The sequence below is a fragment of the Pristis pectinata genome, chromosome 25 (assembly GCF_009764475.1).
Source record: "Pristis pectinata isolate sPriPec2 chromosome 25, sPriPec2.1.pri, whole genome shotgun sequence".
In the NCBI taxonomy this organism is placed as follows: domain Eukaryota; kingdom Metazoa; phylum Chordata; class Chondrichthyes; order Rhinopristiformes; family Pristidae; genus Pristis; species Pristis pectinata.
Genome location: NC_067429.1, coordinates 22,752,616 through 22,896,794, shown reverse-complemented (window position 1 = coordinate 22,896,794; position 144,179 = coordinate 22,752,616). Strand labels below are relative to the sequence as shown.

Sequence of the window (144,179 nt, the reverse complement as noted above, 5' to 3'; positions counted from 1 at the left end):
AAAATTGTGGACTGCATATAATTCACTTGAATTTCAAATACATTGATTTTTGAAACCATGTAGTGCCTAGAAACAAGGCACCACGCCATCTAAATTCTTGACAAATGCTCTTCTATTTTAGTAGATCTTAACTGCTTATCCAACTTCTCACTATGTTCCTCATTTATTCTGAATGTTATCCAGTTGCACACTTATGCTATTCACTTCAAAGGCATTCTGTAGTAACAAATGTTTTGCTAGAAGTATCTACTCATTATCAAGCCTCAGATGAAACCAGCATTCCTTAATAGGGTAAACCTTCAGCTATGGGGAACAGAGGTGGGGGGAGTGTTTGGGGGGGGGGGGAGATGAGGGTGGTTGGTGATGGGTTGCTGGTTGCATGAATATGCCAGTTGCATGAGAATCGATCAAAAAAATTACTGTACATCACAGATTCATATTCTATACAGAAACCTTTAAATAAATTGCCAAACTAGATGTCAACTTTTACCATTTTGATAACAATATTTTACATTGCAATTCTATATTTTAAGGCTGAACAGTATTAATATAAAATACAGCAAAATTAAATCAATGAATGACTGCACTCACCATCACACAGAGTACCAATTCTTCAAAGAGGATGTTGCTGCTAATCAGCCTACAATTTCACTAGCCTCAGTTATAAATATGCTTAAACAAAAGAAGTCTTTTCACACTTATTTTGCATAACACTTGAAATAATATTCACTGTTTAAGCTTATTTTCATTTAAAAAACACATTTTTGCTGGTTACATGAGAATTCTTGATGCATGAATGCTGGATAAACAGGAGTTTACTCTATTTGAAATGATGTCTCCTGATCCTGTGTTCCCTGACGTTTAACATTTATTGGAATGCAATAGTGTTAAGATTGTTGACCTTCTCTCACTAACGGTTCAAAGTTTTGATTTTCACTTGACATCTCACATGATTGTGATGATGGTCCTCTCTTCTCACTTGTCTCCTTGATCGGCCTCCCTCTTTTAACACAGTTGCCCACAGTTCCTCCCAAACCTCTCCACCAGCTGCTAATGCTAGCATTCACCTGATTCCATTCCTACCTATCCAATCATAGACAGAGAATCTCCAGCAGTGGCATCTCTTCCCAGACTTACAGCTGTTCATTATGGTCTGGTTGAGCTGTGGCATTTTTTTTCTGCAGAATCGTTTTTGTCTGTCCTCTGTTAGCTCAGCATTGGCTTCAGACTTATGAACCTCTTCTGCAGTTTTCCTCAGATGGTGCTTATTCCTATGGTATAGAATAGCTCCCTCAGTCTTTAGCTAGTTGGCTTTCCAATTCCTTTCTCGTTGGGGTTGTGGTTGGATTTTTACCACCTGTTTAAGGTGTAAGCTCTCCTTAGCTGTTCTATTGCAGTAGGGTTTTCTTCTCCTTCTATCACTTCTGTCTGCCTATTCCAGTTGGAAGTCTGGGCTTCAGCATCCCTGCAGCTGTTGGCAGTGTTATTCTGATTCACTGATTCATCAGCATCATGGCTGGGCGAGGAACGAATCCTGATATTGGTGTATTTCTGTTTGCCTAGATTTACATCTGTGTTCACTGTGTTTGCCTTTCTTAGAAGTGACTCAGCAGCATATTCAGCATTCTCTGCCTTTCCAATGTATCGCAGATAAGTGTGTAATGATTTGTATGAGGAGTTCCCAATTAGCTGCAAACTATGCAAACTCCTCTGCAGGAAATTGCGAGCCATTGAGATGAGATGAGATGAGATAAGAGATCTTTATTAATCACATGTACATCGAAACACACAGTGAAATGCATCTTTTGCGTAGAGTGCTCTGGGGGCAGCCCACGAGTGTCACCACGTTTCTGGCGCCAACATAGCAAGCCCGCAACTTCCTAACCTGTACGTCTTTGGAATGTGGGAGGAAACCGGAGTACCCAGAGGAAACCCATGCAGACATGGGGAGAACGTACAAACTCCTTACAGACAGCGGCTGGAATTGGACCCATGTCGCTGGCACTGTAATAGCGTTATGCTAACTGCTACACTACCGTGCCTGCTGTTCCAATTCTTGTTTTTTGGAACAAAGATTGTTCCAATCTTGTCTGGGATACCAGATCTGGTTAACTGACTCTTAGGGTTGTGAATGATGGCTGGAGATGTCAAACTTGTCTATTCCCAAGTCACCGGGTAGTTGCTACCTACACCCAATCCAGACCTTATGTTCAAGTGCCAGCTCTTCCAGTTGCTTCCATAGATGTGCACACATCACATTTCCAGGAAAGTCTTTCACTGTTGTATTTGTCCCCGGCCAGTGTGGTGATCCACAGACTCTCCTCAAACAGCTATTCTCTCTCAGGTGTGATGAGTGTATGCACTCTAGCATCTCTCTCTGCATAGATTCTGATACTCTTTCACTTTCTCAAGCAATCCTTCAGAGGTTCTGAGCTTGTCTTGAATGTGAAAGTCCAGGTAAGACTGTGTGGGAGCTCTTTCTAACTCACTGGCCATTCCTTCATAACAACCCACGTGCAGTTCGTGCAATGCTGCGTCAAGTGATGTGCTTTGCTGTTGCTCTTTTACCCTCATTTGTCTGATATCCTCTGGAAGACTTGAATCTGTCCGACATCTCATTTCATGGAGGATTGCAATCATTCTGAAAGGCTTTTGAACCTTATCAAGTGTCTTATTTGTGGGCTTGATTGTTCGGTAGAGTTCTCTGCCTCAGTGACCAGCAGTAACACAGATGTTAGTTTTTCCTTGGTATTAGTCATTGCCAACTAAATATAGAGTAAAAAGAATTCCTCCCTTCATTGTTTCATTTCTTGCCTCAATCTCCAGCTGTGAAGATTGCTTTATCTGCTCAGTTTTCCAGCACGCAGATGAATGGTGTACTATCCAGTGGAAGAATACCATGTCTGGCATTTGTAATCACTCAGCCTCATCTATCATATGGGATGGCAATGGGCTTATAGCTCCCTCGTACACAACTGTCAGCATCCATTCTAGCAGATGAATCTAAGATTTGTCTCTGTCAGCCTTCTCTAAATTTCGTTCTCCAATAGCACTCTGTGTAATGATTTTTCAAAAGCAAGTCTATGTTCCAAGAACCCACACTTAAAATGGATATAACTACACATTTTCTGACCATATTGTGTGATGATGTTACCAGCAGCTTATTCTTCACTTTGGTAATGTACTCTCTGTCACATTCTGTGCGTTCTTGGCAAGCCAGGTTAAAAGGTGCCTTTAATCTATAATTTGAGCCTGCAGAGCTGTCATCCTCCATCTTGGCAACATGCTCTGACTTCAAAGTGCATGAACTTTACAATTGGTGTATTACTATAACAGTCCCTATGTCTCTTACATGGTCTAGTAACCAACCTATCCTCCCTAAACTTGAAGTCATCCAAAACTTTGCTTTTCAGAACTCACCAAGTTCAGTTTATTCCTGAGTTGCATGTCTTACATTGAAACCTGGTTAAGCAAAATTTGATTTTAAAATTCTTGCCCTTGAGAATACCTCCATGATCTCACCCCTCCCTATCTCTGTAATATTCTCCAACCCTATAATCTTCCTAGACATATGTGTTTCTTAGATATTATTCACATCACTGTTGGCACTCCTGCATTCAGTTGCCCTAGCATAAGAACTGGAACCTCTCCCTAAATCTCTCTGCCTTGCTAGTCCTATATCCATCTATAAGATGCTCTGTAAAATCCAACTTTGGTCCTCAGCCCTAATGGTCATCTTCTGTCAAGTGCCTTGAGAGGATTTCCTGTGCTGAAGTTGCTATATAAATGGAAATTGTTGTTGAATCACATGACTTATTTTGTCTCTTATGATTTTAGCTGTGGGCAATGATGTAATTGAAAAATAAAGTACATCATGAAGTAAAATGTATTAGTTAATGAGTACAAAATATTTCAGCTGAAGTGAGTTATGATATGCCACATACCTTGCCTATTGCCAAGAGTGTTGCACCTTTAAGTACAGGGTCAATGGCTCATTGCTATTTGAATAAATGTAAATAGGTAAATGTGAATAATTAAAGTCTGACCAGTTATCTGAATTTACTATAATCAGTAAAGTGATTGGAATATTATAGAATCATAATGTTATAAAAATAAATAGCATGGAAACAGACCCTTCATCCTACCAAGTCTGTGCTGACCATAGGCCATCCATTTACACTGATCTTATATTAATCCCATTTTTTTATTGTCCACACATTTTTATCAACTCCCATCAGATTCTACCACTCACCTGCTCACAAGGGGCAATTTACAGTAGCCACTTAACTTACCAACCCACATGTCTTTGGGATATGGGAAGAAACTAGAGCACCCAGAGGAAACCCATGCAGTCACAGGGAAAGATAGAAATAAGCATGGAAATCAGCAATTTTAAGCATGTAACTGCTTGAGATCCAGCACAATAACTAGGTCTCTGGCACAGTGAATCAACAGCTCTACTAGCTGCACCACTGTGCCAACCTCTTGTCAGTGACTTGAATGGCATTACTTCAGCGCCAGAACATTGGCTGAAGCAGATTTAGTTACCTGAGAGTTTAATTTTATGACAGAAAGTCACTAGTCCATTCCAAAGATCACCGAAGACCATTAGATGGGGCTCTTTGAATAACTGAAAGGAAACTGGAATCAAAAACAGAATATTTTGTGGGAACTTTGTAGCAATCAAGTTTGTAATAGTAACTAGGTGACTTTCAACAACTATTTCAAATGACATAACTCTCAAGGTACCATTCAAATGGAAGAGTTTATATAACTTATAAACTATAATGGTCACACTCTGAACTTATGCTGCAGCCAGACTCCTTAATGGAAAAAAACATTTGTTTCATTGTTACTTCATTATATAATATTTAGAGAGAAAATCTATGATCTATTTTAGGATCATCCAATACTTTGCCTGAATTTAAAGTACAGAAACACAATAAAAGTGCATCAACAATAACTTTGTGTTTACACCAGAAAATAATTTTGATCTCAGGAATGGTAGTTGCTACTCTAAAGTTGTGTATTATTAATCTATCTGAAAGCGCCTGAAACCTTTACATGAACTCTGTGGCATGTGCAAGTTTAGCTAACTTAACTTATATCTTTTACCACTGTCGGTGACAGAGACTTTATCTAGGGGAAACAGAACTATAACAACCATCAGTCTCTTGAGCTGATCCCAATAAATAAAGCTAGACAGATGACGAGGCATCAACCTAGGCATTGGATTTGGACATGGCAAAGTCGCTCCCTACACACATCTGGGAACCATCAAAATTGGTCCCATAAGCAACAACCTGACATCATTGTACTCACCGAATCATACCTTGCAGACAATGTGCCAGACTCCTCCATCAGAATTCTTCATCCCACCAGAAGGACAAATCTACCAGGGGTAGCAGCACAAGTGGGAGGGAGTAGCCTTTAGTGTCTTCGACATTGACTCGAGACCCCATGAACTTTCATGGCATTAGATCAAACATGGGCAAGGAAACCTCCTCTGATTACAATCTACTGTCTTCCCTTCATGTTGAACAACACTCGGAAGAAACACTGAGAGTAGCAAATAATTGGAGCGGCAGAATTCAATGTCTGTTACCAAGAGGGACTTGATGGAAACACCACTGACTGAGCTAGCCAAGTTCTGAAGGATATGACTGTTAGACTGCATTTGGAGCAGGTTATAAGTGAACCAACACAAGGGATAAGCCTACATGAACTTTTCCTGACCAACCCGTCTGCGGCAAATGCAACTCTCCGTGATAGCATCAGTAGGGTGACCGTCGCACAGTTCTTATCGAGACAAGTTCCCATCTTCACACCAAGGACGCCCTTGTGTTGTGTGGTGCCACAATTGTACCAAGGGAGATAAACACAGATCTGGCAGCTCAACAACGCAACACTATAGACCACCTCTTGCACTACCATGTTTTTTTGCACTAATGTTTTGTCTTGCATAGTCTTTCTTTTCTTCACTTTCCTGTATAACTTGTGTATAATTTATGTTTTGTGTGTTGTCTGAATCTGCATGTCTGTGAAGTGCTGCAAGCAAGTTTTTCGTTGTACTGTTACCTCACTGTACTTGTGCATTTGACAATAAACTCGACTTGACTTTAACTGGACATCCATGAAACGTTGTGGACCATCAGCAGCAGCAGATCAAAGTGAAACCTTGATTTCACCAAGGTTACCCCACCACAGGCTGTAACCTTGTGATCTAGTATAAACCTACTTGAACATTACTACCAAATCAGGGACCTTGATTCAATGAGGAGTGCAAGAGTGTAAAACCATGTACACCTAAAAATGACAAGATACCAGCCTTGTAAAGGAGCAATATAGGAGTTAATGTGCACTAAACAACAAAAAACACTGTGTAATAGACAGAGCTGGGCAAATTGCAGCCGACAGAGCAGATCACATTTCTGTAGTCCTACCACATCTAGTCGTGAATGGTGGTGGAAAATTAAACTACTGAAAGGAGAAGGAGATTCCAAGAATATCTCCAAATCCATCATTCAGTAAAATTATGGCTCATTCTCTATCTCAATATCATATTCCTAATCTTTTCCCATTGTCATTGATGCCTTTAAGTCTAGAAACCTATCTATCTGCTGTAATGTGGCCTCATTAACTTCTGTGGTAGAGAAGTGCACAAATTCACCACCCTCTGACTGAGGAGATTTCTCCTCATCTCACTCCCAAACCTTTTACCCTGTATCCTAAACTGTGTACCTTGGTTCTAGAACTCCCAGGAAGAGAAAGCAAACTCTCTGCACCCAACCTATCGAGCCCTTCTAGAATTTGTATAAGATCTCCTCTCATTTTACCAGCTCATGAATACAGGCCTGGCAGATCCAATCTTACCTGATACAACAGTCCACCATCCTAGGAATCGGTCTGGTGAACATTCACAACACCTCCTTTATGGCTAGTATATCTTTTTGTAGGTCAGGTGACCACTCAAAGGTGCACACAATACTCAAGGTGTGGTCTCACCATGGTCTTGTAGATTGTCCACATTATATTTGTATCTTTTCCTGTGGCTGACTTTTAGGAAAAGGCACTGATCTGACTCTCTCAATTCATCACCAGTGATACTCAGACTAATGTTAATTGAGGGCAGTTAATTCGAACATAGAACATAGAACAGTCCAGCACTGTACGGGCCCTTTGGCCCACAATGTTGTGCCGACCTATATAAACACCTACTCCATGATCAATCTAACCCTTCCCTCCTACACAGCCCATAACCCTGCATTTTTCTTACATCTATGTTCCTAGTTAAGAGTCTTTTAAATGTCCCTGTTGTATCAGCCTCTACCACCACCCCAGCAGTGCATTCCAGGCACCCACCACTCTCTGACATCTCCCCTAAACTTTCCTCCTCTGATGTTAAACTGACGTCCTCTGGTATTGGCCATTGCTGCCCTGGGGAAAAGGTGCTGGCTGTCCATTCTACCTATGCCTCTTATACACCTCTGTCAAGTCGCCTCTCATCCTGTGTCGCTCCAAAGAGAAAAGCCCCAGCTCGTTCAACCTTTCCTCATAAAACGTATTCTCTAATCCAGGCAGTGTCCTGGTAAATCTCCTCTGCACCCTCTCTAAAGCTTCCACATCCTTCCTATAATGAGGTGACTAGAACTGAACACAATACTCTAAGTGCGGTCTAACCAGAGTTTTATAGAGCTGCAACATTACATTACAGGTCTTGAACCCAATCCCCCAAATTGTATTGTTTTCATTTATAAATGCTGAAAACATGACAATTAAGATATCAAAATGTGCATGGAAGGAAGGTCATGAAAACAATGTGACACTTGGGCAGGTGAAGAACAGATTTGCATTTCTAAAGCACTGCCATGTGTCCCCTGGTGATTTACAGCAAATGAGTTATTTATTGATGTATAGTCAGTGTTGTAATGCAGGAGTGCAGTAGTCTCTCTGTGTACAGAACATGATAATGAACAAATGGGATTGAAATTCCTCGGAGCAGAATCATAGAAAACATACGACATAGGAGGAGGCCATTCGGCCCAATGAGCCTATGCCAGTTGAAGAAGAGCTACCCAGTCTCTTCCCACCTTCTAGTACTTGGTCCATCGTACTGGAGCTCATAGTTCTTCAAGCAAACAATTTAAATGTGATTTTCTGTCTCTTCCATCCCTTTGGGGAACGAGTTCCGGACTCTTAACAACCTTTGTCTGTAAAGAAATGTCCCCTCTATCTATCTATCTATCTATGCCCCGTCTTTCTGGTAAGGGAAATTTAGCAAAGCCTCTTACAATCTTTTGGACTTGAATTAAGTACCTCCCTCCCCCCCCAGCCTCCCATTTAACTCTTTTTCACAGTGAAATTTTTCCAGACCAGGCACTATTCTTATAGACCTCCTTTACTTGCACCTTTCCTGTATTGTGGAGAATAGAACTGAATACATTTCACAAGCTGTGGTCGAACTAGTGTTGGATCAAGTTGTAGCTTAACCGCCCTTTTCTTAAATGCTATGCCTCAGCCAAGGAAAACGTCCTATATGCTTTTTTGATCTCCTTATCAACCTTTCCATCTACCTTTAAGGATGTGTGAACAAACACTCCCTCTGTTCTTTAACACTTCTCTGTATGCTCCGTAAGTTTGTATCTCCTTGCCTTGTTGAACCTCCCAAAATCTTTAGATTGAATTTAATTTGTTACTCTTCTGCTCAACTAAGCAAACCATCGATATCTTCCCACAGTCTAAGGCTTTCCCCACACTGTAAACAATATGGACAATTCTTTTATCATCGATATCTTCCCACAGTCTAAGGCTTTCCCCACACTGTAAACAATATGGACAATTCTTTTATCATTAGTAAGGCTCTTTATCACAGCACCTAAACTTAATTCTAATTCCTTGATATATAGATGTAAAGGGCAGATTGTGGAATGGGTAACAGTCTTCTGTTAAATGCACGACAGATACCTTTTGAATTCTCCTTGTGAAATTCTACTCTACTGAAGTCAAAAACATTCAGATGCAACGTTCAATGCACATACTTTACAATAGAATGGAAGACAAATCTCTAACCCAGTCAGTTTTAATGTTTAAAATCAAAAAAACTACAGAGCTGGAAATGTGAAACAAAAGCAGAAAATGTTGGAAAAACTCAACAGGTCAGGCGGCATCTGTGGGAATAGAAACATCTAACGTTTCAGTTCTGGGACTCTTCGTCAGAACAGAGAGTGGTATCAAAGGTACCTCTGGGTGTAAGTAGGCGAGAAGTGAAATCTGAAACACCTGGAGTGAAAAAACAAAATCTGAGTTCTGGAAATGTGAAATGCAAGACTGCAGTGGCTGCTCTCGCTGCTCCCCTCCCCCGCCCCATTCTCTGCAACTTTAAACTTGTTTCGTTTATAACCTTTCCCAGTTCTGAAGAAAGGTCGTCAATCTGAAACATTAATTTTGTTTCTCTCTCCACAGATGCTGCCTGACTTGCTGAATATCATCAGGACTTTCTGTTTTTATTTCCAGTCTGCAGCGTCTACAGTTGTTTGGATTTTAGATTCCTGCAGCTTAAGATTTGAGGTACAGGTAGTTCTGCTATAACACTTGCTTCCATAACACGATGTGGTTATAATGTGATTGGATTAGCGAACACTATTTGCATTATGCAGGCTGCATTGGTTATAGCGAGATTTTTTCAAAAAAATTATTGTCATATGCACAAGTACATGTATGTACAGGTGCAATGAAAAATTTACCTGCAGCAGCATCACAGGCACATGGTATCATTTTAGCAGCATTCACAAGAAAAACATAAATTACAAAAAGAACACAATTAGAACAAAAAACAAAGCCTATTTTAGTGCAAAGTGATCAAAGTGGTCATGGTATTGAGGTAGTAATTAGGTTTGTGCCGGTTGGTTCAAGAACCGAATGGTTGAAGAAGAGAAGTAGCTGTTCTTGAACCTGGTGGTGTGGAACTTGCTTCTGTGATCGTGATTCTGAAGTTGTCATCTGAAGTTGTGAAATTCTGAGATTGTGATCGGGAAAATCTCTTTAAATCTGTGCTTTGAAGGCAGCTACAGCCTTTTCTGCTATAACACGACTTTCTATAATACAAAACTACCTATACGTTTGTGATAGAAAAAATACCAATTATAGACAGCAGAGGGTGCAGCTTGTCAACCTGATGAAACTTGCTGTCTGTTCATAGAGCCATAGAGTCACACAGTTATACAGCATGGGAACAGGCCATTTGGCCCAACTCATCCATACTGACCAAGGTACCTAACTAAGCTAGTCTCATTTGCCTGTGTTTGGCCCATGTCCCTCTAAACCTTTCCTGTCCATGTGTCTGTCCAAATGTCTTTTAAACATAGTAATTGCACCTGCCTCTACCATTTCCTCTGGCAGTTTGTTCCATACACCCACCACCCTATCAGTGAATACTTGCCCCTCAGATCCCCTTTAACTCTTTCCCTTAAATCTATGCCCTCTAGTTCTAGACTCCACTACCCTGTGTAAAAAACTGTGACTATCCACCTTATCAATGCCTCTCATGATTTTATAAATCTCTACAAGGTCACCCCTCAGCCTCTTTCACTTCAGGGAAAACAGTCCCAGCCTATTGAATCTTCTCCTTATAAATCAAGTCCTCCAGTCCCGGAACATCCTTGTGAGTCCTTTCTGCACCCCCTCTAGTTTAATCACATCCCCGCTAAAGTGTGGTGACCAGAACTGCACACAACACTCCAAGTGTGGTCTCACCAACTTTTTATGCAACTGTAACATGATGTCACAACTCTTGTACTTAATGCCATCTTTCCTTCAATATGGTAGTTGAGCAAATTGTAGTTAAATGTTTGTAAAAACTACGTAGACGGGCAAATTTTCAAGTGATGACTGTGATTGGGACTGCAGAAGTGGAATGTAGGATTTTGCTTCTGGAATTCTGCATAAACATCTGGCTGACACAGACTATTGAGGGGCAATATGTGTTCCCGTTGGATAAGTCCAGCACAAGTACAGGTCCTTCTCAGGTTATGGCGGGGTTCCATTCCCGTGAAGTGTTTGTAACCCAGCCAGTTTGCAAGTTGGAAATGCGGCTGCAATCCGAGTTCCCACACGGCAGAAGATGCCTGAAGCCCTACAGCAGCCAGAAGATCCACCCTGCTGGCCTCCCACATGCTCATTTATATGTACGGGCCACACATAGATTGGGTGTTCATACCCTGAGGAAGACCTGTAGCACTTACTTCTATGGAAGTGTCTTAGATAAAATCATGCAGAATTCTTTGAAATTTTAGAAAATTAAGGCTGCATTCATATGAACCTGTTCATCTGGAGACAGCTGAGTTGCATGGAAAACTGGCAGGTTGACCAGAGACAATTGCTTCCTAGTTTTGATACAATTTTCACATTAAAGTTTGACTAAGTTTTATTTATGGTTAAAGCCTAAGCTATTTATTACTGGAAGACTTAACCAAAAAAATTGATTTTCAATTAATAACACCTTTCTATAGAGAATGGTACCTAGACAATGCATGGACTCAGTGGATATTATTTGCTGTGTATCTCAGGCACAGCAGTTTTAAAGGCTTTGGCATCACTTATCTTTACGCATTCATGGATTTTATTGCTGGTCTACTGGACTAGCATCCAGGGTCTGGATCTGAGTTGCAATCCAACCATGGTATTAACCTGGAACTAAAAAGCTAACATTAGTAATAGAGTCATAAAGTCACCCAGCACCAGGAATGGACCTTTTGGCGCACCAGGTCCATACCAAATGCGTTGCCCATCTACACTCATCACATTCTCCGTATTAGGTCTGTATCTTTCTATGCCTTGTCTATTCAAATACTTGTCTAAATGTCTCCTAAATGTTGTGATTATATCTGATTCCACCATCTCCTCTGACAGCACGTTCCAGAGAATAAACCACTCTCTGTGTAAAAACCTTTCCCTCAAATCTTCTTTAAAACTCTGTTCTCTCCCCTTAAACCTATGCCCTTTTGTTTTTGATACCGCTACTTTGGGGAAAAAAATCTGACGATTTACCCTATCCATGCTTCTTATAATTTTATATCTCTCTCAGATCACCCCTCAGCCTCCTTCGCTGCAGGGAACACAAGCCCAGCCTTTCCAATCTCTCCCCATAACTCAGGCACTCCAATCCAGGCAACATCCTTGTGAATCTTTTCTGTAACCTCTCTGGCTTAGTTACATCCTTCCCATAGTGTGGCAACTATAACTGTACACTATATTCCAAATGTGGTCTAAGCAGTATCTTGTAAAGTTGCAACATAACACCCCAGCTTTTATACTCTATGCCCGACCTATGAAGGCAAGCATACCATAGGCTTCATTCACCACCCTGTTTACCTGCGTTACCACTCTCGGGGAGCAATGGACTTGAACCCCAATGTTCTCCTTGTTGTGATTACATTCTATCTGCCAACGCTACACCCAACTTTCCATCTGATTCATATTCTGCTGAAACCTTAGACAACTTTCCTTGTTATCTACAACACCACTAACTTTCATGTCGTCTGCAAACTTACCAGCCAGATTCTGCCAACTGTTGCAAGTTTTCATTTGGTTTTTTTTTGCCCTTGCATTCAGCTGCACTTTGGTAAGAAATTCAGTCATTCAGAGACAGACTGTCTTCTGTACTTCATGAAGTACTATGGGGCATTCTTCATAACTGTACTTCAGATATACTCCATTGAAGCTCAAGCACGTCAAGGTGTCCTGAGTTGGGAAAGATGCCATGTAAACACAATCCTTTTCTTCCTTTTAATATAAATCATTTCAGTAGCTGTTCAGCTAGTTTAGCAGTATTACAGTCGTATTAGCAGTATTTAGATTTGAGTTGGCCTCCTTCAGTGTACCAACATTTCCACAAAACCAGTAAATTTGTCCAGTTAATTGAAATCAGTGAGGTTAACTTTTAAGCTTTGCACGAAACGGATGTCTAACTTGATACCAACTGCTTGGAGTTACTATTAAAAAATGAATATCCACCTCAATAATCTCATTCCCGTTCCACTAATGTTAAGGAAGAGGAAGTTTACCTCTTCTTCAGCAGAACATGATCATGACATTAAGTTTATCTGAGACATACTAATCAGTTGGATTAGTATGTCTTCAGATAAAGTTATTAGTTTCCCGGCATTGTAAAACTGTGTTGTGGCACAGTTTGGTTTCCCTTTGTAAATTACATTAAAGATTGATGAATTTTCATCAGAACTAACCAGTTATGACACAAACAGGAAAGACTGGTTATCTGAAGTTGTTGAATTCCGTGCTGACTCTTAACGACTGCAGCATAGCCAGGTGGAAGATGAGATGCTGTTCCTCAAACATTCATTGGTCTTTGTTAGAACACTATATGATGCCAAAGAGAGACTTACAAATGATCAAAAACATTAAACCAAAGTAAATAATTTAAGAAATTATGCCACTGATTTTTCCTATTCTGTAGTCCTATTTTAAGCCAGGTCTAACCTGGAGTAAGTCCTCAATGGCAACTCCCTAGGGTAACACTGGGGAATCCCAGCAAGACTTGCCTTTGCTGCTGGATTGACTCCACACAGAGTCCAGCAACTGAGCACATGGTCAGAAAGAGCAGCGACTGTCACTCAGTAAATCTCAGGTTCACAGTGGCTTCACGTAAATCTGGGACTTCAGCATAAATGGCTGAACATTAGTGTTAACCAATGGACCACCAGGTCACAGCCAGCACTGTGCAATACAATTACTAACTACAAGATGGCTCTGCGTTTATAGGTTGAACTTTAGAAAGTGGGGTGGAGTGGGGGCAAATGGGACACCAGCAGCTAAAATTGTGCCCTGTACAGAGGGTGGCTAGGAATACAGTCCTGGCATTGAGAGGACAACAGATGACAGCAGTACTGTAGGTACAGGGTACCTATCCAGACGTCTGAAAAACTCATCTGCAGATATGTTGAATCCTGCAAAACCAAACAGGGAATTTAAATTTGTGTAATTGATTTAATTAAATGCTGAAATGAGCAAGATATTTATTGATATATTAGTAATCACTAATCGTCATGCATCACATTTCCATGGGTTGTGCAGCTTCGGAACCATCACACACCAATTATTACGGTTGTGTATTCATTAAATAAAATCCTGCACTGGCAAACAAAGCCTCCACTGATTCATAGTTCCGTTAAAATTTAGGGCATAATAGAGTAAGAGAAGTTCAGGGACAATTCTATTCATTGATAGTCATTATCTGCCTTATTCCTAAATGGTGTACTGTAAAAATAAACACAGTTCGACTTATTTCTAAACATTTGTAAAAAAGTGTTTACCTTTGACACAGTTCTAAGCTTTGAAAATAAGGCAAGTCATGCGGCTGTCGGCGCTGGATTTTATAATGGAGCTTTTCATAACCTTTTTAATAACACGTTCTATTATGTGCTTACATCGGCTAACAATGGCAATGTGTGAGGTCAATAAAATGTACTCTGTATATGAGCAGGATTCAGGTCACACTCATGATGATCATTATTCACAGTAGGTGTGTCATCCTGCTAGTTATCTCTTTGCCCAACTTTCACATCCACCAAAAGAATGAACACGTTTTCTCCAAAAATGTACAACAATAAAATAAACACAGTGTCACCAAGGTGTAAGGAAGTTAAGAGGCTGCCAGGATGCTGACAATGATCCCACATGACTAATCTGCAGGAGGTGGCAGGGGGAAGGGTTAAGGGAGGTGTGCAGGGTAAGTTTTTTACAAAGAGAGTGGTCGGTGTCTGGAACAGACTGCCGGGGTGGTGGCGGAAGCAGATATGATAGTGGTGTTTAAGAGGCTTTTAGATAGGTACATGAATATGCAGGGAATGTAGGGATCAGGTACGGGTAGAAGAGATCTAGTTTAATTTGTCATTATGTCCAGCACAGAAATCTTGGGCCGAAGGGCCTGTTCCTGTGCTGCACTATGTTCTCTGTATGTTCTTTGCCGATCTGCCTAGGAGAAAAGGGAGAACCAATGGATGTGACGCATTTGGATTTTCAGAAGGTTTTCAAAAAGATACCACAGCATGGTTCGAGCACATGGAATTGGAGCAACTTAATACTATGGAATGGGAACTTGTTATTGGAGTGGAAGTAAATGGACCTTTCTTTGATTGGAAAGGATCAGCCAGTGGCGTGGTTCAGGGATCAGAATTTGGGCCCTAGCTATTCACAATCAATATCAGCGATGTGGCTAACGGGCACAAATGTCATATTTCCATGTTTGCTGAGGATCGGAGGGGATTGTGAGTTCATCAAGAGGCTTCAATAGGAGATAGACAAGCTATGCAAAGAGACAAGAACACAGCAGATGGAATACAATGTGGCAAAACGTGAAGTCATCTGTTTTGGTGCAGATGGCAGAAAAGCAGGGTATTTGTTAAATGGTGAGGGAATGGGTATTGATATTCAAAAGTATGCTTGTACACAAGTCACTGAAGGCCTACATGTGGCTGCAGCAAGCTACAAAGAGGACAAGCACACTTGTGCTAGCCGTCACCACAAGAGGACTTGAAGTAAGGAAGTCTCATTGCAATTATATGGAGTCTCAGTGAGACCACACCAAAGTCTTATCTCCTTACCCAGGAAAGTACGTACTTACCATAGAGGGAGTGTAGGGAAAAGCCATTAGACTGGTTCCTGGGATGGTGATTTTGCCATATGAGGAAAAATTGAGTAAACTATGACTATATTCTTCAGAGTTTATAAAATCGGGAGGAAATATGATCAAAACTTACAACATTCTGAAAGGGTTTGACAGGCAAAGTGCAGGGAGATGTTTCTCCAGCCGAGGAGTCTTGGTCCAGCGGCATGGTTAGAGAAGAAGGGGTCGGCTGTTTTGGACTGAGCCAAGGAGAAATTTCTTCACTCAGAGGGCTTTGAACCTTTGGGATTCTCTACCCTAGAGAGCTGTGGAGGCACAGTCATTATGTTCTTTAAAAACAGAAATTGATCGATTTCTGGACATCAAGGAAGTCAAAGAATGGGGGAATGGTGCTGGAAAATGGTGTTGAGGTAGAAGATCAGCCATGAGCTTTATCAGAGGGTGGAGGGAGAGGTGGGGTAGCTCAATGGGCCAGATCGCCTACATCTGCTCCTAATTCTTATGCTCTTGTTAAAGTTAATCTGGACCTTCCGCACATTGTACCTCTCTCCCTTACTCAACGAAAGGACCACTGTCTACGATGACAAAAAACACTATGATGCTGGAGGAACTCAGCAGGTGAGGCAGCATCCGTGGAGAAAAGCAGGCAGTCAACGTTTTGGGTCAGGACCCTTCTTCAGGACTCATCTAGATTTTCATCTAGACTCCAGCATCTGCAGTCCTTTGTTTCTCTAGTACCACTGCCTACTATGTATGACTGTAAGGTACCACATATGGAATAATGTGGATAAAAGAGGAGCCACTAATCGTGTTTCCACAAGTGATGAGATCTGAGCTCAGAACTGTAAATATCAGGCAATTGCCAAGATATCCAAAAGGAACAGGGCAGAATCAAAGAGCAGTAAGAGAGGATAGTTTGAGTGAATAAATGATTCTTTAAAAGGGAAATAAGGGAAGGAGAACTAGAGAGGTATATGAGGGAGAAAGGAATGGAAGATCTGCTAAGAAGGCCAGACGAAAAGGGATGGATGGAAGTGCATGTTGACCAAATCATTGGCATGGGCGAGTAGAACTTGCTGTACATTCTATGTAGGACAATATAGCAACAGGCTGATGGCTGCAGAAACCCAGTAGCTTAGACCATTTTTACAGTGATATTCAGTGACTGGAACTTACAATTAATTGCAGACTCAAGTAATATTTTTGATATTAACTCTCAATAACAAGAGCAATAGCTATAATAATAGAGAATGATTGGGCAATATAATTCAGAGTCCTACCATAGGAGTGAAATGTGGAAAACTGGCCGTTTTCCTGTCCAATTTGTTGAGCTCCTCCACAGGTTTGGATACTCAGGTACCTCACTGAGAGATTCAGCCTCCAAACATATGAAAGGTTTGATGTATTTAACCACTGCTTCGAGTTGGTCCATTCAGTAGTAAATTAATTTTTAATAGGTTGATAATCTTAATCTCTAATCATCTCATACCCAACTGTTACGAGGGTGGAATCTCTCTCCTGGTTTTATTTATTGTTGTTTATTTTTCCTTTAATTGTTTTACTTGTTCTTTCTGTCTCTTTTATGTTTTCTTCCTTTCTTTATATTACTTTAAGTATATGATTTGACATTAAATTAAATATTTTACCCTGCAGTTCAAGGTTTCTAAATGACACTGGATCACTTGATTGCCCACACTGGTTCAGGCTCACTGAGACATTACTGCGTTGCATCAAATTCCCAATGACCAATAGGTTGCCATGCCAAAAGCTGTAGAGATATTAAATGGCAAGCACAAATGTTTCCAGATCAGCACAAAATTGAACCAAAACATTGAAGCTGCTTTAGAAGTTAATCTCAAGCAATTTGTTTGCAGTACCTTGTCATTCCTGAAGGTAGCGCCACCACATTGTTAGGTGCTGCACTTAAATTACAATAGTTTTGTGGTAACTTTTAGCAGCAGTGTAACCCGATTTAGGGGGTTTCCACTGCATTTGGAATTAAATATTTTGGCTGGCAGAAATAAGGAGTGGGGGGGGGGAGGGAATCAGACAAGGGTGAATAACTGAGGTGGATTAAAAGTTTATGTACTGAAATGGATGTGGCATGGAAAATGAATTTGAAGAGATGGAAAACCTGGTTCAGTCAAAGGAAGGACTGGGAACTTACGGATGCAGAGTTTGCTGGGAAATGCCAACACTCGTGTGTAGAACTCTTGGCATTTTGCAGCATAAGTATTTCAAGTTTGGGATCCATATGTGAAGGTGGAGGTCCCAAACTTGCTGGCTGAGCTCCTCTGTGCCCTAATACTGCACTCCTCATGGAGCCCAGCAGCTGGGCATGGACTTGCTGCATCTGCCCAGCATTTATAGGTGGATCTACCTGTGGTTGATTAGACCCAGAGCAAGAACAGTGAAGCCTTTATCTGAATGGAGAGTAATGGCTGCAGTGGAGAAGGGAAAGTAATATATAATTTTAAAAGTTAAATTTATTTTAATGCTATTAATTGTTTTGGTAGTATTTAATGTTTTAATTGTTTAAAAGTATTAAGCATTTTACTTGTTAAAATTATTAACATATTTTAAAATGATTTAATTGTTTTCAATAGGTTTTAAATATTTCTGTGTCATTCAGAAGCATTCAAAGTCTCAACTAATTTGACAGCCTGCAAGCCTTATGGTTGAGCCAGGTGTGAAAGTCTTTTGCAGCAGTTTCATGGGTGATCATGTTCTGGTTCATCTACATAACATTGCTGAAGGCCCATCTGCCATGTGGGTGGCCACTTTGGATTGGGATGGGTTCAGGTAGCAAACTGGATCCACAGTCAGTAAGTTATTACTTGGCAGATACCTCAGTAGTGAGTGGCAGGAAGTGATGACCCAATAATCCAGCCTACCGGGTATGCTGAAAAGCTAAATCAGTAAAAAAAAAGTCAGGGTGGGGTCTGATAAAGGAAACACCAGAGACGGATGATGTAGTTGAGGGGTTAAAGCATCTATTTGTTTAGATTTACGAAACCACAAAGCTCCTATCATACCAATAGGCAAATGTTGAAGACACCAAATAGTGGGAAGGAATAGAAGAGCAAGTTACAAGAAGTTGCTTGAAATGCACAATATTTCTTTTAACTTCCCTTAAGGTGGGGACTGCAGGCAAAGCTACCGTGTAGTACTTGCTGTACCTACCTTACAGTTCAGAGTTGCAGCAAGTTGCTTTCTAGAACTGGTTAAGATCCTGTGGAAAAAGCACTCCCACAGTGCTGGTAATAAAGTGTTCCAGAATCTTGCTTGATGGACCATGAAAGAAGAGCAATAACTTTCCAAGTCTGTGCTGTATGACCTGAAGAGGAACTTGCAAGTGGGAGGGTTTCGGGCAATTATTGCCCTTGTTCTTCGAGATAGCTGAGGTCATAGGTTTGGGAGATGCTGTTGAAGATGCTTGCAGTATGTTTTAAGGATGACTCATGTTGCAGTCTTGGTATGCCAGTGGTGACAGGGATGAACTCTTACAATAGTGGATGGGAGTCCAATCAGCAGACTCCTTGTCCTGTGGATGGTGTCAAATGTCTTGTCTTGTTGCCATTGCATTCACCTGGAAAGGGGAGACGTGTCTCTCATTTTCCTGACTTGTGTTGTGCAGGTTTCTCTTTTCCTTCCAGTGTTGTTGGTAGTTCTGGAACACAGTCTCTGTCGGTGTTGCCAAGGTGTAGTCTCGCTCGATATCCTTTGCTGCATCCAGTGCACGCACCCTTTCTTGATATCCTATAGTATGAATAAAATTGGCTGAATACTGGTTTGTATGATGGTAAGAACCTCACGAGCAGGCCACAACAAATCATCTGCTCTGTGTGTCTAACTTAAGACGGTTGCAAATGTTTCAGCCTCCTCTTTGGCATTTGTGCAAGGTCCACTATCATGCGGGATAAGAATGTTTTTGGAGCCTACTCCTACAAGTTGTTTAATTGTCATTTATCTTTCATGATTAAGTGTGCCAGTACTGCGAAGCTTTGATCTGATCCATTCGTTGTGGGATTGCTTAGCTCTGTCCATTGCACAGTGATTTCATTGTTTAACCTACATGTTCTCCTATGTTGTATCCTTGTTGGCCTGAATACTGTATTGATCAAAAAGCTTTTACAGTACACATTTCAGAAATTCTTCCATCCCCAATCTCTTTACACAGTGACTCCCACGTTCTTTACTGGGATAACTAAAGTCCTTGTTTATCTCCAGTGACAAAAAAAGCCCAAGAGATCACATGGCATCAACCTTGGTTCTGTAAGGAATCCAGAAGATTTTAACTAACTGAAGAGATGAGGAAAAAGAAAATAAGAAATAACAATAATTAAAGCAGAAATTCATTTTACTTATTTACTGAAATACACAAGGGGAAGTTTCAGTACAATTACTGGTTTCTCCTGCTACTGTGTTCTGTGAAATTTTAGGTGAAGGTTACCTGCTAGTAAATATTTTTCATGATAAGTTTTCAGAAAGTTATACTTCACTATTTTATAATCTCCTTACCATCTTTACGTCAGACTTGTACTATGGCTTGTTGCAAAACAATATTGTAGGATAAAAAGGAATTTGTATGAAGTAACTTATGTTCTTTAAATTAAGTTTACTTTTATGTTTTTAGCTATTTAAATGTGTTTGAGTGTTTTTTTTCAATTGTTAATACATATTATTTGTAATTTTCAGAACATTCAAAAACTTTGATGGATTTAACAGCCAGCAAGCCTTTTGGCTTAAATAAAAATAAGAAATGCTGGGAGTAGTCAGCAGGTTAAGCAGTTTCTGTGGAAAGAGAAACAGAGTTAACATTTCAATGACTTTCATTCACAGTTCTGATGAAAAGTTGTTGACTTTCCCTGCTTCCCTCTTCTTAGATGCTCCCTGACCTGCTGAGTATCAGCAGATTTTTGCTTTTAGTGTGGGTTAATCAGCTGTCAACATTTAGTGTCAGCAGTTCCGTGGGTGCACTTGTTCCTGCGTTACATGAGGCCCAGCCACTCTTTTGGATTGGGATGCATTTGGAGAATGAGTCAATATTGGTGAAGCCAGGAAAAATAAGTCCTATACATCTCTCATATCATACCTATCTCAGAATCCAAAGCAAACAAGTTTGAACCTGCAAAAAATCCAATAAATCTTGGGTGACTGAAGACTCTGCAGTTTATTGCAATTTTATTACAGTTTACATTTTATTAAAGTTTAAACAACTCAACACAGAGCAACTTACAACTCTGCCTTATCGATTGTGCTGTCTGGATCTCACAAATTGTCTAAATGAGCATGGTTGGGTACTGATATTAAGGAGATGTCTAAATTTGCTTGCAATTGATATGATGTTGAAATGATCCAGAGACATACTTAGTCATTGTTGATAGAACATGATGTTGTGCCGACATTTTATCCTACTCTAAGATCTGTCTGGCCCTTCCCTCCCACATATCCTCCCATTTCTCTATCATTCATGTGGCTCTCTAAGAGCCTCCTAAATGTCTCTAATGTATCTGCCCCCACAACCTCTGCTAGCAGTGCATTCCAGGTGTATAAGATGATGAGAGTTATTGATAGGGTAGATAGTCAGAGGCTTTTTCCCAGGGCTGAAATGGTGGCCACAAGAGGACATAGGTTTAAGGTGCTGGGGAGTAGATATAGAGGAGATGTCAGGGGTAAGTTTTTTACTCAGAGAGTGGTGAGTGCGTGGAATGGGCTGCCGGCAACGGTGGTGGAGTCGGATACGATAGGGTCTTTCAAGAGACTGTTAGATAGGTACATGGAGCTGAATAAAATAGAGGGTTATGGGTAAGCCTAGTAATTTCTAGGGTAGGGACATGTTCGGCACAGCTTTGTGGGCCGAAGGGCCTGAATTGTGCTGTAGTTTTTCTATGTTTCTATGTTTCTAGAATGCAGTCTTTAACTCCACAGAGAAGTCTAGGTAGAAGTGTATGCTTGGAAGTATTCCTGAGGCAATTTACATACCTCATTGATAACTTGGAGAGCCTTTGGAAATCAAAATAAACCTGTAGATGCTGGAAATCTGAATGAAGAACAGAAAATTCTGGAAACACTCAGCAAGTCAGGCAGCATCAGTGGAAATAGAAACAGAATTAATGTTTCAAGTTAAAGACCCTTTGTTCAGAACTGAGAAAGAGAAAAGCAAGTTGCAATTTATCTTGCAGCTTTTAAAAACTCTGGTTTGGCTACATCTAGAGCATTGCATTCAAATCTGGTCGCCCCATTATAGGAAGGATGTGAAGGCAATGAAGAATGTTCAGAAGAGGTTTGCCAGGATGCTGCCTGGATTAGAGATTGGACAAATTAGGGTTGTTTTCTCTGGAATGGCAGGTCTGAGGGGAGGCCTGATAGAAGTTTATAAAATTATAATGGCATAGATAGGGTAGACAGCTGGTATCTTTTTCTCAGGGTTGAAATGTCTAATACTAGAGGGCATGCATTTAAGGTGAGAGGCAGAAAGCTCAGATGATATGTGTGGGTTAAGTTTTTTACACAGGTGCCTGGAATGTGCTGCCAGGGAAGTGGAGGTGGAGGCAGATGTGATGCAGGTGTTTAAGAGGCTCTTAGATGGGCCCTTGGATACGCAGAGAATGGAGGCATATGGACCATATCCAGGCTGGAGGGATCAGGTATCATTAGCTTAGTTAGGGCCGAAGGACCTGTTCCTGTGCGGTACTGTTCTGTGTTCTATGTTAAGTTAGTTTTAAGTTGCAGAGAAGGTGGGGAGAAGGGTGGAGGGAACAAAGAGAATATCTGAGGTAGAGTGAGGCCAGGGTTGCCATGGGGATAAGTAGTGATCGATGGGGTTAATGACAACAAATGGGGAGAGATGGTAGTACGATCACACTTTAAGTTTAGAGTAACTTGTGTCTCTTTCTTTCCCAGTTCTGATGAAGGGTCTTCAACTTGAAATGTTAACTCTGCTTTTCTTTCCACAGATGCTGTCTGACCTGCTGAGTGTTCCCAGTAGTTTCTGTTATTGTTCCTATGAATATTCTGTTCGTCAGAGAGATCCAGGTAAGATGTGACGTCTCTGTAGACAATACAGGACAAATGAGCATTTCTTTGCCTCCTGTCCCAAGTACTCAACCCACTCTGAGTGGCTGGTCATTGTCACACTGAAGCCTCTAGTCAGGGACCTGTGGAATGAGTGCGTCAGCACCAGAATGCTGAAGAGAAAAGCCTGTTCATTGTAGCATACTCATGGATTTTGGAGCATGTTTGGAAAGTATGCAGCAAGTTCTGAAGCTGCCCAGTCAGGTCTCCCATTGTCAGCAGAGTACCCCTTTAAATAAAGAGAAATGTAACAATCAAACCCACTGTGCTTCTCCCAGTTTTGTCACTGTTCAATGATGGTCATAAGTTGCACCCTAAAGCTCCAATTTATGTCTGTGATGTACATAAATGACCTGGATGAGTATATTGATGGGTGGGTTAGTAAGTTTGAAGATGATACCAAGATTGGTGGCGTTGTGAATAGTGTAGAAGACAGGTGATGATATAGATCAGTTGCAGATGTGGGCAGAGAAATGGCAGATGGAGTTTAACCCGCATAAATGTGAGGTATTGCACCTTAGTAGGACCAATGTCAAGAGGCAGTACACTCTTAAGGGCAAAACCCTTAAAAGTGTTGAAGAGCAGAGATACCTTGGGGTGCAAGTCCATGGCTCATTGAAAGCTGCTACACAGGTAGATAGAGTGGTTAAGAAGGCTTATGGAATGCTTGCTTTCATTAATCGAAGGATTGAGTATAGGAGTCAAGAAGTTATGATGCATCTCTATAGAACTCTGGTTAGGCCACATTTAGAGTATTGCATGCAATTCTGGTCACCTCACTATAGGAAGGATGTCAAGACTTTAGAGAGGGTGCAGAGGAGATCTACTAGGATGCTGCTGGATTAGAGGGCATGTGTTATCAGGAGAGGCTGGAGAAACTTGGGCTCTTTTCTCTGGAGCGGCGGAGGCTGAGGGGTGATCTGTTGGAAGTGTATAAAATTATGAGGGGCTTATATAGGGTGGAGAAGCAATATCTTTTCCCCATTATTGAGCGATCCAATACCAGAGGGCATGCATTTAAGGTGAGGGGGGAAGGTTCAGAAGAGACATCAGGAGTAAGTCTTTTACCCAGAGAGCGGTGGATGCCTGGAATACGTTGCCTGATATGGTGGTGGAGGCAAATTCATTGGGGGCTTTTAAGAGGGGCTTGGATGGGCACACGAATAGGAGGAAAATAGATGGATATGGGCAATCTGTAGGTAGGAGGGAATAGCTATGTTGGCACAACATTGTGGGCTGAAGGGCCTGTTCTGTGCTGTACTGTTCTATGTTCTATGTCAGAAAAGGGGGATGGGGTTGGGGTGGAATCAGTGTGGTGTAGATAGTTAAGTTACTAGATGTGTGTCTAAGGACAGAAAAAAACATCCCACACAATAAAGTGCACATGGAAGTGCCTGGTCCAATTTCACGTCACCATTTTACCCAGAAATGATTGCTCAGCAACCTTCTCTGGGTAAAAATTAATTTTAGTGCAGCTTATATGTAAAAAAACTGATGTCAGCCTATCAAATTTCTGGGGACACTAAAGGTCGGGGCTGTTCAGGAGCAGGTTGTACATTTGTGGTCACTTCATACCCAAAAGCAAGTAAATAATTTTCAGAAATATTTTGTACATTGATTATAATTATATCTTTAACATTTAAAAAAGAAAAGACTTTTTCCCTCTGAGGGTGAAGTGAATTTAACCAACTGGCTGGTGAACTCCCCAGAACTCAGTTCAGTCCTAGATCTCAGCTGAGTCGGCTTTTGATGGATTGTTGCAATTGGATAAAAGAGAAACAATAACATTCTTGTTCTTGATTTGCACAACTTTGCTGAGCCTCCTAAAACATGGCAATAAAAACTTGAGCTTACGAAGTTTAATTACAAGGAAAGCTAAGCTTGTGTTCCACTGAATTTAGTGGAGTGATGTGGTCAAGCTGTTTAACATGTTAAAAGGTTTTGGTAGAGATCATACATGGAATCCTCCTATAGTTCATAAACAACAGGACCTAAACTTAAATATGAAAAGAGTTTACAAGATATGATGTTAACTAGCCTTGTTGAACACAGTTAGTTGATTTTTTTCTACTATGCATGGAAGCCTAACTAGTGAGTGCTCTGCATGAACTAAGTTAACGAATAAGATAACTAACAAATTCAATAGCATAAGAAGTGAACATTCTGACTTATCCTTGAATAATCGCTCTGGCATCGACTTTCCTCATGCTTAGATATTATCTCAATCACCTGACCACGAGAGGAGATGAATCAAAGAATGCTAAGTCTGCTTATTAGTGGGGGTTTGAAAAGTGAACGCTTTATGAAGTGTGTATGTGCCCACTAAAGCAGGCTGGCTCCTTGTTTGAATCTTTCTTTCATTAATGGCATCAGTGTGCTGGCTGTTTCCAGCATTTTCTGATACTTCAATTAAATGACTCCATCATAAACAACTTCTACACAAATTTGCTGTCTTGTATGAAGTCAACATTTCTAAAATTTTGGAATTGTGCATTTATGGAATTGACGCAATCATTTTCTGTAGATGTTTCCTATGAAAAGGAGGACTTAAAAAGCTGACAATCAATAATATCACGACTGCAGCAAGAAGCAGCCGCAGTGAATCGACAACAGAAGATGGACCATAAAAGCTGCCTGTTCTGCATTTCAACTCTGTTCATGAGCACTTCCTTTAACACTGTATCTGCAGAACCCCGACACAGTCAAATGGTCACAATTCCTCACTGGAACACCGATTCGTGACCAGTTATTCCAATTGGCAAATGGAACAAGCCACCATGATAACATTGCTTTAGTTCAGCAGCTCACTCCCCAGTAAGATAACACCTTATCTGTTGCTCTAACACGCAACATTATTTAAAGAATAATGATTGAAATTTTAAGTTATATTTGGCTTAGAGCTGGAGCCAGATTAAGTTGTGCCAATGCTGCAGCTACAGCGGGTCTGCTCAATACAGCCTGCTCCCATTCAAGTCCCAGGCACACTTACTGCATTTGTAAGAGCTCTAACGAAATGTCTTGATCCCAAAACATTGACTGTTTCTCTTTCCACAGATGCTGCCTGACCTGCTGAGTTTTTCTAGCATTTTCTGATTTTATTTCAGATTTCTGGCATCTGCAGTTTTTATTTGATTTTATTTACTGCAATGTTCTTTCTCCTGTGTTTCTTCCAGGATCTGAACTCTCTTACGTCCTCATATTTAATTCCGACCAGCCCTGCTCATCCAATTAATGAGACTGTTCAGCTCACCCACAGGCTGGGCATTGCCTCTGAACTAGGTTGCATAATTCAAAGCCCTCTCAGGCCCATCCGTACCCTGCTCTGATAGTGAAATCAGAGAGCAAGCAAGCAAATCATCTTTCTTTTAGCCCACCTTCTTTAAAAACTGCAATCCCTCAAGAAAGTGAAGCTGTGCTTTTAAATAACTCCCTATTCTGCAGCCAGAATGGGCGTGAGAACCAGTTCATTGCATGAAAATGTCAGAATAAGTTATTTTACTCTAAGCTAGCTCATTATTTGGTTAGTTTTAAAGATATTATTAGAATCATTATAATGCCATTGAATAAACTCCATTCACATCTGACAAATTATAGATGGAAGAATTATATTTGGGTACTGACTGGTGCTGATTGGTGGGTTAATTGTCCACTGTAAATCACCCCTAATGAATGGCAGAATCTGGGGATGATTGATGGAAATGTGCAGAGAATGAAAAATAGGATTACGTTTGATGGTTGGTGCACACTTGATGGGTGAAAGGATTTGTTTCTGTGTTGTATGACTCTGTGACACTCTAGCTTGTATTTAAAATAGCTGTTCTTTTTCTTCATCTTGGTTTTATATTCTTCACAGTGCTAAGAGGATACAGTTTTCTCAGCTGTTTTTTCCCCTCAACTTGAAACTGAAAGAGCATTGTCATGCTGAATCTGCAGACTTTACCTATGGAGGGGCAATTAAAATAAATGGATGAATTCCTGTGGCATTGTTCACAGACGGAGAACGAGTTGTTTAAATTATGTATGTATTGGGGCTGGAAAACAAACCTGTGCCTTTAGAATCAATTACAGGAGCTAACATCTGATCCTTCAAATGAAATGGAACTTCTGGGTTTATTAAATATGTCCTGAAGGGCAAGAGAGAATAGGGAGGGTTCACATCACACCCATTTCCAATATGCCCTCTGATGGTAGTGGTTTTTAAAGTGCTAAAGTTCAGTGATTTGTTTCCTTGGAACACTGCACTAAGACTTGGAGGTAAAATAAGGAGCAAGTGTTTCTTCAAACAATGCACATTAAAGATCTGTTTTGGATAATGTAAAAAAATATTTAATTTTTTAGAAATGGTTTGCACAAAAATAATCACTTCATATTAACATGCTGCAAGGGATGTTGGTTGTGTAATCCTCTTAATTTCTCCAGGTCTTTCTCTTTACTAGTATTTACAATGTTAATAAATAATGTCAATCTCAGTAGATCATTGATTTTCCACTTTCTGGTAATCTGTGTTTCCTGCAATGAAGATGTTAACAATATTTGTTTGATGTCTCAACCATCCCATTATTTCTCATTAATTCCTACTGCTTCTGAGGAACTGACATTGGCCTGTACTATTCCTTCTAACATAGCTGTAGAAGAGCTTAGAACTTTCAAAGATATTCCTTGCTAGCTTACTCTCTATCTTTCCTCCTTCATCAGTTTTTTATTACAGTGCTGTGACTGGTTCCTGAAACCCTTCCAAAACTCAGGACCATTACTCTTCTTGACAGCAATATAAGACAATTTTTAACCAGTGCAGTCCTTAGCCTGTGTTGTTAACTACAAATTAGTAATTTTCCTTGTGGAGATTTTATTTCTTGTTGGCAGGTAACTTTGTTATAATTTAAATATCTTTTAAACCCTCACAATTGTTTGTCTGCCCTTGTTAACTCCCCTACAACTAACATAAATCATGTGGCTAAGTTCAAAACTTTAGTTCCTGGCTGAATTATAATCACTCTTCAATTACCCAATTCCCCTAAATCCACTAATGCTCAATTCCACTAAATGGTGATTATTTTTCCCTTGAGGACTCCTTAGTACGGAATTGCTAATTAATAATCAGTACTTAGTTTTATAGCACCACTAGGATTGGTTAGTAGGGGAGGAGTCAATTTCAGAGAAATGGTCATAGAGTCATACAGCACAGAAACAGTCTCCAACCTGAAGGCCTCAACATTGATTCCTCTAACTTCTGGTAAACCCTTCGCTCTTCCCTGCCCCCTTTTTCTCCTTTGTTCTCCTCCTTTGTCTTCCTTCATTCCTGTGGCCCCCTCATGCCTTCTCTTTCCCCTCCCCCATCCTCATAACCTGCCCATCTATTCCCCATCTCCTTCCCTTCATTCCATGGTCTGCTGCCCTCTCCTACCGGACTCCTTCTTCTTCAACCCTTTGCCTCTTCCACTGAGCACCTCTCAGCTTCTTACACCACTCCCCTTCATTCTCCCCCCCCCCCCCCCCACCTACCTTCCCCCTCTCACACCTGGACTCACCTATCACCTGTCAGCCTGTGCTCCTCCCCCTCCCACATTCTGGCTTCTGCCCTCTTCCTTTCCGGTCCTGATGAAGGGTCTTGACCAGAAATATCAACGGTTTATTCCCCTCCACAGATGCTGCCCGACCTGCTGAGTTCCTCCAGCATTTTGTGTTGCTCCAGATTCCAGCATCTGCAGAACCTCACGTCTCCCTTCAGCCCGCCATGGCCATGCCGTCCATCAAATAACCATCTAATACTAGTCCCATTTACCATCCCTTGATCGGTAGCCTTCGATACCTCCTCACCATGCAAGTGCTCATCCAGTTACTTAAGTGCTGTGAGAACACCTGTCTCCACCTCCGCACGTTCCCAGCAGTGTGTTTCAGATTACAACCACCCTAGTGGAAAAGATCCCCTTTAACCTTCTTAAACCTTCTGGTTTTAGACATCTCCATTATTGTGAGAAGTTTCCTACCACCTACCTTACACCCTTCCAATTATGTGGCAAGCAGAACTGCACACAATACCCCAGCTGAGGCCTAGCCAGAGTTGTACAAAGTTTTATAAAGCAGTGTTCAGAATATATATAGGACAAGAATTGATGCAAAATCTGCTTTCCTGTAAGGATCTAATTTAGTTTCTTTTAGCATGCATAGATGCAGGTGGGAAAGGATACAATGACATATCATACTGATATTCATGATATTGGTTCTTCATGGGTTTAGGCCTGTGTAAAGTATGTAAAGTGTTCAAATTTTCTGCATCTCCTAACCATACATTAAGAAAAGTAAACCCATTAATCTTGAATTCATCACTAACAGCAATTGCAAACCTCCAGTGGAAATACTTGGGAAGGATGAATTAGCAGAATCTATAAGTAGAAATAACTCATTGTTGAAACAGTGTTGAATATTGATAAATTAATGTTTATTGCAGGTGTGACTGGATTTGCAGGAACAGTGGCTTTTGGATTTTATAAACTATGAACCAGAGGAGACACCACAATGCCTGAACACATCATTCATATCCATGGAGCTACTCAGGCATACATGGAGGGAATTGAGACACTGGGTAAATTTTGGCTTTTCATTAAGACTGAAAACTAGGTGAAATTTCGATAAAATAGAAACTGGCACATTACATTATTAAACACATGAAATTCAACAGGCTCGTGAATCTTAATTATACTGTTTTCATATCAAAGACTAAGATTAGCCCTGAACGTATTTCTATGAATCAGCAATTGCAATAATTAATTTACCTCAAAATCAGACACTAGGAAACTGCTGGCTTGCTCTGTCATAGTCATCGAGAGATACAGCATGGAACCTGCCCCTTCAAGTCCATGCCATCAAGCACCATTTTTATACTCATCCTATCATCTCACTTTATCTGCACCGCCCCCCCATTCCCATCAATTCTCCCCAGATTCTACCATTTACCTCCACACTAGAGACAACTTACTGTGATGTATTTATGTACCAGCAACAATAGAAACACAATGAGCCATGTTTAAATGTTAGAATCTATTTATTAATAACTACCTGTCATAAGAGAAATAAAAACATAAGATATTAAACATTGACCCCAAAATAAACTGGAAGTGTGTGTGTGTGTGTGTGTGTGTGTGTGTGCGCGCGCGCGTGCGTGTGGCAAGTTCCCAAACCCTCAAGTCTAGGAACAGTTCTCGAAGTTCAGTTCAGCGAGTCATAAAGCAAAACGATGAGCAAAGGCTTCTGAAAACCACAGTAGAATGTAGAGAGAAGGAGTTTACGAGTTCCTCAAGTTCCACAATGGAACCCATACAACACCTCAATCACTGATAATCTCCATTGCTTTGTTCCGAAGTATCTGCCACACCGAGGGCATGCGATATGTGGCCACCCACAATATAGCTGCTTTCCTGTATAGGTCAATGACAAAGTGGACTCCACAGATTGCTCCAAAAATCCATACATTGATTGTATAGTGACAGTCACAGCTATTGTTCTTCGGCCATAGATACAGAGACCGGCAGTCGGTGCCACCAACTCTCTCTCTCTCCCCCTTCGTCTCTCTGTGCAACTGCCAATACGCTCCAGTTATAGTCTTTTTTCTCCCCCACTCACAGTAGTCAGATAAAGCCACACACACACGCTGCTACACTACTATCCAGGTGCCTTAGAGGAACACTCACCAAGTAGCAACCTGGCTCATAACTAACTCTCTCTCTCTATATATATATATATATATATATATAAGCCTGGAACATACTGACCAGGTGATGGAAGCAGATACAAAAGCAACTTTTTATTTTAAAAAGAGCCATTGAGACAGCTACATGAACAGGCAGGGAAAAGATGGATACAGACCATGTTCAGGCAGATGGGATTGGTTAGATCGGCATTGTGGTCAGCACAGACATGGTGGGCCGAAGGGCCTGTTCCTATGCTGTACTGTTCTTTGTCGTCTGGATGTCCAGTATTCAATGTACAGTGAATACATAGTGAAATAGAGTGAAACAGAACTTCCAAAGTAAATGTCCTCTTTACTTTGAGTTATTCATATTTACATAATTTCCCACTTCATAGTGAGGCAGTGTTAGTTACATTATGAAATCAGCAGACTTGGGTCACTTACATAATTGTGCAATGTACCTTTCAAGAATGAGTTTTGCATTTGCACACCTTTGCACTCAGGACTTTTGTTCTTTAATAAACCGAATTATAACATGAAAGTGGTCAGCTATTTTTCTAGTAGTACAATTCCCTTGCCCAACACCATTTAAAATTAGCAATAACTGAGCTGGACTCTAATGTAAAACTAGCCTGAAAAATCAAAAAAATGTGCCAATGCTTTTAATAAACACAAAATGCTGGAAACTCTTAGCAGGTCAGGCAGCATTTGTAGAAAGGGTAAGAGAGTTAACATTTCAGGTCCAAGTAGTCCAGTTGAAGGGTCTTCAACCTGAAACATTACTGTTTCTCTTTCCACAGATATTGCCTGACCTGCTGAACAGTTGCAGCATTTTCTGTTTTTATTTGTAAAATGAGCCTATTTAGCGTATCAGCTTACCTTTTGGAATAAAACTCAGTCAACAAGTGAAAGGAAAATTAACTACTTTTATTTTGAAATGTCTTCTATAAGAAACATCCCACCTACAATACTAAAATATAAAATTCAGATCAGCTCACTCTGGCTTATTCAATCCATATTTCTATGTTTTCCCTTGCCATCAGTGTAATTTTATCCAAATGCTAACATGTACAAAATCCTGCCATGAGATGCAAGAAGTTGGCTCTTGCTCCTAGATTGTTGCTTCAGTTACAATGGATAATTAAGAACCACGTCTTGTTTTGCAAGTTCCAGCAACATAGGATCATCGAAAAACTTGCTGATACTAACATCTTCACTGAGACCCTGTAAATAGAAGCAATGACATGTCAGATTTATTCCCACGTGTTCTATTTAAAACCTGCTAAATTCAATGCATAGTAGAAAGTAACCTAGTATCTATAACCAGGAGCAACACACACAAAATGCTGGAGGAACTCAGCAGGTCAGGCAGCATCTATGGAGAAATGAACAGTTGACGTTTCAGGCCGAGTCCTGTTGAATGGTCTCAGCCCAAAACGTTGACTGTTCATTTCCCTCCATAGATGCTGCTTGACCTGCTGAGTTCCTCCAGCAGTTTGTGTGTGTTGCTCCAGATTTCCAGCATCTGCAGTCTCTTGTGTCTCTAGTATATATAATCATTGAACTACTTCAGAGCTTTTAAATCATTAAATATCAAAGGGTATAATTTAAGCATTAAGGTAAATGCTCCCTCCTTAAAATACACTGAAACCAAAAGGTGCTAAGTACAGTTTCTGAAGTGGTACTTTATACTATTTGGCTATAATATCTTGAAAAGTATTTTGTTTTTATCATTGTTAAGGCCTGATCGTATTATGAACAGTTAACTTCCAAAAGGCACATGTGCACTTAAGAATGTTGATGAGGCCATTTCTTGGGTGGGCTGTGCAGACATTTGGAGGAATAATGGGAAACCAATACTCAGTTTGGTTGCAGAGTTGTGTAAAGTAAACCAGTTTTTTTTTTGGCTTACAGTAGCCTTCTCATTTACAGGATACATCAACAGACTCGAGTTGAAGAGCAATGAACACCCAAGTGTAAAAGGATGTTAAGCAGGAAGTTGCTGGATTGAAAGATGAAACGATTAATACACAAGCTCAGGCTGCTGGAATTAAGCTGCTTAAAGAGGATGTTGATTTGATGAAGTGCAACCACTGAGAAGTGGATCAGAATCAAAGTGCAGTCTGAAATATTTTCACCATATTATTCTCTTTTTCAGAAAGTGTTTTCCAAATATGAGAGATACAGCAAGTCAGTTTACTTAAGTGCTTTTCATTCACCAGTTGGTTTTAAAATATTATCCTTCCTACAATATTCGAGAAAACAAAACTACACCAAGCAGTACATACAGAATGTTTCTAAGATTGATGTGTAACGTTCAGAGTCCAACAGCAACAAGTTTCCAACTTTCCCAGCCAGGTTGGAAGTTTCTTTGCCTCATATTTTGATCTTGGCCTTGCAGAAAATATGCAAACATTTAAATATTTGATTATGCCTACACTAATGGCCTTCTTGAATGGGTCCTTTGTCCTTAAATATACGAAAAGTGTGACCTCCAAGTCAGCTATCCAAAAGGTCACTTTCATAGTTATGTAAAATCTCAAAATGCAAATGTATCCATGAATGTTTGTGACACATGAATCAAGTGAAAGCATCCAAGTAAGTCAATTACTCTCGTTATTTAGCCCTGGTCAGCAGCCCATGCTGTAATATCTTTAAAAGACCACAATGAAAAATGGGACAACACTATCAGTAGCTCATCCTGCACACATTATTAAGAAAATCATGCACTTTTGTAGCTGGATAATACATCAACCACTTACTGTTACCAAGGATTGAATACATGTTAGTTTAACACTGTGCCACGGTATAATTACCTTTCTCCTCCTTGTTTTGATCATGAACTCTCTGGCCAGGTGAGGGGCAGGCTGTGGCTCCAAGGGTCTGATGATGATGCTCTTGTCCAAGGGATCGCCTGGCACAATCTATTCAAATGACCAGAAATTTTATTACTTTAAATCATTACAGCAATGCTTGTTTTTTTTAAACTGTGTCTCAAAACATACTTACGCATTGCATAAACACGTTTGGGATTAATTGTAACTATATCTTAATATTCAAAAGTAATCATTCCCACAGCATTGGCAACACTTTCAAAGCATCCATTTATTACCCACATGCCATGATTATTACAACCTAATGGCTTATTAAACTGCATGAGAGCAAAGCAGTGCCAGGTCTAGAGTCACACAGATCAGACTGACAGGGAAAGTAGGTTTCCTTTCTTAAAGGAGATTAGGAAACTCATTGGGGTTTCACAACAAACTGATAGTGTCACAGGTATGAGATTTATATTTCTAGATTCTGAATATGTCTCTTAATCACTGCATTGAAAAATGCTAAAATGTTTAATTATTCAGGTCTCATTGAATGGGAAATTGCATATGTAGTCAGTCAGTCACTGTCATGTAGGTAAGTACAACAACCAGTTCCAATCAGTACCAGTGGAGTGCTCCACAAGTAGTACATTGATATATCAGCCTCCAAACTCAGTAGAGGTTCAGATGTAAATCTACATACTGAATACTGGATGCATTATTCACAGTGGTATCTCAGCAAAGCACATCACACACATTCTAGCAACCTTGGCTAATTTGTGCTAAATTCCTTCCACAAGCTTCTCCCTCATATAAACATGTTGTCAACTTTGATATCTACTAATTATTTATACTATACTAATAAAGAGATTTTCCAACTAATATGTAGAAACTGTTTACTTCTCAATAATAAATTCTCACCTGCCAATGATGAAAGACCGAGAGGGAGAAAGCCTGCCCTTGAGTGTGTGTCCGCAAGTCTGTCTCAAAACCAAACGAGTCAATAGCTGGTACAAATGCTTTAATTGTATAAAGTGGAGAACCTGGGATTGGTGCATCCTGTGTCACGTGGCCTCTGTGGATAAAACACAAGAGCACTATAGAAGGATCACTCTCCACTCATGTTTACATTGTCCAGCTTTTGTGGGACAATGCACAGCATCATCAAAAAATATCTTTCAACTCAAATTTTCATCATAAAGCTCCTATAACACATGAATAATAAATGTATCAGCTACAATGAAACTCACTGCCTCATTTCACAACCAACAGTCACTTGGGTGAGGTAGCAGAGAACTGCAAATGCATGTGGAATAGTAATCCAATGCAAATTTATTTCCTTATGGGAGGAGGAAAAAATTTGACTCCAGCTTTTTTCATTACACACTCATTGAATGAAATCCATCATACAAGCAGTAATATATTGATCTGTGTATTTGCATGTTGTACGTTAAATAAATACTATAAATTCCTCCATTCTTGGATAGTCCAGTAAGGTTCAAGTTCATTTTCTTCCAGTAGTACAATTACTTGGTTTAAACAGACAATAATGATAGTATTTAAACAAATCTAAGCATTTGATAAATTAAATGTAGTAGTGAAATATTTAGATAATTTCGTTATTTTGCCTCCCCCTGCATCCTGTCTGTACTTCTACATTTTAGTGAATACAGCAGAAGGCATGGTCTATTTTTAAATCTATAACAAAGATTAAAACATGACAGGAACCCAATTAATCTGCATACCTCCTCCTAGCTAAGACAGTATACACGGCTGAAACACAGTCTGCTGGTGCTTGCACCTCCACAAAGTAATAAGGTTCCATGAGACGAGGAGTGGCCTATATAAAAAAAAATTGATTATTTATGGGCAAGCCTACCAACATATGACAGAAGACATACAGTATTTCAGTAGATATGTTACAATCCAATGCACTAGCAAATTGTTAACATGAATAAATTTCAACACAGAAATATCTCACTTATGTTTGCTATCCTATAACTGCTGCTAGAAATTACACTTGTGTCAATTTCAGATCAGCCTCAGCTGCAAAGAAACAGCGAAACTCACTGCCTCAACCAACAGTCATTTGGGTGAGGTAATGGAAAAAAGATAAGGAAAAAAAAACTTCAGCTCACAAATAAAATCTATAAGCAATTTCACTCCTAAAAGAGCAATTATAAAAGTAATTTTTTAATATACAAAAGTAAAACAAATTCCAACATTCATGTTGTATGCTTTTGTGTAATCTTACCAACCAAGTGACAATGATCTTGCAAAATAATTGAGCACTCAAAGTGACAAAATGTTGAATGGAAATGCTTACCATCAAGAAAGCTGAATATACTACTCGTCTGGCTGTGGGAATAATTTGTCCTCCACCCCTGTGCAATGGCTCCTGAGCTATCACTGCATCTAGAATCTTGAACTTCACATTACGAATTGCTGTTTAGAAACAACACAAACACTAAGAAAGTTTCAACGTACATTCTGCACATTAACATCAGCTTATACTGTGAAACAAGGCATTAGAATTTCAATACTACAACACTTCCATTTTTTAATTAAGTTAAAGTTTTATAAAAATATATTGCCATATTGTTGTTATTCATGGACACAGGTGAACTGAGACCAAAACTCCTCTGGAAGTAGAGTCTCTCAGACTTTATTATTAGCGAATCAGGAGAATATTGGTGCATGATCTATGTCAAATACAGTGAGGGAGTGCTGCATTGGCATTAGTTTATTCCTATGGATGCCTAAAAACACTGAAGAGGACAGCACAAGCAGTACTAGGACTCCAATACCATGCAGGAGATTGGCCTAATCATAGTTACAATGCATATGTATATGTATTACTTAGAATTAATAAGAGGCACAATTAACAATGCAGACTGGAGCACAATAAATCTAACCAGACACTTCAGCGTGGCACTTTGGGTGTGCTGTGAAGGAGAGTCAGATTATCTGATCAGTATTGTATTGTCTGAGCTGCAGTGCACCAATAGGTCATCACGTTTTCTACATTGCAACAGTGACTACACTCAAAAGGTACTTCATTGCCTGCAAGATGCGTTTGGATGGTCAGAGACAGTGAAATGTGCCATATAAATGCATTTTTTTTCTTTAATGTCACACTGTGGAGCCCTGGACATTGATTAGGTTAGAAAATGGGTTCAGATATTTTTCAATTGAGGGTGGAAATTTTCTTGACCCTGTGATGGGATGAAGTTCGTTACTGATTCAGTAAGAGCAAGCAAACTATCTTGTGCTTGTCTCACTCCTTGGATCTCTTAGCTTGTAACTGTTCACAGATCAATGTCATTGATACAATAAGATTCATTATAAGGAGAGGCAAAATCCCCAAAGGGCTGCCTTTGCAATATTTCCTTCCCTCAATGAAGCAAATGAATTCCACTTTCACTTGGCATAATATAGAGGTATACAAGTCAGAGTTCATTTTCTACTGTGGCCTTTCATAGATTAGAGCTCTAATATTATTAAATATGAAGTACACAGCCCAAGATTTGTTGGAATAAAATTTTCTCCAAGCTTACTTGCATTTTATTTTGGTTTCTATTGGCAGAAAATGCAATAGAAAATCTACTTCATTTTCTTAATTATAATCCACAATTTACACTGATTCAGCCCTGCAATTCAGCATGCCAACATCTAGCAACAAAGTTAAGTGTGCAGGTGTCAAATATTTGAGGAATCAATAAATAAACCGATTGTAAGTAGATAAAACAATAACAAGGCATTTCCTATTTCACATGCTTCAATTTTGAAAATGATTCAAACCACTTTAATACGAAACAAAGGTGTTTGCTTTTAATACCCGTTAGTTAATACATACGTTCATCACAAAGTGGTCCTTCTCGCGTTCCCCACTGGAATCCCTGGACAATACTGTCCTTCACGTAACCCAAAAGTGCTTTATCCACCTATAATTGGATCAGTTATAAATAATTATCAATGGCAGCCCTGGTATAACTCCACGCAAGTGCTGTTGCTATTAAGTTAAAAATTTAGCAAGAAAAAATGGTTAACATAATTTGCCAGCTCCAGAAAACAATTATTTTTCTTTAGCTAACATCAGTTGTCATGGCAGCCATCAGAACGGTTCATCACATCCATCATGGGTTTTCATCATCTTACTGGTGGATTTTTAACTGGTTGGCAGATAAAGCTTGATGTCACCAATGTAGCCCTGCTGTAGTCAGCTTCCAATGAAATGCCCAGCCTCTAGCTTATAATCAGAACCAAAGAGTTCAAATAATTCTCTCTAGAACCACCCATTCCAGGTCAGGTGGCATTGATGGAATTGCAGTGAGACGCAGCGTGGACTTAAGAAACAGAAAACCTACAGCACAATACAGACCCTTCAGCCCACAAAGTTGTGCCGAACATGTCCCTACCTTAGAAATTACTAGGCTTACCCATAGCCCTCTATTTTTCTAAGCTCCATGTACCTATCCAAAAGTCTCTTAAAAGACCCTATCGTATCTGCCTCCACCTCCGTTGCCGGCAGCCCATTCCACACACTCACCACTCTGAGTAAAAAAAAACTTACCCCTCACATCTCCTCTGTACCTACTCCCCAGCACCTTAAACCTGTGTCCTCTTGTGGCAACCATTTCAGCCCTGGGAAAAAGCCTCTGACTATCCACATGATCAATGCCTCTCATCATCTTATACACCTCTATCAGGTCACCTCTCATCTTCCGTCACTCCAAGGAGAAAAGGCCGAGTTCACTCAACCTGTTTTCATAAGGCATGCTCCCCAATCCAGGCAACATCCTTGTAAATCTCCTCTGCAACCTTTCTATGGCTTCCACATCCTTCCTGTAGTGAGGCGACCAGAACTGAGCAACAGTACTCCAAGTGGGGTCTGACCAGGGTCCTATATAGCTGCAACATTACCTCTCGGCTCCTAAATTCAATTCTACGACTGATGAAGGACAATACACCGTATGCCTTCTTAACCACAGAGTCAACCTGCGCAGCTGCTTTGAGCGTCCTATGGACTCGGACCCCAAGATCCCTCTGGCTTAGAAAGTTGACAAAAACAAAAGCCCAAGGATTGTGAGCATTTTACAATTCTGCAAAGGAGGACTAAGTAGTGGATAAAGGGAAAACAGACGAGGAGAAGCAAACTCCTGCATGGTAGCTTGGTCCAGAAGGTTAAGGCAGAAGGGATCAGAGGCGTGTTTGTGAACTGGATCTGAAATTGGCTGGGTGATGGGAGGCAGAGTGTTGTAGTGAACAGTTGTTTTTCTGACTGGAAATCTGTATCTAGTGGTGTATCTTGTTGAATGGCAAAGCAGCCTGAGGGACCAGATGGGCTACTGTTGCTAATTTTTTTTTCCCCCCACTTGTACTTCTATGAAAATACAATAAATAGATCAATCAGGGAAAAGACCCTTTCTTTCCTGGATGGACTTACCTCTGATGGTAGAGTATCATCAACCAAGATGTTGGGGCCTGTAGTATCAGGTCCAAAAGCCCAAATGGAACGAGCAGCCAACAAATCCCAATCATACTTGGTCTGGAAAAATTCACCCAGTTTTTTCCTACAGTTTAGCACAGAAAGAGATGCACCATGACATAGCTTTAAAGGCTTTTTAATGCAATATAAGAGAAATAAAATTGTAATGATTTCTTTTGTGAACAAATTATGCCAACATATTTCTAATGCTTCTTTGAAACCATACCAAAGCACAAAGAAAACAATGACCTATTCTCACTCGGTAGCTGATGCTTATGCAGAAAAATCAATGATACTATCCAATATTTACGCTTCCAGAATTCCCATGCAACCAGCAAAGATAAGAAATTCCTTAATTAGGCAATTTCATTTCAAAGTTCTATGCAAAATAAATGTGAAAAGACAATTTTAGTTTATTTAAGTTTATACACAAGGGTAGTGCAGTTGTAGATTTGGCACTTTGTGATTGTGAGTACATTTGATTTATTTTTGATGTTATAGCTTGTTTAGCCTTCTGCTTAGCCTTAAAATATAGATCTGCAGTGTATATAAGGGTATATAGTTCGGCGATTTATTTAGAAATTTATTCATAGAACGTATGTGTGTGATGTACAGCAATTTTTTAAGCAATTCTCATTCAACCTGCACCCCTTGTTGCCCACGGATGTTGGAGACTACATTGTATTTTTACAAAGCAATGGAGGATATACAATGAGATCAAGCACTATGCTGTAAATAAAAGGATTTGAACATATCTTTTAGCACACTTCAACCACAGCATTCAGTCTGGTGAGGTCTGATATATTAGTGTGATTCTCCCAACAGGAATTCTCTTGTATCAGTTTCAAAGTCATACATTGTTTTTATTTTTTCACTTTATTCCTTCAAGAGATGCAGGCCTTACTGAGATGGCCTAAATCTCTTAGCTGGAGAAGTTGATGGTGAGCTATTACCTTGAATTATTTCATTCACTTCATGTGATGAAGAGAAATTCTCAGTATGTATCATACTGGTGAGTTCTAGGATTTTGATCCAGTAATAATGAAGGAACAGCATAATACTTGCGAGTCAGGACAGCGAGATATTTGGACAGAAGCCTACAGGTAATGGGATTCCCACACACCTCATCTTTGTTTCTCTAGGTGGTAGAGGTGACTCACAGATGATGGCAAGGTTTTATGGCATCAGCAGGTAAGCCATTAATGCAGAATTCTCAGCCTTTTGTCTACTGACTTGAAAACTTCATGCAGTAATTTCCAGGAAGGGAGTCCAAAAATGAGGACTATATTCATTTGTGTGCATTTTTATTCTGCTGTTTAGCATGGATGCAACCCCAAAGCATAGTTTCAGCTTAAGTTTAGGTGCATATACCACTGCTTCTATCATGCTCCTTTACATTAAAAACAGACTTGTTCCCTTGACTTGATGTTAATGGTAGAATGAGAGCCACTTGGGGCCATGAGGTTACTGATTTCTGTGACATTTAAATTTAAAATAAAATATGAAATACTTCATGAAGACTAGCTTTGAACTACCGGTTCTGTTCTGAATCTCTCATTTAACACAGTGGAGGTGTCACCCAACACAACAAAGGATGCCCTCAGTGTGAAGACAGGATTCAATTCCACAAGGATGCATGGTGGCTAACCCAACCAATTCTATCATGTACAGACACACTTGTGACAGATAAACAGGTGACCAACAAGTAGATTAGGTTGTTCCCTAGATTAGTTTGTTCACTAACTGCTGCAGGGCTAGTGGCTAGGACTTTAGTGACTTGGCCAACATGGTCAATGGCTTTTGGTAATAGGCACTGAAGTCCCTCAATCAGCAATTTCTGGTCCCCTGGGGCTTCTTCTAAATATTCAACCAAAGGGACTACTAACTCATTGGCTGAGGAAGCATAAAAGGTGTTAATCAGCAGAATGTTTCCTTGGAAATGTTTGACTTAATGCCATGAAACATCACAAGATTCAGTCTCCCAGGACCACTCCATCCTGACTATATAGTGCTGGAATGCTCTAGAGATAGATGTCATTGACTCACTAGGCTGAATTGTCCCCTTCTGTGTCATAATAACTCTATACTGCCATTGCTGGTGATTCTGTTCTGCCAGTGGAATGAGACATAACTAGGGATGATGATGGAGGAACCTTGAATATTGGCAGATAGGTATGATTTTAATATGACCATCAGGATGTTGAAGGGCAGTCTGATTGATAGATCTCTCAAATTTGGCAAAATACTCCAGATATTATTGATGAATCAATGAGTCCAATATGCCTTTATAGCATCCAGTGTTGATGTTGGTTGGTCTAACCAGTTATATTCACTATTTTTCAGCAGTAAAATATAATACATTAGAAAACCAAAGCTAATTGGAACAAGAGAAGACTATTCAAAAAAGTGTAAGAGGAAAAAGTAGAGAGGAAAAAAGAAAATCAAGAGCTCTAGAGTGGCGAGTAAAGATAGTTAAGCACCAGGCCTTAAATGAACTAAATAAAGTCTTGTGATATACTGCAGGTATTGTTCAGGTAGGAACTGAAAATAAAAAAAATAATAATTTATCTTCCTTGGAGATAGCCAATGCATTTAAATAATCTAAGTACAAAAACAAAGGGGAAATCAGTAAGTGTTTAGATACTTCAAAAGTAAAATATGCTGATTGACCTTTCTTGGCCTTGATTTAATTCACTGCCAAAAGTCATGGTGCATAATTATGATGTATAAAATTTTATATCAATAATGAAATCACTTTCTCACTCATAAGTGCAACAGCTGACATTTCATACCTGTTCCAGGTGATTTGGACCACTTCATTCTCAATGTCTTCTGCCAAGCCTTTCTCCAAAGGTTCTGCAATCATTGTAATCTTATTCCTTTCAAAGACAAAGTAATGAAAGGAACAACAATTTGTTTGTTAACACTGCACGCATTTTTTTGAAACTTTACTTTCAATTATTATCTTCTGTATTTTTTTCCTGCTTTCCCTGAACATGTTGCTAACTTCAGCCAGATCACTAATACTGCTGCAGGTTGGTTCTTTAATTGTGCACGGGAACTGCCCAGAACCAAAGCCTCTTTCCCATTTACCTTTCTGCAGTAACAGCGCCAAAATGGTGAGAATATAGGAGGTGACACTTAGCACAGTGCATTTCAAAAGAACAATATTTCAGAAGGACAAACTCTGAAAAGATTTTGTTTTAAAGTAGATTATTCTAACATGTGGGAATTGTTAAAATTATTTTAGATCTCTTTCAGTTTTTTTTATTTCTAACACCAAACATTAACAAGTAAATTTGGAAATTATTAGCATTTATTTGGAACACTGATTGTTTTCCTGAATTTCAAAGGAAGGAACTATGGCATATTTATGGTGAACAACACCAGATAATTACCTACTAAATACAAAGTCAGAAACTGAGGACATTACTGCAAAATCATTGTTGTGATCTGAAATACTGTCTGTGTTGTTATCTGTATTCAGGTACTCTCAATTGCCCTTCAATTGCCTATTTACAGGCAACAGACAAAAATACAGGTAGGATTACAATTGTTTCCATTACACAATTTGGGAGCAGTTTATACTCGTAGACTACTGTTCGATGAATGATATGCATATGGTAACAAATTATAAAGGGATTATGCTGCTATCCTGCAGCCAATACCTTAACTCATGATGGTTGTCTTATGCTTGTACTGTGGGGAAAACACTCATTTGCGCCACCTAATTCAGTTGAGTCTTTTGCAATTATAAAGGGGTTCCCTTAAAGTAATGTAAATGGTAAAACCTATTTTCTGCAGAAATCTAGACTCAAAGATGAATATAGGCAATGCCAGTACATCAAGCAATTCACATATTGAGCTGTAGACTTGAAGAGTATCTGAATTCCACAAAATGAGGCTTTGTCGTCTATACTTGACAAGTAAAATAGACACTTAGCAAAACAGGCAAATAAGAGTTTCTGAGGAATGATCAGTTGGAACTCAAGTTTTTACCAATTCACCACCCAAGAGAAAAAGGAAATGTGTGGTGAAAATTGAGGTAAAAGCAGTTTAAGTAATCCTTTTTATATGAACTAATAACATCGTAATAACCAATACAGAAACTGCTTGTAGGTAAAACAAAATGATTCACTTTCTGCTTTAAAAGTAATGAAAGTTACTCTAACCCAGTATTATAATTGTACAAGGTGATTCCAACTCACTTTTTGTTGGGTGTCTCTGCAAAGCATTTCAGAGATGAGGTTTCCACAACAGTTTCACAGAATGTTACAACAGGATCAGCCACCTGGGAAGGAAAAGCAGTTAGCAGATGGGAACAATTAATTTTACGTGAAACACATACAATTGGTATAAAATACTGATAAATATATGTTAGCTATGGAGTAACAATTTCAGAGAATTTGCATTACCTTTATATCAATTTCAGAATACATCTTCCTGAGGTCATGCATTACACAATCCAGGTAGAGTTCTCCAGTTCCCAATATTACATGCTCCCCAGATTCTTCTACCTTAAATCAGAAAATAACTCGGTTAAGTGACCAATTACTATTAGTAAAGAGTTAAAAAGCTCACCTCACCGTTTGATGAAAGAGATAAAATTTAGATTGCTCTGAGTTTAATTAAAATAGATAGATGTTGTGTGCTATTTTAATGTAGTTGTTAATATAATTATATTCCATTAGAAATACCATAGAGATGATTCCACTGCAGTTTTGAGAGCAAATATTACAAAAATCCAGATAGTATATAAAAACATATAAATGGAAGATATTAGGTACACAAGAAAATAGGAGCAATAGTAGGCCATTAGGGCCTTCAAGCCTGCCCCACCATTTAATATGATCATGGTTGATCTATGATGGCCTCAAATCCTCTTCTGAGCCATTTTTCCATACCCCTCTATTCCTTGATCAAATATTTATCCACCTCCATTTTAAATACCACTATAGATCCAGCTTTCACCACCTGCTGGGGCAGAGAATTCCAGAGATTCAGCACCTTTGAGAGAAGCAATTCTTATGTACCTCAGTTAAATGACCAGCCCCTTAGCTTGTAGTTATATCCCCTTATTTAAGACTCTCCTGCTGGTGAAAACACCCCAACATCTCCCCTGTCAAGCACTCTTAGCACCTTACATGTTTGAATAAGGTCACTGTTCATTCTTCTAAACTTCAAGGGATACAGTCCCAAATTAATTAGTTTTTCTTGGTAAGATAACCTTTGCATCCCATGGATTAGCCTAGTGAATCTTTGTACTGCCTCCAAAATGTTACATTTTTGGGTAAGCGGACCAAAACTGTACACACTATTCCAGTTGAGGCCTCATCAATGCCCTGTACAATTGCAACAAAACCTCCCTATTTTTAAGTTCCAACCCCTTTGCGATGAAGGCCAAAATGCCATTTGCCTTTTAAATTACTTGTTGGAAATGGCTGTTGCTTTTGTAGTAGTGACAAAAACACTCAGGTTTTTTAAATGAGGACTCAAACCAATTTATTTTTTTCTCTATTATTAGCTCCAAAACTCATTTTTCTTTTCTCTCCAACAGCAATGCCATGCCAATTAAATCACAGTAGAATCATCAGATTCTTACTAATTGATAATACAAATGAACATTATTCAAAAGTTTATAATTTTTCCAAATGCTTTAGTAAACAGAAAAACACAATTCATCATATACTCACAAATGTTAAAGGATAGAAAATTTAAGCAAAAGGATTCAAAGTACTACAATAAATAAACATTTTCATGTCAATGACTAGAAACAGATAAACTTTGCTTTCACTGACTGACATAGTATTAAGCAGTCTTTGAATCTGGTTTATTAATATAGCTAATGCAAATATTGAATGCTCCTATTGTTAGCTACCACATTCTAAAATACAGTTCACATTTCAACTTTATGCTGAAAATTGAATTGCAATCCACATTCCCTAATCCATCTACGACAAGAAATGTGTGCAGCAGTCTGCATTTTGGTTATAACAGGTAGTCTATAATTTTATTATATTTAACTTCAAACAATGCTAGTCACTTGTAAGATGAACAAATTTAATTTGAAGCCTTTTCTCAATTTCAAAATAATGACTGCTTCTTGTGACTACAAATTAGCAATAAAATGAATGGGTTTAAAACCTGCACAGTGCTCACATTTTTCTATTATATTTGAACCTTGATCCATCACTTCTTTTCTAGATAATACCTGTAGGGTAACTTTGCACTGTAAGTATTGTAAATATGAGCTAAATCAATAAAGAGCACTTCCAATTTATCTGAAATACAGAGATTAAACAATTAAACGTGGCCCTGAAATTAGGTGTCAGTTATGAGTTAATGATACATGCATTTTTTTTGGAGAATATACAGATGTTTTCTGGACAATGGTATTGCATTCATACCTTAGTAGTTAGAGATGGGTAGCTTTTGTTGACCTTCCTTAAGCCATCCAACATTTTTGGAAGCTCAGACGGATTGACAGGTTCCACAGCTATTTTAATGACAGATGCTGTATTAAACTTGAGAGGTCTGAAGATCTGAGCCTGAAATTATGAATGAACACAAAGTCCAGCCATTAGTTAAACAGAATTTACCACATTCATGTTTAAAACAGAGGAACTTGGCATACATGGTACAGTCAAATTCTAGCTCAGAAAATGGAGTAGCTACTGTTTCCAAAGCTCTTTCACAGATGATTAGGTGAACCCTGGAGCAATTTAGCCCCATTGTGTCATCTGTCAGGTTATTTGTCAGTATCAGTAATTAGTGTTCCAAGCTAATCAGTGACAATGAGGCACAAGTATATTGTAACAGGTATATTTATCCTTTCTATAAAAAGAATTTAGCATGATTTATTAAACCACTTTATTTTCAACCAGTATTTTTAAATGAAACTAAAATGTGTTACCTCATCATTTCCTCTTGGTTCTGTTATGGTAGCTGTCTTTACAATAGGTTGGTCTACTCCTTCTATGAGCACCCAGTTACCAGCTGGAACTCTGTTAACCTCTATGTGATACCTTAAAGGATAATTCATAACATTTTTAGATCAGAGATAAACAAGTGATTCAATAAAGTTAACTGCTTCAAGATTGCACAATCTGAAGAGAAATCCTTTTTCTATTTATTAAAAATATGTACTTAACAAATACACTAGAAATTCAAACTATAATCGACACAATTTTGTTGTCATATAGCATGCAAATTATAACCGTAGCCACCTTAGCACACTGGAGGACTAAAATCCTATGCTATATAATAATGGCATTTACATATTGTCTTTCATGTCTCTTATGGGAGATCTGGAAGTATTTTGCAATGATGTACTGTGTAATCACTATGATGCAGGAAACCCAGATGTAATCCCAGTTCTGCCCAAACCGCAAAATGATGTTGACCCAAGCACTTCCAATCAGTGAATTTATACCACTTAGGCAACTCCTACAGACAGAATGAAACTAGAAAATTAGAAAAGATGTAGTTACATTAGCTAACCTTGCATTCAGAAAATGTTGCATTGGATTAGGAATAAACAAAATCAGCTGGGGCAGGGGGAGGGGGAGCAGAGAATGACTTGCTAAATATTTAAGGGGAAAAGAAGTAAAATTGAGAGTTAGTCTATAACAGTGAGCCATTCCCAGATCCACTGGTGTGACAAGACCTGTTTTCCAGCCTTAGGAAGACAGGCAGCTACTCAGATACCCACTTAGCTTTGAATGGCAGTGTTACGTGCCAGCAACAATAGAAACACACCAAGTCATGTATTAGTGTTAAAAAACTATTTTATTAACAACTACTTATGATAATAAGAAAAGTTAAAATGTTAGATATCAAATACAATCCCCAAAACTAAACTCAAAGTGTTTGTGTGGCAAATTCCCAAACTCCAAGTCTAGGAATAAGTCTCAAAGTTCAGTTCAGCAAGTCATAAGGTGAAACGTGAGCAAAGGCTTTTGCAAAACCACCGTTGACTGAAGAGAAAATGTAGAGAGAGTATAGACAGAATTTACAAAATCCAAATGTTCCACGATGGAACCCATAGACCCCTCAATCACTGATGATCTCCACTGCTTTGTTCCGAAGTATCTGCCACCCCAAAAGACATTCGAGACATGACTGTCCACACAAATACCTGTTTCCCTCTACAGGTTAATGACAAAATGGGATTAGCTTGAATATGCATCTTGGTCGGTATAGAAACATATAGGCCAGAAGGACCTTTTTCTGTGCTGTACAACTCTGACTCTGTTGTGACAGAATGGGAGGAGCGAGTGGTGAATAAGTACTGGGGTGACTTTGAATGCCCCTGACAATGCATGACCTCATGGTCTAATCAGGCAGCAGACCCCTTATAAATGAGGATGCAGGTGTCAAAAACAGAAAATGTTTGCTCCAAAAATCCATGCATGGATTGTAGTGACAGACACAGTTATTGTTCTTCATCCATTGTTATGGAGACCAGCAGTCACTGTCTCTCTCTTCGACTCACTGAGCAAAAATGTCAGCATGTTATAGTCTTCTTGCTGTCATGATGACACCACACACACACACTACTCTACTGTACTATGTCTTAAAGGGACATTCACCAAATAGCAACCTGATCCGTAACAGGCAGCCAATAAGTAAAATCCTCTCTCAGGTCCCCACTATGCAGAGCTGGCTTTGTTAAACATGCCTCATCATTTGCATGCCAGATACCAGATTCCAGAAGCAGATTATTCCGAGCTCTGCCACAAGAAGAGATTATTAGGTGGACAGATGGAATGATTCAAGGATGTTCTCAACCTCCTTGAAAAGATGCAAGGTCCCCAATGATTCCTGGGAATGCCTGGTCCACAAAAGCTCATTGTCAGTAGGAGTATTCACATGGCACTGAAAACCTCAAGTCCCTGCATCAGAAGCATACAGAAGTCTAGCAAAAATGGCACACGGAGCAGACCGTGTCACAATTTACCCACCCGTCCATCACATCAGGCATTTCCTGATCCACTGTGGAAGGATCTCCAATACCCACAAAATCACCTGAACAGTCACCTCAGAATTGGAAGCAAAGGACTGCCTAAGAGGACGATACTTAGGGAAAGAAATTGAAAGATTTTTGGATATTAGGAGAATGAAGGAGTATGGGGTCAGTGGAGATCATATTGAACAGCAGACCAGTCAAGAGGGGCTGAATGGTCTACTCCTGTTTCTATTTCATGTTGTAAGCATAGCCAAACCTTTCCAATACATTCTGCCTAATCAGTTTTCACCCCATTTATTACCTCTACCAAGTATGATCCAATTGATATTTTGTCAGCATCCTCTTCCTTACATAGGGTACTTATTAAGCATTCTAGACTTGCCCTGCAACTCAAAGCATACATCATCTTCTTCATTCCTAACAGATCCCACTCTATCTCTTACTACTTGTTTACTAATCACAGGTGGGTAGAAGATTATTGGTTTCCCTTAGTTAATTGCTGTTCTGCTTTCATACTTTTTGCCAACATTATTTTTCTCTTTACTTCCTCTTTCCACTTACTGTATTCAGCCTAGATTCCACTTGAAGAATTGAGATAAGTATTATGAACTCCCTCGTTAAAGGGAAGGATTAATAATTCATCTGTTCTTCATGGAACAATGATGTTTGAATTTTCCATTTAGTTCAGGTACCTATCCAAAGAATTGGTTGAAACATTGTTAATAAGCACCTTGCAACTGAAATCCAAAGTCTGCCCACAGTGCAGATTTGTGAATCTTCTTCATCTTCCAATGTGTAGTTCTCCCCAAGTACTTTCACTGGCTGCCCTGCATGAATTGTTCCACTTAACACCCTGCCAAATGCATGGAACTGGACACCATCCTCTGTACTATACATTTTAGTTGTGTGGCACATCAAAGGCCCCTACGCAAAGACAAAAACAATACAGGCATTATACATAATAGTTCCATAGTTGTAGGTTTAGATTGATATGAACAGAAGAAACATTTGTCAACTAAACAAATACGGCAATGCTTAAATCTTTTGAAAGTTACAAAACAAACTGTCACTGGTTAACAATAAATGCTAAATAGTTTAGTTCACTGTTGCTGACATCTTCTGGTTATTTGACAAGCGAGTCATATGGAATCAGCCCACCCTCATGAGCACAGAACTATCAGGTTACATGAACCAAAACACTTTCCAAACTATTTTACTTACATCCGGATCACATTCTAGCATTGTTTCGCCAAGATCCAAATCCAGGCTGCCCGTGTACGTATGTTCGATTTTATTCCTGGCACCAGACTGAGGTGATGGAATATGCTGCACACACATATCTACCAAACCTGTGGAAAAGTTACATGTGGTATCATGAACCTTTACTAAGAGGAATCCTTGTGAATGGTCTCTTCTGAAGCTGCAATATTATTTGCAAGCCATGATAGTTTGCTAAAAATTTAGATAACAAATCTATATTTTTCAAAGCAACCCTTTGTTCATATTGATTTTACATGCAGGTTCTGATAAAGATTATGTAGGTAATAGCTATTCTGTAGATAAAATGAGTTTCCAAAAACTGTAATGTGTATTCTGTAAATTTCTTATAGAATGCACATTTCAGTCTTCGGAAACTCACTATCCTAATGCCGCCAAAATGTGTAACGTAACATACCAACCATAACTGTGACGTGATGTCCAGTTTTTTTTTTATAGCTAACCAATAATACAAAATATATACCTGAACTGTAGCAGGTAGTAAAGCTGTAACTCAAATCTTCCCAGCTTCTATCTCGAAGCGTCATTCATGAGCAGTTTAAGGTTTTCTATTCAACTGAAAGTCTATCTATTTCCTATAACACCTCTGTTTTAAGGCAGCATCTACATGCTCTTCCACAATTTATATTTTGCAACTCGGGGGTTTCTACAATACCTCAAATTTAGCTACCATAAAATGTAAACAAACAGATACAAGGACTAGGTCATTATTGCTCAAATTAAAGATATTATTCCCAGCTGCTTTACGAAGATTACCCTTCCAGGATGTTCTAATCATTCTGAATATTACAGCTCCTTCAATTTTAATTGCATGTCAAGCACATTTACATAGAAAGCAGAGGTGGAAATTTATGACCTAAAAATAGGTAATTTAACCCATTGTATCCATGCCAAATGTAAAAGAGCCACTTGGACTCATCTACTATCACCCACCTTGTGCCTTGTACCTTATCGCCCCTTAAATAATCATTCTTTTAAATGTTTCGAGGGTGCCTGCTGCCAACACTTAACAAGCTGAGGGCTTCAGGCTTCACCACTCTTAAAGTCAAAAAATATTCTCAACTATCAATTTTGTTAAAGGTTCTTTTTATTTATCATATTTTAATCAATGCATCAAATACACAAACATTTTTGCCTATTGCGTCTTAAGCATGTCACCAGTGAATTACCTGTAAAGTCACCAAAGAACTTCTTGCAGACTAGTCGAAGCAAGGGCCTGATGTTCAGCTTTAACTCCTCCTTTGTTAAGTGAATACCGAGCTCATCCAATGTACGTGGCAGAGTCGTATCCACATCACCAACAACCTGCACAGACCATACAAACAGCTTCAGCACACTTCTTAGCAGAATCAATAATTATATTCCTAGTCTGCAACTTTTAATAACGTTTAAAATTATATCCTTCACTCACTTCTTAGATTTCTTGATATCGCCTTCCATTCCCACAGAGAGGCCCTTTTTTGTCTTTTTCTCCCCCTTCTCCTACCTTGCTCCAATTATTGCTGCATCTTCTAGCCCTGCTTCACCTGCTCAACACTCACTACATATTGCTATTCCTTTCTTCATGTGAAGAAATAACAAAACATGAACAAGCTTAACAACATCCACAAGATATGATTAAGTTCATTCCCACATGAAAAAGTTGGATTCAATCTACATTTTTAAAAATCTGAAGGTCAGGGAAAAGCTATTTATTTGATATTTTGAGTCAAATGTCACCAGTAAACAAAAGCTCCAGGAAGTGCTCCATTAAAAATCTCTAAACACAAATCCTTAAATTAGACAACATGACTATGTTTAGTTTGGGAGGTTCTGCTAACAAAAAAAACTGCCTCCACTTCAAAGAAAATAATGTATAGTGACAACATTCTTGAGATGTACAATTCCAATTCATCAGCATTACTGTCCACATTCTGGCCAAATGCGAGGATTTGCAAAATTGAATTATCCACATTTTGTACATCAAAGTTAAAAACTAAAATTTACTCTTTTATTTTCTATCACGTTTAGTATAAATACAACTTTTTTCATATATTTCCATGTATTATTTTATACATTTCCTTATGACAGAAAGAGATCATTTGTCCCATCAAGTCTGGACCAGCACTCAAATTAATTCCATTCCCCCACAACCTATTATCTTACACACGCCCATTAACACCCCGATTTTTCCACCAACCATCTACATTTGGGGTAAATTACAGGACACATTTCACCCACAAACCATCAGGTTATCATCAGGGATGAGAGGGGAAACTGGAGCAGCCAGAAGAAGCCCACATGGTCACAGGGAGAATGTGCAAACTCCACACGGCAGCACCGGAGATCAGAATTGAACCCGGTTCGCTGGAGCTGCCCAACTTGTCTATTTAGTACAAAAACAGCACGGATTTCACTTATATCCAGTCTTTACTTGCATGGTTTTAAATTTCATCTGAATACCTTGACTAAAAGTTGTGCAAAATGCTAGTGTCCATTCTTTCCACAAATACATGAGGACCTCTTAAATTTTATCCTTGCTCAAGACTTCTAACATACTCAAACTATATCATGTTTAAACTTGGAAAAAATTAGGAGTGGTAATGTTGATCCTTCGCTTAAATTTAAAGATATTTGGAGTCCATTTATTCAATATTTTCACATGATGTAGATCCCCTTTCAATAACTTTCCAACTTGGAGGAATGGACTTGACAACATAATATTGCTCTGTTTCTACCGAGAAACTTTAGCCCAGTTTTTTTTTCTTTTTTTTTTGAAGTTTTTTTTTGTTTAGTTTATATTGTTTATAATTTTTTTTATTGATTTGGGTTTTTTTTATATAATAAATCTTTTTCTTTCCTTTCTTTTATATTATATTCATTTACTAAGAGTTCATTGGATCTACAGATTTTTTTTATATTTTATTGTTCTTTATGATTATCTATGCTATGATTGTTATCCTGATCTCTGTATTACATGTATATAAATATTGATGCTATATATCAATCTGTATTAATTTGAAAATTAATAAAAAGATTGAAAAAGAAAGAAAGACTTCTAACATATACAGTATTTTGCTGAAGGCTATATTATCTTGTAATATAGTTAGCAACCTACTACTTGTCATATCAATTATACAATATTGTTATGCATACCTGAGAAAGAATTTTATAAACAGGTTCCAAAACAAACTCTACAAAACTTCTCTGAGAGTTACTGGTTGGGGCCTTCTTTGTAAACTTTCGCCTGAAAGGGAAAAATGAGTTTTTATAAACATTAGCTGGAAATTAGTTACAAATGTTATATTTTAACAGAATAGTAGATATAAAATATTTAACAAGCCAATTCACAAACCACTCATTAAAAATGTATATTAAAAATCTATTTATACGCTCTTGCCTTTCCTGTACTAAGTAGGCGGGTGGGATCAAGCTAATAGATCAATGCCACTCTATCAGTGCGTGGGAAAAGTATTAGTGAAGTCAGAGTATATTTACAGTGCTTATATCCTACACTTTAACTGTTGACGAACAGTCATTTGTATTAAATTTGAATTCTAATGTTAGAGCTGAACCCAGTCATGGAACATTGTCACTGGGATTCCATTTTTAAGACCGTCTCATTACACCATACTGTAACATAGAAAATAAAATAAAACTGCTCCAACAAAAATGAAGATGTGTGATATAAGTGCATTCTTTGATTGATAACCAATGGGGCAGTGCCCTTTACTAACTGTTCACTGAAATGCTGGCAGTCCATTTCTGATGGTATTGCTTATGAGGCTGGATACTGCACGGATGCATTAGCCTGGATATTACAAGGAAATGTCATCAGCTTCCTGCCCAAATGACAATTTCCCACATAACCGATGGAAACTTCAGCATTTCTGTTTCAACTCGTTAGTTATGCAGCTGCATTAAGTTTTTTTGCTGTTATTTTATCAACTGTGCTCCTAAACTGAATTCCTTGCCACAAGAACAGGTGCTAGGCTGAACCAGGTGTAGAGATTACTTTTCCACTGACTTCAATGAAGGAAACAGCTGCTAGGGACAAAGGGGGGAGTACTAGTTAATTTAGGTTTTACAAATCTATAAATTACGCAGATAACATTACTTAAAATACTTTCAATTGTAAACATATGATAATGTCATTTACTGCACAGAAAAAGAGCAACGTTCTCTCTTTGGTTCAACAATGTGTTCCAGATATTGTCCATCATCTCAAAAAGATGGATTTTCTCTTCTAAGTTACATTGTTGAATTAGAGATGAGAGAACTTTGTCTCTTTTCTATGTCTTAACTGGTCTGGGTTCCTGGAAAACCCAAAAAGGTCCAGCTCTCAGTATTAATATCCCTTGTCCTCAACTTTAAAAGCAAAAAGAGAAAATTTCAGCACATAGTACATAGATCCAACTGTGGGATGACAACTTGAGTAAGCTTAAAACTTACGTTTTTGGATTAAAGTAAATGTCACCCCAGAGACGCTTTGCAAACTCCATATAGTTAATGTCCCCTTTTAAAAAAAACATAAAATAAAGTTTTTTTACAACACTGCATTAAATGAAACTAGAAAGAACACCTTTAAGTAAAACAAAATATTCTTTTTAAATAGAAAATTCTCCATTACCTAGAAAACTTATTCTACAATTGCCAACTCTGCACTCTCAATTTCTTACACGCACTGCTTAAGGTGGGCATTAGACAGGTTATAAGGGGATAGATCAGGATGTTCATGAAGTGTGGTTTGATGTACAAGCATGCAGAAAAATAGTTATTCAAGCAATTGGAAAGTGGGATAGGAGTTTTGGGCTAGATGGGCTTTCCTGACTAAAATTATTATTGCATGCATTTTATTTGCAGCAGCATAAACTATGGTTAAAAAAAACACTGAGCAGTCTCATGCAAATATTATTTTCCCCTCTCACAGAATCTGCTTGAACTGGTTAGCAATGTAACCATAGGGATGCTGCAGTGATTAGCCACTGGTTCCAGTTTTAATGGTTCTGTTGATCTGTCGTTTCCTGTGCTGGGATGTGATTAACTGGAAGGACCACAGACACTGTCCATGATTCAACCAATTCAAAGAGAATTCACAATGTGACGCGCACACACATTTAATGTAGAATATTTTACTCTTATCTTTAAATATTGCTCATCCAAGTGGATCCATGAGCAATTGATTTGCTTTCAGGCATCTTCCAGAGTTAGCTGAGCCAGCAACAAGAAAAAGCAACATTATCTGGCAAATATACTAAACAGAATGTTCAGATCAGTGAAGCAGACATAATAAGCAGCTTTGCACTGAATAATAGCCAGGGAAGGAAGCAATTAAAACATGTTATTTTTAAGAGATTAGATCTGTATCTCCAATTTCCAGATACCCAGAGTAAGGCAGCTGATTCAGACTCAACTATCAGTAGAAGTAGACTAGAACAATAAATGCCAAATCTGTGGAACTGATAACATTAAATGATTAATACTTGTACAATTTCTTGATTTTTTTTAAAATCATGGGAAACAGGAAAGTTACTAAATCAGCCAATAGATACAGATCATGCACAAAATTATACCGGAAGTACAGCACAGAAACAGGCCATGGAGACCAAATGATCTAAGGCAGTGAACCCCTTCTAAACCTTCATCTAATATTACAAGATAACTTTTTTTTTCATCTTTCTCAACTTTTCCTTAGCATGGCCTCAATGGTGTTGACCTTAGCTGACTTCTGAAATAGGGAATTCCACATCCAATTACTCTGGGTAAATATTTTCACCTTAATTTTCCTTTTGTATTTTTCAGTGACTACTTGTATTTTTGGCTCCTATATGTAGTTCACCTCCCTATCCCACCACCCACCCTATGAAATTACCTTCTATACATCCATTCATCATACCCTTTCATAATCTGAACTACAGTACCAGGTCATCCCTCAGTTTTATTATTAGTGTTCCAGCTTGTTCAATTTTTCTTGATAGGTATAACCACTAAACTCAGGGATCATCATCGTTATGTTTCTGTACTTCTCAATGCCTTTTGATATGGAGAACATAAATGTGAACAGTGCTTTGCCCATAACCATACCTAGATGGAGTGGATGTTGTTCTGAATAGCCAGGAAGAAGGCATTATTCTCTCCATGCAATGACTACCAAAATTTTGATAAAATCTCCTTGCCATCCACAGCTCAGATCTAACCATATCCATCCTTACATTTAACTCTTAAATACTGACTTTTGAACACTTCAATTGAATCTGTCTTCTAATAGTGTGAATTCCACAATGCGTATGAAAAGTTTCTTTTCTAAATGTGACTAACTGATTTAGTTCTGTCTAAGCTCAGTCTTAATCTAAAATTACTATCAAGAATCATTGCCTTTTGAATGATTTTTTTTATTAACTGCCACAGCAAAACTCAATCTAATCTCTCAGGAATATATTACCAAATCTCTTATCATAGGCAAGGTTCTTCGACTCAGTGTTACCTTGTCATATTATTGCTGGATGGCTTCCAAAGTTTCATAAGATTGTATTTCCAAAATGAATCCCAAGTGATTCTGATTAATGCCATGCATAACTGCAGGGGGACTACTGTGCCTTCAGATTTTGGATTACCTCCGAAGCAGTAATTGACTACACTCAGGAGTTCATTTTAGATAACTTGTAAACTCTGAATTGCTCGAAGTTCATATAAGTGCACTTAATGACTACCAATTGTTAAAACTTTTGTCATATTATCTAAACAGATGACCATCTACACACTATTAAAAAAGTATTAAGTTAAAAGTGCTAAATATTTGTCTGTCAACTCTAACTAAAATTAATGCTCACCATATGTATCAGCATAGATCTTGGCAAAGGATCCCAAAGTGAAGCAAATACTGTACTGAGAACTGGCAAAGCAAACATTACCCAGAAGAGGTGAAACTATTAGGTTTTCATCTGTTGAATAGACACTGCAAAAAGATACAAAATGAATTTAAACAACTTCTATAATTTCTGTTACTGTTTTTTAAATATTTAATAAATATGACCAGATATTTTGAGTACATGGTACAAGATAGAAAGACAGGAACTGCATAGAAGCAAGGGGTCAACCACTTGACAGGAAGTTTTCCAATATCACTGTCACTTTTTTTTCTTCAAGTTTAAAGAAAGTCTTTAGCTCTTGGCAAAAACATCACTTGATATGCTCACTTTGAAGGAAGCAAAGTTTCAGCCACAAAATCTTCCATTGCTTAGCAAAGGTGGTATTGAAGATGTCCATGAATATTTCCACGTTGCTTTATCAACCCCACAGAAGAAACCATGTGTGCTAAAGGCTACAAAACCCCAAATAATTCACACACACTCAAATATGCAATGACAAAGAAAATTACTTCCAAGCAAAATATATAGTCTACAGTGGCAGCCTTATTATGCAGTTTTCTAAATATTGAGGCCGTTTTACTTCCTTTTTAAATATTTGAGGTCTTTACATTATTTCAATTCATATATATTATATCTTAGAAAAGAGTCAGAATAAAAGGAAATTGCTTTAAAACTTATCTTAAAACAGATCTTATATACACAAAAATATTCTCCATAACAACATAAAAAGTACAATTTTTTCAACACAGAGAAATGACAGCTTACCTAAGCAAACCATTGACTTCATCTACAATATGACGTAATTTGTAATATGCATCAGTTGGAGGCAGCTTTAGCTCCAGGATAAGTCTGTCTATTTTATTGATGCAAACAGTGACAGCCAGTTTCTCCTGTACAGCGTGTTTGATTAGTCTCTCAGTGTTCAGCATTACCTGCATGTTACACAAATTTCACATTAGCCATATTGCATACTAGGAAGAGTTGTCAATAAAACTGATCAGATATTTAATTGCTAAGCCTTTGATAAATAGCTTTTTTTTTAAAGTTTATTCTCTGTAAAAATTTACTTGATTTATGAGTTAAAGAGACATGGCAATGATGAGGAATGGAAAGTTTCCTTATTTTCTGCAACCACAGATATTCAATTCACTAAGGATATATATTCACAGCTTCAGACTCTACATTCCCCTTGTGTTGGATCTTTAATTAAAATACAGAAGAGATCCCCATTGTAAGCAGGCAGTAAATTTCCATTTCTCATTTCAGATGGTATTTAACCTCAAAAGAAAACTGGACTTATTTAGCAACCTCTTTTTCTACTTTGGGGAGAATGCTAATCCATTGACAAATTTTAAGAAGACTTTTCTAAATCAAGCTGACTAAAATATGAGCAAGCTCTAAAAATTCTAATCTTAAATCCTCAAGCCAAAAAGATGAAAGACTTGCATTTTATATACTCTTAAGATAACCCTGTGTTTAACTGCCAACAAAATATTTTCTAAGTGCAGTCACTATTGCAATGAAGGAAATGCAGTGACCAATTTGGGACAGAAGCCCCACATGAATAGTTAAGTGATAAGATTGAGGTTAGCAGTTTTTGTGATATTGATTGAGGGATAAACCTCAGACAGGGCTCCTCCTTTGAAAAATGCAGCAGTGTCTTTCATTTTTGCGGTCATTTTATATTTAACACAGATGGCTGAACTCTGGGAAACATGGTAGCTGAAAGCAGTTGGACTTCTGGTGCAAGAGACTTTATAACATCGAGCTAGGCAAAAGCAGGAATGTTTCCTCTGGATCCAACAATCTGCCCAATAAACACTGCACACAGTGTGATCTGTCTGCTCCCCGACACCACCAATGGATAAACCAGCCTTCAGTTACACTTCCATCCCCAGCAAAGCAACACTCCACAATGTCTCTCACTGCACTGCACCCCCCAACTCACCATCCATCTACCTGTTGTAGTAGACTAAGGTTTTGTAAAACAGATTGCTGGCTCAAAACCCTCCATATTGTCAGACTGACTGCAGACAGGAAACTCAGTAAAGGGAGCCTTACAGTCAAATTCTGTGTAACATTCAGAAAATCTCCTAGAGTCAGAGTTGAACGGCACAGAAAGCAGCCCTGCGACCCACCGCGTCTAGGCCTATCACAATGCCTATTCTACTAATCCCAGTTGCCTGCATTAATTCTATATCCCTCTGTGCCCTGCTCATTCAAGTATCTGTCCAGATGCCTCAAGTGTTGTTACTGTTCCTGCCTCCAGCAACTTGTCTGGCAAATCTTTCCAGATACCAATTACCCTGTGTGAAAAATTTACTCCTCGAGCCCCCTCCTCCCTGTCACAGTAAACCTCTACTTTTACACACCCCGATGATGGGAAACAGACACTAGCTATCTACCCTATCAATGCCTCTCATAATTACGTACCTCTGTCATGTCACCTCTCAGCCTCATTTCCTCCAGGAAAAACAGACCCAGCCTATCCAATCTCTCCTGCTAATTCAAGCCCTCCAATCCGGGCAACATCCTCGTGACTCTTTTTTGCACTCTCTCTAGCTTCATCACAAGCTTCCTACAGTGCAGTGACCAGAATTGCACATAATACTCCAAGCACAGCCTAACCAACGTTTGGTACAACTATAACATGACACCTCAACTATTAAACTGAATGCCTTCAGCTGCTGAAGACAAGTATGCCGTGCACCTTCCTTACCACCTTGTCTACCTGTGTTTCCATGTTCAGAGGACTATGTACTTGTACCCCAAGCTCTCTCTGTTCAACAACACTCCCTAGGGGCCTGCCATTCACTGTGTATGTCCTGCCCTGGTTTAACTTCTCAAAATGCATCCCTTTGCGCTTGCCCAAGTTAAATTCCATTTGCATGCTCTTGCTCACTCTCCCAGCTGATCTATATTCTGTTGCAACCTAGAAAACACTTTTTCACCATTTGAGAACTCATATCAAAGCTAAAATCTGGGTCATCCTTTCTATCCATTTTTTTAAAAAAACATGGACATCATCAACTACATAAGTTTCCAGGGTCTTCAAGTTTCATGCACCTGTCCTGAGATTCAGTAATTTTCTATAAGGTGCATTCCTTTCATGTTTGCAGACAGCATTTGATTCTCATGCATTTTCATCCCCTGAACCAGGAAAATGTCCTATTTCATAGTTTTTTTGTGTAGAAATTCTTTACTTTTGGTCTATGAACCTACTCACCCCCTCTGCTGCATCAATGAACAGTACCATGCCATCTGAGATTCTGAAACCAGCTGTAACCTCATCAGAGAAGTTTACATGCCCTGAAAATGAAACAAAATACTTTAGTTTTAGAGATTACAGTGGCAGGAGAGCTGTTTGGCAACTCGAAGTTATCGATTACTCTAACTTGTTTCATTTATACAAGTTTTAAGTGCAGGTATTGTGTAGAACACAAAGAAATAGTGAGGAGCTCCACCTCTTTAGGAGAAGACAGAAAAAAAAACAAAATTTAATCACTATCTAATTTTAAAATATAAAAGATTTTAATCTCTTTTAAAATATTGTTACACAAGAATGAAAGTAAAATGACCAATCCTAGAACTCAGATTCAAAGTGAACATTAACTTAATACCATTATTCCACCAAATGACAGACCTGAACAAAATAATACAAAATTTTTTATAAAGATCACTGGATAAATTTAAGACATTTGAAACCGGTTCACAGGACTCACCTGGCGTATCTATGATGTTGAAGAGATAGGATTTGCCCTTGGAATCTGGAAGTACCATTGTGACAGGTGTACTTTTTATACCTACTCCTCTCTAAGGAGAAATATTGCAGAAATTATCCAAGAGAATGTCAAAAAGCTCTCACAAATTAACAAAGATTTAATAACAATGCTTACCTCCTGTTCTGTAAAGAGTATATCAGTGTATCGAAGCTGAAGTAAAACACAAAATATAACTTAAATTGTTAATCTGGAGATAGAGTATTTTGGCTGCACCAGTGTTGCTTCAACTTATCAAAGTCCAAGGCACCCCCCCAATGGAAAATATTTCAACCATCGTCAACTGATGCAAAAGATTTCTTCTCCTCCACCCATTCTCATCTAACCTTTCAGTATCCTCCTGCCCACTTAAATCATTATTGGCATATCCACACAGTGTTTGAATTAATTTTCCCGAATAACTGGCATGGCTGCATCTTAGATTATACTTGTCTGTGATCTGCTGCTCTTCCACTCTTTTCTCTCCAGTACCCAATAATCCCATCATACATTTGCTTCAATACCACCAGTTTTATACTCAGCATTACACGAACCCCACAGGGATGGTCTATTTGAAATTAACATCCATAGTAACGTCTAACCTAAAGATTGCTTTACCTTGGCAGATAAGCTGAAACCGGAATTAACCAAAAACTTCTATATTTTGAATTATTTTTTAAAATTATTTTCCTTTGCAAGTTATATAAAATTTCAGCAAAAACTAAAGCAACTTGACTTCAAATGGTGTCAGAAGATTAAAGCAGCCAACAATGGGTCTGTGGAACAAATAGATTTTAACTAGATGCTTTGAATTTGGTTTTATTTTACTAATATGTAAGTTATTTGCTAACTTAAGGCATTAAGGAATCATAAAGAAACAATAATATCGCTGTGCTGCATAGGGAAAGTATTAAAAGTACATTAAAAAATGGTAAAGCTTTAAGATTTTCCAGATAAATATATATCAAGGAAGTTGCCAAAATGCTTACATCACGGTCATCCTTTTTACGAATCTCTGGGTGCGTCTGTTCAATCAAGCAATCAACAAAATTTGTCTGAAACAAATGATTGCAAAATGTATTATTTTTCTGTTATGCTCTATTCTATTTATATTTCAAACTATCCTCTCTACAATTAAAATAGCACCTTCACACATAAATACAAACCTTCCCATGATGTAAATGTCCACAAAGAGTAATATTCCGAATCAGCTCAGAATTATCCATCAAATCTGCAAGGAACCTAAGATGAAGTAAAAGAAGGTTTAATGATTTACAAATGTTTACAATTTCACTTTGGGAACAATCAACCATGAACTAAACTGCCAACAGAAAAGAAACACTCAACCATACAGCTGAAAATATATTTATGAAAGGTGGGTGACTGGTGACCTACTGTGAATCTAAACATAATATGAATGACACCTGGAAAATGATTGATGTGCAAAGGACCTACTTGCTGTGAAAAAATAAACCTTAGCAGGAGGCTGAATACCCTTAATTCTTGGAGTGAATGCAGCTTAAATGTCTCAATTATAAAATTTCTACACTGAACAAGTCTTGGAAATTTTCAGTGTGACGTTCAATGGGAGTGTGCTCAAAAAGCCTAACTATCCACAAATCAGAAAAGAAAATGGAAACCTTGGTTGTAGAGGCCAGAACAGTTGGTACAGAAAATATAAAAAAAAAGTTGGTCTTTTGGTTTGGATTTAAAGTACATTTTTTAGGTTCAATCATTCTACACTTAGTCATAGAACATATAACCTGAATGCAATCAATGCTTCCAATTAACCTTGACTTCATTTTGAAATAGGTTTAAAAGGTACTGCAAAATCATTCACTTACTCCATATCATACACAGTTTCTGGTAACTCCTGCTCCATCAATGTAAATTTCTTTTTCTTGACAGGTTTAATAATGGGTTCTGAAAGACAGAAAATTCTCAATTTCAGAAACAGCATTAGATAATTCCATTATATGAAATAAAAATCATACCTCATTAGAGAATGTCTCAGCTATTGTATCAGCCTAAATAGATTCATTAATACATTAATATCAATGCATAAAAATATGGATGCATCAGAAAGAATTGAGAATGGCACATTTAAAAAAAGATTATGTATTGATTTTAGATTAAAATCTCCTTCTTTAACCATAATCATTACCTTTCCAGTAAACCTGAGGAGCCACATGATGCAAAGCAGAACAAGGCCCCACACCATGACATTACATAAGCTTGTCATTATTTTACTAATAAAATAAAATCTCAGAAGTTAAAGATTGCAATTTTTTTTGGGGGGTGGGGGTGGGGGTGGAAATGGGATCAGAACAGCTAAAAGAATAGAAGATGGGAGAGGAGAAGCAGTTTTCAAACAAAACAAAATTAACCATAGAACCATACAGCACAAAACAGGCCCTTCGGCCCACCATGTTGTGCCGTCCGTCAAACCACCCTCACACTACCTAACCCCTTCCTCCCGCATATCCCTCCATCTCACATTCCTCCATATGCCTATCCAACAAGCTCTTGAACCTGTCCAATGTATCTGCCTCCACCACCACCCCAGGCAGTGCATTCCATGCACCAACCACTCTCTGGGCGAAAAACCTCCCCCTGACATCTCCCCTGAACCTCCCACCCATAACCTTAAAGCCATGCCCTCTCGTCTTGAGCATTGGTGCCCTGGGAAGGAGGCGCTGACTGTCTACTCTATCTATTCCTCTCAATATTTTATATACCTCTATCATGTCTCCTCTCATCCTCCTCCTTTCCAGTGAATAAAGCCCTAGCACCTTAAGCCTCTCCTCATATTCAATACTCTCTAATCCAGGCAGCATCCTGGTAAATCTCCTCTGCACCCTCTCCAACGCCTCCACACCCTTCCTATAATGAGGCGACCAGAACTGAACACAGTACTCTAAGTGTGGCCTAACTAGAGTTTTGTAAAGCTGCATCATCACCTCGCAGCTCTTAAACTCAATCCCACGATTTATGAAAGCCAACATCCCATTGGCCTTCTTAACTGCTCTTTCCACCTGTGAGGCAACTTTCAATGAACTGTGAATATGAACCCCCAGATCCCTCTGCTCCTCCACACTGCCAAGTACCTTGCCATTTACCCAGTACTCTGCCCTGGAGTTTGTCCTTCCAAAGTGTACCACCTCACACTTCTCCGGATTGAACTCTATCTGCCACTTGTCAGCCCAGCTCTGCATCCTATCAATATCCCTCTGTAAGCTCCAACAGCCCTCCACACTATCCACAACACCGCCGATCTTAGTGTCGTCCGCAAACTTACTAACCCAGCCTTCCACCCCCTCATCTAAGTCATCTATAAATATCACAAAAAGTAGAGGTCCCAGAACTGATCCCTGCGGGACACCACTAGTCACTGCCCTCCAATCCGAGGGCACTCCTTCCACCACAACCCTCTGCTTTCTACATGCAAGCCAATTCCTAATCCACACAGCCAAGCTTCCCTGGATCCCTTGGCCTCTGACCTTCTGAAGAAGCCTATCATGAGGAACCTTATCAAACGCCTTACTAAAATCCACGTAAACCACATCCACTGCACTGCCCTCATCAATCTTCCTGGTCACCTCCTCAAAGAACTCTATCAGGCTTGTGAGGCAAGATCTTCCCTTCACAAAGCCATGCTGGCTGTCCCTAATCAGTCCATGATTCTCAAGGTGTTCATAAATCCTATCCCTTAGAATCCTTTCTAACAGCTTACCCACCACAGACGTGAGACTCACCGGTCTATAATTCCCTGGCCTATCCCTATTACCTTTTTTGAACAAGGGGACAACATTCGCAACCCTCCAATCCTCTGGCACCATCCCCGTGGACAACGAGGACTCAATGATCCTTACCAGCGGTTCAACAATCTCCTCCCTAGCCTCTTGAAGCAGCCTGGGGAAAATCCTGTCAGGCCCCGGAGATTTATCTGTCTTAATATTATTTAACAACTTCAACACATCCTCTCTCTTGATATCTACAACCTCGAGAACATCACCCCTACCAGCACTCCCTTCCGCGTCATCAAGACCCCTCTCCCTGGTGAATACCGAAGAGAAGTACTCATTGAGAACTTCTCCCACTTCCGCTGCCTCCAGGCAGATTCTCCCACCTTTGTCCTTAATCGGACCTACCTTTACCCTAGCCATCCTCCTACCCTTCACGTACTTGAAAAAGGCCTTGGGATTTTCCTTAACCCTACTAGCCAATGCCTTTTCATGTCCCCTTCTAGATCTCCTCAGCCCTTTCTTAAGTTCTTTCCTCGCTACCCTACATTCCTCATGGGCCCTGTCTGAACCTTGCTGCTTATACCTCATGTACGCTACCTTCTTCTCCCTAACAAGTCGTTCCACCTCTCTCGTCACCCACGGTTCCTTCACCCTGCCATTCCTTCTCTGCCTCACTGGGACATATTTATCCCTAACATCCTGCATAAGATCCCTGAACATCGACCACATCTCCATGGTACATTTTCCTTCAAAAAGGACATCCCAATTTACACTCCCAAGTTCTCTCCTTATAGCCTCATAGTTCGCCCTTCCCCAATTAAAAATCCTCTTGTCCTCTCTGCACCTGTCCCTGTCCCTGTCCATGACAATTTTAAAGGTTTTGGAGCAATGGTCACTGTCCCCCAAATGCTCACCCACCAATAGATCCTTCACCTGTCCCAGTTCATTTCCTAAAACTAGATCTAACATGGCATTCCCTCTAGTCAGCCTGTCAACATACTGCGTCAGGAATCCCTCCTGGACACATTTAACCAATTCCATCCCATCTAAACCTTTGGCACTAAGCAGGTTCCAGTCTATATTTGGGAAGTTGAAGTCTCCCATTATAACAACCCTGTTATTTTTGCTTCTCTCAAAACATTGCCTGCCAATCTGTTCCTCTATATCTCTACCGCTACCAGGGGGCCTATAGAATACTCCTAGTAGAGTAACTGCTCCTTTCTTTTTCCTTAATTCCACCCATACGGACTCTAGAGATGATTAAGTACCTTTAACAATAATCTAATGTGCAGGGTTTTTAATTTATTTATTTAAAATGTACCACCTTACTTACCAGTAAGTGGCTGAGTATCCTCCTCTTGAACAATTGTCTCTACTTCAGGTCCATATACCTCCTCTGCGGTGGGGTAATACTTCTTATCCTCATGCAGCACCACCTCCATTCCAACGTGATCTTCATCCTGATCTCCGGCTTCTTCATCATCCTCATCCTCCTTATATATTCATACACAAATGTATATAAATGATCTGACTCTTGAAGTGATCACTTGCAAGATAAATATGACATGTCCTACAGCAACCTTCCACTTATTTTAATTTGCGTTTACTTTGTAAATGTTTTAAAAAGACCCTTGTGAATTTAAGCAATGGTCAAAAAGAAAAATTATCCAGTCTCATTAAACATAAAGAATGGTCCCTTGTTGGTGATAATACATCTATTATACAAAGCTACTTTCTATTCGGACTTGCTGAGACACATGTTATGAGCTCTCATTTTGAATTTTGAACCAGCATACGTCAAAATATAGACAACACAAAAATTGCTTAATTTTTAAGCATCAACTATAGGACAGAAAATGTGACTTTGCCACAAATTTGTTTTTCCACACTTCAGTCTAAAACAGTCTTAGTAGTTATCTTATCATTTCTTCACACTCTTCCCTACCAAGTGCCTGCCTGTGTCCTGCTATTACTCTCTGCATTTGGCAAGGTCTGTGGCGTTATAGGAGTCAGCCTGCAGTGGACAGCAGAATAGATGGCCTATCTTTGATTCATCCTCAGCCACAAATCACCAAATTACTGTCAATGGGCAAAACAGGCAAACTCTAGTATGCCCCCCACACTAGTCCTAGACTTGTACCGATGTCCTGCGGCTACACAGCCTCCAATATCCTGTAGAGCAATCCATAAGTGGCAACTAAGCCACAGACAGAAGAATGCAAGACTCCACACCTGGAGAGCTCAGATGAGCTTCTGCTAACACATTTAGAAAGAGTTGAAATACATTGTGTAGGTAGAGGAGATTAGTTTAGTTAGGTATTTAATTACTAGTTTAATTAGTTCAGCACAACATCGTGGACTGAAGTGCATGTTCCTGTGCTATACTATTCTATGTTCTATTTAAATGATTCAATAAGAAAATGAAATCTAAAGTACAATATAAAGCCAAAATAACATTTAAATTAATTGAAAATGATTGGGGTCATGCTGGATTTGGCTGGCACAAATTGTATTTGTGCCAACCGACTCAGTACAATGAAGAACAAACCCTGGTATGAAGTAGGTCAGGTATGCTGATACCCGACCTGCCACGCATGGCATGTGTACCTATGTCAGCCAGCGCTTCAGTACAATACCACATTTTATTATTGTTCCAAAAGATTAGAATACAGATTACTTGTGGGAGTATTTCTAGAGGAATTTGTATCAAAAGTAATGGTTAATTGTTTTATTATTGTCACATGTACTAAGATACAGTAAAAAAACTTAGAACATAGAACAGTGCAGCACAGAAGACCCTTCTGCCCACAAAGTTGTGCCGACATAGCTAATCCCCCCTACCTACAGAATGTCCATATCCCTCCATTTTCCTCTCATTTGTGTGCCCATCCAAGCCCCTCTTAAAAGCCCCCAATGAATTTGCCTCCACCACCCTATCAAGCAACGTATTCCAGGCATCCACCACCCTCTGGGTAAAAAACTTACCCCTTACGTCTCTTCTGAACCTACCCCCTCTCACCTCAAATGCATGCCCTCTGATATTGGATCGCTCAATAATGGGAAAAAGATATTGCTTGTCCACCCTATCTAAGCCCCTCATAATTTTATACACTTCCGACAGATCACCCCTCAGCCTCCGCCACTCCAGGGAAAAGAGCCCAAGTTTCTCCAGCCTTCTGATAGCACATACCCTCTAATCCAGGCAGCATCCTAGTAGATCTCCTCTGCACCCTCTCTAAAGCCTCGACATCCTTCCTATAGTGAGGTGACCAGAACTGCACGCAATACTCTAAATGTGGCCTAACCAGAATTCTAATAGAGATGCATCATAACTTCTTGACTCCCATACTCAATACCTCAATTAATGAAAGCAAGCATTCCATAAGTCTTCCTAACCACCCTATCTACCTGTGTAGCCACTTTCAATGAGCCATGGACTTGCACCCCACGGTCTCTCTGCTCTTCAACACTTTTAAGGGTCTTGTCCTTAAGTGTACTGCCTCTTGACATTAGTGCTACCAAGATGCAACACCAACTCCATCTGCCATTTCCCTGCCCACATCTGCAACTGATCTATGTCACAGTGTATCTGTCGCCAGTCTTCTACACTATTCACAACTCCACCAATCTTGGTATCGTCTGCAAACTTACTAACCCACCCATCAACATACTCATCCAGGCCATTTACGTACAACACAACCAGCAGAGGTCCCAGCACAGATCCCTGCGGAACACCACTACTCACAGGCCTCCAGCCTGAATAAGTCACTTCAACTACCACCCTCCGTCTTCTATGGGCAAGCCAGTTCTGGATCCACAGCCAATTCTCCACTGACCCCATGCATCGAACTTTCTTGATTTACCTATTATGTGGGACCTTATCAAATGCCTTACTGAAGTCCATATAGATGACATCCACAGCTCTACCTTCATCAATTTCTCTCGTCACCTCGTCAAAAAAACTCAACCACGCCATCCAGGCATTGAGGTAGTAAAAAAAACATAATGCAGAGTATAGTGATGCAGCTACAGAGAAATCGCAGTGTACGTAAACGAAGTGCAAGGGCCGCGACAAGTTAGATTGGGAGATCAAGAATTCATCTTTAGCGTAATGTTTGCACAATGAAATAAATTATTAACTGCTGTGCAATGAAACCTCTGTTGAAAACAAAGCAAAAGTTTCCATAAATGGGCAAGACATAGATTAAATTCAAAATATTATGTATATTTAATGTACAGGATTTTTTTTTGACATGGTGTTTCTAATGCAAATTAATATCCCTCAGGATACAGTTTGGCATCATCAAAACATATCCAAAAAGAAATTGTTCAGCTTTTTAAGAGACATATCTGTGTTTCATGAACATTTTTCCTCACCTCATCCAGATCATCATCTCTGCTTATGCCATCTTCTTCATCAGAATCCAACTCTGGTCCAATATAGTTACCAAACTCATCATACAAATCTGTATCCATGATTGGAATTCTGAAATGGATGGACAAGTTAAACAATGTACTTATTTCTATTTGGGTATACAATACCTTTAACCTATAGCTGAATGAACAACAGAATCATAAAAAAAATATGGCAATGAATGAGCCCATTTTCCCAGTCCTAGAGGTGCTGAGATATGCAATGCAACAACACCTCTGGGATTACATCAAAATGACGGAGAACGTTTCCATCTTAATTTTATTTTATCAAATCTTGACAACCATTCTAAAATATTAGCACACTACTGTAGTTCAGACCTAAATGTGTTTTTATTTAGTCATTCACAGAAAGCTGAAGTCCTTTGTCTTTTCCTGAGACCTCTCAGCCAGGGAAAGGACAAGGTCAACCTCTGTGGCATATCTGAATTGACTTAAGAGGCTCCATGTGATGGACATTAATGAACCAATTAGGCTGCTATGTTGTGTCACAGTTTTCATTAGAAAAAGTTTTACATTACAGATGTAGGTTACTTAAATTCAAGTTCCCAAGTTGCTACGGTGAGATTTAAACATACTTTTCCACATCAATAATCCAGGGCTCTGGACGCTAGCCCAGGCTCCCGCACCCTTTGAGAACGGATATTTTTTTAAACTCACTTGATTTTATAACTTATTCTACTGCAAATAAAACCTCCTGAGTTCGCCCTGCCTTCCTCAATGATCCGAGAACTTCCACCCCAGATCTTTGTTCGAATCCAGATCAAAATGGTACCATTTACCCAATACTGCCTTTCAATCTTCGTTCTATAGTTAAAATGTATCACTTCATAATTCTCTATATTAAATTTTATCTACCATAGTTCTGCCCATTTTACTAATCCAAGTTATCCCAAAGTGTGTACTCTTCCTTAGATTGGAGGACAGCTAATGTGACCCCACTACTTAAGTGAGGGGAGAAAAATACCAGGGAACTACTGACCATTAGCCTAACTTCAATGGCAGGAACATTTCTCGAATCCACAATGAAAGAAGCCCTTGAAGAGAATAGGACTGAGCTGATTCAATGTGGATTTATGAAAGGAAAATCATTTTTGATTAATCTGTTGGAGGACAGAACAGATCCAGAGGAAACCAGTGGATATGGTGTATTTGGATTTCCAGAAGGCTTTCAATGAGGTCCCTCAAAGGAGATTAGTTGATAAAGTTAGAGCACATGGAATTGGGGAAAATATACTTACGTGGACTACGAATTGGTTACTGGACAGAATGCAAAGAGTGGGAACAAGCAGATCCTTCTTAGGTTGGCAGGCAGTGATCAGTGGGTATGCAGGGATTGGTGCCTAAGCTACAGCTGGAGTTTAGGCACTAATCCCTGCATACCCAATCTCTATCAACAATATTGCTGAGGTGATGAAACGTCATATTTTCAAGTTTGTTGACAACACTAAACTAGGAGGGATTGCAAGTACAGAATAGGATGAAAAAAGGCTTCAAGAGGATATGGATAATGAGGATGAGTGGGTGAGAACGTGGCAAATTAAATATACTGTGGTAAAGTGTGAGCTTGTTCAGTTTGGTGGGTATAACAGAGAAACATTTGTTAAATGGCGAGAGATTGGGTAGTGCCGATGTTCAAAAGGACCTAGATGTGCTTATACACAACTCATTGTAAGCCAGCATGTAAGTGTAGCAAGCAATTCAGAGGGCAAACCATATGTTAGCCTTTATTACGAGAGGATTTGATTACAGAGGCAAGCAAGTCTAAATACAATTGTAGAGGTCCTTGGTGAGACCACACTAACTGTTTTATCTTGAATTTTGGTCTCCTTACCCAAGAAAGGATGAACTTGCATTGAGGGAGTACAACAATCATTTAAGAGACTAGTTCCAGGGATGGAGGGCTTGGTCTACAAGAAGAGATTGAGTAGACTGGGACTGTAGTCTTTGAAGTTGAGAAGAATGAGAGGAGATCTCATTGAAACTTACAAGTTTCTTGAAGGGCTTGACCAGGCAGATGCAGGAAGAATGTTTCCCCTGACTGAGGTGTCCAGGAGCAGGGGACACAGTTTAAGGACAAAGATGAGGAGAAATTTCTTGACTCACAGGGTGGTGAATCTTTGGAATTCTCTCTCTCAACAACTGTGGAAGCTCAATTGTTGTGTTCATTCAAAACAGAGATCAAAAGATTTTTAGGCATTAAGAGAAGGAAGGGATATGGGAATAACAATAGATATGGCACTAAAGTAGAAAATAATCCTAATCTCGATGAATGGCAGTAGAGTATCGAAGGACCAGATGGCCTAGTCCTGCTCTTATCTTCTTACATAAAATCTATTAATATCTGCTTCATTCTTTGACAGAACTTTACAGCTCCCTCCAGTTGAAATAGCAATAATTCATTGTTACTTTTTGCTTTTTCTTCCTTAGCCAATTTTGAGAACGTAAACAGGAGTAAACTAAGTGACCGCGTATGCTCTGCATTCACTAACATGCCTAATTCTTAAACTCAGCATCACTTTTCCAGTTAATCCTTCGATTCTCTTGAAGTCCAAAAATCTACTGATTTTAGCATTAAGTATACCCAATAACTTAGCACCACCATTCTGGAAGTGCAGAATTCCATAAATTCCTAACTCAGTGAGGAAATTCCTCTTTCAAGTTTACACTTATGTTCAAAGATTAAAACTGCACACAGCACTCCACATACTGCCAAAATGGCACTGCACAATGGGGTCAAGACTTCCTTATATTTGTACTCTGACCCCTTGCAATAATGGCCAATATATCAGTTGAAATCCAAAATGCATGCTGTATCTGCATGTTGACTATGTGTTTCACATACAAGGTCACTAAAATCCTTCTGAACACCAACATTTAACAGGTCCTCATCATTTAAAAAAAATTTCCATTCTTTCATCTAAAGTAAACAAACTCACATTTCCCTCCATCTTCTACCCTTTCGACAACTTATTCTGTTAACATTGTAATGCACTTAGCATCCTCTTCACAGCTAACTTGTGCTCCAAACTTGGATATATACATTTGCCCCCTTTTATCAACAGTTGGAAGTACAATACTGATCGCTCTGATAACCCCTAGAAAGAGTATGGCAACAGGAAACTGACCCCTCGTTTCTACTTTTCTCTCTCTTTTAATGTCAATACTAATATTTTTGAAAGCCATGTGCTGTGTAACCTTTTGTGAAACTTAAATGCTGTTTGAAAATTCAGAACTGCAACATCATTTGGTTCCCACTCAACTGCCTTGCTAATTACCTTCTCAAAAAAGCTTTTAAATTTAATAAGCACAATTTCCCTTTCACAAAGATAATTTTGATGCTTCCTAATCACATGATTTTTCAGATACCCTGTCATCATTTTAAAATGGATCCCTGCACTTTTCTGACAACTAACGTCAGGTTAATTAACCGAAAGATTTTTTTTAAATCCTTTCCTGAATAACATTGGTAATATCTGCTACATTCCAATCCACTGGAACCATTCCAGACTGGCTATTCTGCAAAATGCAATCCATTAAAGAATCTTCTTTAAACTTTTGCAACTCTTTCTACATACTTGTGCAACCTCTTACTACCTTTCTTTGTATTTCTTGCTGGTTAAGATTTGTATTCTATTTTCTCCTTCTATCAATTTCTTAGATATTGAGTTTTAAAACTAGACACCAATCATTTTAATCTATTATTTTCTTTATTTTTGCCAGGTATTGCTTATTTTTGTTTGTAAGTAGGAAATTCATTGAGAATTATGAAATATGTAAATGTTTGCCATGGTTATCTACCATCATACATTTACTAATTCCCAATCTGCTACAGCCAAATTGACCCCAGTTCATGACTTGAGTTTCTAACTGAACTGAGAGCTTTACAAACAGAATACAACTTTTTAACATATTGCAATCACTTTATTCAAGAGGATTCATTACTAGAAGATTAGTAATTAATGTTTTTCATTACAAAAACTAGTTTAAAACAGCCTGTCCCTCAATTGTGTCTATGCCACTCTACACTCAGAAACTTGATCTCTAGACCAAATTTATTTTGCCCAGCTAATAACAAGATATAATTGCTATTACATCACTTTTGCACGGGATCCTCATCTCTTCATCAATATATAGCTATTGTTAGAGCTACCCAAATGGGCTGTGGAGGCTCAGTCAAGACACTGATCAATTTTTTTTATGTTAAAGGGCAAGTGTTTAATGCAGGAAGTTGGCATTAGGGTAGAAATATAGCCATGATCTTATCAAATGGCAGAAAAGACAAGAAGACCTACTCCTGATTCTATTGCTCATGTTATGTTAAAAAAGAAATCTTCTCACATTTCATTTGTGCAAGTTATGAGAAAAGATGGAGGCAAAACATGAGACCAAGTAGATATCTTTCATCATAATGAATTTCAATAAAGTTTAAATCTAAACAAAGTGTATATGGTTTATTAAACAATTAATTCAGCGAGGAAGGAACATACTCGCAATCTCAAAAATTTCCCATACCCCAAATATTATCATTATGGTAATACAGAAAAAAAGCAAGTAATTTATTTTTAACACAGCAAAGCTTCAAAAATGGCCACAATAAATAACCACATCATTCAGTTCTTGGTGCTGATTGAAGAAAAACTGCTTACAAGGACACTGCTCATTGAAGTCTCTTTCAAAGAAAAATACTGGAAACACTCAGCCATTCCAGCAGCCTCTGTGGAGAGAAAAACAGTTAACGTTTCAGATGCAGGATCCTTCATCAGAACTTTTCCCCTGATGATCTGAAACATTAACTGTTTCTCTTTCAGCAGATGCTACCTGACCTGCTTAATATTTTCAGTTTTCTGTTTTTATTTCCGATTTCAGCAACTGATTTTCAGGGATCTTTTAAATCTATTTGAGAGGACAGCAAATATGGAGCATCAGACAAAATGTTGGAGGAACTCAGCAATCAGGCAGCATCTGTGAGGGGAAAAGACCAAAGGGCCTCAACCTGAAACACGAGTCCAGACAAAGAGTCTCGGCCCGAAACGTTGACTGTCCATTTCCCTCCCCAGATGCTGCCTGACCCACTGAATTCCTCTAGCACTTTGTCTGTTGCTCCAGATTGCAGCACCTGAGGTCTCTTGTGTCTCCAGGGTGGAAAAATACACCAGGTTTTCATCATATCCAAAAGATACTGCAGTAAGTATACAAAAGCGTTATCCTGAATTGAAAGTTCAAATCTCTGCACTGGCTCTTGAATCTACAACCTTCCACCTCAGAGACATGGTAGTCACCATACCCATCAGCCACAGTCAAGATAAACATTGTAATGGAAGACATTTAAATAAAACTGACACCATAGCCAAGAACTTCTAGGAATATCAACCATTCAATATTAAAACAAAAACTGTTAGAAATCACAGCAATCTATAAACCAAGATTAACCCCTCATTTTCTTCTCCAAACTGGTTTGCTTTTTCCTGGCTCGGAGTTAACAGCTTATAGCCGGAAATTACAATAGAGACCACACTGGTGTTTTCAGTGGAAGAGGAAACGAACCCCAGCAGCAATGGGAGAGGAGTACCAGTCAGATCCCAAAGCAATAGGAGGAAGAGGAGCAGCAGCATCAGGGGTGCGGGGGGGGGGAATGTAAGAACCAGCAGCAGTGGGGAGGAGGGGGTGGTGGAAGAGGGGAGACCAGCAGTAATGAGAGGGGGCAGTGGGGGTGGGGAGAGAGGCAGCAGGGATGGGAAGTGGGAGACCCCAACAGCAGTGGGAGGGAGGAGGGTGGAAGAAAACTAGCAGCAATGGAGGTGGGGATGGGGGCAATGGAAGATGGGAAACCCTAGTAGCAGAGCAGTGGGAGGGTGGAAAAACCAGCAGTAACGAGAGAGGGCAGTGGAGGTGGGGAGGGGACCCCAGCAGCAGTGGGGCTGGGGCGGGGGTGGGGGTGGGGGCGGTGGGGACCCCAGCAGCAGAGGGGGTGGGGGCGGTGGGGACCCCAGCAGCAGAGGGGGTGGGGACCCCAGCAGCAGTGGGGCTGGGGTGGGGGCGGTGGGGACCCCAGCAGCAGTGGAGTGGGGGTGGGGGTGGGGGGGGTGGGGGGGACCCCAGCAGCAGTGGGGGAGGAGCTCAGAGCTCCGACGGGAGCAGCTGCAGGAGGAAGACCCGTTTACGACTGTTTCCTCGGAGCGCGATCTAACCGCGGGCTCTACAGAGAGAACGGCCCGGTGAGACCCGGAGCCGCCGCCCAGCACCGGCCCGGTGAGACCCGGAGCCGCCGCTCACTCACCGTCCGCAGGCCGGACCTCAGCGCACGGCAACCGCGCCGCCAGGCGAGCAAGGACCCGTCCCTGCGTCCAATACATTCGCCTGTCGAGAAGGCAGGAAACCACACCAAATAAAATCCCGCTGGAGCCCTTCATGTTACCTGCGGTGGAGGAGATGATTATCTTAATTATTTTTCCAAAGTCACGATGAAAGATCGGTGAACGTGTTGGGCTGGGCGGTTACAAATAAACAGGAGTGTGATAGACAGCTGCTCTCTCCCTGGCCTCGGTCCACGGATGCCATTCAGCCCATCAAGGCTGTTTCTATCCCGGCTCCCCTTTTCTTGGATCCAGCCCAGTATCCCTGGATTCCCTTAAAATCCAGAAGTCAATGGATCTCTGTTTTCAACACAATTAACAATTGACCCCTCCCCAGGTGAACGATTGCAAACACCCATCTCCCTCTGAGTTAAGAAATCTCATCGCCGGCCGCAGTGCCTACCCCTTTTTTGAAACTGTGACCCCTTGTTCCAGTTTCCTTAGCCAGAAGGTACGTTCTCCCCACATTTATCCTGTCCATCCCTCTCAGAATGTTATCCGTTTCTAAGGTGGGTATGTGGGGCAAGCTGCCAGAGGAAGCTATAGAGGTAGGTACAACTATAATTACACTTAAAAGATATTTGGACAGGTGCATGGATCAAAAATGTTTGGAGGGATATGGGCCAAATGCTGGCAGATGGAACTAGCCCAGGTAGGCAACTTGGTCAGCATGGATGTGTTGGGCCGAAGGGCCTGTTTCCGTGCTGTATAAATCTATAACTCTAAACTCTACAGTGAGGCCTAACCTACTCAATCTCTCCTTGTTTTCTGGACCCACCGTCCCAGGAATTAGTCTAGCGAATCTTCACTGAACTCCCTCTCTTATCTAGGATCAATACCCTTTTTTATTCCGATGGAAGGTCAGCAATCTGAAATATTAATGTGGCTTTTCAATCCAAAGATGCTGCTCGATTTGCTAGATTTCTCTTGCATTTTCTGTTTTTATATCCTTAGGCTGTTGACCCTGGACGAGTTTCACAGGCCAAATGGTTGCTCAAAAAAGATTGTGGTGAGACACTGCAAAAATCAGCCCAGGCAGAAGACTGTTCACAAATTCTCTCAGCTTGACAATGGTCAAGTTGGAAAGTGATTTTATGGAAATATAAACAAATCCCCACACCTCTTAGTTCTGAACAGGTAAATCTAAAATACTTCTAATGTGTAAAATTGTAATTAAAGATTGTTGTAGGATTATTACATCACAGTGAAATATAAAGTCATTGGACAGGTTCATCAATGACCATTTCGTTTCTTCCTCCTGTTCCTCATCTACAGGTCACCCGTAGCTAAAATCATAAAAAAACTCAGCATCACGTTCCATGTGACATGCTGACAACATCCAATTCTGCCTTCCAGTGCCTGCTAGCCTTTCCACTATCTAAATTGTCAGACAGCATACCCAGAAGCTGAGCCAGAAATTTGTCAGGCAGCAGGCTCCTACTGCTGAATGATGCACAGGCCCTAACATCAGGTGTGCACACATCATACCTGAGACCTGGAAAGATCAAATTTAGGCATGTAAATAATGCCAAAGTGCATGCCAACTGGAGCTGTCAATGATTTCCCTGGAGATCCGGTGATTTACATAAGCTGCATAACAGTCATTGGGTCAAATTTGGAGTTTTCAGGTATGGATGAATGCAAATGTCTTCCAAATAACTTTTGGGAAGATTGAAGCTATCACATTCAGTTCCATCATAAATTCCATGCTCCAGATACTAACTCCACCCTTTTCCTGGCATTTGTTAACTGAGCCACACTGTTCATAACTTTAGTTCTATATATGATTGTGAAATGAGTTCCAGAACAAAATCTATGCCATCGTTAAGACTACTGTGACATTGCCCCATTTCCACCCCTGCTTCAGCTTATCTGCTGCTGAAATCCTCATCCATGCCTTTCGTAACTTTGGACGTGACTGTGCCAATTTCTCCTGGCCAATTTTTTCCTCATTCTATAAACTCGAGGACATCCAGAACTGCTGTTCACTCCTAACTCACATCAAGTCCAATTCATCCATTATCCTTGCTTTGCTGACCGTTGTTGACTTCCAGTTAAGCAATGCTTTAAAAGTCTTGCACTTTTTCGTCAGTTCCATCCAGCCTCAGCCCTTCCTGTTTCTGTAATCTCATCCTGTCCTACAATGCTCTGAGATATCTACCCTCCTCCATTTCTGATTTCTTAAATATATATGAATTTAATTTTTTTTCATGGGAAGGTTTGTCTTTAGCTGCCAAGACTTCAGACTGAAATTCTCTCCTTAAATTTATTGTCTCTCTTACCTTTTAAGATGCTGCTTAGATCTTTGGCCCTTTGTTATCTTTCTTGATACCTTATATGACTAGACATCAAGCTGTGTTTCATAACTCTGTGTTGTGAAGTGCCTTGGGGCATTTTACTATATTAAAGGCCCAAATAAACAGGGGTTGATGTTGTTATCCCAAAGTACAAAGTGAGATTGTGTAATGGGTCCAAATATAACAAGATTTACTAAAATTTAACAGTGCATAGATTCTTACTGAATTGTCAAATAATCCATTTCAAGTCATTCTTCCAAAATATGAATCATACGTTATCCTTCCACAAAAGCAATGTGGTTTCCCAGAAGAGTTCCTTGAGCTTAACCATCCTCATAACCTAACTCTTAATCACAATGTGTATAATGGAATACTGAGTGACACCTGTGCTATCATAATACTGGCCTAGCATGTCCAAAAGTATTGTTCTTTGTTTACTTTCTCTGTCCCATTAAATATCATTATAAATACCACATCCAGGGAACATTGCATTGGCCTTAGAGATGTTGCAGTGCAGATTCACCTAATGATGCCAGAGTTTAAAGGGTTAAAATATGAGCACTAATTTCATAATCTTGGTTTGGATTCTCTTGAGTTTGAAAGATTGATCGATGGATTAAAATCTGCTTGTGACAATAGTTTAATCACTTAGGTACAGCTCGCTACCATAGGCAAATCTGTGGGACATTTCCAAATTGTTTATATCTAGGCCACCAAAGAAGATGATAGAAAGCAAAGCTTCCAATTTGGTTCCCTGCAGTGTTTGTTGTTCCAAATCCATTGGAAGTAATTTTCTCCCTATGGCTATTCTTAAAACAATACAGCAGATTACCATTCATTGTTTTGAATCTTGCAGAGCCATCTCTTTTGACATATTTTACTGAAGAAAATTCAGTCAATTTATTTTCTGGAAACTGCATTTTTTGTTTCAGATATGGCCTTCTCTACCTTAGTGATTCTCCGGAGCATCTGTAATGAAACCTCAGGCTAACTGGGCTCTGCTTCATTCAGCTTCCTTTCAGTGTAAGAGAACATTTCTTAACTCTGTTAAAGATAATGAGAAGTGACTTATATTGTCCTGTCCCATTTCATCAAAGACTCTCAGGCAGTTATCATGTAGGTCGAGAGCTTGATCTATTTTAAGGCTTCTTATACCATTTAAGTGGCATCTTTATCTATTTCAACATTGACAATTTTACTTCTGACAGCACACTTATTATTGTCAGATGAAAATTGTCCTCCATAGTAATGATTGCTTCAAATCCAATGCAGTCTTTTAAGTGCTTGACTCTTAGGCCTAGAAATTCAGGTGGCATGTGTTTACTATATGATAGTTATTGAAGTTCAAAATTGACCCTGAAATGTGATCAACTTCTCTCTGTGTGCATATGGTGCACGATTTGAATGTGAATTACTGGCCACTGTGTGTGTGAAGGGTCGATCTACATGAGCTACTGAGCATGCTGCAGTCACATCAATGAACCTGCATGTTTCCCATCACTGATGTGAGATCAAAGGCACCATCTGGGCCTTGACTACAAGAGCAGACTTTAGCAGAAGGATAAAGGCTGCTCAAGTGCAAATTTAAGCACCTATGGACTGTGAAACTGAGAGCAGCTTTTGGACTACACACATGCACATTTAAACACTGAAGTCCACCATAACTAAAGTGGTTGCCTGTTCCCCTAAAGGTTACCTTGAAAAGTAATGAATGCCTAGAAATTCAATTACATAACATAGGAATGAAAATGCATTAATGACTGTTTCCAGGTCATTTTTCATCACCCTGAAAATTCAGTGGGCATATATGGCTTGAGTTTCTTTTGTCCTCCTGGTGAAATTTCTGCACCAGAACAACATGAGATGACCTCATTCCCCAACACTTATTTGGGGGTATTACAGGCTAATGTGAACCAAACTGTTTCAAGAGTAACCATTGTTCAGCACTTGTGCATTAACTAGGTTTTGCTGTCTCAGCACCAGCCAGCTTTTGTCAACTACTTACCCTGCATGTTTCAACAACTGTCCTCCCAAAGCTGTACTGAACTCTTCACTATCTCCGATCTCACTACTGAGCCCATGATTGCCTTGGTCTTAGGCTGTGATCCTGTTAGACTGCTCCACAGCTCAACTGCCCCAACCATACAAACTTCCAGTTCCCTTGCCCCCCAACTGCCAATTAAGTAGCTGGCCTCTAATCACCTCTCCATTCAAACTCATCGGTCTGTGACTGTGTACCCTCAACACCATCCACACTGGCAGGATGTGATTCCACCCTCCTCTCTTCTAAACTGCCAGTCTCTGATTTGCACATCCACCCAGCCACTTACTTCCAACCTCACCACAATCTAAATTGCTGAGCCCCAATTAAATTGGCCTGTGGCAATTAGAATCTGTCTATCTAGACTCTAGCCTCTGGATGGAGTACAAAGTGGCATATTTCTGATGCTGGAAATCTGCAAATGAAGCTTGCAACTGAAGGCCAACAATTGAATGGCTGTTGGTATCCTACTGCCATGGCCATCAGACCCACCCATCAAAAAGAACTTGAACTTCTAGGCATCTTAATCCATAATTTTTGCTTAGCTACCTCTCTGAGCCATCTCCCCAAAAAATAATTTTACATATGTGGATTGTCATTTCCACAGATAAATATTTCAAAATATTACTTTAGAAAATGTGTTTGCATCAGTGGTTTATTACATGAAATCTTTATTCACATGAAATAAAATTACCGATGCTTAGCATCATTGAGAAAATCAGATCATGAGGAGCAAAGTGGAGTAAATGAATTTCAGGGCTGGCCATTCATTGAAATATTAATTATGCAGCTAAATTTTGCATTCTAAGGGTTGGAAAAAAAGCTTTATTGGATATACTTGTAAAATATTTTACCTTTGACACACTTTTCAAAAAGGCATGTCACATGGTGCTTAACGTGTTGCATATTATAATGGAGCTTTTTATAACATGTTCTATCATGTGCTTTCCCTGACAAACACTGGTACTATGAGAGGACAATAATACATTTCTCCATTCAGGCAAGATTCAACCTACAGACTCATGACTATCATTATTTTCAGTTGAAATAGTATAAAGCATTATTGATAACTTTATTATTCAGAAAAAATTGATCAAGATCAGAGCAGTCATGTTCTTATTGAATGGCAGAGCAGGCTCGGTGGGGGGGTGGGGGGGGGGGGTGGCATTTAGCCTCTTCCCCTGCTGCTGGCTCTTATGTTCTAAGATGGATCTCTAGTCTCCTGAAATATCCAGCAATAAAAATAAACATTCACTATTCCTGTTTAGCTTACCCATGTGCCTCCAACTGCGAGGAACCTCTGTTACAAAGCAGCTGGATGAGAAATGACAATCCAATTGGTCCCAGACTAGGTGATCAACCAACTCTTCCAGAGAGCTACTAGTACAATTAAGAAAAATACTTGAATTGTTTCCCTTATTGTACCCTATTTCTCAATTCAGCAGCAAGACGGTTTCGTGACTCCATGTAAGGATAAGGTGGAAAAAGGAATAGGATAAGGGAGAAAATACATGTGGAGGATAATGTCAGCATAGACCAGTTGATATTTCTTTCTCTGTTATTGATTCTCCATAATTCTAAGGAAGCATCCTTTTTTTAAATATTCCAGGATTTTTGTCTCCACTATGCTTCCTGTACAAATTATATTTTAAAAATTCTGATCATTAATCCAAAGAGCACAATGAATTGAGATGAAGGTTGAAATCACTGAGGATGACAAGTTGCTCAGTGAAGAGACCAGAGGGAGCAAACCAGTGAAGCTGTGTCAGTAAGAATTCTTTTTATTGAACTGCAAAGCATTTTAAATAGACAGGAATGGATTAAGATGGATAGTCAGAGGAAGAGAAAGTGTCAAGGTGACAAACCAAGGAATAATTAGGTGATACTAATTGCATCTCCTGTGACAATCTAGGTGAGGCAGATGGTAGATGGTGTAACCAGGCAGGGAAGACTTCAGTGAGGGGGAAGTGATCAACCAGATTTCCATCAGGCTATGATGTCATGCAATTAACTGCAATAAGCTCATGGATGGCAAAGCCTTCCTTCTCAAATAAACAAATATTCTAAGGAGAAATATGGAAAGGAGGAGGGGTAGCTGGTCAACAGATTGGGTGAGTTGGACAAGAAGGAGATTGCTGAGATTAGCTTCGGGGGGGGGGTTGTTGGGAACTTCAGGATTTTGACTCAGTGAAAAAGGGAAAAAACACAATGCATGCTAATTCACAATGATAGTTGACTTCCAGGAGAACTTGCATTTAATGGTGATATCATCTACGTGGTAACCTTATCTTGCTCGGTCTTTGAGATCCAATGGTGCTGTACAACCTTCCGTGGATTGCAAGAAATGGACTTCCTGTAGATTGAATACACTGCAGCTACTGCATCAGTGGTGGAGGGAACTACTTTTTATGATGATGGATTAGGTGGTGAATCAATTGGCTGCATCATCCTGGTGTCATGATTCTTAATCGTTATAGGAACCTCACCTATTGAGGCAAACTGAGAATATTTAATCAATTCCCAATGTATCTTGTAGATGGTGGAAACACTCTGGGGAGTCAGGAAGTGAATTACCTACACTGAGTACTCTATGCACTCATAGTCAGATCTATTAGGCTTAAGTTGAGCTTCTTGTCAATGGTCACTCCTGGTTATTAATGGTTTGGGGGTTGGGGGGGGGGTGTTGGGAATGATAATGTGATACAACTCCCTCTATTTGGAGAAGGTAATTGCCTGATGTTTAATAGCTTTAATTGGACTTATAAATGTTATAGATGCAGGTTATAAATGCAGGTATTTTTCTTTTCATACATGCTACTTGCCATCAGCACCCCAAAGAATGGATACTGTCTAGATCTTGCTTCATGCACACACTTATTAACTGAGGAGTTGGTGATAGAATTCTAAACAATATAATCATCAACAAACATGACCACTTCTGACCATATAGTTAGCAGCTAAGAATTATGAGACTAAGGCATTGTTCCAGGGAGCCCACGTAGTGCTACCAGAAGCTAAAAAGACTGGCCACAAACCACTTTCCTGTATGTTAATCAATCTAGTCAGTGGTGAATTTTAAACCTGAGCTCTATTGACGTAAGGTTTTCTTGGGTTCCTTGGTGTCACACTCAGTTAAGTGATGTCAAGGTCAGTTATTCTCCAGTTGCTTGGTTCATGTTTTGATGAAACATTAATGTAGTCTGGAACTGTGGTCTTGGCAGAACACAAAATGAGCAGCACTGAGCATGTTATTGGTGCGTAATTGCCATTTGATAGCACTTTTAACAACATGTTGTTGCTGAATGGTTGGCCTATGAGGCAGCAATTGGCTGGGTTGAGTTTGCTGATAGAGTACATCTGGGCAATATTCCATTTTTTTCTAATGATGCCAGTGTGTTTGCGGTTTATGCTCTGCCAGTTACAGTGGGATGACTTGCCTTTTGTATATCCAGTACACATGGCATCTCTTGATATCACGTGGAGTGAATCGATTTGGCTAAAAACTTGCTTCCCTGGCAGTACAGATCTCAAGAGGATCCAACCTGATTTATATATGCTTATGGCTGGAGATGAATGAAAACATTTCAATTTTAAGGCTTGCATTCGTGTGTTGTGCCCCACCATTGTTGAAGATGGAATATTCATGAGGATTCCTCTTCCTGCAAGTTGTTTTATTGTCCATCACCATGACTGGGAGTGATAGCACGGCAGAGCTTTAAATCTTACAATTAATTGGATTATGTAGCTCCATCTATACCATGCTGCTTCTACATGTTTAGCAAGCATGTAGGCCTGTGATGTAGTTCCACCAGTTTAGTACTTCAATTTTACACACATCTGATTCTGCTCCTGCTTATATCTGAGGAAGGGTCAATCTCCTTGCTTGAAGTATTGATAGAATTAGATATAATGGGTTTTAACATTACAGATTGTGGTGGCATACAATTCCACTATTGTTATTGGTCTGCAGCCTCTCATAGATGCACAGCATAAATGTGAGGTAGTATATTTTGGTAGGAAGATCTGAAAGGTCACTTATCATTTGGAAGTCTATGGAGGAACACAAGGCTCTTCAAGTACAAATACACCAATTACTAAATCACTAAAAATTGTGCTGCAGTTTGGCAATGCTTCAAAAAAATGGAAACCAAACATTAGAGTTTATTTCTATAAATTTCTAGAAAAGTTATGCTAAACCTGTATTGAACCTTGATTAAGACATTGAACATAGAATATCATATACAGTTCTGGTTGTCATATTATAAAGAGGACATAGAAGTACAGGAGAGGATGCAGAGAGGATTTACAAGGTGATACAAAATATGCAAGTACGTACGTATCAGGAAAGGATGAAATGACTTGGGTCTCTTTTGAGATCAAAAGGTTGAGGCGTGATCAAATAGATGTTTCGACATAATGAAGGGATTTAATGGAAGGAATGTTTACGTTTGTGGGGAAGAACATCAATTTAGGATAAGAAATTCAGAGAAGCTTTTTTTATTCCAATAATGAATTGCAGAACTCACTACCACAGTGTGGTTGAAGTGAACAGTATGGATAAACATTAGGGAAAGCTGGACGAGCATATATGGGAGAAGGAATAGAGGATTACATTGACAGTTTTAGATGAGGAGAGACAGCAGAAGGTTCAAATTAGACAGGACAGTATGTTTCTGCTCTGTATGTTCCACATAATCCTATGTGTGCAACTTAACATTACTAGCAGCAACTTCATTGAGACAGGACTTTATCTCCACAAGATGTGTGGTTGTCACTCCTACCAATTCTTTCACAAAAATGTATTTCAAGTGGTTGATTTACTTGTGCACAAGTAAATCAACCACTTGAAATACATCTTTGTGAAAGAATTGGTAGTTGAATTTCACCCAAAATATTTCCTTTATATTAAATATGGCATTCAGTTTGGACTTTATTGTATGTAATTTGAGTAAAGCATCCCGAGGGGGAAATAAGAAAGCCATTAGCAAGTAGAAGTTGGTAACTTCAGGAGAGGGATTGAAAGAGAAAACTGGCAAAAAGGTCTGGGAGAAGGGTGCTGACTCAGCTGGGGAACTGAGTAAGAGTGCAAGCTGAAAGGAATTATCAAGTATTGTGTAAATTTCTTTTTAAAATAATTCACATTTTAAGAACTCCTTGTTCCAAATAGCTAATAAAATATATTATGTAATGAAAGATTAGGATAAGTTATTGAAAGGAAACTGCTTTTATAACTCTGATCTTAAAAAAAATCTAGGTGACAAATGCTGTCAGTGCTTGGTAGCTCTGTGCCAGATTTAGAGATAAATAATAAACAATCTATTCATAAAGTTTTCAGAATGAACCTGGTTTAATGAGTGATAAGTGTACACATTTCATTTTCATTAAAGGGCAGAGTAAAACCATGTCTGAGGTCTCATGTTCACTTTTTTTTAAGCTGAAGAATCTATTGTTTTATGTTACTACTGCTATTAATAGGAGCAGTTAAATTCCAACTAGCGTGAAAGACGAAAAGAAGAAAGGAGATCTGAAAGGAAGAAAATAAATTCCAAAGAAAAAGTAGCAAAGGCATTCACAAAAATAAAAACTCACAGATGCCATTTACATTATGGTAATTTTATTGGTATGTTAAACACTAATCCTGATTAGCATCATTCCAAATCATTTCTGAGATATTTAAAGAACAGGTTCCATTTTGACAAAACACAAATCAGAATTAAAATTGTGCTAATATATGAATTCTTCAATCTGTTTATGAATTAATGACAAATTTGTATTAGCATCTCATTTTATTAGACACTTTTACACTATGCTTTTTCCCTATATTAAGGTATGCTACATCAAAACAAGCAAATCACTGCGGAAGGTTCCAAGGTAGTCTACACACAAAAAGCTACAATTAAATACAATGGCAGAAGTAATATATTGCTCCAAATGTAGAAAGATTTAATTCCAGGCCTTATTCAATACTTTATTACATCTTCTGGTTAAAGTGCCTTTGCAATATCCCTGCGGTTCATACTTAAAAATTTAAAACATCTTGTATCAGTCCCTTAAGAACGTAAAACATTCTATGGGGTCACTTGCACATTGAATGTACAATATCAGATGTGTTTTTGCCAGTTTTTCATTACAAATGTTTTTTCATCTTCTCCCGGAAGGCACCTTACTGGAATATGGTTCCATGGGGATCAAGCGTCCTCCACTTGTCAAGTGGTCACATTCAAATACAATCAATGCCAGTCATTACTAGCAATTCTGTTGTTGTTCTCATCTGGTCAACTAATAGTTAGACAAGTGTATTTCACTCCAAGGTTACTAGATATCTGATGGTTTACAGGTAGCCATGAGATAAATAATGTCTATGCAAAAGGTACATGAAGATAAAATGACCACAAAATAGATTAAAATGAATAGTTTTCATTCACTAAAAGAATAACCAGAAATGCTGCATATCATTATGATTTCACTTTAGAAAATGTTTACATTTTTTTAAAATCAGTTTAGACATTTAACAACTTAAGTCACACTCATCATAAATTGCATCAGAGCTCGACTTTAACAGATTTACAGCTTCAAAGCCAAATTAATGTGTTCATTCAACAATTCTGATCAAAACTGGAATCTATACCAATTTGTCCCTTCGGCTAAAGCGTCAATGAGCTTTCATTATAATATAAAGACAAATTAAACAATAAACATACAAGGTAAAGGAAAATTTATATCTAATTTTGTGAACTTTAACATATCAAGAAATGTTAAATATTAGATAATCTATACTTCACATCTTTAGTTTTTCCATGGTTCAAGTTACATTCTCAAAATAAAAAGTGAGATTAATTCAAGTTGCTGTAGACTTTTGTGGATGCCATTCAGGTTATCTATAGTTAAGCATATATTTATGTCTATAACTGTGCATTAGCACACACATGGTAGAAATTCGAGCAATCCTTTTAATATTCTACATGAATTCAAAAGCCATCCAAAAGCAATGATAGCAGGATCTTCCAACTTTGTAGGAAACCAAATTCAGTTTTGAATCTAAACTGTCAAAGCAGACAACTGACCTTTTGCTCCACAGTGTTACACTAGGAGTTACTTGCTAAATTGGCACTTATAAATGAATGAAAATGTAAAGGCAGGTTACATACTAGTTTTCTTACCCTGTCTCGGTTAGTGTTGAAAGGTGGCACAGCTGCCCAGTATCAAAATAGAATATAAAATGACAACAAACATATATGTTATTCCATGTTTTCACTAGTACAAGACTTAAATAGAACTCCTCAGACTTTAGATATCACCAAATCTACTGCATGTGTATCAATAGCTGGTGCAGATTGAACAACTCTGGGATCCTCTCATGCATGGAGCACAATTCTGAATATTTACACTTTGTTGCATTTGCCTGTACAAGATGTATCACATTCACACTTGCACTTCAGTGTGCTCCAAGTTTTGGATGAAACACGAGAGGTGGTACAGGCTGGAGCAGCTAAATCGGTTTCTTCACCTAGGCCCCAAAACGATCAAATTAGAACAAAATTTCTGGGAAACTGCATCCAGATTTTGTATCAGGAACTTAGAATTTAAATCATTGCAATCTTGGGCATAAAGAGATCACCAGGAATTGACTAAAAGTAATTTGTGTAGTTCAGTCCTATGCTCTGTAATAACATGTGAAAGTATAATATTGAGCAGTTTAGATATATACAAATTCCAATATTTGCAACATGGGATCAATTGCCTCCTGTCCATCTCTTTTCCTTTCCCGATCATTGGTGTCTGTTCCTTCAGCTGCCTACACCCTGCTCTGTGTAAACAAAATACAAACCTATCAAAGGAAGTCTGTAACTTGCAAAAATTCATGCATTTTAGAAACAAATTCAATGTTAGCCTGCATGTTGCTTTCAGAATGTGTGTTATAATTTAGCGCAGGACCCATTTCCTCTAAGAAAAATGCTTTAAAATATGAAGTAATGTATCGTTCTTCAATACTTGCTTCCTTGGGGCAGCCATTGAAGAAAAGAAAGCTGTATCAAAACAAAAACACAATACCCTGTGTTCCATTTTTGGGGAAAGTTAAACCTTTCCTTTTACAGTTTGCTCCCTTGAGATTCAGATTCTACAACTTCACACAAGAATAGAACCTTAACCATTCTTTTTATTAGCAAGTAAATTTGTGGTGGAAATTTCCTTTTTTAATTAGAATTTTCCCATTCTCTGTTCTTGACGGTATGGAAAACCGGGCCAAGCACAAAATGGGCTGCAAATTAATTATTTCCTGAGTTCCATTCCTGCCCAAGACAAACTTCAACACTTGTCAGCACTGAGTAACACTGAGTTGCAGATGAACAATGTAATGGCAGTACATTTCACACAGGCAGGTGTGGAATTGAACTGCTGACAAATTAGCAGCTATTTTCATCTAATTTTATTCTGGCTGCACTAAAGTTTATTAACATTCTAGATTATTAGACCATCTTCAGTCTGATGGTCTAATAATCTACAAATGAACCTACCCAATTTAGTTAAATATGTTACCATTAGAGGTTAAATATTATGTATTACATTTTACAACAGCTAATAAATTATTTTAATTCCTGAACTTTGTCCAACTGTTTCATTTTGTGAACCGTTGAGACCTTTTAGTAACATTATAGATATCTTCACACTTCAAGTCTTATCAGTGATATACATTATGTACTGACATCTGAATGGCAGTACAGTGCAACTCATGCCCTGTGATTAATCCAGTTGCAATATTTTTTTTACGGTGCGATTTTCCATGCCAGTTTTCTGAATTTAGCAGTTTTCATAAATGTCCTGAATTATCTATTTGTTAATTTCTTCGACATCAGAATTATCTAATTGAATGCTAAGATACCATTGGTTAGAAATATTATCAGGTAGCGCAGTGTTTTTATTTGCTATGTAGTAGTTTTATTCCAGAAAAGCACAACCCTATGTGCATCTAGTGTGCTTTGGTAGATTGTACGGAGGCCTCCATGCATTTACTGTATGCATAGAGACTCACGGGAACACAGCAATAACATCAATATGGATGATTGATGTTGCCTCAGCCATTTTCTGGCAAATAGAGGCTTAAGAAATGATCTGAGCCACAAACCCAGGAGCAAGGCCTGATCAGAGGGCACATCCCTACCTGAGCTGCAGTTGCGCAGGCCTTGAGTGGTCCCAATGACTCCATTTTAAAAGGCAAATCATTCCTAATTTTTGGGGGCCCCCAGCTCCTATAATCCCTAGCCCAACCCCAAAAGTTTAATATTCCTTAGGCTGTTGAGTTGCAAGGTGCCCGTTTCCAGCATCCAATACAGAACTTTGGGGCAAGACAGCTTCAAAATGGCCCAATTAACATTTCCTATTAGGCACACAGTCACAAGAACGACCAGGAAAATCACAATTCTAATGCACACACTGCTTTGCACGCAATACACGTCTGATAATCAGTTCCCCAGTAACCCTGCATGAAACCGACCAAGGGTCTCCAAAGCAATTTAATGCCAGTTTTAAAATGCAGAAGAATTTCATAAACATAAATATTTACATAAGCACGACAGTAATTTGGTTTCATTACAAATGCCGAACACCTTAGGTATTTTCTGGTATTCTCTCTTTAGTTGTAATGTTATCTTATTGTATGTCCAATCCAGTATCTGGTTAGATTAACACTGGATGAAACTAAACCAGATCTTAAATCAGCTTAGCACTGTTTAAATAGGAGCAATGAAAATTTATCGACCAGTACTCCATTGGTTAAATATATTCATTGTTTGATAGATTTCATTGATACTTCCAAATGTCTATTTCAAACAGTTTGTGGTTTTTACTTGCTTCCTTTCCCAGGGTTGTATTTAGAGTCAATGCACTACAGAAATTAAATAAGGAAGATAATTTCTTGATTTCTATTTTGTCCCGCAGAAGTTTAAGGATTGCATTCTGAAAGATTCCATGGAAACTTGCAATAGAAATGTCATAGAATTGACAAAACATTGATATGGGCTGGCTAAATTTTTGAAACATACTGATATGTGGCAGATGGCTGCATAATGATTACATAGTTTGGTTAGTACAATATCACAGGAACATTTACTCATTCCTTTACAACTTTTAAATTACTGATGAAGCTGTCTTGAAAATTGAAATCACACTGACATATCCACAATATAAATATTTCTACCACTGTGTGCTGGTACAACCCCTCTCCCCAGCTAAATTAGCAGCTAATTTATAACTACTTTTCTCTGTTATAGGGGAAGGTATATGAGATATTCATAATTAGTGTTTAATCACAGCTTTTACATTGTTGACCAAATAACTAGCATTGTTGAGATAGGAAAATAAGTGTTAGACCCTGAACTAGTAAAATTATTAAGTATTTCAGTAAGCTTTAAGATCATGCAATTTTACTATACTGTTTCCCAAAAAAGCTTTTAAATTGCTACTGGAAAACTGGTAATTCTTTCTGAAGCTCTTTTAGGGATTTGGGAGCAACATTATCTGCCTGTGCAATCCTCAAGGAAGAGCAATATATCTTCTCCAGACTCCCAGGGAACCACTTGAGCTTGAATTGCAGATGGTTCTGTCATTTTGATCTCGGAGATCAAACTATCCAGTGGATAATTCTTCCTTGGGAAGATGACATCAGTTGGTGTCAAGGCTACAGAAGGGCAGAAATCATTGGTGCCATCTCCAACGTAGAAGATCTTCTCAAATTCAACTTCCTCTTCAGCACGTTGTACTAAGTGATCATGCAGGATCTGTCTTTTGCACATATTAACGGGACACTGCTCACACATGTGGGAATGGTAGGGACTTATTATAAAGGTGTTTTTGTTATCAAAGCATGAAGGATTTGTGTATATTTTCTGGAAAAGAGTGGATAGGCCATTTGCTTGAAGAATGCTATTGATAAAAAAGGTGTTGGCGTCAGAGATAATAATGCATTCAAATAAATCTGAGGACTTTCTAAGAAACTGAAACAGGGTTAACATCTCTTTTGTAAGTGGCGTTTCTCCTAGAACCTTTCTCATGGTTTCTTCTTTGACACCCTTCTCTCCAAAGTACTGGTATACCTTGCTCATATACTCACTCCAACATTCTTCCTCCTGGGGCTGTACCAGTCCTTCTGGAAGACTTTGGTCTGGGTTACATTTGAGGATGACATAGTCACTGTTGTGTTGAATGATGGTTTCATCAAAATCAAATACAATCAGAAACTTATTCATTATTATCAAGAAGAGCTACCAGGGCACAAGTAAAATGCTTCTGGAAAACAAAACAAAACAAAAAACATGTATATGTTAAGAGAATATTGAAATGTTATCACAAGCTGCCCCAGTGGTTCTGGGTCATAGTTTCCACTTTATAGTCCGTAAATTACAACATTGAGTCTTTGTAAAGATAGAAACAGAGAATTTAGCACTGTTCACCTATGTCGGACGTCCCAGCGCTATTGTGCGGACAATCATTTACTTTTGGTGCAGTCTTTTTTTTTAACATATGTACATAAACCTTAAAGCCAGTTTGTACAGTTTCCAGGCAATCTGTTTTAATGCTGTTAGCTGATGGATAAATATTGTCCTGAACACCAGGGAAACATCCATGGTCTTCAAAATTGTGCCAAGGGCTCTTTTGTGTCCACCTGATCAAGGTGACAAGATGGTACTCCAATGCCTCATCCAAAAGGCCGATGATTCCAGAGATTTCAAACTCTTAGATGGCTTTTGATAATTTTCAACCGGAATGGCAAATTGGGCCATCATAGGTTTCTCTCCAGACATGCCAACAACCAGTCGTATTATAACTGTCCATAGCAAAGAGATGAGCAGGAGAAGATATTAGAAAACATTTTGTGACTTACATCCCATTATATTCTCAACATTTCTGGTTAAAAGTAGCTCTACCACAAAATTACTTTTCATTGGATTTTTACCTACAATTTGACAGAATATTGCTGATATATGTATTAAATGCAAATCAATCTGTTAGCAGAACCAGCTCAATACAAAGCAAACACTCACTTCTTTTAATAACCCCAAGGATGGAATTCCAGAAAGTCTTTATAAGCTTAACATCCTGCTTTTACAAGGATAACTTCTTGTTTCTGTTTTTATTTTCATTTTAACCTTTTCCTATCAATCCGATTTGTTGGCATCTCTAAATAATACTAGAACCAGCTACAAGCTAACTTGTCACTTACTTTTCAAACAGAATCATGCATCCAGTAGGAAGAAACATAATAGCTGAAATCAAACCTTGATTATAACCAGATTGACGTCAATGAAATTTAATTTCAAAAGCAGGTATCAATACATTACCACTATTATTTTGTATGTTTAGCATACACGACTTTAGTATGTACAAGTGCAAGAGCAACTGTAAGAACTAAGTGTACCACATGGCATGGCCTTCATACTTTGTCACATCAGACACTGTTTTTCAGTTCAATGAGGGTATTCTGCTATTAGTTCTGCATCATTATGCTTGCAGCAACCCCCAAAGAACCCACCTTGGAATTGTTTGGAATGTCACTGCTTGTGAGAACAACAAAAATCCAACAGAGTGAAACAAAACAACCAAGTGTTCGGAGTAGGGGCATGTGTGGTGGGGATAGCTGGAAATGGTCATAGGAGAAATGATAGGGAGCTTGGAAGTACAAGTGGACTCTGCCATTCAGCCTGTATACATGTGTGTAGATGCTCAAGGAGGCCCCATAGAATGGAGAAACACATCAATATTAAGAGGAGCGAAAGGTGGTAGTTGGGAGATACATCAGACATTGGTGAGTCTAATGGTACCACAATCTACTGTTGACTTACCATATGAGGATATAGTGCAGACCTTGAAGACATATTGCAGACCTTAAGGGCACTTTTTAATCTATCAACAGCTTCTGAGAGACTTCAAGCAAAGCAGGTTAAAAGATTGGATTTGATGCTTGAATGTTCAGGACTGTCACTAGAAGGCTGATGAAGTGTGAGGATGAGAGTCATATTCACTCGTAGCATAACTGTAAATTGCAAACAAGGATCAGGATCAAGTGTCAGTGATGGGAGAATGGGTTCAGCAGGAATCCAGTAGTTCACCCGAGTGCTTAGTGCTCAGATCACATGGGTGGAAAAGGTGAGAGGCCTTGTCATGGATGCTAAGGGAGATACCTGGCATCTGAATTCCTCTTCAAGACAGCCTGGGGTTACAGTCCTAACAGCAAAGAACACATTCTGTACAAGGTTCAAGGCAGCAGCATCAGCACCAAAATGGAGCCAATATAAACAAGTAGACAATTGATCCACAGTTGTCCAAATTATTGACTATATATTTAAAATAAGTGATACAAATGCAAAGTGACATTTATAGAATAGGATGGCAGACCAAATAAGTATGAGATGCATTTGAAGAGGTGATTTACTGGAGTCACTGACACTTCAAAACGTGTCATGTACAGCTTCTGGAGAAGGATTTGGAAGATGAGATAACTGAGACTGAATGAACTTATAATTGGTTAAATTAGTAACCGAGTATCTGTCTCTTTAATAATCAGTTAATTGTACGAGTATATGAATGTAAATAGCTACTTGGTTGTATATGGTTTATTCCTTTTTTTAAAAGGGGCCAGAATGTATTGTAAGTATATCTTTAAGAACTGAGCGTACCATATGGTATGACCTTGCTGCCTTGCTGTACCAGATCCTGCTGTTCAGTTCAAAATGGCTGTCTCCAATAAAGGATGTTCTGTGGTTAGCCTTGCTAGTCTGTGATAATACAGCAATACCAGACAAACACCCATACACAATACAGCAACAAAGGATGAATTCCTTCAGTCTAGTTACTGAGGATCATTTTCCAAATTCATTTACTTTGCTGGTTAATTTGTCCTGAGAGGGACTTTATTAACCAACCGTCCAAGAAATAATTACATCTTGGGACAGTTCTACGTGGGTTGCACAAGTTTGGCCAAATCAAGTAAATAATTCAGGAATTTCAAGTGAAGCTTCTGTCCAAAGGCAGACTGAGTTTCCACATTTTTTGTTGTTGATTTTTTTAAGAACATTGGGCCAGATTCTGCTGGAACCAGGAATGAGGTTGGCCTCTCAGATACGTGCAGTCACACTTGCCTTTGTGGCTACACAGCTCCTAATATCCTGCCAGCCTTGTTGCTGTGGCTGTTCCACAAGGCAGAATTGTCCACATGCAGAGACGAAGCCACAGGTGATAGGTACCAAGGCTTTGCCCACAGACAGCCCTGATGACCTTCTGACAGCTCATATCGTCAGATAGTCTTCTCCCCTCTTTCTAAGTATCACTGATGCTCAGAGACATTTTGAAACAGTTGAGGAACATTCAAATGACTACTTTAAGTTAATAAAAAGTAAAACGATATGTGATAATAAGTTCATTCAAAACCACATTCAACTTATGTCAATTAATTATGACGTCATTATTAATTAAAATAAAACAAGATATATACTGCTTACCTTCACTTACCTTCTTAAGTGATGGTCAGCAACCCCATTTAAATGCATAGGTCCATGCTTGATTCACCAGCCATGACAGGTGTAAAGCTGAGGGGCCAGGTGCAAAGTGCATCCATCCCTCAACTCAGGTTAATCAAGAACTGCCCCTGGATTCCATTGTTAATCCAGGAGTGGAGCAGGAAATCAGTTCTCCTTACACCCGACCTCCCCATCATCTCATCTCAGTCATTCCATACCTTTGCACTGCAGTGCAGAGATGTGGAAGTCCGGGACATGCTGACACACACACTGAACTACTCAATAGTCATAAGCATGATCTGGACCATTATTCTAGAGAAGATGGACTTCCCAGAAAAGCTGACAGTACCTCTGCCCCCAAATCAAATTAATATAAATGACATATTAATCAACTGTTTCTCTTTGTAATGAGGCTTTTCAAATTAAACTGATGGTGATGATGATAACTTTATTAGTCACATGTACATCAAAGCACACAGTGAAATGCAGCTTTTGCGTCGAGTGGTCTGGGAGCAGCCAGCAAGTGTCGCCACGCTTCCGGCACCAACATAGCATGCCCACAACTTCCAAATTGTAGGTAGAAGATTTTGACTAGTTAATATACATAAAATACCTTTTTTACTGCAAAACTGATTAGTCTACATTAATGAAACTAATAAATTCTCCTGTGCAGTGTTTAGTCATTTTTGGTTATTTTAAACTGAATATTAACAGGCAGTGGACAGGACGTTCATTAAAAAAGATTCTATTTTGTGAAAAGTATAATTTCAGTTGTACTAATAAAAAACTGTGCAAGTTATCACTCTTAAATACATCTAAAGGATCCTTTTAATGCAACCTAAAAAATGCAGGTGTAAACACTGCCCGACTGTGCTGGTTCATGGGATGTCTTACATTTGTGACAATGCAGACAAATTTGAGCCGAAACCTGAATGTTACTTCACTTTGAAAAATAGCACCACCTCAAGTGCATCTAGAATCTTTTTGACACCTAAAGATTTTAAACAAAGTTCTGAGTGGCCGTCTGTTCTGAACACCATGACATTCAACTGGAAACTGCCAGGATATCAACTACTGGGCACCACCTTCTTCGCATCAACTTAAAATATGTTATTTTGATCTGATACAATTACTGCATTTCCACCACCCATCATCGTTTTCTTTCATTATATTTGCATTACAATTTGATCCCCTATATGTGGTAAGAAGCTGAGAGACCTATTTTCTACATCTTAGACAGTAAAAATGTAATAAAGAAACTGTAAAAAGTTTTTACTATTTAAGATGTAGAAAATACCTTGGTCCGTATTTATTTACTCATCCATCTTTCTTGCCCTCTTCTGCATGGTTCTCATTTTTAGCTGGTAGAGATGAGAGGAAAGTTCTTTGCTCCAGGTGCATTGGTGCGATTGTTGTGCGTGTGCAGTCAAAGGTGTATGCAATCAAAATAACACAAGCTTTTCTCTTAGGTTTCCTCCCTCATACCAGGGAGTCAGGCAAAGTTAATTCAGCACCTACCTCAGCAGTGGGGTGAGGCAAAAAGAGATTTCAATTACTTATTATGAATTTATATAGAGAACAATTTCACCATAAACCATCTACCAACTCTTTGTATGAGCATTTTCTATGGATTTAGACATTCAAAACAGCTGGGGTTTTCTTAATAGATAGGTTATTATGCTTTAAGGAGCGATGCATAACTTCCACTATCATGTGCTAAAAGATAATCTTGAATGGTCCACAGTAAAACATGTGACCCTCATGTGATGTTCAAAAGGCAGCATTATTGTTCATGAAGGTTTTACAGTGGCTGATTTTAGTCATTAAAAATAAAAGTATAAGCTATTTTTTGGTTGAGTGATTATCAATGCTCCTGTGATCTTTCAAACTGTGCAATGTTAAAGTGCTATTTTATTGCCTCTTATGTTCATAGTAAAGGAAGAAATTTGACATGTACCTACTGCATTTTTACAATAATATTGTCTGCAGTAGCTTATAATTTTCTATTCCACTATTCTTACATATGCAGAGACTATTAAAGCTGGCCAGAATGACAAAAAGTATCTTGGCTCGCTGAAATTCATAGGCTACAAAATTTCTCTCCAGCTCCTATCATTTGTGTACTTAAGTGTTGAATTTCCTCCAGTATGGCAAATGATGCAGGTACACAAATTTGTACCATAGGTTGCATTGGCAAGCATTGATAAGTATGTTAGTTCATGTGACATTCTTGCCATATGTATGTTGATAGGACACGGTGACATCAATAGTTGGGCAAGCACCAATGGTACTTAAAGGTTCAACAACTTGCCAGCTAGTTGCTGAATGATTTTTACTGCCTGTTGCCACAGTTGTACAAGAGTTTTACTGTCTAGAGTTCTTTAACATTGTTAGAGCTTATAGAGACTGGTGTGACATGCTAAAGATATGTATGTAGAAATTCTTTGGCACCTGGAAAAGCCCCCGAAGTGGGCGCTGGCAGGCCAATGAATATTTTCTATCAAGGGCCATTAAGGGTTTGAATCCAGTCAATTTTCTTTCAACTGTATAGGCCTGGGAGAATGGAGGTCAGTGAGGCCTTGGGGGATAAACTGGTGAAGCAGCTTCCTGCCTGTAATTGGATGTAGTAATTTTTTTATTTTCAATGATTTACATCAAGTAAAAACCTAGTGGGTTTTACAATGGTTGGGCAGTTAACTCCTTACCTTAGAGTCTTGGAATCATACAGCATGGAAATAGGCCCTTTGGCCCAACTCATCCAAGCTGGCTGCGTTGCCCAGCGAGCTAGTCCCATCTGCCCGCATTTGGCCCATAGCCCTCTAAACCTCTCTTATCCACGTACTTATCTGGATGGCTTTTAAATGTTGCTAATGTGCCTGTCTCAACCATTATTTCTGGCAGCTCATTCCAAATACGCACCGCCCTTTGCGTGAAGAAGCTGCTCCCGACATCCCTTTTAAATCTCGCAACTCTGATCTTAAACCTATGCCATCTTGTTTTTAGCACCCCCTCCCTGGGAAAAAGATTATGTGCTTTCACCCTGTCTGTGCCCCTCACGATCTTGTACACCTCTATCAGGTCACCCCTCAATCTCCTGCGTTCCAGGGAATAAAGTCCTAGTCTATGCAACCTCCCCTTGTGACTCAGGCCCCCCAAGTCCAGGCAACATCCTGGTAAATCTTTTCTGCAATAACCTTACTGCCCACCTGATGATAATCATGACCTGCATTTCCGAAAGTTGACCGTTTCAATGTTAAGAGATGCTATCTTCCCCAAAAATCCTTCTATTAGGCAGGCCATCATTTAGTTCATAATTTTCAAAAACAACATTGGGTAAATTTATTCTGATGCTAACTACAACAAGATTTTTGACCCTGCTTAGCCGTGGGTAAATCCTTCTGCAGGCCTTTGCTGGGTCAGTCTGTTTTTAAGGGAAGGGTAGCAGCAATTCAATTCAATTGAAGAAATTCGACAATCTTAGACTCTGATCTCATTTTATTTGGGAACCTTAGCAAGACTAAACTACATTTGTTAAACCACAAAGGATCTTGCAAGTTAACATGTTAGGCAATATCTTTTTCTAAGGAAATTCAGGCATATTTGTAAGATATCTTTGTTAGTCACATGTACATCGAAACACACAGTGACATGCATCTTTTGTGTAGAGCGTTCTGGGGGCAGCCCACAAGTGTCGCCATACTTCCAGCACCAACATTTATCCCTAATTGGAAGAAAGATTGATGATCTGAAAGATTAGAGATGAGTCAAGCAGGCTGTTGGCATCTGGGTCATATGAGGTTTTGGCATATTAGTCAACTGCTGAGTCTGCTTCACAGGACGTGTGTGTCATTGGAAAGTGAGCAATATTATAGCTTGGAGCCTCCCATCAAACCCTTTAATCATGATCACCGCCAGAGACAGCTTCTACAAACAGTGGCCTGTTTTCTATGAAACTAAACCCAATATTATGGATGTAGTGAATGGGGGCAAGGCTTGTCTTACAACAACCTATCCCATAATTTCTTGGTTATATCAAAAATAGTATAATGCTTACATCATTTCCTTTTTTGGAAAAGCAGAGAAACACATTTCGAGGTAAACTGAATTATTTGAGGATTACACAGCTATGTCTAACAGTTTTGGAGTCCTGCTTTTTTTTTGAGCTCCTTTTTCAAATCAGTTTGCATTGATTTTTTTTAGTTAAATTGAGATGGATAGCTTCTCATAAATGGATGTTGGCAGAGTTCAAAGACATGCATGCAAAACTGCACACATTTCAGGAAGTAGTCAAAAGATGCCAGGTTGAAATAGCCCTCTGTAAATTTAGGAGAGAGAAAAAATATACTTTCTATAATTAACTAAGGCAGAAGGAATCCATAAAGTTTTAAATACATAGAATTACAGCAGAAGAATAGGCCATTCAGCCCAACCATAGCTATATTTATGCTCTGCATGATCTTCACCCACTCTAATTCATTTAAAACTGTAGAAAATCCCTCAAGTACTTACACAACTTCCCTTAAATATATTAACTTCAACTCCATTATTGCAATAATTCAGCTGTGTTTGTCCGAGGGACAACTTAATTTACCACACAGTGTCAGCACACAACATTGGCACCAAGCTGGGGGAAAAAATGCAAACAGGTAACAAAAAAATTGTTCAAAGAAATAAGTTGTAAAAGAAACTCTCGGAAAGGAAATGAGGGGAGGTTGGCTGGGAATTCCAGAGACTGGAGCTCTAGAAGATGAGGAGATAGAAACTCACAGTGCACAAGAGTCAACAACTGGAAAAGGAGAGAAATATTGGAGGGCTGTCGGACTGTAAGAGGAAACACACAGAGCGATTGGGAGAAGGTCATGGAGGGATTTGAAGGGAAGGATGAATATTTTATGTACAAGTTGCTGTGGACAACATAGGTTAATCAGGCACCATTTTATATAATGTAGAGTCTATATAATGGGATCCACCCTGTTTATCTTGAGCCTCAGGGCTGAAAGAACCTTTTGTGCTTTAATTCCTATATTACTTGGAATGAAAATGTGACTGTTGATGCAGATGAAACGGTTCTAGCCTTGGAGCATTTCTTTCATAGGACATATCTATATAGTTTGATTCATCTGCAGTAAACCGAGCAAATCTTTTAAATATAAAGGCTTGTGTATCCTTATAACTATAAAATTTGAGAATGAGCAACAACAAGGGAAGACTGTGAATGATAATGTGACCAACATAATTTTGCATGGCATGAGAGAGAAGGTCTTTTAAAGAAGAGATTACACCGTGGACTGTGCTCATTTAGAGAGTATGTACACACTGACTGGTTTGAAAATGTGAGAGCTAGCTCTGGTAACAGAATATACTTCCCTACCTTCCTCAAAATCACAAGATAGGATATAGGCGTAGTCAGGGAGCTTAAAGCCTTTATTCCAAAAGGGTGATTATTCCAATGAAGATCAATGAGATTGTGAGTAACAGGCAAATTATACATAACTGGGACCATTAAACATTTGAGGGTGTAAGGATTTATATTATACTATTTCCAAGGTTTTAATTGATATTTCAAAGAGAATTGTAAATCAAAATAAATTTCTGATGAAAAACTAATGATACAAGCTTATTGGTTTGTGGGGTAAAGTCTGCTTCTTAAAGGGAAGGTAATACCAAAAGTGAATTCTGTCCAATGGGCACATCATTCATGATCAGGAGGAGTGTCTCTGAGCATGCAAGTACAATGCACTTGCACACCAATAGTTTTAAAATATTTATGTAACACAATTAGATCTTAATTTTCAAAAAGATAAGAATCATGTTCAATGCCAACAATTAAAAGCACACACATAGGATATAGCATGAGATTTCAATCCACTTTTCTTCTCTATTCAACTCTCTCCATTTCATCAGGGAATCAGCAATTCTTGCCAAACAGATTTTTCACATAGTAAGATAGAATTTATTCTGCAAAAGGCTTTAATTCTCTTCAGTAAGAAGTATCTAACTGAATAGATCTTGAGTTTTGGGTACCAAGTCTGGACTACAGCAGCCTAATAACAGTAATGTTATATTTAAGTTCTAGTCATTTTGACCTCCATTCATTAAATATATCATCAGATTCCAGTTATCTTTCCTTGCACCCACCCTGTTACAATCTCTCCGTCCAGTGAAGCAACCTATCAATAACCACAAACCTCACTATTCTCCACTTTCCAGAAAAGGTCAGGCCTGCCTTGAAGATGTAAATTGAGACCGCTCTTACTTATTAGGGAACAAAACCAACACTTTATAAGTACTGCTCTTGTTTCTCCAAAATTACTACTAGTGTCAGAAATTATATTGTTTGTGTAGTGTAGATAACTGCAAGAAGTCAGCCAAAGAGCTCAGAACTGTCACTCAACAAAATCACCCTGCAGCTTCCAAGTCATGTGATGGCTTCTGCAAGAGGAGTTCATTCCTTGGTGTTCTAGTGAAGTGAAACACAAAGGTTCATGTCCTACTATTGAAAGTACAAGAGACGAGAGGAGGTCCGTATGTGTGTGCCATACTTTATCTGAAGTGCTAATTTCTGACAGTAGACCCAATTTCATTCTGCTCTGATTGCCAATTTTATTAAATGGAATGGTATCAAACATACAATCATTTCTTCAGATCATCTGTCTTCAAATGGAGCAGCTGAAAGGCTATGCAGAATAGTAGACAAAAGCTGTCGGAAAGGAAGTGTTACAAGATAGTCAAATCAGAGCATAAAACACCGCTTGGGCAAATTTTCTTAAGTACAGAACAACTCCACATGGTGCCAATGATATACACCTGCTGAAATCTTGGTGAAAAGAACACTGAGAGCATGCTTGAAACTTGTTTAACCAAATTTGGCTTCTAGAGTTGAACAGAAACAAAAATGTCATGACATCACTCAAGCTAAATGAACGAAATGAGCGTTCGAGCTCTTAGGCCCAGTAGTTGAAAAGAGTGCTGTATAGGAACAAGAATAGAGATTTGAGAAATAAAGAGATCTCAGATTAAGACAGATGGCAAAATCCTGAGATAACATCCACCAAATATTCTCTGCTTAAACGATACACCATTCAAATATGACAACGTGGTGTCTGAGTTGGATCCAGTGCAGATGCCAGGAAGTATTAAATCTAAGCCAGTTTGACAGAGACCGAACTAAACCGTGCAAAAGCAGATTCAATGACAAAACCAGAGTCCTTCTGGGTCTCGTTTATGATTTCAGAGGGAATCACAGTAAAGTCCTTATTGGCTGCATTTAGGATGTGGAAAATTGATTACTACACTAAATGTGTAGCTGTTGTTTATTATATGCGTACTTGTAATTCACTGTTGTTTTACAAAAAGGGAGCAAAGTGTATTGCATCTTTAGTCATGGAGCACATTTTTATCTGCATCTGTGTTTGTGTGTTGATATTGTAATGTCACTGGACAGTAGAGTCATGCGATGCATGAGTTTACTCAAATAATCTAATGCTATTACAGTTCACAGACACTCAAGTTTGCCAGCAAAAGCTCCCCAGCTATTAACTTGCTGAGATCTGTTTTATAAATAAGCCTTTACCTCATTTGGACATGTATATACAAGCTGTATCTCAATGCATCCTAAAGACATAATATTCCACTCAAACACAAGAACAAGTGAACCAATGGGACACTATGAAATAATAACAACCCAAGAGAAATGTTGTGGGTAAGAAAAGTATATGTTAAGTACACAGACAGTCAGGGGGAGCAGATAACATGAAGAGGAAATAAGAAATCAAAATATTTAGGAAAGCAAATTAAATTAAATTATCAAAGAACATAGAAGAACACAGTGATATATTTTACTGGCAGAGAAATAAAAATGGGAATAGTGAGAAAATGGAAATTAAGGAATAGATTAGGATAAAATCACAGGTAACAATAGCAAAATGTACCTCAGGAGTACAAATACACAAAATACCGAAAGTGGCAGCACTGCTTAATAAGGTCATAATAAGAACAAACCAAGTGCTAAAATTTATTTCTAGCGAGACAGAACTGAAAAGTTATAATAAACTGGTGTCAAAACTTGGTCAGGACACACTTTGATTAAACAGTATCGACTCTGAGCACTACATTCTGAGGTGAAATGGAGGAAGTTGCAAGAGATAGCTTCAAGGTTGATACCAGAAATGTTGGGTTATATCCGCGGAACTAACAAATAAAATGGGTGTTATTACGCTTCAAAAATGTCTTAAGGTGACCAAATGGATTCTTTAAAATGATGGAAGTTTTTGACAGTATGGCCACAGTGCAAGTATTTCCATTTGTGGGGAAGATCAAAACTGGGAGCTGTCAATAATAAAACCCAACGAAATCAATTAGAGAATTACCCAGAGAGTGGAGTGAATTAGGCACTGAGTATCACAGTGAGTGGTTGAGATGTACAGTGCAAATGCATTCAAAGGAAGTTAATCCTAAACAAATAATGAGTGAATAGAGGCTTGATCCTGACTAAGATTAGTAAAGACAAGAAAACGCTCATCGTGGACATGATAGGCTGAAAGGCCATTCCTGTTGTACTTGGATGGCACAGAGGTGCTGTTAGTAGAGCTGTTGCCTCACAACTCCGGCAATGCAGGTTCGATCCTGACATCTGGGCCTGTCTGTGTGGAATTTTGCATGTTCTCCCTCTCACCGCATGGGTTTCCTCTGGGATCTCTAGATTTCTCCCATATCCCAAAGACGTGCAGACCGGCAAGGTTAATTGACTACAGTATATTGCCCTGGGCGTGTAGGTGAGTGGTTGAATCTGGGAGGTAGGAAGTTGATGGAAAATGTGGGGAGAATAAAAGTAGGATTCGTGTAAATGTGTGCTCGATGGTCAGTGCAGACTCAGTAAGCTAGAAGGTCTGTGACTGTGCTAGGTGACTCTATGACTCCCATTTTTATTTCCTGTTATTGATAAAACAGATGTGATGATTGGTAATCAAAGTTTTTGCTTTTATAAGAGCTCTTCAAATTTTATTTTTCATCAGAACAAAAAAAAAATCATCATTCTAACTCTAATTAGCCGGATAATTTCCTTTAGTTCATGCTTTCCTTCTGAACTAAAGAGGATTGTAATAGCATGGATGCACTTTGTTCATCTTTAAAACTCCTATTAAAGAAACCATTACAGATAGTATAACCCGAATGTCTTGCTTTCTAAAGGTCAATGCACTGAAACATTAGAACAGTTGACAAATGGAGCACACAGCTGCAGCATGTCATTGAAAATGCTCCAGAGCTTAATGGGCAAATTTCTGGAAGATCTACATTGTTTCTGGAGCATACAATTCTTAAACTGGGAGAGAACAACTTCGAACCCAGATGTGAAGTACACAGAAAGTCTTGGCTCTAACGCTTCACCTTGAAGTCAGCAAGTTTACTTGTACCAGTTAAATTGCATGCAACTTCAATAAAATAGCTGATGAAATCAGAAACCTGATCGTTTCTGTTGTTTGTGTCACTTCTCAGGGGGCATCATTTTATTAGAGTTTATTTTTGTTATAGTATAATGCATTATGATTAGGTTTGACCTCTGAATGGATACAAAGTCCATTCCTGTTTTTCACAGGTCACCACATTGGCAGAATCAGAATCATAGTGCAGCAAGTGCATGTTGCTCATCAAGTCTAGTTTTTAACCTGGAGGTGAGCTCTATGCCAATGTTGGGATGAGGAATTTGAGGAAGAAGGGTAGGAGATGGAAGCAGTGTCACTGTAAGCTTAGGAAATCTAGAAAATTGGATTTCCTGAATATCTTACATTACTTATTTGCAGGACATGTTTAGACGGGGTTCCCTCCCACAGTCTGAATTATGACTTAAAACTTATTCAGACGTCTGCTTCACAAGACCAAAGCCTACAAGAGCAGTTAGGTGATTGAGGAAGTGAGAGATCAGAGGGGAAGAGGTTCTGATGTGGTTAGGGTTAGTGTCACTGATATAGAGGAGGCACGACGACCATCAATTCCCAAGTGCTTTCATCTGTTGGGCTGATGGGACTATGAACTGACTATTCCTACCTAATCAATGTTGGTTTAATGAATATCTCCATTATCCAGAAGATAGAAGAATGCTTTTATTCTTGCTGTAATTTTTTAAATGTATAAAAAAAGGAACAATCTTGGTTAGACTGTATATTACTGTGATAAATAGACAAAAACAGACTGGCTTGAAAGATGGTTCTCCTTAGTAATGATTGAGCACAACATAAAACAGCAAAAGATCCACATGCATGATTTAAGAAAATTACATATATGTAATTACAGATTTAAAAACTATCAAGAACTGACGTTATCTGTCAGAAATTGTATTTTGGCAGAACCTTCGGGCACCTAAAAAATGTTCACAAGTCACTGACACATCATAAGCTAGAGACTTGACAATGCAAAGGCTCGATTTGACAGCCTTAACAATTTGCTATTTCAATGAAGTTCACTAAATTGTACTGCTGTCTAGTTAGAAGGATCAACTACGGTTAGATTAGTCACATAAATTGCTTTGGTGATTCCAGAAATCCAGCCAGCAGTAGTTTTAAATGATATGTTTTGTGAATCAATAAACATGGTTTTGCTCATCAGAACAGGGTTACCCAAGCATCAAAAGACCTTTGTTGGAGAACTCAAAAGGCACATGGCTTTACCTAGTGTGACATAATCAGCTGAGTGGGGCTTGAAAATGTAAAGTGACAACGTTTCTAAATCGTTTTTGTGAAGGAAAAATATCTGTCACAGGAGTTTTAGAAAGGCTTTGATCTGCAACACATCAAATGACTTTTTCCTTTCAACATCTCAGTAACACCAATTTATTCTCTATAATTGGACACATTGTGACAATCAGGTAAAAGTAGTATTATTTCAGCATCAGAATAAAACAAAGGCTAATGTCACAATTTGTGAATGAAGAAAGTGATTGGTCATCTTTCTCTATCATCAGATGAGTATTCAAAGCCTACCCCATCAATTTTATTTTTGCAAAAGCAATTCTGTTGTGAAAATATCTTATAAGTACTGTTAAGAGTGCTTTTAGACAATCCAGTTTTGTATCAGTGGTTAGCTATAGTACACTTTTGTTTAGATACAGCTCAGAGCTCATAAGGTGACTGCACTGCTGATCCTCGAAAGGCAAAAGATACAATACATATTACAGTCTCAAACTACTTGGGGTCTGTAACAGTCTAAAAGAACTGTAATGTGTTGCAAAAATGTTTTGGTATCCTATTGCCTAAACCTGGAAACTTTGTAATGTTTTAATATGGATTATGCTTTAATATTAGCCAAAAACAAGATTGCTACACATATTCCAATGATATTAAAAATCTGCCAACCAAAGACTTCCTTGCTCACACTTCTGGTTACGCATCAATCCGTGTCTTGTGTCCATAGTGTAACAGAATTCTAAAGAAATCAAACAGTTCTTTAATTTGCAGCAGCATTTCTTAAACTACCTCTTACTTTTATGTTCTCAGCTTATAGCCCTCTGGACCAATCCAGAACTTTAAACTGTAGGCTGCTAATGTTCTGGATTGGCAATTCAAAATTCAAGCAGAAAATGAGGGAAGTGTAAAACAGGCCTGACAACATTTTCAATGAGCAAGTTTAACATTTTATATCAAAAATGGTAATCTATCTTTCTCACTTCAGATCTTGACATGATGCAAACCTTTTAAATTTTCCATATTATAAACTGCGCCTTCCCCCATTATGATTTCTTACTGAAAATATTTTGGTCAAATGTCTACAGTTACAAAAAGCACAGAAGATCAATGAAAACTGGACTAATATGAAGAGTTACCATTCATTATAGTCTCTGGGGAGCCTAGAAGGATAATATTTCCAAAAAGGATGTTTTTGGTCAAAATTAAAAGAACTGCTGCCAAAGAGTTTCGCTAAAGGGCTTTAGCTTGGAACAAACTCAAAATGAATGAGAGATATTCTTTTTCTCTACAATTATTACAGTATCAAAAAATAATGTCAAATATAGTTCAGCAAAATCTGCTGGGGTAAAATTGTACGTCTAGTTATGACAATAGGCATGTACAACAAGGGAAAATCATACTTCACAAATTTTCAACTCTCGTTTTGAGGAGTGCAATCACAAGTTTTTGTAAACATTGTACTATTAAAGTGAATGTCTTGGAAGGGCTTAATTTCTAAAGGAAATCAAGAACAACAATATATATGCTGGATATTCTCAATCTGAATCAGAGTTTAGAGAGCAATTGTAAATTTCAGCCACGTGTTGAAACGGCCAGACATTAGTGCTGAGCAATCTATTTTCCGGTCACTTCTCACCTCCAGAATCACTTTCATTCTCCCCATTATGGAAGGCAGATTAGAAGGACTATATTCTATGGACAGGTAATTTCAAAATATGGAGCTACTGAAAACTCAGCATAGTTAAGTTTACTGAGGTCTAAATAACTGGAATTGGTGACATCTTTAACTTTTAGATAATCTTGCTGCTTAGTACTAATAATGAAGCATTTCCTACTTCTATGGATATCGAACATACCCTAATTTGGAAGGTTAAAGGATTGAGAAGTGAATATTTTTGAAAAAGGAAATACTGTTATTCTAAAAGTAATGCAATAACAAAAATTTTTACAAGAAGTAAAGAATGTGTGAAAGAGGGATAATTTTGTAAAGAGAGGAGTATGAAAATTCAAGATGGGACACAGAGATTACCATATACCAGCAAGAGTGCCATTTTTTAACCTAAAGGATAATTGCAATGGTTGTGATTGCAGATACTTTATTCAAATGCCTCTGGCCTGTTTTAAAACTAATCACAGTCCCAGAAATAATGCTAAATCTAAAAGTTGATTTGATTTTCTCCAGTAAAGTTAATTTTCAAAGTTGGAGTTGTGATCACAGCTAAAATAAAGATTCTCAGGAACCAATACGCCAGTGATTGCGAATGAAATGCTTTGCCTGCAGTAGGATGCAGCAGTGAAACACTTTCCAAACTTAAGTAGCAACTTCAAAGTAATGTGGAATCCCTTCTTGCAAGCATTTGAAGCACTAATTAATCTAAGTAGACAGTACATTAAATAAATGCTTAATAAAGTCAAAATCCAATGAATGACAGAAGCAGCCCACAGTAAAAGGAAATACATACTCAAAATAATTGGAATGAAATGATGAAAAACATTGCAATGTAGTCAGTAATATTAATTCCCCACCCACCATGGTTTTAAGGTTTGCATGCCTAGAAATTGGATTTCACCCTTTTTTTGGTGAATCAAGCCAGTGAAATTGAGCAGACAGATAGCGTTAAGGTGGTTTACACCCAGTAACGTGCTAAAATGGGACGCATTGCCACTCTAGTCAATCAGCTCCTGACAATTTGCTCTTCACAATTCCAAAACGATGCCAGTCCTTCACAGCACACTCCCAATGGTAGGAAGATACCAGCAATTCATATCACAGCTGTCATGGAGGGGAGAGAGGTTGCAAGGAAAAGGAACTACTAATTAAGTAAACAAGATAAATGCTGATGAGAAGCTATACAAGACCTTCGCATTGCATAGGAAGAGCCTAGCAGGCAGAGGCTCTGATTATCTCCTTTGGGGTGTGAATACCCTCTCATTCAAGCAACACAAACATACTTGCACGTCAGGTGATCTGAACACCAAAAATTGTGGTAGTGAGACATTTTAGTCATTGGATCAGGGGTTTATGTATTAATCTGTTAAAATCAGTGTAGGTTGTAATGTGTTTTGGAGGAGAGGGATTCTTGTACTATACTGGGAGTGCTGAAGCTCCGTCTACGATATATCTACAGAACACCAGGAGCTTCAAGACTGTGCATTTCATTCTGCTCAAAGTGCTTATGATATAAACACAATGACATCATTATATTCTATAACTATATGACCTATTTACATATTATGCACAAGTTCAAACCAACAGGTTGTCCTACAAAGGAGGGATAATACATGTCATCCGGACTCCCTCAGCTGATTATTGGTGAACTATGTTGGGTTATTAGGGTATACATGGGGTCATTATGTCTGGACTGAGGACTCTGATGTAGCAGGTTTTTTTTTATTAAAAGCAGCTCTCTGTCAGGGAGTCCTTTACTGGCTGTGCATTTTATTCCTCCTTCCTCTGCTCTGCTAGGAGATGAGCTGGTGGTATCCAACAGAGATTTCCCTCAGTAGCCTCCTGCTCCTCTTGTTCTCCGGTCTCCAGCTTGTGCCCCTCTGGCTCTATGTATCCGTGCTGCTGTCTCTCAGCCAGTGGCAGCTAGCTTCAGACTGCTAGGTGGCGCAACATGCAGCACACAATACCAAGGTTTCTGCCCCTGCTGAGCAAAATGCGCAGGGTACCCCTGGGCTGATGCAGGCAGCAGAAGGCCAATGGCATTTGCCTCAGGTATTTACATGGCTCTTGGTGTGGTTGCACACTATAGCTGTGGTAGGACTGCAAGTTGGTGTCAGGACACATGGAAGTTAACACCAGAGGCTGCAGATGCTGGAACCTGTCACAACAAACAAAACACTAGAGGAACTCAGTGGGCCAAGCAGCATCTGCTGAGGGGAATGGACAGTCAACGTTTCAGGTCGAGGCCCACCACAGCTCCAGCCACCTCCAGACTGGGGTCCCCAATGCCACCGCTGGGTTCCGCTGCTCATCCTCTGTCACTGCTCGTGGTACTACTTACCTGTACTACATCAGTGCACTCTGTACTAACTCAATGTAATTGCACTGTGTAATGAATTGACCTGTACGATAGGTTTGTAAGACAAGCTTTTCACTGTACCTCAGTACAAGTGACAATAACAAACCAATACCAATACCACCCTCCGCTGATCTCATACGCCACCCTCAACAAAATAAAAGTCCAGGTGAAGGGTCTTGACTCGAAACGTCAACAGTCCATTTCTCTCCATGCATGCTGCCTGGCCCACTGAGTCCCTCCAGCATTTTGTGTGTTCCCATGGAAGTAGAAGTTCCCATGATTCAATCCTCTGCAGAGTGCTGACCATGGAAAATGTCTGGCAGTTCAATCTCTCTGAGGATTGCATGTCATGGAAATATGACCATCAGGAAAATCTTCAGATGGCCCACAATCAACTGAATATTGAGGGAGTGGAAACACTTTCTGTTGAGGAGAAGGGAGCCCTTACTGACATGGGAGTGCCATCAACGGCTGAGATATCACCTGCATTTTTTCATGGATACTGTGCCTGGGCATCCCCCTTGATGCTGAACCCTCAGCAAATTGGGAGACATTGCGGAGATCTGCTGTGGTCACTTAATTAGTTCTTGTGATGAGGAAACTGAGAGTCAATGTGACCTTGATGTCCATTGGACAGGGCAGCCCAGTCACAAGAATGTGACTGAAGCTCCTTCAAAAGAAAAAAAATCTCACGCCTCTGTGATTGCAGCCTTGGAGAACTTCAGCCGGTTAATGCATTGTTCATCAGAGAGATGCAGGCTAACATGTGGAATCTCTGAAGACCCTATAGAAGCAAGTCCTTTGCAGTTTGGCACATCTTTGCCTTCTGCCCTGGGGTCTATGATTGACCTTGCATGGTGAATTATTGCTGTAATACTGCCACAAGTAATAGATTTCTGCCTGTAGTATTGCTTCAGGGGCAACTATGGAATAAGTATTTCAGCCACTAAATGCTGGGAAAAGCACACCTCTCCCTTTCCAAAATATGGTGCCCAGAAATGAACACAATATTCCCACTGAGGCATTTACACTTTGTTTTGAACAACCTTCCCAAGTATTTCTACCACCTGCAAAGATTGTTATTTAGGTTTCCCTGTCCTTGCACCCTCGAACAATATAACATATTGCTTCCCTTCAGTCTGCCAAATTGCATTACTTCACCATAGTAAATTCCAATTGTCCAGTTCACCAATCCGTCAATGTTCTCCTACGGAAAATTACCTACCTCATGATTTACTGTATTTCCAAGTTTCCTTTCATCTGGGTACACCACTCAAAGTGTTTAAATCAAAAATAATCACAATGAAATTGATATTAGAAAGAAAACCTAAGTAAATAAGAAAGAGCAAAGGTAGAGTTGATAAAATGTTTTAAATTTCAAGCACTAATTTCTGCAACTTGTGCAAATCCATTACTATACTTCAGGATTCGTTTCAGTGAAATCAAATAAAAGATGCAATCCCAAAAAAAAGGCTTAACCAGGAAATTTGAAACTGTCTGGAAGTGTCAATTGCTTAAGGATTAACAAAAGGACACCAAGTGATATGCACCCACTTGTTTCAAGGAATATGAAGTCTTGGCTTTAAACAGTGGATGCTGTAATTGATACAAGGCACTTTCTTAATTTAAAATCTAAAATGTATTGAGTAATTATCACAGTTCTTTTGGATAAATAAAGGGTTCAAATCCCTTAAAGTTAAAGTTAATAAATAATATACAAAACATAATATACAAAATTATTTAAGTTAGTTTTGTTTTTAAATTCCATGAATTCTTCCCATTTAATGGAGGAAATCAATGAAATGAAATACAATACTATTTGCTGTTATTCATGCACACACCCCAGACTTATTTTTTTCCCCTCAAGAATGTTAACAGCTTTATTGAGAAGCGGCAGCTATTTACAAGCCTAAGCACAAAAGTGTAGTGTAAGCACATTACAATTGAAAGTGGGGTTTGCAAACATACCCGCTGTGCGCTTCTATTGAGTGTTTCATTGTTCAGTGCAACTGGCTCTTAATAATTGTAGTTTCGTAATATAATTTGCTTTAAAAAAAATTGTTTTAGTCCAAATCTCCTGATTGGCAACAAAAGGTCAGCAATTATTGCTGACTTTGAAGAAGCCTCCCCCACAAAATTAGATATGGCTCTCCGCTTTGGATTTCTCCATACTAACATCTGTCTCGGTTGGGTGACTTCCATGGGTATCTGATGTATCCAGCAACTGTGATATCACCAAGCTGGCTGATGTCGGTAAAGATCCTGACAGACAGTGAGCCAGGAAGCAAGAAGCTTTAAGTTTGTGCAACTTTCCAAGAGATAGTTTTAACCCAATTAAAATCTATGGAATTGTGATAATATTTTGGGGATATAGAAATAAGTAATATAAAACTCCATAAACTTACTTTACTGGAGCCAGAAAGATTGTTCAGCAATAATTATTGCCTAATTTAGCATTAAAAACAGCGTTCAGTGAGGGATGACATATTCAATGGTTTATACAGTAAAAAGTTTGTATAAAGTTGATTCATATCAAATGAATGACTCAGGCCTGACAGCTATAACACATACTGTAGAGAAGCAGGATATCACCACAAACAACTTCTGGATTTCTATATTTAACTGTATACATGTGGACACCAGAAGTCTCTGCCAGGTTCAAAAGAGTAAACAGAGTGAATATTAATAGCTTTGCCAATTTCCAACTACAAATTATTGGCTGACGCAAATGTCTTCAGAACTATTTTAAAAGTAATTTAAATTGGGCTTCTCATCTGTCACCTGAATGAGCGGCTACAAACTCGTACAGCATAACCATGCTACTTCAATAATTACTCATCCTGTAACAGTGCAATGAAACAGCACTTCATCACCGTTCTGTCGTTGTATTCATCTGAAGAAAAGAGAGGTGGAGCACAGGAAATAGAACAGCTGCAATTATTAAATTGTAGCCAGCAGAATGAATTTTAGAAAGGATATTATGAAACAGCGCAAATTAAAAATGCAACATATCAATTTTTAAATTATATATATTTTATTGCAATGACCTTCCTTCCATCACAAGGTCAAAAGTGGGATTGTTCACTAATGTTTGCACAATGTTCAATTCCATTCACAACACTCCAGTTAATGAAGCAGCCCGTGCTTTGCTGGCAGCAAGACTTGGACAGCATTCAAGCATAGACTGATAAGTAACAAATAACATTCTTGCCAAAACAAAAATTAGTTGCAGACAATAATCATCTCCAACAAGGGAGAATCTGACCACCTGCCCTTGACATTTAATGGCATTACCAACACTGAGACCCCACCATCATCTTCCTGAGGGTCACCATTGACCATAAACTCAACTGGACCAGCCATATAACTGGTGTGGCTACAAGAGCAGGTCAGATCCTGCGCCTCGTTCTCAGCTCCTGACACCAAAGGCACTATCTACAAGGCACAAATCTACAAATTCCACTATCTACAAGGTACAAATCAGGAGCTTGATGTAATAACCTCCACTTGTCCAGATGAATGTAATTACAAAGGCTCTCAAGAAGCTCAATATCATCCAGGACAAAACAGTTCACCTCACTTGCACCAAATCAACCACCCTAATACTTATTCCCTTCAGCACCAGTGGAAGTGGCTGCAGTGTGTACCATCTGCAAAATCCAACACAGTTACTGACCCAGGCTACACTGACAGCACCTTCCTCGACCACCCAGAAGGACAAGGGCAGTGGTCACATGGGAGCACCACCATCTGCAGGATCCTGTCCAAGCATAGGAGAATGCAGGGGAACCTTATGGAGGTTTATAAAATCATGAGGAACATAGATAAGGTGGACGGTAGCAGTCTTTTCCTCAGGGTAGGGGAGTCCAAACTAGGTGGCATAGATTTAGAATGAAAGGGGAAAGATTTAAAAGGGATTTGAGGGACAACTTTTTCCACACAGAGGGTGGTATCTGGAATGAACTGCTAGAGGAAGTGGTTGAGGCAGGTACAATAGTGTCATTTAAGAAGCACTTGGATAGGTACATGCAGGGGTGGGGCTTAGAGGGATATGAGCCGAATGCAGGAAATTGGGACGAGATGGGTGGGTACCATGGTCGGCATGGACTTGTTGGGCCGAAGGGCCTGTATCCGTGCTGTATTGCTCTATGACTAAAGTCATGCACCATCTGGACTGGTAAATGTATTGCCAGACCTTCATCATCACCGTACTTATATCCTGGAATTCCCTATCCAAGAGCACTGTGGTGGTACCTTCCCCAGAACAACCAGTGTTGCAAGAAGGTGACTCAAAACTGCTTTCTCAAGGGCAATTAGGGACAAGCAATAAATGCTGGGCTTGCCAGCAATGCACAGATCCTGAAATGAATATAAAAAACAGATAAAGTTCAATCCATTTTGAGGTCTGACTGTGTTTCTTTCACATAGTCATCATCCTCGCTGCTTGTCACATTCTATACGTTATCACTAACAAATTTTCCTCTGCCTTCGAACATCTGTCATCTGCACACAGGTTGTCCCTAGGTTACAAGAGGGTATCACTCCTGAGAACTGTTTGTAACCCAAACAGTTCGCAAGTTGGAAATTCAGTTGCTTGGCAATATATTTAAATAAAAACATTGGCCAACCAAGGGCAACGTGTAGTTAAACCAGGGCATTTAACTCACCACAAACTGAGTTCCCACACACCAGAAGATGCCTGCAGCAGCTGGTAAATCTATCCTGCCCGTCTTCCAATGCTCATTGCTTTCTGTGGGCTGTAAATAGGTTGGCATTCGTAACTAGGGTGGATCTGTATATCCTACAAGTGACCCTTGGGGAACATTGCTGTCTACTGTCGTTCAATATGAATCATAACCATTGACCACACTTCACTGTTTTCTGGCATTTAGTAATTTTTTTCCCCTAATAGGTTCAAACTCATCTTTTAGTATTTGCTTCCTAACAAAAGATTTATTTTTGCATTCCCCTTTGTGTTAGTTACCACTCTTGCTTTGCCAATCTTAATTTCCTTATTTTTCTCCTCCCCACTTATTGCGTTTAGCCTCAAGGGCACCGGTCTTCCTCTGTGCAAAGAGGAATTGGCCAAAAGTTGTGTCAAATGTCACATTTAATCATACACAAATTGTACGCGGTGTGAATAATGTGGCAAGAGAAGGAGCTGCCAACGCTGAAGTGAGCTCACTGCCTTCTCTCTCTCTCCCTTTGGATCATCCACAAGGTACATCAGGAGAGGGATAGATTTGCCTGTCTGAGTGGAGCTCCAGTAACATTCAAGGAGGTCAATACTGTTTGGCAACCCATCCACCATCTTAAACGTTCACTCCCTCTGCCAACAGTCCACGGTGGCCGGAGCATATATTACCAATAACAAGGCACACTGCAACAGCCGTCAAGTATTCTTTGATGGCACCTTCCAAATCCTCCACCTTCACTTGGAAATCCTTCTCCCAGTTACACGTTATCCTCACCCGTACATATGTTGTCACTTATTCAATATCAGTGGGGTGTCAATGTCGTAAGTGTACCGAGCAGCACTGCGGGAGGACTGCAGGGATCGATAACCATCACCTTCTCAAGGGCAATTTGAGATGGATAGTTAAGCGTGCCAGCAACGCCCATATCCCACTAATGTATAAGAAAAACAAACCTAATTGTAAACGGAATGACCCAGGAGAGAGAAAAATAATAGCACTGCTTGCTTAGAACGCGTGTAAAGACTGAAGGACTCGGAGGGGGTGATCGCCGGCTCGATCTTGATCGCAACAGTTCCAATGACTGTTGACAGCCCACTGATAGCAGAAACATCGGCAGTGCAGATCCTTCACCCTCCCGGGTTAGCGGTCGGGGAGAGGAGGGGATTTCGGAAATAGACTGAAATCTGTCCAGCTGTCCCTAGGTTATCCACATCAACCATTACTCAGCGTATATCGAAAGGCTAGGTGGCCACTGGTTGAAGATTAACTTGCTTTAAGAAGATGAGCTGCGTTGGCAAAGTGGAAGCGTTCAGCCTTGAGTGCCGAGTTAATACCGGCGCGGTTATCTCGCTTACATGCAGGATTGACGTTGCCGTAAATCAATATACGGCTTTTTTTATTTGGGGAAGTACAATCAAAAGGGAAGACTTTATTAAATATTTACAAAAGAACTGACGCCTTGCTAATTCACTGATGCAACGCCAACAGTTAGACGGGAAAAATGGGGATTTTAAAAAATAATTCAATGAATCGGCGGAGGTTGCGCGAAATCGCTGCAATCGGGACATAAGACCCGGTACAAAGAGCGGATCCGCTGTACCTTGAAGACAAACGAATATATAAAGCCAGCACAATAGCCAAACCAGGATTTATTTGCAGATCAACAGACAGCTTTTATCAGCGGCTCCTTGAGACGACCAAAACAGATGAGGATGACACCGTTTCGATGATCTTAAATGGAGCTTCAATGAAAGCAAACCAAGCCATGTACATATATTAAAAAGCAAGTTTTAATGCAACAGTAATCGCCGCTTCCTTCCGCTCTCCCCCGAGCAGCTCTCGCCTACTTACCGCCTTCAGAGCTTGTGTGAAAGGGATACGTCTGCAGAGATGACAGAGCGCAGCAGCATGAAAGGACTGAGCCGCGGCTGTAACCCTGACAAGCCCCTGGCGCTGACGACCGTCTGCAGAACTGTTACACTTAATGTTTCCAGGAGCAGGTTTCCAGGAAACCAGCCATTGAACGGGAGGGTTTCGTTGGTGACGCCGTGAGGGAAACAACCAATGGAGACGCCGGCAGCGGGGCTTGGAAGCGGGGGCAGGTGAAGGAGGAGGTCCCGGGATTTGGTCGCCTCTTCTGCCGCTCAGTGACAGGCGCTGGGGAGTTCTTATTTGCTGCTCACAATCCTATGAAAACACACCCTCGCTTGACGCATCTCCCTTCAAAGCCTGGCCAGACTTCTGATGTAAATTTTCCACCCACCGTTTGACAAAACACTGAAAAAAAAAGCAAACTGCTTGGAGAATTCAGCGGGTCAAGCAGCATCTGTGGAGGCAAAGTCAACGTTTCGGGTCGAGACCCCTCGCTGCCCCGTCATATGATTGCTTTTGTTACATTAATGGCCAAGAGATCCATTTTATTTAAATGGAAGGATCCTATCCCTCCTATCACATTTCAATGGTTTTCTCAAACTATAACATGTTTAAACTGAGAAAAAAATTAGGAGTGGTACTGTTGATCCTTGGCTTAAATTTGAGGAAGTCTGGAGTTCGTTTATTCAGTATTTCCATATGAAATAACCAGACCCTTTTCAAATCCCTTTCAATAACCTTTGAATATAGACGAGCGGAGCTAATGACATAATAATGTTTTTTTTAACCGAAGAAATATCAGTCCAGCTTTTTTTTTTGAAGTTTTTGGTTTACTTTTGTTTATTATTTTCTCAATTTGGGGGTTCTCTTTTCATATAATTAAATTTCTTTTCAAATTCTTTTGTATTGTTCACTTAGTAAGAGATTGGGAGGTTCAGATTATATATTTCACTCCCTGTGAGTGTATAACTTATTATTGTTATCCCGATCTCTTCGTACTATGTGTATAGTCACTAATGTTATGTATATTAACTTGAAATTAATTTGAAACTTAATAAAAAGATTGAAAAAGAGACCCCCCCCGCATCAAAAAACACTGATGTTTACATTGTATTTTGTCTTCCCCCAGCAACCCAAAGCGAATCCTATCACTCGGTTTCCCCCACTATATCAAATATTTATCATATTCTTAAAAGTAACAATTACGTTTGCTTCAATTATTCGCTGTGTCAAAGCAGAACTGGCCCTTCTCCTAAGAGTTGCAATCTGATAATCTCTTCTCTGATTCCCTAATAAGGAAATAGTATTTCACACTCTCTGCAATATAAAAAAGGCTTTTTTCCTTTCCCAGTACTAATGAAGGGTCATTTATCTGAAAGTTTAACCCTCTTTCTCCAAAGATGATGCCTGATCTGCTGAGCATTTCCACTTTCTGTTTTTATTTCAGATTTCCTGTGGTTGTTTGCTTTACAATGGTGTTTCTGTATTTATCACCTCAAAACAACCTTTAATTTTTTTTAAAAAACTTCTGTTAAGTTCCTTAATAATTGTCATTTTACAGTTGAGATCAGGCTAAGGAATGGATATAAACTGGTAAAATGAATTTAGGATGAACTTGGTTGACACGGAACTACCCTCTGAAATGGGTCAATAAGCAACTTACTTGTATCAAACTTATCTTAGAATAATCAAAATGAAACTAGTTTAACACCCAGCACTTAAGAAAGATAGTCAAGGTCAAAGTCAAAGTCAAGTTTATTGCCAGCCCAATCAATTCCACAACTGTTTTCACAAGCATCTGCAGACAGACCAAAATTGGGAAAGCTGTTCTACAGACTGGTATTTCTCAAGTGTGCCCTGCCCATAAAAAGCAAAAAGAATCCCATATGGTGTAAAGAAGTTTGCTTGCTTCAGGAGTCTGTTGTTGGGCACTTGGATGATATGGCCTCTCCACTGGAGCCGGCTAGTGTAATTGGGCGTGCTATATTGGTGCCGGAAGCTTGGCGACACTTGTGGGCTGCCCAGAACACTCTACGCAAAAGGTGCATTTCACTGTGTATTTCAATGTACACATGACTAATAAAGAAATTTTATCTTATCTTAGAGCTGAGGGTGTTGGCTGGAGAGAGAGGGAGCACTGACATTGGTTTGCTTACCTTGTCAGTGGATTGGGAGGATTTTGTGGAGACAGTATTGGGGTACCTCTTTGAGGTGTCTGTTAACATAGAACATCGAACAGTACAGCACAGGAACAGGCCCTTCGGCCCACAATGTCTGTGCTGAACACGATGCCAAGTAAACTAAACCTCTTCTGCCTGCACATGGTCTATTTCCCTCTATTCCCTGCATATTCACGTGTTAATCTAAAAGCCTCTTAAACACCACTATCATATCAAGTTCCACCACTCCCCCATTCCAGGCACCTACCACTCCCTGTGTAAAAAACTTGCCCTGCACGACTCTTCCTCTCACCTTAAATGCATGTCCTCTAGTAGGATCTAGACTGTTGTAGGTAGTCCATATTTCAGAAGCATACAGAAGGGCAGGGATCACTGCTGCCCAGTAAACCATGAGCTTTGTACTGAGTCTGAGGCCACAGGGATACATGGACCACCCTCTTATTCAAAAAAGGTAAATCACCACCAACTTTTCATGGGTGGTGAGGTACTGGCAATAAATGAAACCCTTGCCAACATTGACTGCTTCACATGGAATTCCTTTATCAGCTTACTGGCTAATGTATCAGATGCTCAATGTGTTGAATAAAGTCTATATCAGGTAAGTAATATTTCCAGCTTCTTTATAAGTTCATTCTTATGGAGAACCAGTCGCTTCATCTTCTTCTGGGAGACTTTGGAGACATCAGTGAGAACTCCCTTCCATCAGTAAGAGTGCCTTCCATTCTTCCTAGATCCTCGACTTCTGATTATTTAATGTTGGTGTTGTATTTACACTAGCAAGCTGTGAGGAAGTTGGTACCAGTCAAGAGGTGAGAATAGACAAGACACTGAAATGGACAGACACATTGTTGGTGGAATTTAATGCAGGGAAATGTGAAGTGGTTCATTTGATGGGAGAAAATAAAGAGGGGTCACAAGTTAAATGGAAGAATTTTAAATGGGGTGCAAGATCAGGAAATAGCCAGTGGAATACTCACTCAATGCTTTGAGCCAGCACTAAATTGCAGAGGTTATTAAATGGCATTTGGAACCATTGGGTTTATAAATAGAGGTACAGAGTGACAAAGCCAGGAAGGTATGCTAAACCTTTATAAAACATTGGTTAGACTCCAGTTGGAGAACTCTGACCAATTCTGGGAAATACATTTCAGAAACATTGTCAATGCCTTTAAGAACTTTTAGAGGACGATTAACTTGGTACCATTATGGTGAAGAATTTTAGCTATGAAGTAGAGTTGATTGTCAAGTGCACAAGTACATGTATGCAAAGGTGCAATGAAAAGCTTACTTGCAGCAGCATCACAGGCACATAGCATAATACATTATGGGCACGGTAGTGTAGCGGTTAGAGTAACACTATTACAGCACCTGCGACCCTGGTTCAATTCCGGCTGCTGTCTGTAAGGAGTTTGTACGTTCTCCCCGTGTGTCTGCATGGGTTTCCTCCGGGTGCTCCGGTTTCCTCCCACATTCCAAAGACGTATGGGTTAGGAGTTGAGGCATGCTATGTTGGTGCCGGAAGCGTGGCAACACTTGCGGCTGCTCCCAGAATATTCTACGCAAAAGATGCATTTCACTGTGTGTTTCAATGTACATGTGACTAATAAAGATATCTTATAGGCAGCATTCACAATAAAAACAGAAATGAAACATATGGTTTTATTGTGAATGCTGCTTATATTATCCTATGTGCCTGTAGAAAAAAGCACAACTAGACCATTTAAGTGCAAAGTGATCAGAGTGGTCACAGTGTTGCTAAACTGTAATGGTGATTAGGGATATGCTGGTTGGTTCCAGAACTGAATCGTTGAAGGGAAGTAGCTGTTCTTGAACCTGTTGGTGTGGGACTTCAGGCTTCTGTACCTCCTGCCCGATGTGACTATAATAAAGAAATTGGTGCTGTTGTACTAAGAGCTGAGAAGATCAAGGGGAGATTTTATTGTGGATTCTATTCTGAAAGAAAAATTCTTTTTTTTGCTAATATATGATAAATTGGTTTATTATTGTCACATGTACAGTGAAAAACTTGTCTTGCACACTGTTCATACAGATCAATTCATTACAACAGTGCATTGAGGTAGTATAAGGTAAAACAATAACAGAGTGCAGAATAAAGTGTTACAGTTACAGAGGAAGTGCAGTGCAGGTAGACAATAAGGTGCAATGTCATTATGAGGCAGATTGTGAGGTCAAGATTCCATCTTAGTGTACCAGGGAACTGCTCAATAGTCTTATAAAAGCAGAATAGAAACTGTCCTTGAGCCTGGTGGTACGTTTTCAGGCTTTTGTATCTTATGCCCGATGGGAGAAGAGAGAAGATGAGTGGGTGGGGTCTTTGATTATGGTGCCTGCTTTACCAAGGCAGTGAGAAGTGTAGACAGAGTCCATGGAGGGGAGGCTGGTTTCCATGATGTGCTGAGCTGTGTCCACAACTCTCTGCAGTTTCTTGCAGTCACGGGCAGAGCAGTTGCCATACCAAGCCACGATGCATCCGGATAGGATGCTTTCTATGGTGCATCAGTAAAAAATGGTAAGGGTCAAAGGGGACATGCCAAATTTCTTTAGCCTCCAGAGGCAGTCGAGGCACTGGTGAGCTTTCTTGGCTGTGGTGTTTACGTGGTTGGACCAGGACAGGCTATTGGTGATGTTTACTCCTAGGAACTTGAAGCTCTCAACTCTCTCGAGCTCAGCACCGTTGATGTAAACAGACTTATGTACACCACCCCCCCTCCTGAAGTCAATGACCAGCACTTTTGTTTTGCTGACATTGAGGGAAATGATTACATATCCTAACACTTGTCTCTGCTATCCTTTTTCTAGTGTTGTCAGCTTTAGTGCACTACTCCCTGCAATCTCACTGGATTCTCATCTATTTCTCATCATCTATGGCCCTTCAACATGTCTATTGGTCTCAACTTTCATTCATCACAGAAATTACTCAGGCACATGATGGAAGAAGAGTGAATCCTCTGGGTTTTGAATGAGCAAATACTTCTCCTGCCAAGGCATTATAATACTGATCTCACAAAGTTGAGAGCATCTAAAGATTGGACCTAAATCAGATTTGTCTTAAACATAAAACATTCTTTGTTGTAAATATTACACATGCAGTTATTTTCTAAAGTATTTTTCAAAGAAAAAAATAAAAGCTGTGTTTTAACACTTTTCTTTGTGAAGTCTTGCAATAGATTAACAAAACAAATATGATCTGCAGTTCTGATGAAAGATTAACTATCTGAAAAGTTAATTCTCTTTTAGTCTCTCTCTCTGCAAATGTCCCCAACCAATACAGTACTTCCAGCATTTTTTTCTTTTTGTTTTAGTTTTTTTAACACCTGCGATATTTAGATTTTGTGTGAATAACTTATTAACATTCATCTTATAATGCCTTTTTGATGATTATAGTATTTGGGCAAATCAGAAGCTTGGTTTGTTGAGCTATATAGTGGTAGTTGGTAGATATTGTGCCTTAATTATCTGGAATATATTCATATTCATACTCAAAACTAGTTAGAGCTGAAATACTCCTTTTTCCAACAACCATTTTAACACACTGAGGGTACACAAGCAGAGGAATTGAGTTATTCCAATGAATGATTTTGGACATGTTTGACAAAAATTATGGAAATTAACATGGAAGCAGCTGATTCATTACTAAAATCTAATGAGATAAAAGTTGGCATTTAAATGACATTCCATAGTGCTTTACAGCCATTGAAGTACTTTCAAAATCTTGTTGCTGTTGTACTGAAGGATGTGGCAACTAATTTGCACATAGCAAGTTCCCACAAACAGCAATATGATAGTTCATGTTAATTTGTTTTAGTGATGTATATTGGCCAGGAAACCATCCTTGCTCTTCCTCAAGTTAGTGGCTTGACTTTTTTTTATAACCAGCTGAAGGGAGAGGCAGGGCAAGTGTTGAATATTTCATCCGCAAGAGAGGAACCCCAACAGGAGGGCGCTCCTTCAGCACTACACTAAGTGTCAGCATAGATCACTGTGTTCGGCTCTCTGGAAAGTCTCTTAAACCTATAACCACTGACTCAGTGAAGAAATGTATCCATTGTGTTGCAGTCTATACATAATGGTAGGGTTCAGGAAGAGGCAGAGAATGAGGAAGGCTGAAATATAAGCAAAATTAATGAATGGAAAAAATGTTTAAAAGCCCACATTATTTTAATAGGTGGCTTTGTGGCACTCAAGCTGAGCCTGTTTTATTCACCCTTGAAAAAAGCATTTTGTAACCTTATATGCTTACATTCTGTTAGAAGTACTGAGGTAAAAAGGAAAGCAGAGTGATTTTGCAATCAACTAAAACTAGAAAAAATAAATTATAATAAAATTATACTCAACCTACATTTACTTACAAAAATATTCAATTTTACAGTGAACACATTTTCTGTGATCAATTTCTTTCTAATATGCTATGGTTTTCATCATAAAGTGACCGACCACTAAAACAGACATCATTAAATACTTTATGGCTGCCTTGGTAAACAAACTTGAGTTGGAGTACTGTTGATGGACGACCACCCAGACAATCTACTGATGGGAATGTGACAAGTTGAGCCATAACTGTGGACAGGAATTCTTTGCACTTGGCCTCAGATTACCATCATAATGCCATGATGAATGTGGTCATTCTATCATAGAAGCAATGGAAAGCTCCTTGTTACTCTGTATTGCTTTAGCCATTTAACTCTAACAATACTCCTACACATACCTAGGGAGCTATTGATTTGATGTTTTGTACACAAGTTTCCCGGGATTTAAGTGAGAGGGCAGTTTCCCCACAGTAAGAACACGCACCTTATATCAGAGAGACGCAAGTTTAGCATTGAAACAGCATAAATGAAATGTAAATTTCTATAAATGCACAATATTTTAGATGCTAGCAATTAGAAATGCTTCAGGTTAAGCAGGATCTGTGGAGAGGGAAACAGGGTTAATATTTCAGTTTAATGACCGTTTGCCAGAACAAAATATATCTTTTTTTTTCCAAATAGTTGTGAAGCTTTTAATCATTTCAATCTATTTTTAAATATTGTTGATTCACATAGACACCCAGAAACCACTGAAAAGGCCTCCGGAGAGAGGTCAACTGGCCATCAGGACAGACGGGGCAGGGCTTAAGACTTCACTGCCTGAGGTTAGTTGCTGCTTGCCTGCTCTACTTTACAGGATGGCTGCTGCAGCTAGGCCTCAAGTTTGATCAGACCCACAGAGTTATTGTGGTAATGTGGGTCGCATGGGTGAATGGGGGAGAGGAGTAGAAGGTGCTGGCAACTCCAAGCACTGTCCAGACTGCTAATTCTTTCTCTACATTGACACGTTCAAACATGCAGCTAGTATGTCTTTTTACATCTGATTGTAGATTGGACCAGAATGGCCCGGTGATGGTGAGCTCCAACCTTATCAGTAAGGCCTGTCTCTGTGGATGTAAATGGCAACATATAGCAAGCACAGAACTAGCCCTTTCCCCACCTCACAGAAGTTATGAGGGGCACAGACAGAGTAGATAGTAGGAAACTTTTCCTCATAGCAGAGCTGTCTAAAATCAGAGGACATAGGTTTAAGGAAAGAGGATTAGAGGAGTTCTGAGGAGGAATGTTTTCACCCAGAGGGCGGTTGTGATCTGAGAAAGTGGTGGAGGAGGTACTCGGTAATAATATTTGAGAAATATCCAGATGAGCACTTGACTCACTAAGGTAGAGTAGACTATGGATCAAGTGCTGGTAAATGGGATTAGTATGGATGGGAACTTGACGGTCGGCATGGACACGGTGGGCTGTATGACCTGGTTCCGTGCTGGATGTCTCTGATTCTATATCCAAGTTTGCTGATGATGCAAAACTAGGCGGGGTGTGAGCGGTGAGGACACGGCGTAGCTCGAGGAGGATATAAACAGCTCATGAATGAGTGAGGGGCATGGCAGATGGAATATAGTTTGAAAGAACGTCAGGCCACCCTCTTTGGTAGAAAAAAATGGAATCTCAAGGTATGTTTTCAATGGTGATAGATTGAAAGGTGTTAATATCTAGAGGGACTTGGGTGTCCTTTTACATGAATCACTGAAAGTTAACATACAGCTTTAGCAAACAATTAAGAAGGCAAATGTGTGTTTTTTTTATTGCAAGAGGATTCAGTGCAAGAGTAGAGATGCTTGCTCCAATTATATAGAGATCTGGTGAGACCATGTCTGAAATATTGTGTAAAGGTCTGGTCTCCCTATCTAAAGAAGGATATACTCTTATTATATCTCTTATTATACCTATATCTATTATATATATTATTTTCTCAATAAGATTGATCTTATCAGGCAGAAGATATAAAAGCCTGTACCACCAGGCTCAAGGACAGCTTCTATCCCGCTGTTATAAGACTATTGAATGGTCCCCTTGTACGATAAGATGGACTCTTGACCTCACAATCTACCTCATTATGGCCTTGCACCTTACTGTCTGCCTGCACTACACTTTCTCTGTAACTGTAACACTTTATTCTGCATTCTGTTATTGTTTTTCCCTTGTACTTCCTCAATGAACTGATGTGATGAGATGATCTGTATGGATGGCAGGCAAAACAAAGTTTTTCACTGTATCTCAGCACATGTGATAATAATAAACCAATTTACCAATATACCAACCTCTGCTGCAGGTAAACTTTTTTAGACAATTGGAAGCACATGGCACTCACCTTTACTTCTCTTTGGCTCTTGGCTCCACCAAAGATCCATTCCTGGACTCAACCAGCCACTTCAAAGCATGTAGTCATTTGGGCCAGAGTGCCATACTCCTGTGCCATCTGCAGCATTCAGCTTCTATTGCAAAACTTTTGCTTTTGCACAGGTGGCCAAATATGTGATTGAACTGCATTTTCCTTCTAAAAGTATGAAAATGGAATACAAGCATGGAGTTTGAATAGATTGCAGCATTCTGAAAAATATTCTTTTTTTCTCTTCAGGACATAAATACTGCCAACTCTAAATAGATTAGAAACTCACCAAAATCTGTTTACCTTCCAGTGTGTAGGTGAGGTGATTCCACCTGAGTTTTTTTGGATTTAAAATTCTTAATCCTGATCTTTTTTGTGGCTAATTGCATTTACTGTTTGGCTCTGTGTTTTGTTCTTGTTGGCAACCATATTCTTGGTTGTTATTTATCTTGAATTTCGCTTTATTTTTGTTTCAGGAGAGTGTGCACCCAATTCTGACCAAATGATCGTTCTCTAGCAAAGTGAACAATTATCAGAGTAGGATAGGCCATGTAAAAGTCTGATCAGATTACAAATCCTCTCTCAACATTGCACAAGGGAAGGGTGGGGATTGTTCGTGTTTGGTCAGACAAGATAAACACTTGCTGCATGTTGAATGCATTAGATTTTGTTTAAAGTATACAAAAACACAGTACTAAGTGTTCATAGAAATACTTATTACACCATTACTATGTTATCAGTAGAGATGGCAATAGAAAAATCTTCAATATTTGAATATCAACTAAATTGGTAAATTGTTGTCGGCAACTTCAATATGCCTCTGAGGCTACATATAATTCTTTTCTGCTCTATTGTTTAAATAGGAAATTGCTGCTTTGATGTTTTTAACTGGATATATTTTTCAATGACTCTCGTGATGAAATCTGCCAATTTTTGAAACAACTCGTTTCCTGCAGAGTGCAGAGGCAACACATTCAGTTTGTCTTGTGACATGGTATTTCTCAAAAAATGATTTTGTCGCTTTCCAGAGTCAAATGGTTCCTCTCAGATTGTCACGATAATTTTGCAAAGTTTAACAACTTTGGATAAAGCTTCATGTGCATTAATTTCACAGGTTTATTTTAACAGGGACAGAGTTGTGCTTCTGGTGTGTAGTTCAGTGTGGTGATACAGTGGCAAAAGCTTTGCTTTCAGCTTCAGCTTGGGTACTAATTGTGACAGTTTGATTTCTCTGTCGAAAGCTTACAGGGAAAAATAAACAATCAACCAACTTTGCAGCAGTTAGATGATCACTTTGCCTAAATCTGACTTCTGCTTCAGGGTTATTACGTCACAACCCTCTTTCATAATGATCTTCGTGTTTGCTTGCCTTCATTTTGAAGCTGGTTCCTTTGTCAGTAAATGAATAATAAATCAATAAATTCCCTAATTTTGTTCATAATCAGTTTGATATATCCAACTACATCAATGCTGCACTTCTACAGGACATTCTACTCAATGTTAACTCTGGGCATGATCATAGCAAAAAATTACACATCAAAATCAGAAATCATACAAATGCCTGGATAGACTGCGTGCTTCACTGATTGCAGTTCTTACCCCCCCCCCCCCAATCACACTTCTTCTTTTCTTCCCTTTCCTAGCCTATCTCCCTTTTTCTACCCCCTTTTTTTTCTCTCCTTACCTTTGACTCATCCCCCAGTGGATCTGCTCTCCCCACCTCCCCTGCAGCTTTTCATTATCTCTTATCTGCATCTACCTATCACTGCCCTGTGCCCACCCCGCCTCCCCTCTTTTGTCCACCTATCACTGCTCTGCTTTTCCCTCCTATATATTGGGCTTCCCCTTTTCCTATCTTCAGTTCTGAAGGAGGGTCCCAACCCGAAACGTTGACCGCCTGCTTTTCTCCATGGATGCTGCCTGGCCTGCTCAGTTCTTCCAGCATCATAGTGTTTTTCAGCATCTGCAGTCCTTTGTTTCTCTTGGAATAAGATGTCCCTTCCCAGAAGCTGGTGTCAGGCATAAGAGCGACATGGCCTGCTTAACCAAGCCGACGTATAATGAGATCCTCAATGCTGGGGATGCTGGCCTGGGAGAGGACACTGCAATTGGTTAGCTTACCCTACCAATGGATTTGGAGGACTTTGGGGAGATACATGGTTCCAGTGCTTTGAGGTGACTGCTCTATGTAGTCCAGGTCTCAGAAGCAGGGATCACTTCTGCTTGGCAAACCATGAGTTTTTTACCAGATTTGAGATCTTGATCTTTAACCAGGCTTTTCATCAATTGACCAAAGACAGTGTTGGTGCTTTGCAGATGATGATGAATTTCAGACAGCAGAACAAATGACAGAACCCTAAAACTTGTGCACATTTTCCTATGCATCATTCATTACAAAATGTAAGTCACCGTAGAGTCAGACCCTTGACTGCAGCTACTGATTTGTATCAACCCTCGCTCCCCATCATGTGTTGCTGCCCCACCCACCTTGAACTTCTCATTTGCCAGTGTACTGTATTCATATGGTTAGTAGCAGCAGCTGCCGTTGACTCATTTTTGGAAGTTCCAGATTATGACTAACACAAACTTTCCCATTTGTCAGTGTGAAAAATAAGAACACATAATTCCAAATTAATTATTGTTGCAGGTTTGCTATGTTAAATGGGTCAGCAAACCCATTTGAGGCTATACCCAAGTGGTCCTGAATGATCAGGACTTCTGTGTTACAATTTCCAACATTTGTATATTTCTGAGAACAAAATCTGATCTTAAAAATTTAGAACCATAAAAGTATAACATATCAAACTGTATTTTTATGTGCACTTTAAAGAGTAAAACTGGCAAATTCCTATCAGTATAAACCAGGTTATCAGCATGCTTTTGTGTTTTTTATTGTTTTACAGATTTGGTGGATGGGTAAGATGTATATCATCAGTCATAATGTAGTACTCACTGAAGTGCAGTTTAACACAACAACCTTTGATCAGTTTCATACAGTATCAGTTACTATTGTATATCAGTATATATATATATATATATATATATATATATACACACACACATATATACACATATATACACACACACTTAATTAGATTATCACTGTGCTTAAAATGCAAGTTGTACAGCAAATTAAATGACAAAGGGTCCTTTGTGGAATCAAGTTTTCCTTCCCACTACAAAGAATCCATTATATCAAAAGAGAGAACACTGAATCATCACAAGACTAACTGGCAATAACCTCGGGTGACTGGAATTGTTGTAATGTGTTACAGTGCAAATAAAAAATCTGCACATGACATTTTGAAATTTATGACCTTCACAAAAAAAGTGTTGCCTATTGTTTTCTCTGATGACATTTGCAGGTTCTCGATAGAATTCTTTAAAAAGTCATTTAAGAAGTATTCCACTCAAAAAATTGCATGTAAATGCATAAGAATGTAATATGAAACAATATTGTTTTTGAATAATTTGTTGGATAAATTCAAGGAGTATCTTGCAGATTTTCAATTTTTTCTTTAATAACCACAGTAAAGATCACAATGAAATAACCCATTCCTGTGCAATGACATTAATTCATTAAGAGCTTCTTCACTCCTGGCTTATCCTTCCCACCCCCTCCCCCATCTGCCCATCATCCCCCCCTTATCTGGTTCCACCTATTACCTTCCAGTCTCTGTCTTTATTTTCTCCCTTCCCCAGCTGGCTCCATCTGCCTATTTTTTTTATCCTCACCTGGTTTCACCTATCACCTACCAGTCTCTGCCTCACCCCTCCCTGGAAGCAAATGAATTACATGAACTATATAAATTGGTGGAGAACCACAAGCCGTATTTAAAACAGTCATTGACAAAGAAATGAAGATAGGATGGAAAAGAGGGCAGCAGTGTCCACGAATGATGTTGAAATGAAGATCAAGCTGAGAAAGAAATGAGTCATTGGGAACCCTTTGCTCAAATGAAAATAGAACAAAGTTGCATTTATGTATTCCTTTCCCTGATGTCAGGATGTTTCAGAAGGTTTTACAGCTGACGTTAGAAGCTTACTCATCAGTGCATTGTAGGACTGCACTTAATAATTACAGGGCATCTATCAGCAAAATAAAAAAAAAGTCTAATCATACTCAGAAGTAGATTAGAAATCAGAAGAATTATGATCAGATCCTCTGTCTGTCAAACTATACATATCCAGCTCCTTTCACTAAACCACAATGAGGTGGTTAAGCCAGTAAAAGAAATCCCTAGTTAGAGGTCTGGATTATGAAGATAGAATACTGAAGCTTCAGCTTTCAGTCTTAAATGAAGCTGCTCCAGATGCTAACATATGTAGAGGCATACAACAGTAAAACAAATACTCTGGCAAATAAAGTTAGGATACCTTTAAACATTTTACAAGCAATGAAATAATTTTTAAATGCACTATTGTTTTGTTTTAGCAAATCAAGGAAACTATTTTTCACGCAGCAAGAGTGTACCAACAGCAGAGATGAATGGCCTGTTATTCTGATTTTGTGGTTTTGGCAGAGGCACTTACCAGGAAAGCCTCCCTGCGCTTATTCAAACAATGGCATGGAAGCTTTCCATGTCCTTCTGACAGTAAGGCCTCGGTTTAGATTTTTCTTAAAGGTGACACCTTCCTCAGTACAGTATTCCTTTAGCATCCTTGATTGTATCCTCAAATCATGCAATGAATGTTGTAGCCTTGAGCTTCTAATCAGAGGTACAATTGCTATATCCAAGGAGTGGTTGGAACAAATCTCTTAAAATAAAATGACACTGAAATGGTGTGAGAGGGAGGCAGAAGGGGAGCTTAGACAATTATCTAATTATCTTGTGATTTTGTAACTGACTACAAGCAAGGAATGCCTTATGCTGGTGAAATTAACAAGGAGAAAAATACATTAAATTACATTGGCTGGAGAAAAGTAACAATAAAAAATAACTAAATTAAGCAACATTTCTCTAAATATAATCTCTTACAAAGAAAATATATGCATCTGAGAGATGTATGCTACTGGTGAATACTACCACTGCTTGGAAGTTTTATTCCAAGTCATATACTCTCCTAAATTTGCAAATATATTGCTGTTCATTCATCCTTTTTGGGTCTAAATACTGGAATTACTATCCAATAGTATTATGGGAACACCTTCACCATAAGCCAGTCATATAAAGTGATGGCTTATTACCAATTTCTTGAAGACAATTGAGAATGGACAGAAAATGCTGGCTTTGTCAGCAACATCAAAATCTTGCACATGAATTAACAAAATGAATCATGCCCTTTCATTAAATTCAAACCTGTGGGACATTTCTAATTATGTAGGTTGAACAAATGAGAAAGGTTCACAGTACACTTGCAAACATCAGCTATGTTCATATTTCTACTAATAGAACACGAGGTTTATTAGAAGTGTACCATTACCAGAATGGTTTCTTGCCACATTTCACATATTCTTAAAATATAGTAATGTGAACACGTGAAGTTTAAACATTTTAAATAGAAATTCTTTTGTTGTTTGCACACATGACCATTTTACAAATACTAACAAAATTTTAGTTTCTGATATCTGCGTATCAGTCCATGTACAAAGTCAGCAATGATAAGCCCTAATATGCACCAACATAAGGTCAATTATACAGGGTGTGTTGTAAAGCTGTTTTAAAAACAGGATATATTCAACTTAATGAACAGCTTTAATATTTTTGGAATTTATCAATCCTGAAAATTATTCATAAAATGTTTCTTAAATTCTAGAAATTTACACATCTAAAATGTTATTCGTAAGCTACAAAAATTGGATTTTCATTTTTAATTAATTTTATAACAAATACTTAGCATTGAACAATTAACAATGCAACTTTACTGTTAGCTGATGACAAAGAAGGGCATAAGTATGAAGAAAAACCAACAGGAGAAAAACTTATTGAGGACCTGCGATAAGAATTTGGATAGATAAAATGGGAAACAAATATCAACTTGAAATACTGGAATTGCTCAGTAGTTATTTATTTCAGATTTCCAGCATGTTGATTTTTTTTTTCAAACTGGCAACAGTATTGGCAAATAACAATGTGGAATGAAAATGGGAAGGATTTAAACCAGTACTCAACAGGGTGCCAGAGAAAAAATACTCAGCTCGAAGAAAAGAACAAGATAAACTCCCATGAGGTTCCATGGATGAATGAAGGCATAAACAATTGAGGATAAGAGGTGTACATTGATAGCAGAGTGTTCAGGGATAAGAAAAAAATAAGAAAGATTTGGGAAGGCAAGAAGGCATTATGAAATCATCAACGGACATAAAAAAGCGATATATTTTACAGACACATCAATAAAAAAGGAAGGTTGGAACGGGAACAGGGCCATTAATAGATGGATCGGACAATATCATGATGATACCAGAAATATTACACAATTATTTCAATTCAGTATTTACCAGGGAAACAGTGGTGTTGAGCTGAGTAATGAAATGTGAATTTAAAATAGAAAAAGGGGATATATTAACTATCAAACACAAGAAGAAATAATTCCTGATCCAGATGGATTGTATCCATACATTTAAAAAAAATCTAGGGAAAAGATAGCAGAGGCATACAACACATTATATAATTGGTTGGAAGAAGGCATAGTATTAGAGGATTGCTAACATATTGCTATATTTAAAAAAGGGGGAATAGGATATGTCCAGGGAATTAGAGATCAGTTTGTTCCATATCAGTTGTAAGAAAAATATTGGAATCCCTACTAAATAGAATAGAAGAACATCTAGAAACATCTAGACACAAAAAGTAGAATAATTAGTAGTCAGCATAGATCTCAATGGAACATTTTGTAAAAGTAACAGAGAGTTTGCAGTGAGTATAATTTATCTAAAGGTTTTTGATAAGGAACCCCCATAATAGACCAATGAATAAGGTCAGAGAATGCAGAGTCAGGAGACAAGGAAGGAATTGATTGCTCAAGACAAAGAAACAGAGCGTGAGAGTAAAGGGAAGCTATTCAAAGTGGAAGAAGCTGAGTAGTAGTGTTTCACAAGGATTAGCACGTGGACTACAACTGTCTGCAATTCACATTAATGATTTAGATGTTGGACTAAAAATACAATTTCTAAATTTACAGATGAAGTCAAATCTCAGAGGAAAAAAGTGATAGTCAATGCTGTGATAAATTCCAAGAGCCCAGTAATAAACCTGCAGAATCGGCAAATATTTGGCAAAAGGGGGTCCACACAGATAAATGCAAGATAGTATATTTGGACAGGAAAAACAGGGAAATTACTTATTACATGAAGATGGGGTAAAGGAACAAAAAGATCTCAGATACAAGCATACTGATCAGTTAACATTGTTACACATGTGAGCAAAGTCACAATAAAAGCAAACCTAGCAATCCTAGAAGGAAAGAATTGAAATGTAGGGAAGTTATGCTAAATCTATTCAGAACCTTGGTTGGGTAATGCATACACTTCTGATCACAAAATTAAAAAAGGACAGAGACACTGGAAAGTGTGAAGGGAAGACATACGCAGATGATACTAAGCATGCAAGGTGATACAGACCACAGAAGAATGAACAGATGTGTCCTCTTGCCCATTGCTGAAAAAAAGGTTGGGGGATGACATACTAATGGTCTTTAAAACTTTAAAAGGCTTTGTTGGAGTGGATACAGAGAGAATGTTTCCGCTTGTGGGGAAGAGAATAATTAGCAGTCATCAATACAATCACCAAGAAATACATTAGAGAATTCAAAAGAAATTTGTTTAGCCAAAAAGGGGCTAGAATGTGGAGCTCAGTAGCATAAGGAGGGGTTGAGGCGAATGGTTGGGTGCACTTAAAGGTCCAACCACATGAAGGAGAAGGGATAAGAGGACTGCGTCAATAGATTTAGATGATGCTTGAATGGAGCATAACCAGCAGCACTGACACTGGGCAAAGTGACTTATTTATGCAGCAAATACTATGTTTCTAAGTCTATGTGGGTAAAAGGGGTTCAAGGAGAGCATCTATCAGGTTGGAATCATATTCATGAATGGACTAGAAGGGCATAGAGTAGTTTCAGTTTCCATATCATTTTCACATAATGAAAAATGAAATGGTGGTTCCAAAAAGAACCAGAGAGAATTATTTGGTCAACTCTTGGTTATCTGAGCCAGTGATTCAGCAATATAACTTTGATAGAGGAAACCAAGATCCCATCTTATCTTTCTTGTGGGGGTATTAAAAATATTGTTGTCTGCTTCCTCAGGAGGCTAAAGAAATTTGGCATGTCTCCTTTTACCCTCACCAATTTTTAATGATCCACCACAGAAAGCATCCTATCCGGTTGCATCACAGCGTAGTATGGGAACTACTTTGTTCAAGACAGCAAGTGAAGTGGATGCTGTTTCCACTGATGTTTTAAATGACCTACTTATTATTTACCAGCCTGAATCATTTTAGAATGATTCTCTACAGGATTATTTTGTTTGTGAGTTGAGAAGTAAAACAAGCTCCCATCAGAAAAAGATACGAGTTTTAAATTTGGTGGTCAATTTTCGTTGTAGAAATGATTCAGAATAGCTGGAAACCACCAAGAAATACACTGCAATACTATAATTAAAATAAATTCCTTCTTTAAAGGAGAAAATAACTACAAGACACCTTAAAGTGCAACTTTTACAGATAAAGCTGTATAAAATGTGGTCAAAGTTGGATGCTGAACCTCATTGTATTATTAAGATATAAATTCAATTACATCCTGCTGGTAAACAGGTTTTTCAAAAGTTTTGGCATGTGCCATGACATTAGAGGGAGTTTTGATCGATAGTATTAAAGGGTGAAAGAAAAACAGCATTGGTTAGGCAACAGTTCTGGTCACTGCATTACATAGAACACTACAGCACAGTACAGGCCCTTCAGCCCACAATGTTATGCCGACATTTTATCCTGCTCTAAGATCTATCTAACCCTTCCCTCCCACATAGCCCCCTATTTTTCTATCATTGATGTGTTTAAGAGTCTCTTAAATGTCCCTAATGTATCTGCTCCACAACATCTGCAGGCAGTGCGTTCCATGCACCCACCACTCTCTGTGTAAAAAAACCTACCCCTGACATTCCCCTTATACCTTCCTCCAATCACCTTAAAATTATGTCCCCTTGTGTTAGCCATTGTTGCACTGGGAAAAAGTATCTGACTGTCCACTTGATCTATGCCACTTATCATCTTGTACACCTCTATCAAGTCACCTCTCATCCTCCTCCTCTCCAAAGAGAAAAGCTCTAGCTCACTCAACCTATCCTCATAAGACATGCTCTCCAATCCAGGCAGCATTTTGGTAAATCTCCTCTGCACCCTCTCTAAACCTTCCACATCCTTCCTAAAATGAGGTGACTAGAACGGAACACAATACTCCAAGTGTGGTCTAACCAGAGTTCTATAGAGCTGCAACATCACCTCATGGCTCTGGAGATCAATACCTCGACTAATGAAGGCCAACACTGCATACACCTTCTTAACAACCCTATCGACCTGCGTGGCAACCTTGAGGGATCAATGGACCTGAACCCCAAGATCCATCTGTTCCTCCACACTGCTAAGAGTCCTGCCATTAACCTTGTATTCTGCCTTCAAATTTGATCTCCGGAAGTGTATCACTTCACACTTATCTGGGTTGAACTCCATTTGTCACTTCTCAGCCCAGCTCTGCATTCTATCAATATCATGTTGCAATCTACAGCAACCTTCTGAACTATCCACAACGCCACCAACCTTTGTATCATCAGAAAACTTATTAATCCACCCTTCCACATTCTCATGCAAGTCATTCATAAAAATCACAAACAGCAGGGGTCCCAGATCAGATCCCTGCAGAACACCACTGGTCACTGACCTCCAGGCAGAATACCTACCACTACCCTCTGTCTTCTGTGGACGAGCCAATTCTGAATCCACACAGCCAAGTTTCCCTGGATCCCATGCCTCCTGACTTCCTGAATAAGCCTTCCATGAGGAACCTTATTAAACGCCTGACTAAAATCCATCTACACCACATCCACTGCTCTACCTTCATCAATGTGCTTTGTCAGATCCTCAAAGAATTCAATCAGGCTCGTGAGGCACAACCTGCCCCTCACAAAGCTATGCTGACTGTACCTACTCAGCCTACACTTCTCTAAATGCCCATAAATCCTGTTTCTAAGAATCTTCTCCAGTAGTTTGCCCACCACTGAAGTAAGACTCACTCATCTGTAATTCCCAGGGTTATCCCTACTTCCTTTCTTAAACAAAGGAAGGACATTTCCACCCTCCAATCATCTGGCACTACTCCTGTGGCCAGTGAGGATGCAAAGATCATCGCCAAAGGTGCAGCAATCTCTTCCCTAGCTTCTCGTAATAACCTTGGATGTATCCCGTTCGGCCCCGGTGACTTATCTATCCTAATGTTTTTCAATAGTTCCAGCACACCCTCCTTCCTCACATCGACATGCCCTAGCATATCAGTCTGTCATATGCCATCCTCACAAATGTCAAGGGCTCTCTCTCTGGTGAATACTGAAGCAAGGTATTCATTAAGGACCTCCCCTACCTCTTCCGACTCCAGGCACATTTGATCTTTTATCCCTGATCGGTCCTACCCTCACTCTAGTTATCCTCTTATTCTTCACATACGTGTAGAACATTTTGGGGTTTTCCTTGATCCTACTCGCCAAGGACTTCTCATGTCCCTGTCTAGCTCTCCTAAGTCCATTCTTAAGCTCCCTCCTGGCTACCTTGTAACTCTCCAGAGCCCTGTCTGATCCATGCTTTCTAAACCTTTCTTCCTCTTGATTAGATATTCTACATTTCATGACAACCATGGTTCCTTCACTCTACCATCCTTACCCTGCCTCAGTGGGACAAATTTATCCAGAGCCCCATGCAAGTATTCCTTAAACAACCTCCACATTTCCACTGTGCACTTCCCCAAGAACATCTGTTCCCAATTTACGCACCCAAGTTCCTGCCTAATAGCATCATAATTCCCCCTCCCCCAGTTGAAGACTTTCCCATTTCATCTGCTCCTATCCCTCTCCAAGGCTATGGTAAAAGTCAAGGATTTATGGTCAATATCTCCAAAACGGTCTCCCACCGAGAGATCTGAAACCTGATCAGGCTCATTGCATAGTACCAGGTCCAGAATGGCCTCTCCTCTAGTCGGCCTGTCCACATACTGTCAGGAATCCTTCCTGTACACACTGAACAAACTCTGTCCCATCTATCCCCTTTACACTAAGGAAGTGCCAATGAATATTAGGGAACTTGAATTCACCCATGACAACAACACTGTTATTTTTGCACCTCTCCAAAATCTGCCTCCTGATCTGCTCTTGGGTGTCTCTGCTGCTACTGAGGGGTCTGTAGAGTACTCCCAATAGAGTGATTGCTTCCTTTCTGTTTCTGACTTCCACCCACATTGACTCAGTGGACAATTCCTCCAGCACATCCTCTCTTTCTACAGCTGTGACACTGTCCCCGATCAGCAAAGCCACTCCCCCACCTCTTTTACCTCCACCCCTGTCCCTTTTGAAACATCTAAACCCCGGAATATCCAGCAGCTATTCCTGCCCTTGCAACAGCCAAGTCTCTGTAATGGCCACCACGTCATACTTCCATGTACTTACCCATGCTCTAAGTTCATTACCCTTGTTCCTGATACTTCTCGCATTAAAGTAGACACACTTCAGCCCATCTGACTGCAATTTTGCCCTTTCAACTGCCTATCCTTCCTCACAGTCTTTCTACACTCTGCATCTACTTGTACAGTAAATGAACCAAGCTCTGACCTATCACTCTGGTTCCAATCCCCCTGCCAAACTAGTTTAAACCCTCCCCAACAGTTTAGCAAACCTGCCCGCAAGAATATTGGTCCCCCTCCAATTCAGGTGTAACCCATCCCTTTTGTACAGGTCGTACCTTCCCCAGAAGAGATCTCAATGGTCAATAAATCTGAAACCCTGCCCCCTGCACCAATTTCTCAGCCACACATTCATCTGCCAAATCATCCTATTCTTACCCTCACTGGTGCGTGGCACAGGCAGCAATCCAGAGATTACTACCCTTGAGGTCCTGCTTTTCAGCTTCCTATCTGGCTCCCTATATTCCCTCTTCAGGACCTCATCTCTTTTCCTACCTATTTCATTGGTACCAATATGTCCATGATCTCTGGCTGTTCACCCTCCCTCTTCAGAATGCTGTGGACCCAATCCGAGACATCCCTGACCCTGGCACCAGGGAGGCAACATAGGATCCGGGAGTCTCTTTCATGTCCACAGAACCTCCTGTTTTCCCCCCTTACTATGGAATCCCCCATCACTACCGCTCTCCTCTTCTCCCCCCTTCCCTTCTGCACCACATGACCAGGCTCAGTGCCAGAGACCTGGTCACTGCGGCTTTCCTCTGGTAGGCCCCCCCAACCCCCCAAACAGTATCCAAAGTGGTATACCTGTTATTGAGGGGAACAGCCAGAGGCGTACTCTGCACTATCTACCTATTCTCTGTCCTTCTCCTGACAGTCACCCAGCTACCTACCTCCTGCAGCCTCGGAGTGACTGCCTCGCTGTACTCCTCGGTATCCCGTAGGAGCCGAAAAATCATCCAGCTGCAGCTCCAGTTCCCTAACACTGTCTGTAAGGAGCTGCAGCTGGATGCACCTTGTGCAGATGTAGTTATCAGGGAGACTGGATGTCTCCCAGAACTCCCACATCTCACAAGCTGAACACACCACTGACCCTAGAGCCATTCTCACTACTCTGCACTACAAGGAACACCAAATCAAAGAAAGAAGAAAGAAGAAAGAAACTTACCAGAGACTTACCTGCGCCTCTTCTCCACGAAGCATCTTGAACCAAAGCCTCAGCTCCCCACTCTAACACTAGCCACTCACAAAACGGCCACTCCACTTATACTTGCCTTACCTTTATTTGCTGCTGTTCATAAGCCAATCAGCAGGTAACAATTTGCAAATGTGCCTCATTTAGACTCTTGCAAGGTGAAACTCACCAGCTCAGGCACAGAGACTCACCTCTTTTCAAGCGTCCCGCTCAAAATCTCACTCCAACTCCTGACTCTGCAAGTGAATCTTTCAGGATGTGGAGGCATTGGAGTGGGTACAAGAGGTTCACCAGGATGTTGCCTGGGTTAGAGAGTACTAGCTATAAGGAGTGGTTGGACAAACCTGCAGGTGGTGAAAGCAGACAGAAAACAACATTTAAGAGGTATTTAGACAGGCACATTTATGGGCGAGGATGGAGGGATATCGACCATGTACAGTCAGATGGGATTAGTTTAAATTGGCATGAGGGTTGCCATGGACATTGTGGGACAAAAGGCCCCTTCTTGCACTGTACTGTTCTACGATTGATGTTCTGTCATTTCATAAGTGAACAAAGTGTCTGGGTTACAACAGTAAATCCACATAATTCTGCTGAAATTACAAAGTGGCAGGTAACAAGTACACACATAATGAGCTTTATGCCTGTTGAAAATGCTCTTGAAGATGTCACAGAAGCAAGATAGATTTCATGATGAGTAGTCAGGGTTGGATGCTGCCTGGTAATACATTTACATCAATTTCATTGAGGACCCTCTTAATAGGCTGAGCAAACTTGCAACGTTTCAGATAAAGGACAAAATAATGAGCTGCTCATTAAGCTGGAATGTTATGGAATTTGGAATGAATTGCCATAGCGTTGATTTAACATAATACAAGAAAGAATATACAGGAGAATGGAAACTTTCTGCATCGCCCAAAATAACGGCACAGAATATGTAAAGCGTAAGACCCCTGAAATCAATACACAAATATTTTTCTGACTCAAGATCTTTATTTAGATGTTTAAATAATTACGAATATTTATGCAATCTATTCAATACATTGTAGCTCTTGTTTGAGTTCATGAAAAGCTTGCTTTAAACAAGAAAACATGCTTCATCATTTTCCAAATGCAAACAGCAGCAGCTGGACAATACAACTTTAGTCTTCACAACACAAGAAAATCTTTGATCTAGATCTTTTGATGAGCCACTTGCTGCTTGTTTGTGCTGCTCACCAGTCTTGTAAATGCACCCATACCTGCGGCAGATTCAGAAATTTTCTGCTTCCCTACCCACAGGAAATACTTCTGTAAGCCCTTTTTGGTGCATGCTCAAGGATGCATTGATCCCCATGTGGTGCTATGTAGTGCTGAAAGGTAACTTTTACTTTAAAGGCACATCCCCTATCGTTCTGTCTGGTGTGCTCAGAAACCCAAGTTTCTTTTCTCCCCCTTCCTTACTGTCCCATTGAAAACTTCGATATGCTTTTTTAACTCCTTAAAAACAAAATTAAAATCTTAAAATCTGAAGCAGTTTAATTTGAGTTTTTTTCACAACAATATGACAGACCTGATAATTTCACTTAATGTTCATGAATAGCTTTATAAGTTTGTATAAATTGTTATAAATATTCAAAGACTGGGTCTTAATTTGTGTAGAGTATTTTGTTAAGAGGTTAGGGAAATAAATATGTGATTTTACTTCCATTTATCCTCAGAAGAAAAGACTCTTTGATGTTTTTTGAAGAAACCATAATCTTGTAGAGGAGGATTTACATATACTCTTCAATGAGTTGGATAAAATATCTTTATTAGTCACATGTACACCGAAACACACAGTGAAATGCACCTCTTGCGTAGAGTGTTCTGGGGGCAGGCCACAAGTGTCGGCACGCTTCCAGCGCCAACATAGCATGCCCACAACTTCCTAATCCATACGTCTTTGGAATGTGGGAGGAAACCGGAGCACCCGGAGGAAACCCATGCAGACACGGAGAGAACGTACAAACTCCTTACAGACAGCAGCTGGAATTGAACCCGGGTCGCTGGCACTGTAATATGAACTACACTATGAACTTGATATTTTGGGAATGCAAAAAGCATGGCAACAAGAAAGGTTAGCAAAATAGTTTGGATGAAAGTGGCTAAGCCAGTAAGTGCAAACTCCACCATCCAAAGAAGTGTTGAACAACTGAGCTTAGTGAATGACATTACCATTGTTCCTGTCGACATCAACGGTGCTGAGGTTGAGGGGGTTGAGAGCTTCAAGTTCCTAGGAATGAATATAACCAATCACCTGTCCTAGTCCTATCACGTAGACACCACTTTTTAGTGATGCACCACAGAAAGCATCCTATCTGGATGCATCACGCCTTGCTGTGGCAACTGCTCTGCCCATGACCACAAGAAACCGCAGAAAGTTGTGGACACAGCTCAGCATATCATGGAAACCAGCCTCCCCTCCATGGACTCTGTCAATACTCTGTGCTTGGTAGAGCAGCCAGCATAATCAAAGACCCCACTTACCCCAGACATTCTCTCTTCTCCCCTTTCCCATTGGGCAGAAGGCCTGAAAGCATGTAACACCATGCTGAAGGACAGCTTCTATCCTATTGTTATAAGACTAATGAATGGTTCCCTAGTATGCTAAGGTGGACTCTTGACCTCGCAATCTATTTTGTTATGACCTTGCACCTTATTGTCTACCTGCACTGCACTTTCTCTGTAGCTGTTACACTTTATTCTGTATTCTATTATTGTTTTACCTTGTACTACCTCAATGCACTATGTAATGAATTGATCTGTATGAACAGTATGCAAGACAAGTTTTTCACTGTACCTCAGTGCATGAGACAATATTAAATCAATTTACCAGTGCTGCCTTGTTTTATACATCTTGTAGTTAAATACCTTTCCATTAGCATTCAGCACAAATAAGACCATAAATATAGGAACAGAATTAGGCCATTTGGCCCATCAAGTCTGCTCCACCATTCAATCATGGCTAAATTTTTTCCCAACACCATTCTCCTGCTTTTTCTCCGTAACCCTTAATCCCCTTACTAATCAAGAACCTATCAATCGCTGCCTTAAACACATGCAATGACCTGGCCTCCACAGCCTTCCATGACAACAAACTCACCTCCCTCTGGCTGAAGAAATTCCTTCTCATCTCAGTTCTAAAGGGATGTCTCTTTATTCTGAGGCTACTTCCTCAGATCCTAGACTCTCCTACTGATAGAAGCACCCTCTTCACATCTACTCTATCAAGGTCTTTCAATATTCAGTAGGTTTGAACAAGATCCACCATCATCCTTTTGAACTCCATCGAGTACAGGCCCAGAACATCAAATGCTCCTCTGGGTATTCCCTATGTGGTGTTCGCTGTGTGTTTCAGATGAAAATTCCCCAAAATGTACATAATATTCAAGGATTAGCAGTGTGGAGATGCTGGATTTTGAAGAAAGGGTTTTGCAGCTGCTGCCCACCAGTACTAGCAGTGTCTGGTGCAGAATCAGACACTGGTTTGATGAGAGCTGAGTGGCTCAGTCTCCAGCTTTGAAACATGTTTGTTGGTTGTAACTTATGAGAAGAAAATAATTTTTCCTCACACATAGTTGCCTTTCTACTTCTGATACACACCAGATGAGCAATGAAGTTTGCAAAATTTTATTTTTTTTCCTTGTAACAAGTGGAAAGATGTGTAATAATCCCCAGAAACTACATGGATATGACATGGTGCATGAAGTAACCATGATATGTGCAGAACCTGAAGGTGCTATTGTGTGGCCATGACAGTTGATGAATATGGTCAGATGAAATGATATTTAATGAATATAGTCCAGATACAGGCAGCAGACTAGAGGAGAGATCAGCATAACTGCTGGGGCCTTCACTTTGCTCTTGGAGGCCGCAATCTGGAAGTGGAGGTGTTGGGTGCAGTGAAGCACACCAACTCACTGCCTCACCATCAGCTTTTACTTGCAGCTTTGGTAGTCCACAGACTGAAACTGTGTGGCATTCTTGCAAAGCTGTGGCTTTGACCAGTTCATCTAATCAGTGGGGGTTGAAGAGACAGCTGTACATCAGACTCTATCACACAATAGACCGTAAGACCAAGGAGCAGAACTAGGCCCTTCAGCCCATCGAGTCTGCTCTGCCATTCAATCATGGCTGATTTATTTTTCCCTCTCTACCCCATTCTCCCTGTAACCTTTGATGCCTTTGCTAATAAGAACCTGTCAATCTCTGCTTCAAATATACCCAATGACTTGGCCTCCACAGACGTCTGTGACAATGAATTCCACAGATTCACCACCCTCTGGCTAAAGAAATTCCTCCTCATCTCTGTTCTAAAGGGGCGTCCTTCTATTCTGAGGCTGTGACCTCTGGTCCTAGACTCTCCCACTACTGGAAACATCTTCTTCACATCCACCCTATCCAGGCCTTTCAATATTCAGTAGGTTTCAATAAGATCCCCCATCATTCTTCTGAACTCGTGAGTACAGGCCTAGAACCATCAAATGCTCCTCTTATGTTAACCCTTTCATTCCCAGGATCATCCTTGTGAACCACCTCTGGACTCTCTCTAATGCCATCCTTCCTGAGGTATGGGGCCCAAAATTGCTCACAATACTCCAAATGTAGTCTGACCAATGCCTTATAAAGCCTCAGCATTAAATCCTTGCTGTTATATTTTAGTAGACTATTGAACGGTTCCCTTATACGATGAGATGGATTCTTAACCTCACAATCTCCCTTGTTTGACCTTGTACCTTATTGTCTACCTGCAATGCACTTCCCCATAGCTGTGACACTTTACTCTGTATTCTGTTATTGTTTTTACCCTGTACTACCTCAATGCACTGTGTAATGAATTGATCTGTATGAACAGTATGCAAGGCAAGTTTTTCACTGTACCTCAGCACAAGTGACAATAATAAACTAATACCAATAGTCCTCTTGAAATGAATACTAACATTGCATCTGCCTTCCTCACTACCGACTCAACCTGCAAGTTAACCTTTAGGGAATCCTGCACTAGGACTCCCAAGTCCTTTTGCACCTCTAATTTCTGAATTCAATCCCCATTTAGAAAATAGTCAACGCCTTTATTCCTTCTACCAAAGTGCATGACCCTACACTTCCCTATGCTGTATTCCATCTGCCACTTCTTTGTCCATTCTCCCAACCTGTCCAAGTCCTTCTGCAGACTCCCTACTTCCTCAACACTACCTGCCACCTTACCTATCTTTGTATCATCCGCAACTTGGCCACAAAGCCATCGATTCCATTATCCAGATCATTAACATATAATGCGAAAAGTAGTGGACTCAACACCTACCCCTGCAGACCACCACTAGTCACCAGCAGCAAACCAGTAAAAGCCCCCTTTATTGCCACTCTTTGCCTTCTGCCAGTCAGCTAATCTTCTATCCATACTAGTACCTTTCCTGTAATACCATGGGCTCCTATCTTGTTTAGCAGCCTCATGTGTGGCACCTTGTCAAAGGCCTTCTGAAATTCCAAGTAAACAACATCCACTGACTCTCCTTTGTCTATCCTGCCTGTTTCTTTAAAGAATTCCAGTAGATTTGTCAGGCAAGATCTTCCCTTAAGTAAACCATGCTGACTTTGGTCTATTTTATCATGAGCTTCTAAGTACCCCAAAATCTCATCCTTAATAATGGACTCGAACATCTTAACAACCACTGAAGTCAGGCTAACAGGCCTATAATTTCCTGTCTTTTGTCTCCCTCCCTTCTTAAAGGATGGGGTGACATTTGCAATTTTCCAGTCTTCTGGAACCATTTCTGACTCTAGTGATTCTTGAAGATCACTACTAATGCCTCCACAATCCCTTCAGCTACCTCTTTCAGAACCCTGGGGTGCAGTCCATCAGGTCCAGGTGACTTACCTGCCTTCGGACCTTACAGTTTCCCAAGCACCTTCTCCTTAGTAATAACGACTACGCTCACTTCTGCCCCGATTCTCTCGAATTTCTGGCACATTGCTGGTGTCTTCCACAGTGAAGATGGACGCAAAATACTTATTCAGTTCATCCGCCATTTCTTTGTTCCCCATTACTATCTCTTCAACGTCATTTTCCAGTGGTCTGATGTCCACTCTTGCCTCTCTTTTACTCTTAATATATCTGAAAAAAACATTTAGTATCCTCTTCTATATTATTGGCTAGGTTACCTTCATATTTCTCTGCCCTTATTGCTTTTTTTAGTTGCCTTGTTGGTTTTTAAAAGCTTTCCACTAATTTTTGCAACATTGTATGCCCCCTCTTTTGCTTTTATGCTGTCTTTGACTTCTTTTGTCAGCTATGGTTGCCTCATCCTCCCTTTAGACTGCTTCTTCTTTGGGATGAACTGATCCTGTGTCTTCCAAGTTACTCCCAGGGAAGGCATCGTACGATTTTAAGTATTAGTTTGGAAGTGTTGTCAGCTGGCATTGAATCACGTTACATGGATGAGTTAAGTACAATGGAAGTTGAGAGAGGCTGAATACAACCACTTCCATAAGCTCAAATCACAAGCTGAATGTGCAAGTGCAACAGAGGTTGGAAACATGCAGACATAATCCTCATCCAATGCTCAATGTCCAGCACTATACCAGGATCACGGAGTTGCACTTGTGAAAGTAATCTTGCAGCAGATGTTCAATAACACAGTTTCCCACCGATGACACTGCAGGCATAGAGTCGAAGGCCAAAAACAAAAGCAACCTGTGGTTTTCTGCAACGTGAAGAGATACCACTTGCTTTTACTTCCTGGATGTTAGTGGTGGTGTTTAAAATTCCAATGCTGAAAGTATGGCTTTTGTTATTCAATATGTTCAATGAAACATTGTAGAACCATCATTTGAGCTGAAAATGCACTTCTGTTGCCAATCACAAACAAGTGCTGGTTATTTTGGAACAAATGAGACAAGCCTAGCTGTTTTGAGGATGCAACATTGTTAAGTAATTTTTCTGGCTCATGAATGTAAAATTGACTTTGAAAGAACAGAAAATGTTGGTATTTTGAGATCAAGAAATGATTTTCATAGTTGGAAGTATCTGTTACTTCAATGATGCTTTTTTTTAAGCAAGGCAACATCTAAGGTAACACAAATATAAAAGTATTCATTGAACATAAAAGGCAACCCATTGAGAAAGAACAGCCTTTAGCCTTCTTTTGCACAGAGGCACATTGTGGGTAGAACGGTATGTGTGCTGGGAATAAACAGCAACAGTATCAGAATTATTCAGAGCTACATTACCAAAGGACTTTCACAAAGCACCTCTTAAATGTGCAGAACAAAGGATAAGCTAAAGCTGAGGATGAGATGTTTCTGGAGGCAAAAGTTATCTCTGGTGGCCTGATCTTGATGGAAGAAGATAGTATGGAATTGAAAAAAATTGATAGGAATTCAGTTCTTAAGGAACAACTCCATCGTTGAAGTGGTCCACTAGAGCTTGATAAAGTATTCAAATAGACTTTCAGAATAGAATCAACAAATTAATACCAGATTTTTTGCTTTTCTTACTAAGTGGCAACCATCTGGTTCATTGTGTGCAGTTCTAATTACCCAGCTACAGGAAGGATGTCATTAAGTCGGAAAGGGTGCAGAAAAGATTCACGAGGATGTTACCAGGTCTGGAGGGCTCGAGTTGCAAGGAGAGGCTGGATAGGCTGGGACTTTTCTTTTTCCCCCTGGGGCAGAGGAGGAAAAGGGATATCCTAACTGAGATATATAAAATCATGAGAGGCATAGATAAGGCTAATGTGTATGGTCTTTTTCCCAGGTAGAGGAATCTAGAACTAGAAGGCATAGGTTTAAGGTGGGAGGGGCAAGATTTAAAAGGGACCCAAAAGACAAGTTTTTCCACACTGAGGGTGGTAGGTAAATGGAACGAGCTGCTAGAGGAAGCTGTAGAGGTGGGTACAATTACAATGTTTAAAAGACATTTGGACAGGTACATGGATAGAAAAGGCTTAGAGGGATGTGTGCCAAAAGCAGACAAATGGGACTAGTCTAAATGACTAGACAGGCATCTTGATCAGTATGGACAAATTAGGGCAAATGGTCTGTTTCTGTGCTGTACGACTCTATGATTCTATTTGTGGAAGCGTCTGAGTGCCCACATTGGTCTCATTAGCCATTTCAAAAATAGCAGTAACTCATTGTTGATCTAGAGGACTGCCTAAGAAGCTAAAGAAATGGCAGAAGCATTTGTTAC

General features: G+C 39.4%; 2 protein-coding genes and 1 long non-coding RNA gene across 4 annotated transcripts; 1 reads left to right on the top strand and 2 right to left on the bottom strand.

Annotated features, from left to right (window-relative positions):
- Positions 1 to 31,316: 31,316 nt before the first annotated feature.
- On the bottom strand, positions 31,317 to 74,102 carry eftud2 (elongation factor Tu GTP binding domain containing 2). 2 transcript variants are annotated; one of them, XM_052038746.1, is made up of 28 exons: positions 74,018 to 74,102; positions 67,684 to 67,792; positions 64,640 to 64,799; positions 61,405 to 61,483; positions 60,727 to 60,802; positions 60,550 to 60,615; positions 59,699 to 59,734; positions 59,525 to 59,615; positions 59,029 to 59,111; positions 56,568 to 56,734; positions 55,764 to 55,888; positions 53,386 to 53,449; positions 52,090 to 52,180; positions 50,124 to 50,259; positions 48,898 to 49,025; positions 48,407 to 48,600; positions 45,622 to 45,733; positions 45,116 to 45,256; positions 43,124 to 43,225; positions 42,917 to 42,999; positions 41,501 to 41,587; positions 38,667 to 38,793; positions 37,077 to 37,164; positions 35,547 to 35,665; positions 34,966 to 35,060; positions 34,142 to 34,295; positions 33,221 to 33,328; positions 31,317 to 31,628 (listed from the first exon to the last, which is right to left on the bottom strand). In XM_052038746.1, the coding sequence occupies exons 2-28, from the start codon at positions 67,780 to 67,782 to the stop codon at positions 31,533 to 31,535; spliced, it is 2,907 nt and encodes a 968-aa protein (XP_051894706.1). In that variant the 5' UTR covers positions 67,783 to 67,792; positions 74,018 to 74,102; the 3' UTR covers positions 31,317 to 31,532. The 2 variants fall into 2 exon arrangements, with proteins under 2 accessions (XP_051894706.1, XP_051894705.1); XM_052038745.1 differs by lacking the exon at positions 74,018 to 74,102 and adding an exon at positions 72,387 to 72,449.
- Positions 74,103 to 74,317: 215 nt separating this feature from the next.
- On the top strand, positions 74,318 to 102,238 carry LOC127582893 (uncharacterized). Its single transcript, XR_007958181.1, has 4 exons — positions 74,318 to 74,544; positions 75,048 to 75,230; positions 77,323 to 77,413; positions 102,131 to 102,238. It is a non-coding gene; the product is annotated as an uncharacterized LOC127582893 (long non-coding RNA).
- On the bottom strand, positions 84,049 to 114,472 carry LOC127582892 (phosphoethanolamine/phosphocholine phosphatase-like). The gene is made up of 2 exons (XM_052038533.1): positions 114,197 to 114,472; positions 84,049 to 89,714 (listed from the first exon to the last, which is right to left on the bottom strand). The coding sequence occupies exon 2, from the start codon at positions 89,672 to 89,674 to the stop codon at positions 88,943 to 88,945; it is 732 nt and encodes a 243-aa protein (XP_051894493.1). The 5' UTR covers positions 89,675 to 89,714; positions 114,197 to 114,472; the 3' UTR covers positions 84,049 to 88,942.
- Between the last annotated feature and the right edge of the window lie 29,707 nt (positions 114,473 to 144,179).

Excerpts from the sequence above, each read along its gene's own strand:
- LOC127582892 (XM_052038533.1), bottom strand. The coding sequence starts at position 89,674 with ATGAATAAGTTTCTGATTGTATTTGATTTTGATGAAACCATCATTCAA.
- eftud2 (XM_052038746.1), bottom strand. The coding sequence starts at position 67,782 with ATGGATACAGATTTGTATGATGAGTTTGGTAACTATATTGGACCAGAG. Across the intron at positions 45,734-48,406 it reads CTTTGGATTTCAGTTGCAAG|GTATCACATAGAGGTTAACA; the intron begins GTGCTTATTAAC and ends TTATCCTTTAAG. Across the intron at positions 31,629-33,220 it reads TCAAAACAAGGAGGAGAAAG|GGTCTCAGTGAAGATGTTAG; the intron begins GTAATTATACCG and ends TTCTATTTACAG.